Below are 121,680 nucleotides of genomic sequence, written 5' to 3'. Positions count from 1 at the left end.
TTATTACCGCTAATCATTTATTTAAGCTCAGTTTTTAAAACCTTAGGATGTAACTACAGCCCAGCCCATGCAGCAGTATATGAATGACTAACCCTCGTATTGTGGATGGATTATCTCAGTTGCTCTCCTGGCTGAAGCTTGGTCCTTTTACAGCATCCTGCCATGCGATTACATTTGTTCCTGACCACCGAGAAAACTCACATTAACTTTTTTCGAGTGGAAAAAAAGTTAGCTTGTTTATATTATGCTAACATAGCTGTGTCGCTAGCGGTCACGTAGCACATCATTATATACCAGCTAGCCCAACTTCAGTAACCCTACAAACATCACTGCTGTTTAGTTTTCTGTCTTCATTTATGTTGGAAGTGATAGCAGAGTTGTACGTTTTAATTTGTTTCCAAAACCCCGCAGTCAGGACATGCTATATTGTATTTAGATAGAAGCTAGCGAGCTAACTCCCTGCTAACTTCTAACTCCGTTAAATGTCATAAATTCCATTTTCATGGATGCCTGGATGTTAAACTCAATTGTTACACCTGGTAGAGCAGAACGCTGATTGTTTTATTAAAGATGAAAGACTTTAGACAGTTTTTCAACTCTCAGTAATGCCATAGTGATCGTTTGATATATGGACCTGCAGCGGAGTTTAGACCCAGACACGGCTAGTGACGTCAGACTGAACAACCGGATACACTGCACTACAGCTCCCTGGATCTACCCCCACCATCATATGTACTGTTTATCGGCCACCTAAGCCAAACAAGGAGTTTTTAAATGAATTTTCTGCTCTTCTCACTCATTTTTCTGTACTTTCTCCAAATCTGATCATTGCTGGTGACTTCAATATTCATATGGACAATAATAAAATCCCTCTTTCCAGAGATTTTACCTCCTGCCTGGAAAGATTTGGGCTTCTACAGTACATAAAATTTCCTACTCATTCCAAAGGTCATATCCTGGATTTGGTCTGTTGTTCTGGCATTACCCCCACCCATTGTAAAGCCACTTTGTTTCCCCAGTCTGATCATATGTTTATTTCTTTTGATGCAAACATAACTGCTTCCAAAACCTGTATCTCCCGTAATATCACTTTTAGGAAAATTAGTAATATAAATCCAGCTGTTTTTTCATCTGCTGTCCATGACCTTCCATCTATCCACTGCTCCTCAACCCCTCATGAACTCGTTTGTCATTATAATGTCAACCTTCATAACCTTCTTAACATATTTGCTCCCCTTAAACATCGAACTGTCTCATTTTCCCGTTCAGCTCCATGGTTTACCTCCGACCTGCGTCACCTTAAAGCTAAAGGACGCCAACTCGAACGTCTATTCAAGAAAACCGGACTTACTGTACATAAAGAAATGCACAATGATCATGTTTTGTTCTATAAGGACTGCATTGCCTCAGCCAAATCTGCTTACTACTCTGGTTTAATTAGTTCTAATGAAGGTAACTCCAGAATAGGTAACTCTATTCATTGTTCAGTAAAATTACAAAACCTCCAGACACATTCCCCTCCCAGATGTATTCTGTTGATTTTTGCAATTCTCTTATCTCTTTTTTCACTTGTAAAATCTCAGACATTCACTGTCAACTTAACTCTTTAGGAGCTCCTGACTCTGAAGCAGACTTCCTGGTTCCCCCATTGTCTTCCTGTCAGTTATTCTCAAGCTTTACTCTTCCCTCCATAACTGATGTATTTAATCTCATTAAAAAATCTAAGTCATCCACCTGTCTACTTGACCCTCTCCCTACTGTGTTAGTTAAAGCCTGTCTTCCCTCGTTAGCACCTCTCATAACCAATATTATTCATTCCTCCCTGAACACTGGGATTGTTCCCGAAGCACTGAAAAAGGCTTCTGTTATTCCAACTCTCAAAAAGCCTGGTGCAGACCCCAATAACTTTGATAATCTTCGCCCTATATCAAATCTCCCCTTTATTTCAAAAATTCTTGAAAAAGTTGTCGCTGCCCAGCTTCATTTACATCTCAATGACCATAATCTCTATGAACAATTTCAATCTGGTTTCCGCCCCAATCATAGCACAGAAACTGCTCTGTTAAGAATTACCAATGACCTTCTGATGGCAGCTGATTCTGGTCTCCTATCCATTCTCTTCCTTCTTGATCTTAATGCGGCATTTGATACCATTTCTCACAATATTCTCCTGAACCGGTTAGCTTCCATCGGTATTAGTCATACCCCACTTACCTGGTTTACCTCCTATCTCTCAGACCACACTCAGTTTATCCAACTTAAATCCCATTCTTCAACTCTCTGTCCTGTGTCTGCTGGTGTGCCCCAGGGTTCAGTATTGGGGCCTCTTTTATTCATTATTTATATGCTTCCTCTTGGTTATATATTCCGAAAATATAATATAAATTTTCACTGTTATGCCGATGACACCCAGCTCTACCTTTCTTCTAAACCCAAGTCATCCCTCCCACCTACCTCCCTCTCAGACTGTCTTATTGAGATTAGATCTTGGTTCTCCTCCAATTTCCTCAAACTTAACAGTAATAAAACTGAAGTTTTACTTGTTGGTACACCATCTATCTTAACCAAATCCCACAGCTTTTCCATTAACGTTGAAAATTCTCCCACCCTTCCCTCCCCTCAGGTTAAGAGTTTGGGTATCATACTTGATAATACTCTTTCATTCCAGTCTCACATTAATTACATAACACGGTCTGCTTACTTCCATTTACGTAATATTCACCGACTCCGTCCCTTCCTCACTGCCATCCTTGTCCATAGTCTTTTTACGTCCCGTATTGATTACTTTAATTCCCTCCTATTTGGTCTCCCTAAAAAGTCCCTTCATAAACTTCAACTTCTTCAAAATTCTGCAGCTCGGGTCATAATTTACACTCCGTTACAGTTTTTTCTGAATGCTTAAACCCTAACTGTGATTCCTGTAGCACAATCTCTATAAAACTATTCAGACTTATAGCAAAACCACGCACTGAGTTTGCAAAACTAAAAGCACAAAAACTGCTTTGCACTCAGTTTGCAATTTTGTAACACACACTTTGCAAAACTATAGGCACAATTCACTGCACAACACTCAATTACCAAATTTCCAACACACTCCTAGCAAAAGTATACACATGTATGGCTATCATTAACACTAATTTGCCAACTGTCTGGCACACTTTCACATGTGAAAACTTTTTTAGATAATTAGTTCACTTTGCAATCAGCCTAAGCACTATAATACAGGTAAGCTGTGTGTGCGGAGTACAATGGAGCGAGCAGAAAGAGTGAGAAGTAGAGGAGGCCGAGGAAGAGGACGTGGAGGTGAAGAAGTAGGATGAAGAGGACGACAAGGACAAGGAGGAGCAAGAGGTTGACGAGGAGGGGGCAGAGGAAGATGAGGAGGGGGGAGAGGAAGGGTAGGAAGAGTAAGAAATAGAATTGCTGATGACATCAGAGCTACAATAGTGGACCATGTAATCAACCGTGGAATGACCCTGAGGGTAGCTGGCCAACGGGTCCAGCCTAACTCGAGCCGCTACACTGTAGCAAGCATCATAAGGACATCTTGAAATGAGAATCGGTGAGTACAGTCACTTCGCACAAAGATTTGTAGCACTGCCATATGCCAATGAGAAACACACCAATACCATTGATGTAAAAATACGGAAATTGTTACTTTACAGAATTGCTAGATGACCAGATGCTGGGGCAGAGGAAGCATGTTCACTGCAGACCAAGTAACCCATATAGTCATTATGGCGACTGCAAATAATCCTATACTTGGAAATAAACACTTGTGTTTGTTTTGATGTGTGTGAATAAACACCAGTACTTGAAGTTTGGATCCCTCTATGCTTATGGATCTATGACAGAAGTAGCTCAAACTGACATAGCCTACCTTGTGCACAGAGGAAGCAAAAGCCAGATGTGTTTTGTATTCATACCATCAGTGTGCAGTTGGCGCATTGTGTGCTTAGTAGATGATGGCTTGTGTGTACTGTTTGATACGGAAACACCATTTTTACGAAGGTGTGAAGAGTTAATCCAGCTGTGTTTGCTTTTGCAAGAGAACTACAATGTTTTGATTATTGGGTGACAGGTTTTCTTATTTGTGTGAAGAGTTTTGCAAAATTAGCCAATAGTTACAAAAAATGTGCTTAAGCAATCAGAAAAAACTGTAAGTGCTCATATTACCCCAGTTCTTCAACAGCTTCACTGGTTGCCCATAGAAGCCAGGATAAATTTTAAAATCTTACTTCTTACATACAAGTGTATCCATAAATCTGCTCCTTCATATTTGTGTGACCTGCTCCATATCACCACTGTTTCCCGCCCTCTCAGATCGTCATCTGCGATTCATCTTACTGTTCCGTCCTCACACATTATTACTATGGGGAACAGAGCTTTCAGTCGCTCTGCTCCTCGGCTCTGGAACTCTCTTCCTCCTGCACTAAGAAATATTGACTCCCTCTCTATATTCAAGACACAGCTCAAAACACATCTGTTTAAACTGGCTTATTTGCGTTAATGCTGATTTTATTTGTTGTCACGCTCTGTTTTGTGATTTTAACTTATCTTAGGTATTTTATGACTGTTGTTCCTTTTATTAATTGTGTTTTTTTGTAAGGTGTCCTTGGGTTTCTGAAAGGTGCCCTCAAATAAAATGTATTATTATTATTATTATTATTACTTCTTCAGGAAAGAGTTAATATTGACTGGTTCTCACATACCAGTATTTAGCCACGTCCCTGCTCAAGATTATTGTTGTGATCAACTTGACCGTAATAACAGAAAATTACTTTTAAAGAAGGATCAGAGTTTCTTTTTATTCCTGTCAAACATTTATCACATTTTTGTGGAGCTGAATGTGTTTGAAAAACCTTTAATTTGCTTACTGACTCATATACCAACTACTACACCTGCTGCACCCTCTCACCTCTGATGGTGTTTGAGGGAGAGAAACAACTGAAATGAACACAAACTTAAATGCAACATAAGCATCATGTCAGTGGCTGCCTTATCTAAAGACTTTAACTGAACAAACACACACATCCACACATGTGCAATAATACTAAGTGCAATAATCTTTTCTGGCATCGTTGTATTTTTACTCAGTTGTATATAGCATTCGTATTCTATTTTTATCTTATTGTATATTTTTATTCTATTTTATTCTACTGTATATAGTATATTATTTTATTCTATTCTGTACAGTTGTGTACTGTATTTATTCTTATTGTATTCTAATTTTTGCGTCATAACTTTTGCACTGTCCACTTCCTGCTGTGACAAAACAAATTTCCCACGTGTGGGACTAATAAAGGTTATCTTATCTTATCTTATCTTATCTGTATGTTTAGGATCATTATCCTCCTGCATTGACTGAAACTGAAGGACTGTTTGTTAACTTCAGTGAGAACTCTGACATTTCTAAACTGAAGTTTATTTATATAGAAGAAAGTGTTAACAAGCTTAAAAGTTGATGTGAGCAGAAAAAAAAACCGGTTAAACAGACTTTGCTCTCAAACCGCTCCTCTTTCTGGAATGAGACACACCCTGATAAACAAGACAGGCTCCATTCACTGCAGAAACATGTTGCTGAGATCAGAGCTCAGACTAGTTTCAGTTATAAGGAAGAGAAACTCACACAGTCACTGACACTGAGAGGAGAAATGGCGCAGAAAGGAGTTCAGCTGGACCGAGAAACCTTCTCTTGTTCCATCTGTTTGGATCTACTGAAGGATCCGGTGACTACAGCCTGTGGACACAGCTACTGCAGGAACTGTATTAAAAGTTTCTGGGATGAAGAGGACAGGAAGGGAATCCACAGCTGCCCTCAGTGCAGGAAGACTTTCACACCGAGGCCTGTCGTGGAGAAAAACACCATGTTAGCAGCTTTAGTGGAGCAGCTGAAGAAGACTGGACTCCAAGCTGCTCCAGCTGATCACTGCTATGCTGGACCTGAAGATGTGGCCTGTGATGTCTGCACTGGGAGGAAGCTGAAAGCCATCAAGTCCTGTTTATCTTGTCCAGCCTCTTACTGTGAGAAGCATCTCCAACCTCACTATGATGCAGCTCCATTAAAGAAACACAAGCTGGTGGCCCCCTCCAAGAAGCTCCAGGAGAACATCTGCTCTCGTCATGATGAGGTGATGAAGATTTTCTGTCGTACTGAACAGCAGAGTATCTGTTATCTCTGCACAATGGATGAACATAAAGGCCATGAAACAGTCCCAGCTGCAGCAGAAAGGACTGAGAAGCAGAAGGAGCTCGAGGTGAGACGACTAAACATCCAGCAGAGAATCCAGGAGCGAGAGAAAGATGTGAAGCTGCTTCAACAGGAGGTGGAGGCCATCAATGGCTCTGCTGATAAAGCAGTGGAGGACAGTGAGAAGATGTTCACTGAGCTGATCCGTCTCATCCAGAAAAGAAGCTCTGATGTGAAGCAGCAGGTCAGATCCCAGCAGGAAACTGAAGTGAGTCGAGTCAAAGAGCTTCAGGAGAAGCTGGAGCAGGAGATCGCTGAGCTGAAGAGGAAAGACGGCGAGCTGGAGCAGCTCTCACACACAGAGGATCACAACCAGTTTCTACACAACTACCCCTCACTGTCAGCACTCAGTGAGTCTACACACTCATCCAGCATCAATATTCGTCCTCTGAGCTACTTTGAGGATGTGACAGCAGCTGTGTCAGAGACCAGAGATAAACTACAGGACATTCTGAGAGAGGAATGGACAAACATCTCACTGACAGTCACTGAAGTGGATGTTTTACTGTCACCAGCAGAGCCAACGACCAGAGCTGGATTCTTAAAATATTCACATGAAATCACACTGGATCCAAACACAGCAAACAGATGTCTGTTATTATCTGAGGGGAACAGAAAAGTAACAAGAATGGAACAACAGTCTTATTCTGATCATCCAGACAGATTTACTGGATGTTATCAGGTCCTGAGTAGAGAGAGTCTGACTGGACGTTGTTACTATGAGGTGGAGTGGAGAGGGAGAGAAGTTGGTGTAGCAGTTGCATACAAGAATATCAGCAGAGAAGGGGGGGGCAATGAATGTGGATTTGGATGGAATGACAGATCTTGGGCATTATATTGGTACTCAGGAAGTTTTAAATTTCGACACAACAAAGTCCCAACTGTCCTCTCAGGTCCTCGGTCCTCCAGAGTAGGAGTGTACCTGGATCACAGAGCAGGTATTCTGTCTTTCTACAGCGTCTCTGAAACCATGACTCTCCTCCACAGAGTCCAGACCACATTCACTCAGCCGCTCTATGCTGGACTTTATCTTTATGGACTTGGATCCACTGCAGAGTTGATTAAAGTCAAATAGAGAAGACAGGTTCATGTTGATCCCTGACCATTATATGTACTTGTGTAGTTTCTAAATGAGGCTTTACATTTTAGAAGCTGAGAAGTTCAGTGGTCCATTGATGTGTGAAGATAATATTGCACTGATTCAAACTGTACTTACATTTATATACCTTACATCAATATAAATCTGAATTTGTTCTTATGGCTGATAATCATGTGAGTTTAAATGATACTACTCTTCATATTCAGCATGTTTAAAATCTGTCATCAGTCTGGTTAGTGGTTTTATTCTGTAGTTGCTGTAGTGGGTTGTCAAATGCAACAATATGTTGGAGCTGCAGTGATTCATCAGTTAGTCAATGATTAGAGAATTGATTGTTTTATCATTATTTTAGTCACATTTAAAGCTGCTTCCAGTTTCTGAAATGTGAAGATTGTTGATTTTCTTGATCATATATGACTGTAAACTTAATGTCTTTGAGCTTTGAACTTTTAAAATGTAACAAAAATTAAACAGTTAATGTTTGACATTTAATATTATATTTCATATGAAAACTTTGATCACACTCGATCATTTATACATTTAAATACAGACACTAAATGATACAGGCCTGTATGTTGTGGAGGATAGACATGTTTCTTGCCCTGAGCTGTGTCTGGCAGGCAGAGCGTCTCCACAAATCTGATGCTTCTGATTTGGAGAAAATGATCTGAGGGAGACACCTGGAATCTCAGCCTGGACACAAAGGGAATAAAATCAGCAGAGTTATAAACAAGTGGTGATGTTGAATGATTGGCAAATAAACATCAGTTTTAATAATGGACAAAACTGGATGAAATCGTTTCTTCAAAGCTTCTTTAGAAAATGTTTGTTTGTTTGTTTGTTCATTAGACATCTATTTTATTCAAACTGCTTCACCCAAAGCTTTTCTTCTTCTCTCATACATAAAATATAGTCATTACAGTTTTTTCTGATTGTTTAAGCACATTTTTTGTAACTTTTGGCTAATTTTGCAAAACTCTTCACACAAATAAGAAAACCTGTCACCCAATCATCAAAACATTGTAGTTCTCTTGCAAAAGCAAACACAGCTAGATTAACTCTTCACACCTTCGTAAAAATGGTGTTTCCGTATCAAACAGTACACACAAGCCATCATCTACTAAGCACACAATGCGCCAACTGCACACTGATGGTATGAATACAAAACACATCTGGCTTTTGCTTTCTCTGTGCACAAGGTAGGCTATGTCAGTTTGAGCTCATACTTCTGTCATAGATCCATAAGCATAGAGGGATCCAAACTTCAAGTACTGGTGTTTATTCAAACACATCAAAACAAACACAAGTGTTTATTTCCAAGTATAGGATTATTTGCAATCGCCATAGTGACTATATGGGTTACTTGGTCTGCAGTGAACATGCTTCCTCTGCCCCAGCATCTGGTCATCTAGCAACTCTGTAAAGTAACAATTTCAGTATTTTTACATCAATGGTATTGGTGTGTTTCTCATTGGCATACGGCAGTGCTACAAATCTTTGTGCGAAGTGACTGTACTAACCGATTCTCATTTCAAGATGTCCTTATGATGCTTGCTACAGTGTAGCGGCTCAAGTTAGGCTGGACCCGTTGGCCAGCTACCCTCAGGGTCATTCCACGGTTGATTACATGGTCCACTATTGTAGCTCTGATGTCATCAGCAATTCTATTTCTTACTCTTCTTACCCTTCCTCTCCCCCCTCCTCATCTTCCTCTCCCCCCTCCTCATCTTCCTCTTGCTCCTCCTTGTCCTTGTCGTCCTCTTCATCCTACTTCTTCACCTCCACGTCCTCTTCCTCGGCCTTCTCTACTTCTCACTCTTTCTGCTCGCTCCATTGTACTCCGCACACACAGCTTACCTGTATTATAGTGCTTAGGCTGATTGCAAAGTGAACTAATTATCTAAAAAAGTTTTCACATGTGAAAGTGTGCCAGACAGTTGGCAAATTAGTGTTAATGATAGCCACACATGTGTATACTTTTGCTAGGAGTGTGTTGGAAATTTGGAAATTGAGTGTTGTGCAGTGAATTGTGCCTACAGTTTTGCAAAGTGTGTGTTACAAAATTGCAAACTGAGTGCAAAGCAGTTTTTGTGCTTTTAGTTTTGCAAACTCAGTGAGTGGTTTTGCTATAAGTCTGAATAGTTTTAGAGATTGTGCTACAGGAATCACAGTTAGGGTTTAAGCATTCAGAAAAAACTGTAATATTTCTGCTAAGTACTCTTTAAAATAATAATAATAATACATTTTATTTATGAGCACCTTTCAAGTCACCCAAGGACACTTTACAATAAGATAAAACACTTAGTAAAACAATGGCAGAATAAGAACAATAAAACAAAAGCACAAGATAAAACTAACAAACAGTGGGTTCACAGTGAATATGCAGATTTGAACAGATGAGTTTTGAGTTGGGATTTAAACTAAAATACCAGAATATGGAGGATGGAGTAGGTTTAAGTTTATTAGATTATCAGCATTATTAGCATTATTAGCATGTCAGTGTTGCTGAACTATGAAATATTTTGGGTGCAGTGTATTTTTTGCATACAGGTATAACAGAATAGCTTTAGTGGTTTTTTTTGTTTTGTTTTTTTAAACTTGAGTATGAACTTATACAAAAAGCAGCAAGATATTTTAAAACAAAACAGTTTATTGATTAAAAAAACACACTATATCGGATTCATATCGGTATCAGCCGATATCCAAATTTATGATATCGGTACCGGTATCGGACATAAAAAAGTGGTATCGTGATTTTCTGTTAGCTGTTTTCATGCTTTAAATTTTGCCAGTTGCTGTTAAAACCCCAGAGAAGAAGAAAAAAGAAGACAAACTTTTGCCAGAGTAAAGAGTAAACAAGCTCAGTTTTTATTATTTTTTTATTTTTTTATTTTGCTGTAGCAAAGATGAGGGTCTTTATCTCTCTTTTGATGTCAGCAGTGTTGGTCAAGTTACTTGAAAAAAGTAATCAGTAACTAATTACTGATTACTTCCCCAAAAAAGTAATCCCCTTACTTTACTGATTACTTATTTTCAAAAGTAATTAATTACTTAGTTACTTAGTTACTTAGTTACTTTTTAAAAACACGATTTACAACCTGAAGAGGTGATAAAGTGATAAATCTTTCAGCCCAATTCTACTTTTTCTACATAATCCATCATACAAAATGTAATCAAATGGAAAAGTCTCTTTTTTTAACTTGTTTTATCAGTTTTAATCTTTTAACTTTATGCATCAAGCAAAAATTTAATTATATGCAACATTCTCTGAGTTGAATAAATTAGTTTAACATTTAAACCTATTTTCTGCACATTCCAGCACAAAAAATAAAATATTTTTGTGTTTACACTCAGTCTTTCAAATAGATGCAAGTAAAACACAGCAGAACATAAATAAAGTCAAAGACTCAGCTGTCCTGTTGCTCTATTTTCACCTGTAAAGCAGGACTGCGGTAGGCGGAGGTTTACCCTGGTGCAGGTGTGCCGCGGTCAGTTGAAGAATCCGCGACTTTCTCTGTGAGTTTCCCATTACGTCGTTGCTACTCGGTGCTTGCTTGGAAGTTTAGGGGTTTTTCTCGCTGTAAAAAGAAGTTTTCTTCCCACGCACGACGGATGCTAATGTTTTTGTCACTTTTTATGGAATCAAACTCAAAGTAAGGTCAGTACTTCCACGCTTTAAACGCTGCACGCTCATACTCTCTCCCGCACTCGATATGTGATCCATTGTTGATCTGCACACAGCTGTTGTCACTAACGGCGCACTCGCTTACGTCACTGTCGTGAGACATTCTCGCCAAAAATCACGGTTTTAGTAACGCAGTAATGCAGCGTTCCTACGGGAAAGTAACGGTAATCTAATTACCGTTTTTGCAATAGTAATCCCTTACTTTACTCGTTACTCGAAAAAAGTAATCAGATTACAGTAACGCGTTACTTGTAATGCGTTACTGCCCATCTCTGGATGTCAGACTTTGTATTGTGTTAGTTTTTGATATCCAGTTTGCTTCTGCGACTTTATTTAATTTTTTGACTTTATAGACTTTGTTTCATGGACTTTTGATACCTCAAACAAAGGTAGTTTAAAGATTCATCTTTTGCCTATTATGTGGAGTCTTGTACTTGAACCCAAAATATAACTAAATGTGGTCAGGACCTGAAAGTTCAGTCACTGCCAGCCAGAATCTCTCTCCTCATGTTTCTTTGCTTTAATGCTGGTTGCTATTCTGGTGATCTTCTCTTTCATTTAGTTGCCTCTTCATGGAGTCATTAATCAGACCCTGCCCCATGCCAAGTAAAAACTCTCCACCTCTTTTTATCAGAATCTAAGACATATAGCTGCTGTGGGTGCTTCTGGCACTTGCCTATTAGTGTGACGAGTGTTTTCTTTATAAATCAGGTTACAAGGTGCCTGTGGATCCTCCTTATTGTGATCCCAACTTAGTTTTGGAGAGGTGCTGGCTTTTGTTCATGATAAACTGATCCCAGCCTCACAAAGACTCACAATCTCCTTGAGAGGCCAATATTTCTTTGTTTCTTTATAAGAGTCTCTTTAGATTACTGAGTAATATCTTACAGTAACAAAGACTTTCTCCTGCCTCATCATTAGCCTCAGATTAATCCATCAGCAATTTAAGATATTTTCCCTTACAGAAGAAATTAGACTTACCTTCTTGTCTCCATTTCAAACCCGAGTGGCTCAAACTTGGATCTTTCAGTCTTTAACGACATCTTACTGGGAGCTGCAGATCCTGAAGCATTTGACTGTGAACTAGAAAGTTGACATTGATGTAACCAATCAAAAAACACACTTTGATGAGTTATTTATTGTTAAACTCCATATATAAGCATGTTCACAAATTCATTCTTGGCCATTTCAGTGACCTGCAGTTACAGGACATTTCCATTATGTCCATTATGTACATTCCCATTAAACTGCTAAGTGCTGCATAAACTTAATGTCTAACCACAATGCTGGCATCTGTGTGACTTCCACTCATTTTAAAAAAATTATATTTTATTTTTGCTTTTACAACTGAACACAACATACTTATACAGATTCAATTGTAAACAATTACTACAATTAGCGTATGTGAACTTGTAAGCATGGAGAACAATGAATAAATGAAAAATAAAATAACTGAGGAAGTAAAGAAATTTAGAAAGAAACTATAACAATGATAAATAAATAAGTAATTAAATAAAATGGGGAAGTGCACGCGGAGGGGGAGGTATAAAATTAAGATCAATTAATTTTTAAAAATTATAGAAATGGCTGCCAAATCATGCAAAAACGCAATGTTTTCCCTTCCCTGTCAAATCTTATCTGTTCCACTCTGGCCACAGACACCATCTCATTAAGCCACCTCTTAAAACACAGAGCCGAAGGAGACCACCACTGTAAGAAAACACGTTTCTTTGCAGCAAGCATACCCATTGTAGTTATCTGTTTTTGTGAGCAGGAAAAGGATTCGATTGAGGCAGAAGATCCAAATATAGCCAGTGTAACATGAAGTGGTACTTTTTTCCTAAATTGGTTTGAAAGCCACGTAAAAATCTGGCACCAAAATACATTTAAGGCTGGGCAGTGCCAAAATAGATGTGCAAGGGAACCTTCATCAACATTACAACTATCACATAGAGGAGATACAGACTTATAAATCTGTTTAAGTTTGAGTTCAGAAAAATGTAGTCTGTGGATGACTTAAACTGAATTTGTTTGTATCTGGTGTTTATTGAGCCTTTCTGAATGCTGGACAAACAGTTTGACCATTGGTCATCAGACTGAGAGACACCGAGGTCTTCAGCCCATCTATTCCTGATTCGATCGGATTCTACTGAAATTGTAAAGCACTTAACAAACTGGGAAATCAGATGTTTAGAGTTTGATTTCAGAATTGTTTCAAGGTAAGTATGATTTAGTGGTTTCGGTGGAAAGTCTGAAAAGTTTCGTTGAACAAAATTCTTTATTTGTAGATAGCGGAAAAAATGTGATTGAGGTAGCTGAAAGTTTTGTTGAAGTTGAAGGAAAGAAGCAGTTTTCTCATCTATATATAAGTCCTTGATATGTTTCAATCCCTTTTCCCCCAATCTAAAAACACCCTGTCCATTTTTAAACAACTGGTTAGGTGTTATTGGCATTCTTACTGAGAGGTTAGGTAATTTAAGAAATTTCCTGATTTGACTTAATATCTTTAGAGAATGTTTAACAACAAAATTACAACTGATCCATTTATTAAAGGAGGTGTTAGAAAACAATAAGGCCGGTAATGAGGTTCCAGATACTGTTGCTGTATCTGAAGCCAGAGCGGGAGATTCTCATAACGGTTGTCGTAGGCAAACCCCACTGCCAGTATAATAGAGCTCTTAAATTTGCAGCCCAGTAATAGTGTCTAAACACAGGAAGACCCAACCCCACCCACTGGAAGTACTTTGTTGAAGATGAGCTTTAGATATCTTTGGAGGTTTTCCTGTCCAGATAAATGGGAGAATTTAAGTGGCAAGTAAATAGGAAGGTTTTGAAAAAGATATAGAAATTGTGGCAAAGACATCATTCTAATTATTTATTCAACCAATCAAAGACAAAGGGAGCAATTTCCATTTTCTAATATCCTCTTTGAGTTTGTCCAGCATTTCCAAGAAGTTCAGTTTATAAAGGAGTTTGGGATTTTTAAGAATTTTGAGGCCAAGATAGGTAAAGGATATAGTCACTAATTTAAATGTGAGTGAGCTGAGAAACTTTGGGCAGAAATTATCTGTTATCGGCATGAATTCAGATTTCTCCCAATTAATCATAAATCCTGATAATTTCACGAAGTGTTTAATACAATTTAAAAGGTTAGGAAATGAAATTTCTGGTTCAGAAAGACAGATCAATAAATCATCTGTATACATATTAACAAGACTTTCAGCATTCCCAAATTTGACTCCCTGTATTCCTGGGTTGATTTCTTATGTTAATAGCAAGGGGCTCCAGAGCTATGTCAAAAAGAAGAGGTGAGAGGGGTTCCTCCTGTCTCACTCCGCGTTGTAATTGAAGGGGAGAAGATTTATCTGCATTTGTGAGGATGCAGGACACCGGACACAAATAAATCATTTTAATCCAATCCATGAAATATTCCCCGTTTAAGGGTTTCAAATATATAAAACCATTCAATCTGGTCAAACACTTTCTGGGTGTCAAGAGAGAGCATAGCTATTTTTGCCTCTTTTCCATAGCTTGAATACATTGTGTTTAGTAATAAACGAATGTTATTAAATGACCATCTACCAGGAACAAATCCTGTTTGGTTGGGGTGTATAATTGGTGAAATGTTTTTTTTTTTAATCTTGTAGCTAAAACTTTGGTTATGATTTTATGATCACCATTTAAAAGAGCAATGGGTCTGTAATTTGCTGGGTCACCTTCTTCCTTTCCAGTTTTGTGAAGCAAGCAGATATTTGCATCATAAACTGAAGTCGGTAACCTTTTATTTTTAGTTGTGCAGCACTTTGTTCAGTGATTGTGGTTTAGACTTCATTATGCACCCATGGTTCCTGGTATTAGAAAAGAAATCTGTCCGACACATGAAAGAACACGTCTTTCATGTGTCGGACATGTTCTCAAGTACAAACTTTGCACTTACCATTTTGATTTCTCATCTTTAAAGTGGAGAGAATACATCTTGGATCGATCACTCTTAATGGAGACACAGCTGGGATGTGCAACACTTTTCTGTGAACTAAAGCCCCTTTTCCATTAGTACCTACTTATAATATACAGAGATCGGCCAGGCAAACAAGTACAAACTTTACACTCACAATTTGGATTTCTGATCTCTAAAGATGGGCGGTTCCATCCTGGATCGATCACGTTTCATGGAGTCAGAGCTGGGACCCATGGACTCTTCTATAAGCTAAGAGGAAAGGTTGAGTTATTTAACATCACCTTTAGAGAGAAGCTGCTTACAAACTTAATTTACACATTTAATACAAACACTACAGGGGAAAAACAGAGAATCATTCAAGTATACTGCAAACATAAGCTGTGCCCCAGATTTCACTTTTGAAATATGCTGTAAGCAAAACACACAGCGTACACATCACACGTACAATACTCATTATTTACTAAACGCTAATAAGTAAAACTTTAAAACTGACAGATAAAACATGCAGAGAGTATCCTCCATGGAGAAAAAAGGTTAAAAAACCAATGTCAAGAATATGAGCTGGCGAAGTCCTGTCATGAAAGCTTCTAAGTGAGACACTGAACCGGAAACTGAAAGGAGAGATCATCTTACTCCCATATAACCTTTGCATCCACTCACTAGGACACTTAGGATAGTAGTATACTTTTAAAAAAACCCCTCTAGGTTATGTTTTTAGGGCTCAGAAGTGCTGATACAGACTGCATTTAACACATGTTAAGACACCCACTTTCATATTAGCTTCTTTTTTGCTTAACCATTTTTGTCCCTTAACTAAACATGAACATCACCTTTGTGTCTCCACGGAGTTGACTCGAATGTCGACAGATAAATCGCTCCTCATGGAGAAAATACTGGCAGCGCTGCACTCAGCTCTGCTGAATAAAGAGATCTTTTTACTCATGTACAACACTGACAACTAGTCAGCTAATCATTCACGATCAAACAAATCTGATTGGTTTCCAAGCTGAGTAAAAGAAGATGACCTCTCCATCCTTCCATCTCACCTGACCACCTGACTCCTCTTGTGCAATAGTTTTAGCATTTTTAATTAACTTGTGCTAAAATGATCTGTTTTACTGTGTGGACTTGCAGGCCTTCAGGTAGGACTAAGTTGAAATTTGGTGTTTTTTTTTAAGTTGACAGCATTTTTGAGCCCTCTGAACTTCACAATTACAGAAACATGACATTTTTTAAAAGGCACCAAACTAGGACATCGACGTATGTGTGTATCGACGCAGGGAAATCTACTCCAGATCCCCCACGAGGGGCTGCGTAACACTTTGGTAGAAGCCTGGAGTGATGCTGGCTTCTTCTTTGAGCCTGTTCTTCTTGGGGGTTGCCAGAGTGGATCATCTGCCTCCATCTCACCCTGCCTCTTGCATTCTCCTCTGTCACAGCAACCCTCTTCATGTCCTCCTCAACTAGATCCATGAACTTTCTCTTCTGTATTTTTCTTTTCCTCCTGCCTAGCAGCTCCATATTTTACACCCTTTTCCCAGTATATCTTATTTTCCTCCTCTGCACATTTCCAAACCACTGCAGCCTTACCGGTCTAACTTTGTCTCCAAACCGCTCAACCCCAGCTGTCCCTCTGACATAGTCAGTTCTAATCTTTTTCCATCCTGGACACTCCCAACATAAAAAACTTACCATCTTCAACTCTGACAACTCCATCTCGGCCTCTCGTCTTTTCCTCCGTGCCACAGTCATAAAACAATACATCAGAGCAGTTCTCACCACCGTCCTGTAAAGCTTGCCTTTCACACCTGCTGCTATCCTGGTGTCACAATCACCCCTTTATTTGGTCTCCACCCACATCTTCCCTTCAAAGTACTCCTTCCCTTGTTAGCACATTACCATTTCCACCCTTAATGACTTTAAACTGCTGTCCATCCTTTCCAGCTTCATCTCTCTGCCATACCAATTGGTACAAGTCCCTTTCTCCATGCTTAGTGTCAAGGCTCACCTTGAACTCACTATAAGGCTTTTCCTTTGCCATTGGTCTAGCACCCCTAGCATCCCCGGGCGTGTTCTCAGAGCGTGTTCTGGGGAGCTTGCAGGAGTGCTCACAGACATATTCAATCTGTCCTTGGCCCACGCTGTGGTACCGGCCTGCTTCAAATCCACCTCCATCGTCCCGATACCCAAAAACTCCAACCCATCTTGCCTCAATGATTACCGCCCAGTAGCACTCACCCCCATCATCACTAAGTGCTTAGAGCAGCTGGTCCTAGCACACTTCAAATCCTGTCTCCCCCCCACCCTGGACCCCCACCAATTCGCATACCGCCGGAACAGGAGCACAGAGGATGCAGTCTCCATCGCACTGCACTCTGTCCTCTCACACCTGGACAACAACAACACCTACGCCAGAATGCTGTTTATAGACTTCAGTTCAGCATTCAATACAATCCACCCCTCACAACTCATCAGGAAACTGACAGACCTGGGTATCAGTTCCCTCATCTGCAAATGGTTACTGGACTTCCTGACCAACCGCCCCCAACATGTCCGGCTGGATAACCGCTGCTCATCTACCATCACAATGAACACCGGTGTACCACAAGGCTGTGTGATGAGCCCTTTCCTCTACTCCCTCTTCACCCACGACTGCAGACCTGCTGATGGTTCCAACACCATCATTAAGTTTGCAGATGACACCACGGTGATTGGCCTCATCAGTGACAACGATGAGGCCGCCTACAGGGAGGAGGTGGATCGTCTGGCTGAGTGGTGCGACAGAAACAACCTGCTGCTTAACACCGAGAAGACCAAGGAGCTCATCGTGGACTACAGGAGGAATGCTGATCCACATCCACCCATCCACATTAAGGGGACGGCTGTGGAGCGTGTGAGCAGCTTCAAGTTCCTGGGAGTCCACATCTCCGAGGATCTCACCTGGACAACCAACTGCTCCAAGCTGGTCAAGAAGGCTCACCAGCGCCTCTTCTTCTTGAGGACTCTGAGGAAGAACCACCTGTCCTCAGACATCCTGGTGAACTTCTATCGTTGCACCATCGAGAGCATCCTGACCAACTGTATAACAGTCTGGTACGGGAACTGCTCTGCCTCGGACCGGAAGGCGTTGCAGAGGGTCGTGAAAACTGCCCAGCGCATCGCCGGAGCACCACTTCCTGCCATAAAAGACATCTACAGGAAGCGGTGTCTGAAAAGGGCTGGGAAAATCATCAAAGACCCCAGTCACCCATCACATGGACTCTTCACCCTCCTGCCCTCTGGGAGGCGCCACAGGAGCCTCCGGACTAAGACCACCAGGTACCGGAACAGCTTCTTCCCCACAGCTGTCAGACTCCTGAACTCTGCCTCCTAACATCTGACCCACGTTAAACTCATGGACTGAACATACACACACCCACAATGGACAACTGTACCCTCAAACACACAATAATAACATGGAGTGAACCACCACTCACAACCACTAGCACTTTATATAGCCTCTGTAGAAACTATCTACACCCTCACTTATCTTAACTGCACTACTGTATAGCTCTGTGTAAATAATCATTCTGTACATTCGATAATCTTTAATCCTACAACTGTTTACAACTTGCATAGTTCCCATTTCTGTATAGCTGTATATCCCAGATTCTGTAAAGTTATTTATTTCATATTCTGTATAGTTTTTCATATTTATATCCTGTTCATATCCTGTACATAGCTTGTACTCACTACAGCCTGTACATACTTATAGTTATAGAATATTCACAACATACTTCATACCGTGTACATTATAACATACCATAATAGACCCATTTCTGTAATATACTCACATATCTATATTATTGCTAATATATATTGTAATATATCTATATCACTAAAGCACTTCTGGATGGATGCAAACTGCATTTCGTTGCCCTGTACCTGTGCATGTGCAATGACAATAAAGTTGAATTCTATTCTATTCTATTCTATTCTTATTTACACGACAACATTACTTTTTCTTTTCCTTTGAATGCTTCCCTGAAGTGATGACACAAAGCCTTGAAAAGTGAGTATAATGAGTAAAGTCATAGACATAATGAGACAAAACCAATGGATTGGGTACAGAACATGCTGGGGGGCTGCTCGGGGATGTGCAAAGGGTCACTGGAGAATGCGGGTATCGATCCCGCTACCTCTCGCATGCGAAGCGAGCGCTCTCCCATTTGAGCTAATTCCCCTTTTTCAGTTGGAGATTGTAGCTTCATCTTGTCATATGGACCTTTAACTCCGGTGGCTCTAAAAAGGACGCCTCGCCTTCATGGGTTTCTGGGCATGCCAACTACAACAAGACCCCGTGGTAGAATCACTGCGCATACGAGACATTAAGGACAAACTCTAGTCTGGGCACTACACATTATGCTGGGAGACTGTCACCGTTTGTGGAAGCACCTTTCAGCTGCTTCTGGAGAAAAAGAGATGTCAGACTGGACTGGGGGCATTGCTGCGTGACTCTTGGCTGCCATCGGCCAGTATTGTGAAGGTAAGAGGGGAGACAATCACCTCAGATGGACAAATTGGGAATTTATTCTGTGACCATGTAGTCTGGATGGACAAAATGCGAGCTGAGCGCTAGTGTATCGACGCAGGGAAATCTACTCCAGATCCCCCACGAGGGGCTGCGTAACACTTTGGTAGAAGCCTGGAGTGATGCTGGCTTCTTCTTTGAGCCTGTTCTTCTTGGGGGTTGCCAGAGTGGATCATCTGCCTCCATCTCACCCTGCCCCTAGCATTCTCCTCTGTCACAGCAACCCTCTTCATGTCCTCCTCAACTAGATCCATGAACTTTCTCTTCTGTATTTTTCTTTTCCTCCTGCCTAGCAGCTCCATATTTTACACCCTTTTCCCAGTATATCTTATTTTCCTCCTCTGCACATTTCCAAACCACCGCAGCCTTACCGGTCTAACTTTGTCTCCAAACCGCTCAACCCCAGCTGTCCCTCTGACATAGTCAGTTCTAATCTTTTTCCATCCTGGACACTCCCAACATAAAAAACTTACCATCTTCAACTCTGACAACTCCATCTCGGCCTCTCGTCTTTTCCTCCGTGCCACAGTCATAAAACAATACATCAGAGCAGTTCTCACCACCGTCCTGTAAAGCTTGCCTTTCACACCTGCTGCTATCCTGGTGTCACAAATCACCCCTTTATTTGGTCTCCACCCACATCTTCCCTTCAAAGTACTCCTTCCCTTGTTAGCACATTACCATTTCCACCCTTAATGACTTTAAACTGCTGTCCATCCTTTCCAGCTTCATCTCTCTGCCATACCAATTGGTACAAGTCCCTTTCTCCATGCTTAGTGTCAAGGCTCACCTTGAACTCACTATAAGGCTTTTCCTTTGCCATTGGTCTAGCACCCCTAGCATTCTTATTTACACGACAACATTACTTTTTCTTTTCCTTCCTTTTCCTTTGAATGCTTCCCTGAAGTGATGACACAAAGCCTTGAAAAGTGAGTATAATGAGTAAAGTCATAGAAATAATGAGACAAAACCAATGGATTGGATGCAGAATTTGCTGGTGGGCATCTCGGGGATGTGCAAAGGGTCACTGGAGAATGCGGGTATCGATCCCGCTACCTCTCGCATGCTAAGCGAGCGCTCTCCCATTTGAGCTAATTCCCCTTTGTCGGTTGGGGATTGTAGCTTCATCTTGTCATATGGACCTTTAACTCCGGCAGATCTAAAAAGGACGCCTCGCCTTCATGGGTTTCTGGGCATGCCAACTACAACAAGACCCCGTGGTAGAATCACTGCGCATACGAGACATTAAGGACCAACTCTAGTCTGGGCACTACACATTATGCTGGGAGACTGTCACCGTTTGTGGAAGCACCTTTCAGCTGCTTCTGGAGAAAAAGAGATGTCACACTGGACTGGGGGCATTGCTGCGTGACTCTTGGCTGCCATCGGCCAGTATTGTGAAGGTAAGAGGGGAGACAATCACCTCAGATGGACAAACACTGATGAGGTTTAAAGCCAGCGTTAACCTGACAGTACCTGAAAGGTACTCAGAGGAGACGTGCAAATAAACATTTGCCAAAGGAAGCCACATGCGTTCGTTTGGAGTACTGACTATTCTGGAAACAAAGTATCTTTTGGCCATTGTATTAGCAGACCATTCTCTTTAACGTGACCTGTGCAACAAGACCACATGGTGAACTATAGGGAGTACTGAGCCAAAGAAGAGCTGAGGCATTGCATCATGCCTACTTTGGCAGCCAATCTCACAACATGCATTAAGATAAGTAGAAAGAGGACTCGACGAGGATGGGATTCGAACCCACGCGTGCAGAGCACAATGGATTAGCAGTCCATCGCCTTAACCTCTCGGCAACCTTATCTCGTGGCTGCAGCTTCTTTGCCAGCAGAATTGGGAATTTATTCTGTGACCATGTAGTCTGGATGGACAAAATGCGAGCTGAGCGCTAGTGTATCGACGCAGGGAAATCTACTCCAGATCCCCCACGAGGGGCTGCGTAACACTTTGGTAGAAGCCTGGAGTGATGCTGGCTTCTTCTTTGAGCCTGTTCTTCTTGGGGGTTGCCAGAGTGGATCATCTGCCTCCATCTCACCCTGCCCCTAGCATTCTCCTCTGTCACAGCAACCCTCTTCATGTCCTCCTCAACTAGATCCATGAACTTTCTCTTCTGTATTTTTCTTTTCCTCCTGCCTAGCAGCTCCATATTTTACACCCTTTTCCCAGTATATCTTATTTTCCTCCTCTGCACATTTCCAAACCACCGCAGCCTTACCGGTCTAACTTTGTCTCCAAACCGCTCAACCCCAGCTGTCCCTCTGACATAGTCAGTTCTAATCTTTTTCCATCCTGGACACTCCCAACATAAAAAACTTACCATCTTCAACTCTGACAACTCCATCTCGGCCTCTCGTCTTTTCCTCCGTGCCACAGTCATAAAACAATACATCAGAGCAGTTCTCACCACCGTCCTGTAAAGCTTGCCTTTCACACCTGCTGCTATCCTGGTGTCACAAATCACCCCTTTATTTGGTCTCCACCCACATCTTCCCTTCAAAGTACTCCTTCCCTTGTTAGCACATTACCATTTCCACCCTTAATGACTTTAAACTGCTGTCCATCCTTTCCAGCTTCATCTCTCTGCCATACCAATTGGTACAAGTCCCTTTCTCCATGCTTAGTGTCAAGGCTCACCTTGAACTCACTATAAGGCTTTTCCTTTGCCATTGGTCTAGCACCCCTAGCATTCTTATTTACACGACAACATTACTTTTTCTTTTCCTTCCTTTTCCTTTGAATGCTTCCCTGAAGTGATGACACAAAGCCTTGAAAAGTGAGTATAATGAGTAAAGTCATAGACATAATGAGACAAAACCAATGGATTGGATGCAGAATTTGCTGGTGGGCATCTCGGGGATGTGCAAAGGGTCACTGGAGAATGCGGGTATCGATCCCGCTACCTCTCGCATGCTAAGCGAGCGCTCTCCCATTTGAGCTAATTCCCCTTCGTCAGTTGGGGATTGTAGCTTCATCTTGTCATATGGACCTTTAACTCCGGGGGATCTAAAAAGGACGCCTCGCCTTCATGGGTTTCTGGGCATGCCAACTACAACAAGACCCCGTGGTAGAATCACTGCGCATACGAGACATTAAGGACCAACTCTAGTCTGGGCACTACACATTATGCTGGGAGACTGTCACCGTTTGTGGAAGCACCTTTCAGCTGCTTCTGGAGAAAAAGAGATGTCAGACTGGACTGGGGGCATTGCTGCGTGACTCTTGGCTGCCATCGGCCAGTATTGTGAAGGTAAGAGGGGAGACAATCACCTCAGATGGACAAACACTGATGAGGTTTAAAGCCAGCGTTAACCTGACAGTACCTGAAAGGTACTCAGAGGAGACGTGCAAATAAACATTTGCCAAAGGAAGCCACATGCGTTCGTTTGGAGCACTGACTATTCTGGAAACAAAGTATCTTTTGGCCATTGTATTAGCAGACCATTCTCTTTAACGTGACCTGTGCAACAAGACCACATGGTGAACTATAGGGAGTACTGAGCCAAAGAAGAGCTGAGGCATTGCATCATGCCTACTTTGGCAGCCAATCTCACAACATGCATTAAGATAAGTAGAAAGAGGACTCGACAAGGATGGGATTCGAACCCACGCGTGCAGAGCACAATGTATTAGCAGTCCATCGCCTTAACCTCTCGGCCACCTCATCTCTTTGCTGCAGTTTCTTTGCCAGCAGAATTGGGAATTTATTCTGTGACCATGTAGTCTGGATGGACAAAATGCGAGCTGAGCGCTAGTGTATCGACGCAGGGAAATCTACTCCAGATCCCCCACGAGGGGCTGCGTAACACTTTGGTAGAAGCCTGGAGTGATGCTGGCTTCTTCTTTGAGCCTGTTCTTCTTGGGGGTTGCCAGAGTGGATCATCTGCCTCCATCTCACCCTGCCCCTAGCATTCTCCTCTGTCACAGCAACCCTCTTCATGTCCTCCTCAACTAGATCCATGAACTTTCTCTTCTGTATTTTTCTTTTCCTCCTGCCTAGCAGCTCCATATTTTACACCCTTTTCCCAGTATATCTTATTTTCCTCCTCTGCACATTTCCAAACCACCGCAGCCTTACCGGTCTAACTTTGTCTCCAAACCGCTCAACCCCAGCTGTCCCTCTGACATAGTCAGTTCTAATCTTTTTCCATCCTGGACACTCCCAACATAAAAAAACTTACCATCTTCAACTCTGACAACTCCATCTCGGCCTCTCGTCTTTTCCTCCGTGCCACAGTCATAAAACAATACATCAGAGCAGTTCTCACCACCGTCCTGTAAAGCTTGCCTTTCACACCTGCTGCTATCCTGGTGTCACAAATCACCCCTTTATTTGGTCTCCACCCACATCTTCCCTTCAAAGTACTCCTTCCCTTGTTAGCACATTACCATTTCCACCCTTAATGACTTTAAACTGCTGTCCATCCTTTCCAGCTTCATCTCTCTGCCATACCAATTGGTACAAGTCCCTTTCTCCATGCTTAGTGTCAAGGCTCACCTTGAACTCACTATAAGGCTTTTCCTTTGCCATTGGTCTAGCACCCCTAGCATTCTTATTTACACGACAACATTACTTTTTCTTTTCCTTTGAATGCTTCCCTGAAGTGATGACACAAAGCCTTGAAAAGTGAGTATAATGAGTAAAGTCATAGACATAATGAGACAAAACCAATGGACTGTCTACAGAACCTGCTGGTGGGCTAGACGAGGATGTGCAAATGGTCACTGGAGAATGCGGGTATCGATCCCGCTACCTCTCGCATGCTAAGCGAGCGCTCTCCCATTTGAGCTAATTCCCCTTCGTCAGTTGGGGATTGTAGCTTCATCTTGTCATATGGACCTTTAACTCCGGGGGATCTAAAAAGGACGCCTCGCCTTCATGGGTTTCTGGGCATGCCAACTACAACAAGACCCCGTGGTAGAATCACTGCGCATACGAGACATTAAGGACCAACTCTAGTCTGGGCACTACACATTATGCTGGGAGACTGTCACCGTTTGTGGAAGCACCTTTCAGCTGCTTCTGGAGAAAAAGAGATGTCAGACTGGACTGGGGGCATTGCTGCGTGACTCTTGGCTGCCATCGGCCAGTATTGTGAAGGTAAGAGGGGAGACAATCACCTCAGATGGACAAACACTGATGAGGTTTAAAGCCAGCGTTAACCTGACAGTACCTGAAAGGTACTCAGAGGAGACGTGCAAATAAACATTTGCCAAAGGAAGCCACATGCGTTCGTTTGGAGTACTGACTATTCTGGAAACAAAGTATCTTTTGGCCATTGTATTAGCAGACCATTCTCTTTAACGTGACCTGTGCAACAAGACCACATGGTGAACTATAGGGAGTACTGAGCCAAAGAAGAGCTGAGGCATTGCATCATGCCTACTTTGGCAGCCAATCTCACAACATGCATTAAGATAAGTAGAAAGAGGACTCGACGAGGATGGGATTCGAACCCACGCGTGCAGAGCACAATGGATTAGCAGTCCATCGCCTTAACCTCTCGGCCACCTCATCTCGTGGCTGCAGTTTCTTTGCCAGCAGAATTGGGAATTTATTCTGTGACCATGTAGTCTGGATGGACAAAATGCGAGCTGAGCGCTAGTGTATCGACGCAGGGAAATCTACTCCAGATCCCCCACGAGGGGCTGCGTAACACTTTGGTAGAAGCCTGGAGTGATGCTGGCTTCTTCTTTGAGCCTGTTCTTCTTGGGGGTTGCCAGAGTGGATCATCTGCCTCCATCTCACCCTGCCCCTAGCATTCTCCTCTGTCACAGCAACCCTCTTCATGTCCTCCTCAACTAGATCCATGAACTTTCTCTTCTGTATTTTTCTTTTCCTCCTGCCTAGCAGCTCCATATTTTACACCCTTTTCCCAGTATATCTTATTTTCCTCCTCTGCACATTTCCAAACCACCGCAGCCTTACCGGTCTAACTTTGTCTCCAAACCGCTCAACCCCAGCTGTCCCTCTGACATAGTCAGTTCTAATCTTTTTCCATCCTGGACACTCCCAACATAAAAAAACTTACCATCTTCAACTCTGACAACTCCATCTCGGCCTCTCGTCTTTTCCTCCGTGCCACAGTCATAAAACAATACATCAGAGCAGTTCTCACCACCGTCCTGTAAAGCTTGCCTTTCACACCTGCTGCTATCCTGGTGTCACAATCACCCCTTTATTTGGTCTCCACCCACATCTTCCCTTCAAAGTACTCCTTCCCTTGTTAGCACATTACCATTTCCACCCTTAATGACTTTAAACTGCTGTCCATCCTTTCCAGCTTCATCTCTCTGCCATACCAATTGGTACAAGTCCCTTTCTCCATGCTTAGTGTCAAGGCTCACCTTGAACTCACTATAAGGCTTTTCCTTTGCCATTGGTCTAGCACCCCTAGCATTCTTATTTACACGACAACATTACTTTTTCTTTTCCTTCCTTTTCCTTTGAATGCTTCCCTGAAGTGATGACACAAAGTCTTGAAAAGTGAGTATAATGAGTAAAGTCATAGACATAATGAGACAAAACCAATGGATTGGATGCAGAATTTGCTGGTGGGCATCTCGGGGATGTGCAAAGGGTCACTGGAGAATGCGGGTATCGATCCCGCTACCTCTCGCATGCTAAGCGAGCGCTCTCCCATTTGAGCTAATTCCCCTTTGTCGGTTGGGGATTGTAGCTTCATCTTGTCATATGGACCTTTAACTCCGGCGGATCTAAAAAGGACGCCTCGCCTTCATGGGTTTCTGGGCATGCCAGCTACAACAAGACCCCGTGGTAGAATCACTGCGCATACGAGACATTAAGGACCAACTCTAGTCTGGGCACTACACATTATGCTGGGAGACTGTCACCGTTTGTGGAAGCACCTTTCAGCTGCTTCTGGAGAAAAAGAGATGTCAGACTGGACTGGGGGCATTGCTGCGTGACTCTTGGCTGCCATCGGCCAGTATTGTGAAGGTAAGAGGGGAGACAATCACCTCAGATGGACAAACACTGATGAGGTTTAAAGCCAGCGTTAACCTGACAGTACCTGAAAGGTACTCAGAGGAGACGTGCAAATAAACATTTGCCAAAGGAAGCCACATGCGTTCGTTTGGAGCACTGACTATTCTGGAAACAAAGTATCTTTTGGCCATTGTATTAGCAGACCATTCTCTTTAACGTGACCTGTGCAACAAGACCACATGGTGAACTATAGGGAGTACTGAGCCAAAGAAGAGCTGAGGCATTGCATCATGCCTACTTTGGCAGCCAATCTCACAACATGCATTAAGATAAGTAGAAAGAGGACTCGACGAGGATGGGATTCGAACCCACGCGTGCAGAGCACAATGGATTAGCAGTCCATCGCCTTAACCTCTCGGCCACCTCATCTCGTGGCTGCAGTTTCTTTGCCAGCAGAATTGGGAATTTATTCTGTGACCATGTAGTCTGGATGGACAGAATGCGAGCTGAGCGCTAGTGTATCGACGCAGGGAAATCTACTCCAGATCCCCCACGAGGGGCTGCGTAACACTTTGGTAGAAGCCTGGAGTGATGCTGGCTTCTTCTTTGAGCCTGTTCTTCTTGGGGGTTGCCAGAGTGGATCATCTGCCTCCATCTCACCCTGCCCCTAGCATTCTCCTCTGTCACAGCAACCCTCTTCATGTCCTCCTCAACTAGATCCATGAACTTTCTCTTCTGTATTTTTCTTTTCCTCCTGCCTAGCAGCTCCATATTTTACACCCTTTTCCCAGTATATCTTATTTTCCTCCTCTGCACATTTCCAAACCACCGCAGCCTTACCGGTCTAACTTTGTCTCCAAACCGCTCAACCCCAGCTGTCCCTCTGACATAGTCAGTTCTAATCTTTTTCCATCCTGGACACTCCCAACATAAAAAAACTTACCATCTTCAACTCTGACAACTCCATCTCGGCCTCTCGTCTTTTCCTCCGTGCCACAGTCATAAAACAATACATCAGAGCAGTTCTCACCACCGTCCTGTAAAGCTTGCCTTTCACACCTGCTGCTATCCTGGTGTCACAAATCACCCCTTTATTTGGTCTCCACCCACATCTTCCCTTCAAAGTACTCCTTCCCTTGTTAGCACATTACCATTTCCACCCTTAATGACTTTAAACTGCTGTCCATCCTTTCCAGCTTCATCTCTCTGCCATACCAATTGGAACAAGTCCCTTTCTCCATGCTTAGTGTCAAGGCTCACCTTGAACTCACTATAAGGCTTTTCCTTTGCCATTGGTCTAGCACCCCTAGCATTCTTATTTACACGACAACATTACTTTTTCTTTTCCTTTGAATGCTTCCCTGAAGTGATGACACAAAGCCTTGAAAAGTGAGTATAATGAGTAAAGTCATAGACATAATGAGACAAAACCAATGGATTGGATGCAGAATTTGCTGGTGGGCATCTCGGGGATGTGCAAAGGGTCACTGGAGAATGCGGGTATCGATCCCGCTACCTCTCGCATGCTAAGCGAGCGCTCTCCCATTTGAGCTAATTCCCCTTTGTCAGTTGGGGATTGTAGCTTCATCTTTTCATATGGACCTTTAACTCCGGCGGATCTAAAAAGGACGCCTCGCCTTCATGGGTTTCTGGGCATGCCAACTACAACAAGACCCCGTGGTAGAATCACTGCGCATACGAGACATTAAGGACCAACTCTAGTCTGGGCACTACACATTATGCTGGGAGACTGTCACCGTTTGTGGAAGCACCTTTCAGCTGCTTCTGGAGAAAAAGAGATGTCAGACTGGACTGGGGGCATTGCTGCGTGACTCTTGGCTGCCATCGGCCAGTATTGTGAAGGTAAGAGGGGAGACAATCACCTCAGATGGACAAACACTGATGAGGTTTAAAGCCAGCGTTAACCTGACAGTACCTGAAAGGTACTCAGAGGAGACGTGCAAATAAACATTTGCCAAAGGAAGCCACATGCGTTCGTTTGGAGCACTGACTATTCTGGAAACAAAGTATCTTTTGGCCATTGTATTAGCAGACCATTCTCTTTAACGTGACCTGTGCAACAAGACCACATGGTGAACTATAGGGAGTACTGAGCCAAAGACGAACTGAGGCATTGCATCATGCCTACTTTGGCAGCCAATCTCACAACATGCATTAAGATAAGTAGAAAGAGGACTCGACGAGGATGGGATTCGAACCCACGCGTGCAGAGCACAATGGATTAGCAGTCCATCGCCTTAACCTCTCGGCCACCTCATCTCGTGGCTGCAGTTTCTTTGCCAGCAGAATTGGGAATTTATTCTGTGACCATGTAGTCTGGATGGACAAAATGCGAGCTGAGCGCTAGTGTATCGACGCAGGGAAATCTACTCCAGATCCCCCACGAGGGGCTGCGTAACACTTTGGTAGAAGCCTGGAGTGATGCTGGCTTCTTCTTTGAGCCTGTTCTTCTTGGGGGTTGCCAGAGTGGATCATCTGCCTCCATCTCACCCTGCCCCTAGCATTCTCCTCTGTCACAGCAACCCTCTTCATGTCCTCCTCAACTAGATCCATGAACTTTCTCTTCTGTATTTTTCTTTTCCTCCTGCCTAGCAGCTCCATATTTTACACCCTTTTCCCAGTATATCTTATTTTCCTCCTCTGCACATTTCCAAACCACCGCAGCCTTACCGGTCTAACTTTGTCTCCAAACCGCTCAACCCCAGCTGTCCCTCTGACATAGTCAGTTCTAATCTTTTTCCATCCTGGACACTCCCAACATAAAAAAACTTACCATCTTCAACTCTGACAACTCCATCTCGGCCTCTCGTCTTTTCCTCCGTGCCACAGTCATAAAACAATACATCAGAGCAGTTCTCACCACCGTCCTGTAAAGCTTGCCTTTCACACCTGCTGCTATCCTGGTGTCACAAATCACCCCTTTATTTGGTCTCCACCCACATCTTCCCTTCAAAGTACTCCTTCCCTTGTTAGCACATTACCATTTCCACCCTTAATGACTTTAAACTGCTGTCCATCCTTTCCAGCTTCATCTCTCTGCCATACCAATTGGTACAAGTCCCTTTCTCCATGCTTAGTGTCAAGGCTCACCTTGAACTCACTATAAGGCTTTTCCTTTGCCATTGGTCTAGCACCCCTAGCATTCTTATTTACACGACAACATTACTTTTTCTTTTCCTTCCTTTTCCTTTGAATGCTTCCCTGAAGTGATGACACAAAGTCTTGAAAAGTGAGTATAATGAGTAAAGTCATAGACATAATGAGACAAAACCAATGGATTGGATGCAGAATTTGCTGGTGGGCATCTCGGGGATGTGCAAAGGGTCACTGGAGAATGCGGGTATCGATCCCGCTACCTCTCGCATGCTAAGCGAGCGCTCTCCCATTTGAGCTAATTCCCCTTTGTCAGTTGGGGATTGTAGCTTCATCTTGTCATATGGACCTTTAACTCCGGCGGATCTAAAAAGGACGCCTCGCCTTCATGGGTTTCTGGGCATGCCAGCTACAACAAGACCCCGTGGTAGAATCACTGCGCATACGAGACATTAAGGACCAACTCTAGTCTGGGCACTACACATTATGCTGGGAGACTGTCACCGTTTGTGGAAGCACCTTTCAGCTGCTTCTGGAGAAAAAGAGATGTCAGACTGGACTGGGGGCATTGCTGCGTGACTCTTGGCTGCCATCGGCCAGTATTGTGAAGGTAAGAGGGGAGACAATCACCTCAGATGGACAAACACTGATGAGGTTTAAAGCCAGCGTTAACCTGACAGTACCTGAAAGGTACTCAGAGGAGACGTGCAAATAAACACTTGCCAAAGGAAGCCACATGCGTTCGTTTGGAGTACTGACTATTCTGGAAACAAAGTATCTTTTGGCCATTGCATTAGCAGACCATTCTCTTTAACGTGACCTGTGCAACAAGACCACATGGTGAACTATAGGGAGTACTGAGCCAAAGAAGAGCTGAGGCATTGCATCATGCCTACTTTGGAAGGCAATCTCACAACATGCATTAAGATAAGTAGAAAGAGGACTCGACGAGGATGGGATTCGAACCCACGCGTGCAGAGCACAATGGATTAGCAGTCCATCGCCTTAACCTCTCGGCCACCTCATCTCGTGGCTGCAGTTTCTTTGCCAGCAGAATTGGGAATTTATTCTGTGACCATGTAGTCTGGATGGACAAAATGCGAGCTGAGCGCTAGTGTATCGACGCAGGGAAATCTACTCCAGATCCCCCACGAGGGGCTGCGTAACACTTTGGTAGAAGCCTGGAGTGATGCTGGCTTCTTCTTTGAGCCTGTTCTTCTTGGGGGTTGCCAGAGTGGATCATCTGCCTCCATCTCACCCTGCCCCTAGCATTCTCCTCTGTCACAGCAACCCTCTTCATGTCCTCCTCAACTAGATCCATGAACTTTCTCTTCTGTATTTTTCTTTTCCTCCTGCCTAGCAGCTCCATATTTTACACCCTTTTCCCAGTATATCTTATTTTCCTCCTCTGCACATTTCCAAACCACCGCAGCCTTACCGGTCTAACTTTGTCTCCAAACCGCTCAACCCCAGCTGTCCCTCTGACATAGTCAGTTCTAATCTTTTTCCATCCTGGACACTCCCAACATAAAAAAACTTACCATCTTCAACTCTGACAACTCCATCTCGGCCTCTCGTCTTTTCCTCCGTGCCACAGTCATAAAACAATACATCAGAGCAGTTCTCACCACCGTCCTGTAAAGCTTGCCTTTCACACCTGCTGCTATCCTGGTGTCACAAATCACCCCTTTATTTGGTCTCCACCCACATCTTCCCTTCAAAGTACTCCTTCCCTTGTTAGCACATTACCATTTCCACCCTTAATGACTTTAAACTGCTGTCCATCCTTTCCAGCTTCATCTCTCTGCCATACCAATTGGTACAAGTCCCTTTCTCCATGCTTAGTGTCAAGGCTCACCTTGAACTCACTATAAGGCTTTTCCTTTGCCATTGGTCTAGCACCCCTAGCATTCTTATTTACACGACAACATTACTTTTTCTTTTCCTTTGAATTCTTCCCTGAAGTGATGACACAAAGCCTTGAAAAGTGAGTATAATGAGTAAAGTCATAGACATAATGAGACAAAACCAATGGACTGTCTACAGAACCTGCTGGTGGGCTAGACGAGGATGTGCAAATGGTCACTGGAGAATGCGGGTATCGATCCCGCTACCTCTCGCATGCTAAGCGAGCGCTCTCCCATTTGAGCTAATTCCCCTTTGTCAGTTGGTGATTGTAGCTTCATCTTGTCATATGGACCTTTAACTCCGGCGGATCTAAAAAGGACGCCTCGCCTTCATGGGTTTCTGGGCATGCCAACTACAACAAGACCCCGTGGTAGAATCACTGCGCATACGTGACATTAAGGACCAACTCTAGTCTGGGCACTACACATTATGCTGGGAGACTGTCACCGTTTGTGGAAGCACCTTTCAGCTGCTTCTGGAGAAAAAGAGATGTCAGACTGGACTGGGGGCATTGCTGCGTGACTCTTGGCTGCCATCGGCCAGTATTGTGAAGGTAAGAGGGGAGACAATCACCTCAGATGGACAAACACTGATGAGGTTTAAAGCCAGCGTTAACCTGACAGTACCTGAAAGGTACTCAGAGGAGACGTGCAAATAAACATTTGCCAAAGGAAGCCACATGCGTTCGTTTGGAGCACTGACTATTCTGGAAACAAAGTATCTTTTGGCCATTGTATTAGCAGACCATTCTCTTTAACGTGACCTGTGCAACAAGACCACATGGTGAACTATAGGGAGTACTGAGCCAAAGAAGAGCTGAGGCATTGCATCATGCCTACTTTGGCAGCCAATCTCACAACATGCATTAAGATAAGTAGAAAGAGGACTCGACGAGGATGGGATTCGAACCCACGCGTGCAGAGCACAATGGATTAGCAGTCCATCGCCTTAACCTCTCGGCCACCTCATCTCGTGGCTGCAGTTTCTTTGCCAGCAGAATTGGGAATTTATTCTGTGACCATGTAGTCTGGATGGACAGAATGCGAGCTGAGCGCTAGTGTATCGACGCAGGGAAATCTACTCCAGATCCCCCACGAGGGGCTGCGTAACACTTTGGTAGAAGCCTGGAGTGATGCTGGCTTCTTCTTTGAGCCTGTTCTTCTTGGGGGTTGCCAGAGTGGATCATCTGCCTCCATCTCACCCTGCCCCTAGCATTCTCCTCTGTCACAGCAACCCTCTTCATGTCCTCCTCAACTAGATCCATGAACTTTCTCTTCTGTATTTTTCTTTTCCTCCTGCCTAGCAGCTCCATATTTTACACCCTTTTCCCAGTATATCTTATTTTCCTCCTCTGCACATTTCCAAACCACCGCAGCCTTACCGGTCTAACTTTGTCTCCAAACTGCTCAACCCCAGCTGTCCCTCTGACATAGTCAGTTCTAATCTTTTTCCATCCTGGACACTCCCAACATAAAAAAACTTACCATCTTCAACTCTGACAACTCCATCTCGGCCTCTCGTCTTTTCCTCCGTGCCACAGTCATAAAACAATACATCAGAGCAGTTCTCACCACCGTCCTGTAAAGCTTGCCTTTCACACCTGCTGCTATCCTGGTGTCACAAATCACCCCTTTATTTGGTCTCCACCCACATCTTCCCTTCAAAGTACTCCTTCCCTTGTTAGCACATTACCATTTCCACCCTTAATGACTTTAAACTGCTGTCCATCCTTTCCAGCTTCATCTCTCTGCCATACCAATTGGTACAAGTCCCTTTCTCCATGCTTAGTGTCAAGGCTCACCTTGAACTCACTATAAGGCTTTTCCTTTGCCATTGGTCTAGCACCCCTAGCATTCTTATTTACACGACAACATTACTTTTTCTTTTCCTTTGAATGCTTCCCTGAAGTGATGACACAAAGCCTTGAAAAGTGAGTATAATGAGTAAAGTCATAGACATAATGAGACAAAACCAATGGATTGGATGCAGAATTTGCTGGTGGGCATCTCGGGGATGTGCAAAGGGTCACTGGAGAATGCGGGTATCGATCCCGCTACCTCTCGCATGCTAAGCGAGCGCTCTCCCATTTGAGCTAATTCCCCTTTGTCAGTTGGGGATTGTAGCTTCATCTTTTCATATGGACCTTTAACTCCGGCGGATCTAAAAAGGACGCCTCGCCTTCATGGGTTTCTGGGCATGCCAACTACAACAAGACCCCGTGGTAGAATCACTGCGCATACGAGACATTAAGGACCAACTCTAGTCTGGGCACTACACATTATGCTGGGAGACTGTCACCGTTTGTGGAAGCACCTTTCAGCTGCTTCTGGAGAAAAAGAGATGTCAGACTGGACTGGGGGCATTGCTGCGTGACTCTTGGCTGCCATCGGCCAGTATTGTGAAGGTAAGAGGGGAGACAATCACCTCAGATGGACAAACACTGATGAGGTTTAAAGCCAGCGTTAACCTGACAGTACCTGAAAGGTACTCAGAGGAGACGTGCAAATAAACATTTGCCAAAGGAAGCCACATGCGTTCGTTTGGAGTACTGACTATTCTGGAAACAAAGTATCTTTTGGCCATTGTATTAGCAGACCATTCTCTTTAACGTGACCTGTGCAACAAGACCACATGGTGAACTATAGGGAGTACTGAGCCAAAGAAGAGCTGAGGCATTGCATCATGCCTACTTTGGCAGCCAATCTCACAACATGCATTAAGATAAGTAGAAAGAGGACTCGACGAGGATGGGATTCGAACCCACGTGTGCAGAGCACAATGGATTAGCAGTCCATCGCCTTAACCTCTCGGCCACCTCATCTCATTGCTGCAGTTTCTTTGCCAGCAGAATTGGGAATTTATTCTGTGACCATGTAGTCTGGATGGACAAAATGCGAGCTGAGCGCTAGTGTATCGACGCAGGGAATTCTACTCCAGATCCCCCACGAGGGGCTGCGTAACACTTTGGTAGAAGCCTGGAGTGATGCTGGCTTCTTCTTTGAGCCTGTTCTTCTTGGGGGTTGCCAGAGTGGATCATCTGCCTCCATCTCACCCTGCCCCTAGCATTCTCCTCTGTCACAGCAACCCTCTTCATGTCCTCCTCAACTAGATCCATGAACTTTCTCTTCTGTATTTTTCTTTTCCTCCTGCCTAGCAGCTCCATATTTTACACCCTTTTCCCAGTATATCTTATTTTCCTCCTCTGCACATTTCCAAACCACCGCAGCCTTACCGGTCTAACTTTGTCTCCAAACCGCTCAACCGCAGCTGTCCCTCTGACATAGTCAGTTCTAATCTTTTTCCATCCTGGACACTCCCAACATAAAAAAACTTACCATCTTCAACTCTGACAACTCCATCTCGGCCTCTCGTCTTTTCCTCCGTGCCACAGTCATAAAACAATACATCAGAGCAGTTCTCACCACCGTCCTGTAAAGCTTGCCTTTCACACCTGCTGCTATCCTGGTGTCACAAATCACCCCTTTATTTGGTCTCCACCCACATCTTCCCTTCAAAGTATTCCTTCCCTTGTTAGCACATTACCATTTCCACCCTTAATGACTTTAAACTGCTGTCCATCCTTTCCAGCTTCATCTCTCTGCCATACCAATTGGTACAAGTCCCTTTCTCCATGCTTAGTGTCAAGGCTCACCTTGAACTCACTATAAGGCTTTTCCTTTGCCATTGGTCTAGCACCCCTAGCATTCTTATTTACACGACAACATTACTTTTTCTTTTCCTTTGAATGCTTCCCTGAAGTGATGACACAAAGCCTTGAAAAGTGAGAATAATGAGTAAAGTCATAGACATAATGAGACAAAACCAATGGATTGGATGCAGAATTCGCTGGTGGGCATCTCTGGGATGTGCAAATGGTCACTGGAGAATGCGGGTATCGATCCCGCTACCTCTCGCATGCTAAGCGAGCACTCTCCCATTTGAGCTAATTCCCCTTTGTCGGTTGGGGATTGTAGCTTCATCTTGTCATATGGACCTTTAACTCCGGGGGATCTAAAAAGGACGCCTCGCCTTCATGGGTTTCTGGGCATGCCAACTACAACAAGACCCCGTGGTAGAATCACTGCGCATACGAGACATTAAGGACCAACTCTAGTCTGGGCATTACACATTATGCTGGGAGACTGTCACCGTTTGTGGAAGCACCTTTCAGCTGCTTCTGGAGAAAAAGAGATGTCAGACTGGACTGGGGGCATTGCTGCGTGACTCTTGGCTGCCATCGGCCAGTATTGTGAAGGTAAGAGGGGAGACAATCACCTCAGATGGACAAACACTGATGAGGTTTAAAGCCAGCGTTAACCTGACAGTACCTGAAAGGTACTCAGAGGAGACGTGCAAATAAACATTTGCCAAAGGAAGACACATGCGTTCGTTTGGAGCACTGACTATTCTGGAAACAAAGTATCTTTTGGCCATTGTATTAGCACAACATTCTCTTTAACGTGACCTGTGCAACAAGACCACATGGTGAACTATAGGGAGTACTGAGCCAAAGAAGAGCTGAGGGATTGCATCATGCCTACTTTGGCAGCCAATCTCACAACATGCATTAAGATAAGCAGAAAGAGGACTCGACGAGGATGGGATTCGAACCCACGCGTGCAGAGCACAATGGATTAGCAGTCCATCGCCTTAACCTCTCGGCCACCTCATCTCGTGGCTGCAGGTTCTTTGCCAGCAGAATTGGGAATTTATTCTGTGACCATGTAGTCTGGATGGACAAAATGCGAGCTGAGCGCTAGTGTATCTACGCAGGGAAATCTACTCCAGATCCCCCACGAGGGGCTGCGTAACACTTTGGTAGAAGCCTGGAGTGATGCTGGCTTCTTCTTTGAGCCTGTTCTTCTTGGGGGTTGCCAGAGTGGATCATCTGCCTCCATCTCACCCTGCCCCTAGCATTCTCCTCTGTCACAGCAACCCTCTTCATGTCCTCCTCAACTAGATCCATGAACTTTCTCTTCTGTATTTTTCTTTTCCTCCTGCCTAGCAGCTCCATATTTTACACCCTTTTCCCAGTATATCTTATTTTCCTCCTCTGCACATTTCCAAACCACCGCAGCCTTACCGGTCTAACTTTGTCTCCAAACCGCTCAACCGCAGCTGTCCCTCTGACATAGTCAGTTCTAATCTTTTTCCATCCTGGACACTCCCAACATAAAAAAACTTACCATCTTCAACTCTGACAACTCCATCTCGGCCTCTCGTCTTTTCCTCCGTGCCACAGTCATAAAACAATACATCAGAGCAGTTCTCACCACCGTCCTGTAAAGCTTGCCTTTCACACCTGCTGCTATCCTGGTGTCACAAATCACCCCTTTATTTGGTCTCCACCCACATCTTCCCTTCAAAGTACTCCTTCCCTTGTTAGCACATTACCATTTCCACCCTTAATGACTTTAAACTGCTGTCCATCCTTTCCAGCTTCATCTCTCTGCCATACCAATTGGTACAAGTCCCTTTCTCCATGCTTAGTGTCAAGGCTCACCTTGAACTCACTATGAGGCTTTTCCTTTGCCATTGGTCTAGCACCCCTAGCATTCTTATTTACACGACAACATTACTTTTTCTTTTCCTTTGAATGCTTCCCTGAAGTGATGACACAAAGCCTTGAAAAGTGAGTATAATGAGTAAAGTCATAGACATAATGAGACAAAACCAATGGACTGACTACAGAACCTGCTGGGGGGCTGCTCGGGGATGTGCAAATGGTCACTGGAGAATGCGGGTATCGATCCCGCTACCTCTCGCATGCAAAGCGAGCGCTCTCCCATTTGAGCTAATTCCCCTTTGACGGTTGGGGATTGTAGCTTCATCTTGTCATATGGACCTTTAACTCCGGCGGCTCTAAAAAGGACGCCTCGCCTTCATGGGTTTCTGGGCATGCCAACTACAACAAGACCCCGTGGTAGAATCACTGCGCATACGAGACATTAAGGACCAACTCTAGTCTGGGCACTACACATTATGCTGGGAGACTGTCACCGTTTGTGGAAGCACCTTTCAGCTGCTTCTGGAGAAAAAGAGATGTCAGACTGGACTGGGGGCATTGCTGCGTGACTCTTGGCTGCCATCGGCCAGTATTGTGAAGGTAAGAGGGGAGACAATCACCTCAGATGGACAAACACTGATGAGGTTTAAAGCCAGCGTTAACCTGACAGTACCTGAAAGGTACTCAGAGGAGACGTGCAAATAAACATTTGCCAAAGGAAGCCACATGCGTTCGTTTGGAGTACTGACTATTCTGGAAACAAAGTATCTTTTGGCCATTGTATTAGCAGACCATTCTCTTTAACGTGACCTGTGCAACAAGACCACATGGTGAACTATAGGGAGTACTGAGCCAAAGAAGAGCTGAGGCATTGCATCATGCCTACTTTGGCAGCCAATCTCACAACATGCATTAAGATAAGTAGAAAGAGGACTCGACGAGGATGGGATTCGAACCCACGCGTGCAGAGCACAATGGATTAGCAGTCCATCGCCTTAACCTCTCGGCCACCTCATCTCGTGGCTGCAGTTTCTTTGCCAGCAGAATTGGGAATTTATTCTGTGACCATGTAGTCTGGATGGACAAAATGCGAGCTGAGCGCTAGTGTATCGACGCAGGGAAATCTACTCCAGATCCCCCACGAGGGGCTGCGTAACACTTTGGTAGAAGCCTGGAGTGATGCTGGCTTCTTCTTTGAGCCTGTTCTTCTTGGGGGTTGCCAGAGTGGATCATCTGCCTCCATCTCACCCTGCCCCTAGCATTCTCCTCTGTCACAGCAACCCTCTTCATGTCCTCCTCAACTAGATCCATGAACTTTCTCTTCTGTATTTTTCTTTTCCTCCTGCCTAGCAGCTCCATATTTTACACCCTTTTCCCAGTATATCTTATTTTCCTCCTCTGCACATTTCCAAACCACCGCAGCCTTACCGGTCTAACTTTGTCTCCAAACCGCTCAACCCCAGCTGTCCCTCTGACATAGTCAGTTCTAATCTTTTTCCATCCTGGACACTCCCAACATAAAAAAACTTACCATCTTCAACTCTGACAACTCCATCTCGGCCTCTCGTCTTTTCCTCCGTGCCACAGTCATAAAACAATACATCAGAGCAGTTCTCACCACCGTCCTGTAAAGCTTGCCTTTCACACCTGCTGCTATCCTGGTGTCACAAATCACCCCTTTATTTGGTCTCCACCCACATCTTCCCTTCAAAGTACTCCTTCCCTTGTTAGCACATTACCATTTCCACCCTTAATGACTTTAAACTGCTGTCCATCCTTTCCAGCTTCATCTCTCTGCCATACCAATTGGTACAAGTCCCTTTCTCCATGCTTAGTGTCAAGGCTCACCTTGAACTCACTATAAGGCTTTTCCTTTGCCATTGGTCTAGCACCCCTAGCATTCTTATTTACACGACAACCTTACTTTTTCTTTTCCTTTGAATGCTTCCCTGAAGTGATGACACAAAGCCTTGAAAAGTGAGTATAATGAGTAAAGTCATAGACATAATGAGACAAAACCAATGGATTGGATGCAGAATTTGCTGGTGGGCATCTCGGGGATGTGCAAAGGGTCACTGGAGAATGCGGGCATCGATCCCGCTACCTCTCGCATGCGAAGCGAGCGCTCTCCCATTTGAGCTAATTCCCCTTTGTCGGTTGGGGATTGTAGCTTCATCTTGTCATATGGAACTTTAACTCCGGGGGATCTAAAAAGGACGCCTCGCCTTCATGGGTTTCTGGGCATGCCAACTACAACAAGACCCCGTGGTAGAATCACTGCGCATACGAGACATTAAGGACCAACTCTAGTCTGGGCACTACACATTATGCTGGGAGACTGTCACCGTTTGTGGAAGCACCTTTCAGCTGCTTCTGGAGAAAAAGAGATGTCAGACTGGACTGGGGGCATTGCTGCGTGACTCTTGGCTGCCATCGGCCAGTATTGTGAAGGTAAGAGGGGAGACAATCACCTCAGATGGACAAACACTGATGAGGTTTAAAGCCAGCGTTAACCTGACAGTACCTGAAAGGTACTCAGAGGAGACGTGCAAATAAACATTTGCCAAAGGAAGCCACATGCGTTCGTTTGGAGTACTGACTATTCTGGAAACAAAGTATCTTTTGGCCATTGTATTAGCAGACCATTCTCTTTAACGTGACCTGTGCAACAAGACCACATGGTGAACTATAGGGAGTACTGAGCCAAAGAAGAGCTGAGGCATTGCATCATGCCTACTTTGGCAGCCAATCTCACAACATGCATTAAGATAAGTAGAAAGAGGACTCGACGAGGATGGGATTCGAACCCACGCGTGCAGAGCACAATGGATTAGCAGTCCATCGCCTTAACCTCTCGGCCACCTCATCTCGTGGCTGCAGTTTCTTTGCCAGCAGAATTGGGAATTTATTCTGTGACCATGTAGTCTGGATGGACAAAATGCGAGCTGAGCGCTAGTGTATCGACGCAGGGAAATCTACTCCAGATCCCCCACGAGGGGCTGCGTAACACTTTGGTAGAAGCCTGGAGTGATGCTGGCTTCTTCTTTGAGCCTGTTCTTCTTGGGGGTTGCCAGAGTGGATCATCTGCCTCCATCTCACCCTGCCCCTAGCATTCTCCTCTGTCACAGCAACCCTCTTCATGTCCTCCTCAACTAGATCCATGAACTTTCTCTTCTGTATTTTTCTTTTCCTCCTGCCTAGCAGCTCCATATTTTACACCCTTTTCCCAGTATATCTTATTTTCCTCCTCTGCACATTTCCAAACCACCGCAGCCTTACCGGTCTAACTTTGTCTCCAAACCGCTCAACCCCAGCTGTCCCTCTGACATAGTCAGTTCTAATCTTTTTCCATCCTGGACACTCCCAACATAAAAAAACTTACCATCTTCAACTCTGACAACTCCATCTCGGCCTCTCGTCTTTTCCTCCGTGCCACAGTCATAAAACAATACATCAGAGCAGTTCTCACCACCGTCCTGTAAAGCTTGCCTTTCACACGTGCTGCTATCCTGGTGTCACAAATCACCCCTTTATTTGGTCTCCACCCACATCTTCCCTTCAAAGTACTCCTTCCCTTGTTAGCACATTACCATTTCCACCCTTAATGACTTTAAACTGCTGTCCATCCTTTCCAGCTTCATCTCTCTGCCATACCAATTGGTACAAGTCCCTTTCTCCATGCTTAGTGTCAAGGCTCACCTTGAACTCACTATAAGGCTTTTCCTTTGCCATTGGTCTAGCACCCCTAGCATTCTTATTTACACGACAACCTTACTTTTTCTTTTCCTTTGAATGCTTCCCTGAAGTGATGACACAAAGCCTTGAAAAGTGAGTATAATGAGTAAAGTCATAGACATAATGAGACAAAACCAATGGATTGGATGCAGAATTTGCTGGTGGGCATCTCGGGGATGTGCAAAGGGTCACTGGAGAATGCGGGCATCGATCCCGCTACCTCTCGCATGCGAAGCGAGCGCTCTCCCATTTGAGCTAATTCCCCTTTGTCGGTTGGGGATTGTAGCTTCATCTTGTCATATGGAACTTTAACTCCGGGGGATCTAAAAAGGACGCCTCGCCTTCATGGGTTTCTGGGCATGCCAACTACAACAAGACCCCGTGGTAGAATCACTGCGCATACGAGACATTAAGGACCAACTCTAGTCTGGGCACTACACATTATGCTGGGAGACTGTCACCGTTTGTGGAAGCACCTTTCAGCTGCTTCTGGAGAAAAAGAGATGTCAGACTGGACTGGGGGCATTGCTGCGTGACTCTTGGCTGCCATCGGCCAGTATTGTGAAGGTAAGAGGGGAGACAATCACCTCAGATGGACAAACACTGATGAGGTTTAAAGCCAGCGTTAACCTGACAGTACCTGAAAGGTACTCAGAGGAGACGTGCAAATAAACATTTGCCAAAGGAAGCCAAATGCGTTCGTTTGGAGCACTGACTATTCTGGAAACAAAGTATCTTTTGGCCATTGTATTAGCAGACCATTCTCTTTAACGTGACCTGTGCAACAAGACCACATGGTGAACTATAGGGAGTACTGAGCCAAAGAAGAGCTGAGGCATTGCATCATGCCTACTTTGGCAGCCAATCTCACAACATGCATTAAGATAAGTAGAAAGAGGACTCGACGAGGATGGGATTCGAACCCACGCGTGCAGAGCACAATGGATTAGCAGTCCATCGCCTTAACCTCTCGGCCACCTCATCTCGTGGCTGCAGTTTCTTTGCCAGCAGAATTGGGAATTTATTCTGTGACCATGTAGTCTGGATGGACAAAATGTGAGCTGAGCGCTAGTGTATCGACGCAGGGAAATCTACTCCAGATGCCCCACGAGGGGCTGCGTAACACTTTGGTAGAAGCCTGGAGTGATGCTGGCTTCTTCTTTGAGCCTGTTCTTCTTGGGGGTTGCCAGAGTGGATCATCTGCCTCCATCTCACCCTGCCTCTTGCATTCTCCTCTGTCACAGCAACCCTCTTCATGTCCTCCTCAACTAGATCCATGAACTTTCTCTTCTGTATTTTTCTTTTCCTCCTGCCTAGCAGCTCCATATTTTACACCCTTTTCCCAGTATATCTTATTTTCCTCCTCTGCACATTTCCAAACCACCGCAGCCTTACCGGTCTAACTTTGTCTCCAAACCGCTCAACCGCAGCTGTCCCTCTGACATAGTCAGTTCTAATCTTTTTCCATCCTGGACACTCCCAACATAAAAAAACTTACCATCTTCAACTCTGACAACTCCATCTCGGCCTCTCGTCTTTTCCTCCGTGCCACAGTCATAAAACAATACATCAGAGCAGTTCTCACCACCGTCCTGTAAAGCTTGCCTTTCACACCTGCTGCTATCCTGGTGTCACAAATCACCCCTTTATTTGGTCTCCACCCACATCTTCCCTTCAAAGTACTCCTTCCCTTGTTAGCACATTACCATTTCCACCCTTAATGACTTTAAACTGCTGTCCATCCTTTCCAGCTTCATCTCTCTGCCATACCAATTGGTACAAGTCCCTTTCTCCATGCTTAGTGTCAAGGCTCACCTTGAACTCACTATAAGGCTTTTCCTTTGCCATTGGTCTAGCACCCCTAGCATTCTTATTTACACGACAACATTACTTTTTCTTTTCCTTCCTTTTCCTTTGAATGCTTCCCTGAAGTGATGACACAAAGCCTTGAAAAGTGAGTATAATGAGTAAAGTCATAGACATAATGAGACAAAACCAATGGATTGGATGCAGAATTTGCTGGTGGGCATCTCGGGGATGTGCAAAGGGTCACTGGAGAATGCGGGTATCGATCCCGCTACCTCTCGCATGCAAAGCGAGCGCTCTCCCATTTGAGCTAATTCCCCTTTGTCGGTTGGCGATTGTAGCTTCATCTTGTCATATGGACCTTTAACTCCGGCGGCTCTAAAAAGGACGCCTCGCCTTCATGGGTTTCTGGGCATGCCAACTACAACAAGACCCCGTGGTAGAATCACTGCGCATACGAGACATTAAGGACCAACTCTAGTCTGGGCACTACACATTATGCTGGGAGACTGTCACCGTTTGTGGAAGCACCTTTCAGCTGCTTCTGGAGAAAAAGAGATGTCAGACTGGACTGGGGGCATTGCTGCGTGACTCTTGGCTGCCATCGGCCAGTATTGTGAAGGTAAGAGGGGAGACAATCACCTCAGATGGACAAACACTGATGAGGTTTAAAGCCAGCGTTAACCTGACAGTACCTGAAAGGTACTCAGAGGAGACGTGCAAATAAACATTTGCCAAAGGAAGCCACATGCGTTCGTTTGGAGTACTGACTATTCTGGAAACAAAGTATCTTTTGGCCATTGTATTAGCAGACCATTCTCTTTAACGTGACCTGTGCAACAAGACCACATGGTGAACTATAGGGAGTACTGAGCCAAAGAAGAGCTGAGGCATTGCATCATGCCTACTTTGGCAGCCAATCTCACAACATGCATTAAGATAAGTAGAAAGAGGACTCGACGAGGATGGGATTCGAACCCACGTGTGCAGAGCACAATGGATTAGCAGTCCATCGCCTTAACCTCTCGGCCACCTCATCTCATTGGTGCAGTTTCTTTGCCAGCAGAATTGGGAATTTATTCTGTGACCATGTAGTCTGGATGGACAAAATGCGAGCTGAGCGCTAGTGTATCGACGCAGGGAATTCTACTCCAGATCCCCCACGAGGGGCTGCGTAACACTTTGGTAGAAGCCTGGAGTGATGCTGGCTTCTTCTTTGAGCCTGTTCTTCTTGGGGGTTGCCAGAGTGGATCATCTGCCTCCATCTCACCCTGCCCCTAGCATTCTCCTCTGTCACAGCAACCCTCTTCATGTCCTCCTCAACTAGATCCATGAACTTTCTCTTCTGTATTTTTCTTTTCCTCCTGCCTAGCAGCTCCATATTTTACACCCTTTTCCCAGTATATCTTATTTTCCTCCTCTGCACATTTCCAAACCACCGCAGCCTTACCGGTCTAACTTTGTCTCCAAACCGCTCAACCGCAGCTGTCCCTCTGACATAGTCAGTTCTAATCTTTTTCCATCCTGGACACTCCCAACATAAAAAAACTTACCATCTTCAACTCTGACAACTCCATCTCGGCCTCTCGTCTTTTCCTCCGTGCCACAGTCATAAAACAATACATCAGAGCAGTTCTCACCACCGTCCTGTAAAGCTTGCCTTTCACACCTGCTGCTATCCTGGTGTCACAAATCACCCCTTTATTTGGTCTCCACCCACATCTTCCCTTCAAAGTACTCCTTCCCTTGTTAGCACATTACCATTTCCACCCTTAATGACTTTAAACTGCTGTCCATCCTTTCCAGCTTCATCTCTCTGCCATACCAATTGGTACAAGTCCCTTTCTCCATGCTTAGTGTCAAGGCTCACCTTGAACTCACTATAAGGCTTTTCCTTTGCCATTGGTCTAGCACCCCTAGCATTCTTATTTACACGACAACATTACTTTTTCTTTTCCTTTGAATGCTTCCCTGAAGTGATGACACAAAGCCTTGAAAAGTGAGAATAATGAGTAAAGTCATAGACATAATGAGACAAAACCAATGGATTGGATGCAGAATTCGCTGGTGGGCATCTCTGGGATGTGCAAATGGTCACTGGAGAATGCGGGTATCGATCCCGCTACCTCTCGCATGCTAAGCGAGCACTCTCCCATTTGAGCTAATTCCCCTTTGTCGGTTGGGGATTGTAGCTTCATCTTGTCATATGGACCTTTAACTCCGGGGGATCTAAAAAGGACGCCTCGCCTTCATGGGTTTCTGGGCATGCCAACTACAACAAGACCCCGTGGTAGAATCACTGCGCATACGAGACATTAAGGACCAACTCTAGTCTGGGCATTACACATTATGCTGGGAGACTGTCACCGTTTGTGGAAGCACCTTTCAGCTGCTTCTGGAGAAAAAGAGATGTCAGACTGGACTGGGGGCATTGCTGCGTGACTCTTGGCTGCCATCGGCCAGTATTGTGAAGGTAAGAGGGGAGACAATCACCTCAGATGGACAAACACTGATGAGGTTTAAAGCCAGCGTTAACCTGACAGTACCTGAAAGGTACTCAGAGGAGACGTGCAAATAAACATTTGCCAAAGGAAGACACATGCGTTCGTTTGGAGCACTGACTATTCTGGAAACAAAGTATCTTTTGGCCATTGTATTAGCACAACATTCTCTTTAACGTGACCTGTGCAACAAGACCACATGGTGAACTATAGGGAGTACTGAGCCAAAGAAGAGCTGAGGGATTGCATCATGCCTACTTTGGCAGCCAATCTCACAACATGCATTAAGATAAGTAGAAAGAGGACTCGACGAGGATGGGATTCGAACCCACGCGTGCAGAGCACAATGGATTAGCAGTCCATCGCCTTAACCTCTCGGCCACCTCATCTCGTGGCTGCAGGTTCTTTGCCAGCAGAATTGGGAATTTATTCTGTGACCATGTAGTCTGGATGGACAAAATGCGAGCTGAGCGCTAGTGTATCTACGCAGGGAAATCTACTCCAGATCCCCCACGAGGGGCTGCGTAACACTTTGGTAGAAGCCTGGAGTGATGCTGGCTTCTTCTTTGAGCCTGTTCTTCTTGGGGGTTGCCAGAGTGGATCATCTGCCTCCATCTCACCCTGCCCCTAGCATTCTCCTCTGTCACAGCAACCCTCTTCATGTCCTCCTCAACTAGATCCATGAACTTTCTCTTCTGTATTTTTCTTTTCCTCCTGCCTAGCAGCTCCATATTTTACACCCTTTTCCCAGTATATCTTATTTTCCTCCTCTGCACATTTCCAAACCACCGCAGCCTTACCGGTCTAACTTTGTCTCCAAACCGCTCAACCGCAGCTGTCCCTCTGACATAGTCAGTTCTAATCTTTTTCCATCCTGGACACTCCCAACATAAAAAAACTTACCATCTTCAACTCTGACAACTCCATCTCGGCCTCTCGTCTTTTCCTCCGTGCCACAGTCATAAAACAATACATCAGAGCAGTTCTCACCACCGTCCTGTAAAGCTTGCCTTTCACACCTGCTGCTATCCTGGTGTCACAAATCACCCCTTTATTTGGTCTCCACCCACATCTTCCCTTCAAAGTACTCCTTCCCTTGTTAGCACATTACCATTTCCACCCTTAATGACTTTAAACTGCTGTCCATCCTTTCCAGCTTCATCTCTCTGCCATACCAATTGGTACAAGTCCCTTTCTCCATGCTTAGTGTCAAGGCTCACCTTGAACTCACTATGAGGCTTTTCCTTTGCCATTGGTCTAGCACCCCTAGCATTCTTATTTACACGACAACATTACTTTTTCTTTTCCTTTGAATGCTTCCCTGAAGTGATGACACAAAGCCTTGAAAAGTGAGTATAATGAGTAAAGTCATAGACATAATGAGACAAAACCAATGGACTGACTACAGAACCTGCTGGGGGGCTGCTCGGGGATGTGCAAATGGTCACTGGAGAATGCGGGTATCGATCCCGCTACCTCTCGCATGCAAAGCGAGCGCTCTCCCATTTGAGCTAATTCCCCTTTGACGCTTGGGGATTGTAGCTTCATCTTGTCATATGGACCTTTAACTCCGGCGGCTCTAAAAAGGACGCCTCGCCTTCATGGGTTTCTGGGCATGCCAACTACAACAAGACCCCGTGGTAGAATCACTGCGCATACGAGACATTAAGGACCAACTCTAGTCTGGGCACTACACATTATGCTGGGAGACTGTCACCGTTTGTGGAAGCACCTTTCAGCTGCTTCTGGAGAAAAAGAGATGTCAGACTGGACTGGGGGCATTGCTGCGTGACTCTTGGCTGCCATCGGCCAGTATTGTGAAGGTAAGAGGGGAGACAATCACCTCAGATGGACAAACACTGATGAGGTTTAAAGCCAGCGTTAACCTGACAGTACCTGAAAGGTACTCAGAGGAGACGTGCAAATAAACATTTGCCAAAGGAAGCCACATGCGTTCGTTTGGAGTACTGACTATTCTGGAAACAAAGTATCTTTTGGCCATTGTATTAGCAGACCATTCTCTTTAACGTGACCTGTGCAACAAGACCACATGGTGAACTATAGGGAGTACTGAGCCAAAGAAGAGCTGAGGCATTGCATCATGCCTACTTTGGCAGCCAATCTCACAACATGCATTAAGATAAGTAGAAAGAGGACTCGACGAGGATGGGATTCGAACCCACGCGTGCAGAGCACAATGGATTAGCAGTCCATCGCCTTAACCTCTCGGCCACCTCATCTCGTGGCTGCAGTTTCTTTGCCAGCAGAATTGGGAATTTATTCTGTGACCATGTAGGCTGGATGGACAAAATGCGAGCTGAGCGCTAGTGTATCGACGCAGGGAAATCTACTCCAGATCCCCCACGAGGGGCTGCGTAACACTTTGGTAGAAGCCTGGAGTGATGCTGGCTTCTTCTTTGAGCCTGTTCTTCTTGGGGGTTGCCAGAGTGGATCATCTGCCTCCATCTCACCCTGCCCCTAGCATTCTCCTCTGTCACAGCAACCCTCTTCATGTCCTCCTCAACTAGATCCATGAACTTTCTCTTCTGTATTTTTCTTTTCCTCCTGCCTAGCAGCTCCATATTTTACACCCTTTTCCCAGTATATCTTATTTTCCTCCTCTGCACATTTCCAAACCACCGCAGCCTTACCGGTCTAACTTTGTCTCCAAACCGCTCAACCCCAGCTGTCCCTCTGACATAGTCAGTTCTAATCTTTTTCCATCCTGGACACTCCCAACATAAAAAAACTTACCATCTTCAACTCTGACAACTCCATCTCGGCCTCTCGTCTTTTCCTCCGTGCCACAGTCATAAAACAATACATCAGAGCAGTTCTCACCACCGTCCTGTAAAGCTTGCCTTTCACACCTGCTGCTATCCTGGTGTCACAAATCACCCCTTTATTTGGTCTCCACCCACATCTTCCCTTCAAAGTACTCCTTCCCTTGTTAGCACATTACCATTTCCACCCTTAATGACTTTAAACTGCTGTCCATCCTTTCCAGCTTCATCTCTCTGCCATACCAATTGGTACAAGTCCCTTTCTCCATGCTTAGTGTCAAGGCTCACCTTGAACTCACTATGAGGCTTTTCCTTTGCCATTGGTCTAGCACCCCTAGCATTCTTATTTACACGACAACATTACTTTTTCTTTTCCTTTGAATGCTTCCCTGAAGTGATGACACAAAGCCTTGAAAAGTGAGTATAATGAGTAAAGTCATAGACATAATGAGACAAAACCAATGGACTGACTACAGAACCTGCTGGGGGGCTGCTCGGGGATGTGCAAATGGTCACTGGAGAATGCGGGTATCGATCCCGCTACCTCTCGCATGCAAAGCGAGCGCTCTCCCATTTGAGCTAATTCCCCTTTGACGGTTGGGGATTGTAGCTTCATCTTGTCATATGGACCTTTAACTCCGGCGGCTCTAAAAAGGACGCCTCGCCTTCATGGGTTTCTGGGCATGCCAACTACAACAAGACCCCGTGGTAGAATCACTGCGCATACGAGACATTAAGGACCAACTCTAGTCTGGGCACTACACATTATGCTGGGAGACTGTCACCGTTTGTGGAAGCACCTTTCAGCTGCTTCTGGAGAAAAAGAGATGTCAGACTGGACTGGGGGCATTGCTGCGTGACTCTTGGCTGCCATCGGCCAGTATTGTGAAGGTAAGAGGGGAGACAATCACCTCAGATGGACAAACACTGATGAGGTTTAAAGCCAGCGTTAACCTGACAGTACCTGAAAGGTACTCAGAGGAGACGTGCAAATAAACATTTGCCAAAGGAAGCCACATGCGTTCGTTTGGAGTACTGACTATTCTGGAAACAAAGTATCTTTTGGCCATTGTATTAGCAGACCATTCTCTTTAACGTGACCTGTGCAACAAGACCACATGGTGAACTATAGGGAGTACTGAGCCAAAGAAGAGCTGAGGCATTGCATCATGCCTACTTTGGCAGCCAATCTCACAACATGCATTAAGATAAGTAGAAAGAGGACTCGACGAGGATGGGATTCGAACCCACGCGTGCAGAGCACAATGGATTAGCAGTCCATCGCCTTAACCTCTCGGCCACCTCATCTCGTGGCTGCAGTTTCTTTGCCAGCAGAATTGGGAATTTATTCTGTGACCATGTAGGCTGGATGGACAAAATGCGAGCTGAGCGCTAGTGTATCGACGCAGGGAAATCTACTCCAGATCCCCCACGAGGGGCTGCGTAACACTTTGGTAGAAGCCTGGAGTGATGCTGGCTTCTTCTTTGAGCCTGTTCTTCTTGGGGGTTGCCAGAGTGGATCATCTGCCTCCATCTCACCCTGCCCCTAGCATTCTCCTCTGTCACAGCAACCCTCTTCATGTCCTCCTCAACTAGATCCATGAACTTTCTCTTCTGTATTTTTCTTTTCCTCCTGCCTAGCAGCTCCATATTTTACACCCTTTTCCCAGTATATCTTATTTTCCTCCTCTGCACATTTCCAAACCACCGCAGCCTTACCGGTCTAACTTTGTCTCCAAACCGCTCAACCCCAGCTGTCCCTCTGACATAGTCAGTTCTAATCTTTTTCCATCCTGGACACTCCCAACATAAAAAAACTTACCATCTTCAACTCTGACAACTCCATCTCGGCCTCTCGTCTTTTCCTCCGTGCCACAGTCATAAAACAATACATCAGAGCAGTTCTCACCACCGTCCTGTAAAGCTTGCCTTTCACACCTGCTGCTATCCTGGTGTCACAAATCACCCCTTTATTTGGTCTCCACCCACATCTTCCCTTCAAAGTACTCCTTCCCTTGTTAGCACATTACCATTTCCACCCTTAATGACTTTAAACTGCTGTCCATCCTTTCCAGCTTCATCTCTCTGCCATACCAATTGGTACAAGTCCCTTTCTCCATGCTTAGTGTCAAGGCTCACCTTGAACTCACTATAAGGCTTTTCCTTTGCCATTGGTCTAGCACCCCTAGCATTCTTATTTACACGACAACCTTACTTTTTCTTTTCCTTTGAATGCTTCCCTGAAGTGATGACACAAAGCCTTGAAAAGTGAGTATAATGAGTAAAGTCATAGACATAATGAGACAAAACCAATGGATTGGATGCAGAATTTGCTGGTGGGCATCTCGGGGATGTGCAAAGGGTCACTGGAGAATGCGGGCATCGATCCCGCTACCTCTCGCATGCGAAGCGAGCGCTCTCCCATTTGAGCTAATTCCCCTTTGTCGGTTGGGGATTGTAGCTTCATCTTGTCATATGGAACTTTAACTCCGGGGGATCTAAAAAGGACGCCTCGCCTTCATGGGTTTCTGGGCATGCCAACTACAACAAGACCCCGTGGTAGAATCACTGCGCATACGAGACATTAAGGACCAACTCTAGTCTGGGCATTACACATTATGCTGGGAGACTGTCACCGTTTGTGGAAGCACCTTTCAGCTGCTTCTGGAGAAAAAGAGATGTCAGACTGGACTGGGGGCATTGCTGCGTGACTCTTGGCTGCCATCGGCCAGTATTGTGAAGGTAAGAGGGGAGACAATCACCTCAGATGGACAAACACTGATGAGGTTTAAAGCCAGCGTTAACCTGACAGTACCTGAAAGGTACTCAGAGGAGACGTGCAAATAAACATTTGCCAAAGGAAGCCACATGCGTTCGTTTGGAGTACTGACTATTCTGGAAACAAAGTATCTTTTGGCCATTGTATTAGCAGACCATTCTCTTTAACGTGACCTGTGCAACAAGACCACATGGTGAACTATAGGGAGTACTGAGCCAAAGAAGAGCTGAGGCATTGCATCATGCCTACTTTGGCAGCCAATCTCACAACATGCATTAAGATAAGTAGAAAGAGGACTCGACGAGGATGGGATTCGAACCCACGCTTGCAGAGCACAATGGATTAGCAGTCCATCGCCTTAACCTCTCGGCCACCTCATCTCGTGGCTGCAGTTTCTTTGCCAGCAGAATTGGGAATTTATTCTGTGACCATGTAGTCTGGATGGACAAAATGCGAGCTGAGCGCTAGTGTATCGACGCAGGGAAATCTACTCCAGATCCCCCACGAGGGGCTGCGTAACACTTTGGTAGAAGCCTGGAGTGATGCTGGCTTCTTCTTTGAGCCTGTTCTTCTTGGGGGTTGCCAGAGTGGATCATCTGCCTCCATCTCACCCTGCCCCTAGCATTCTCCTCTGTCACAGCAACCCTCTTCATGTCCTCCTCAACTAGATCCATGAACTTTCTCTTCTGTATTTTTCTTTTCCTCCTGCCTAGCAGCTCCATATTTTACACCCTTTTCCCAGTATATCTTATTTTCCTCCTCTGCACATTTCCAAACCACCGCAGCCTTACCGGTCTAACTTTGTCTCCAAACCGCTCAACCCCAGCTGTCCCTCTGACATAGTCAGTTCTAATCTTTTTCCATCCTGGACACTCCCAACATAAAAAAACTTACCATCTTCAACTCTGACAACTCCATCTCGGCCTCTCGTCTTTTCCTCCGTGCCACAGTCATAAAACAATACATCAGAGCAGTTCTCACCACCGTCCTGTAAAGCTTGCCTTTCACACCTGCTGCTATCCTGGTGTCACAATCACCCCTTTATTTGGTCTCCACCCACATCTTCCCTTCAAAGTACTCCTTCCCTTGTTAGCACATTACCATTTCCACCCTTAATGACTTTAAACTGCTGTCCATCCTTTCCAGCTTCATCTCTCTGCCATACCAATTGGTACAAGTCCCTTTCTCCATGCTTAGTGTCAAGGCTCACCTTGAACTCACTATAAGGCTTTTCCTTTGCCATTGGTCTAGCACCCCTAGCATTCTTATTTACACGACAACATTACTTTTTCTTTTCCTTCCTTTTCCTTTGAATGCTTCCCTGAAGTGATGACACAAAGCCTTGAAAAGTGAGTATAATGAGTAAAGTCATAATGAGACAAAACCAATGGACTGACTACAGAACCTGCTGGGGGGCTGCTCGGGGATGTGCAAATGGTCACTGGAGAATGCGGGTATCGATCCCGCTACCTCTCGCATGCAAAGCGAGCGCTCTCCCATTTGAGCTAATTCCCCTTTGTCGGTTGGGGATTGTAGCTTCATCTTGTCATATGGAACTTTAACTCCGGGGGATCTAAAAAGGACGCCTCGCCTTCATGGGTTTCTGGGCATGCCAACTACAACAAGACCCCGTGGTAGAATCACTGCGCATACGAGACATTAAGGACCAACTCTAGTCTGGGCACTACACATTATGCTGGGAGACTGTCACCATTTGTGGAAGCACCTTTCAGCTGCTTCTGGAGAAAAAGAGATGTCAGACTGGACTGGGGGCATTGCTGCGTGACTCTTGGCTGCCATCGGCCAGTATTGTGAAGGTAAGAGGGGAGACAATCACCTCAGATGGACAAACACTGATGAGGTTTAAAGCCAGCGTTAACCTGACAGTACCTGAAAGGTACTCAGAGGAGACGTGCAAATAAACATTTGCCAAAGGAAGCCACATGCGTTCGTTTGGAGCACTGACTATTCTGGAAACAAAGTATCTTTTGGCCATTGTATTAGCAGACCATTCTCTTTAACGTGACCTGTGCAACAAGACCACATGGTGAACTATAGGGAGTACTGAGCCAAAGAAGAGCTGAGGCATTGCATCATGCCTACTTTGGCAGCCAATCTCACAACATGCATTAAGATAAGTAGAAAGAGGACTCGACGAGGATGGGATTCGAACCCACGCGTGCAGAGCACAATGGATTAGCAGTCCATCGCCTTAACCTCTCGGCCACCTCATCTCGTGGCTGCAGTTTCTTTGCCAGCAGAATTTGGAATTTATTCTGTGACCATGTAGTCTGGATGGACAAAATGCGAGCTGAGCGCTAGTGTATCGACGCAGGGAAATCTACTCCAGATCCCCCACGAGGGGCTGCGTAACACTTTGGTAGAAGCCTGGAGTGATGCTGGCTTCTTCTTTGAGCCTGTTCTTCTTGGGGGTTGCCAGAGTGGATCATCTGCCTCCATCTCACCCTGCCCCTAGCATTCTCCTCTGTCACAGCAACCCTCTTCATGTCCTCCTCAACTAGATCCATGAACTTTCTCTTCTGTATTTTTCTTTTCCTCCTGCCTAGCAGCTCCATATTTTACACCCTTTTCCCAGTATATCTTATTTTCCTCCTCTGCACATTTCCAAACCACCGCAGCCTTACCGGTCTAACTTTGTCTCCAAACCGCTCAACCGCAGCTGTCCCTCTGACATAGTCAGTTCTAATCTTTTTCCATCCTGGACACTCCCAACATAAAAAAACTTACCATCTTCAACTCTGACAACTCCATCTCGGCCTCTCGTCTTTTCCTCCGTGCCACAGTCATAAAACAATACATCAGAGCAGTTCTCACCACCGTCCTGTAAAGCTTGCCTTTCACACCTGCTGCTATCCTGGTGTCACAAATCACCCCTTTATTTGGTCTCCACCCACATCTTCCCTTCAAAGTACTCCTTCCCTTGTTAGCACATTACCATTTCCACCCTTAATGACTTTAAACTGCTGTCCATCCTTTCCAGCTTCATCTCTCTGCCATACCAATTGGTACAAGTCCCTTTCTCCATGCTTAGTGTCAAGGCTCACCTTGAACTCACTATAAGGCTTTTCCTTTGCCATTGGTCTAGCACCCCTAGCATTCTTATTTACACGACAACATTACTTTTTCTTTTCCTTCCTTTTCCTTTGAATGCTTCCCTGAAGTGATGACACAAAGCCTTGAAAAGTGAGTATAATGAGTAAAGTCATAGACATAATGAGACAAAACCAATGGACTGACTACAGAACCTGCTGGGGGGCTGCTCGGGGATGTGCAAATGGTCACTGGAGAATGCGGGTATCGATCCCGCTACCTCTCGCATGCAAAGCGAGTGCTCTCCCATTTGAGCTAATTCCCCTTTGTCGGTCGGCGATTGTAGCTTCATCTTGTCATATGGACCTTTAACTCCGGCGGCTCTAAAAAGGACGCCTCGCCTTCATGGGTTTCTGGGCATGCCAACTACAACAAGACCCCGTGGTAGAATCACTGCGCATACGAGACATTAAGGACCAACTCTAGTCTGGGCACTACACATTATGCTGGGAGACTGTCACCGTTTGTGGAAGCACCTTTCAGCTGCTTCTGGAGAAAAAGAGATGTCAGACTGGACTGGGGGCATTGCTGCGTGACTCTTGGCTGCCATCGGCCAGTATTGTGAAGGTAAGAGGGGAGACAATCACCTCAGATGGACAAACACTGATGAGGTTTAAAGCCAGCGTTAACCTGACAGTACCTGAAAGGTACTCAGAGGAGACGTGCAAATAAACATTTGCCAAAGGAAGCCACATGCGTTCGTTTGGAGTACTGACTATTCTGGAAACAAAGTATCTTTTGGCCATTGTATTAGCAGACCATTCTCTTTAACGTGACCTGTGCAACAAGACCACATGGTGAACTATAGGGAGTACTGAGCCAAAGAAGAGCTGAGGCATTGCATCATGCCTACTTTGGCAGCCAATCTCACAACATGCATTAAGATAAGTAGAAAGAGGACTCGACGAGGATGGGATTCGAACCCACGCGTGCAGAGCACAATGGATTAGCAGTCCATCGCCTTAACCTCTCGGCCACCTCATCTCGTGGCTGCAGTTTCTTTGCCAGCAGAATTGGGAATTTATTCTGTGACCATGTAGTCTGGATGGACAAAATGCGAGCTGAGCGCTAGTGTATCGACGCAGGGAAATCTACTCCAGATCCCCCACGAGGGGCTGCGTAACACTTTGGTAGAAGCCTGGAGTGATGCTGGCTTCTTCTTTGAGCCTGTTCTTCTTGGGGGTTGCCAGAGTGGATCATCTGCCTCCATCTCACCCTGCCCCTAGCATTCTCCTCTGTCACAGCAACCCTTTTCATGTCCTCCTCAACTAGATCCATGAACTTTCTCTTCTGTATTTTTCTTTTCCTCCTGCCTAGCAGCTCCATATTTTACACCCTTTTCCCAGTATATCTTATTTTCCTCCTCTGCACATTTCCAAACCACCGCAGCCTTACCGGTCTAACTTTGTCTCCAAACCGCTCAACCCCAGCTGTCCCTCTGACATAGTCAGTTCTAATCTTTTTCCATCCTGGACACTCCCAACATAAAAAAACTTACCATCTTCAACTCTGACAACTCCATCTCGGCCTCTCGTCTTTTCCTCCGTGCCACAGTCATAAAACAATACATCAGAGCAGTTCTCACCACCGTCCTGTAAAGCTTGCCTTTCACACCTGCTGCTATCCTGGTGTCACAATCACCCCTTTATTTGGTCTCCACCCACATCTTCCCTTCAAAGTACTCCTTCCCTTGTTAGCACATTACCATTTCCACCCTTAATGACTTTAAACTGCTGTCCATCCTTTCCAGCTTCATCTCTCTGCCATACCAATTGGAACAAGTCCCTTTCTCCATGCTTAGTGTCAAGGCTCACCTTGAACTCACTATAAGGCTTTTCCTTTGCCATTGGTCTAGCACCCCTAGCATTCTTATTTACACGACAACCTTACTTTTTCTTTTCCTTTGAATGCTTCCCTGAAGTGATGACACAAAGCCTTGAAAAGTGAGTATAATGAGTAAAGTCATAGACATAATGAGACAAAACCAATGGATTGGATGCAGAATTTGCTGGTGGGCTACTCGGGGATGTGCAAAGGGTCACTGGAGAATGCGGGTATCGATCCCGCTACCTCTCGCATGCTAAGCGAGCGCTCTCCCATTTGAGCTAATTCCCCTTTGTCGGTTGGGGATTGTAGCTTCATCTTGTCATATGGAACTTTAACTCCGGGGGATCTAAAAAGGACGCCTCGCCTTCATGGGTTTCTGGGCATGCCAACTACAACAAGACCCCGTGGTAGAATCACTGCGCATACGAGACATTAAGGACCAACTCTAGTCTGGGCACTACACATTATGCTGGGAGACTGTCACCGTTTGTGGAAGCACCTTTCAGCTGCTTCTGGAGAAAAAGAGATGTCAGACTGGACTGGGGGCATTGCTGCGTGACTCTTGGCTGCCATCGGCCAGTATTGTGAAGGTAAGAGGGGAGACAATCACCTCAGATGGACAAACACTGATGAGGTTTAAAGCCAGCGTTAACCTGACAGTACCTGAAAGGTACTCAGAGGAGACGTGCAAATAAACATTTGCCAAAGGAAGCCAAATGCGTTCGTTTGGAGCACTGACTATTCTGGAAACAAAGTATCTTTTGGCCATTGTATTAGCAGACCATTCTCTTTAACGTGACCTGTGCAACAAGACCACATGGTGAACTATAGGGAGTACTGAGCCAAAGAAGAGCTGAGGCATTGCATCATGCCTACTTTGGCAGCCAATCTCACAACATGCATTAAGATAAGTAGAAAGAGGACTCGACGAGGATGGGATTCGAACCCACGCGTGCAGAGCACAATGGATTAGCAGTCCATCGCCTTAACCTCTCGGCCACCTCATCTCGTGGCTGCAGTTTCTTTGCCAGCAGAATTGGGAATTTATTCTGTGACCATGTAGTCTAGATGGACAAAATGTGAGCTGAGCGCTAGTGTATCGACGCAGGGAAATCTACTCCAGATCCCCCACGAGGGGCTGCGTAACACTTTGGTAGAAGCCTGGAGTGATGCTGGCTTCTTCTTTGAGCCTGTTCTTCTTGGGGGTTGCCAGAGTGGATCATCTGCCTCCATCTCACCCTGCCCCTAGCATTCTCCTCTGTCACAGCAACCCTCTTCATGTCCTCCTCAACTAGATCCATGAACTTTCTCTTCTGTATTTTTCTTTTCCTCCTGCCTAGCAGCTCCATATTTTACACCCTTTTCCCAGTATATCTTATTTTCCTCCTCTGCACATTTCCAAACCACCGCAGCCTTACCGGTCTAACTTTGTCTCCAAACCGCTCAACCCCAGCTGTCCCTCTGACATAGTCAGTTCTAATCTTTTTCCATCCTGGACACTCCCAACATAAAAAAACTTACCATCTTCAACTCTGACAACTCCATCTCGGCCTCTCGTCTTTTCCTCCGTGCCACAGTCATAAAACAATACATCAGAGCAGTTCTCACCACCGTCCTGTAAAGCTTGCCTTTCACACCTGCTGCTATCCTGGTGTCACAATCACCCCTTTATTTGGTCTCCACCCACATCTTCCCTTCAAAGTACTCCTTCCCTTGTTAGCACATTACCATTTCCACCCTTAATGACTTTAAACTGCTGTCCATCCTTTCCAGCTTCATCTCTCTGCCATACCAATTGGTACAAGTCCCTTTCTCCATGCTTAGTGTCAAGGCTCACCTTGAACTCACTATAAGGCTTTTCCTTTGCCATTGGTCTAGCACCCCTAGCATTCTTATTTACACGACAACATTACTTTTTCTTTTCCTTTGAATGCTTCCCTGAAGTGATGACACAAAGCCTTGAAAAGTGAGTATAATGAGTAAAGTCATAGACATAATGAGACAAAACCAATGGACTGGCTACAGAACCTGCTGGTGGGCTACTCGGGGATGTGCAAAGGGTCACTGGAGAATGCGGGTATCGATCCCGCTACCTCTCGCATGCGAAGCGAGCGCTCTCCCATTTGAGCTAATTCCCCTTTGTCGGTTGGGGATTGTAGCTTCATCTTGTCATATGGACCTTTAACTCCGGCGGATCTAAAAAGGACGCCTCGCCTTCATGGGTTTCTGGGCATGCCAACTACAACAAGACCCCGTGGTAGAATCACTGCGCATACGAGACATTAAGGACCAACTCTAGTCTGGGCACTACACATTATGCTGGGAGACTGTCACCGTTTGTGGAAGCACCTTTCAGCTGCTTCTGGAGAAAAAGAGATGTCAGACTGGACTGGGGGCATTGCTGCGTGACTCTTGGCTGCCATCGGCCAGTATTGTGAAGGTAAGAGGGGAGACAATCACCTCAGATGGACAAACACTGATGAGGTTTAAAGCCAGCGTTAACCTGACAGTACCTGAAAGGTACTCAGAGGAGACGTGCAAATAAACATTTGCCAAAGGAAGCCACATGCGTTCGTTTGGAGCACTGACTATTCTGGAAACAAAGTATCTTTTGGCCATTGTATTAGCAGACCATTCTCTTTAACGTGACCTGTGCAACAACACCACATGGTGAACTATAGGGAGTACTGAGCCAAAGAAGAGCTGAGGCATTGCATCATGCCTACTTTGGCAGCCAATCTCACAACATGCATTAAGATAAGTAGAAAGAGGACTCGACGAGGATGGGATTCGAACCCACGCGTGCAGAGCACAATGGATTAGCAGTCCATCGCCTTAACCTCTCGGCCACCTCATCTCGTGGCTGCAGTTTCTTTGCCAGCAGAATTGGGAATTTATTCTGTGACCATGTAGTCTGGATGGACAAAATGCGAGCTGAGCGCTAGTGTATCGACGCAGGGAAATCTACTCCAGATCCCCCACGAGGGGCTGCGTAACACTTTGGTAGAAGCCTGGAGTGATGCTGGCTTCTTCTTTGAGCCTGTTCTTCTTGGGGGTTGCCAGAGTGGATCATCTGCCTCCATCTCACCCTGCCCCTAGCATTCTCCTCTGTCACAGCAACCCTCTTCATGTCCTCCTCAACTAGATCCATGAACTTTCTCTTCTGTATTTTTCTTTTCCTCCTGCCTAGCAGCTCCATATTTTACACCCTTTTCCCAGTATATCTTATTTTCCTCCTCTGCACATTTCCAAACCACCGCAGCCTTACCGGTCTAACTTTGTCTCCAAACCGCTCAACCCCAGCTGTCCCTCTGACATAGTCAGTTCTAATCTTTTTCCATCCTGGACACTCCCAACATAAAAAAACTTACCATCTTCAACTCTGACAACTCCATCTCGGCCTCTCGTCTTTTCCTCCGTGCCACAGTCATAAAACAATACATCAGAGCAGTTCTCACCACCGTCCTGTAAAGCTTGCCTTTCACACCTGCTGCTATCCTGGTGTCACAAATCACCCCTTTATTTGGTCTCCACCCACATCTTCCCTTCAAAGTACTCCTTCCCTTGTTAGCACATTACCATTTCCACCCTTAATGACTTTAAACTGCTGTCCATCCTTTCCAGCTTCATCTCTCTGCCATACCAATTGGTACAAGTCCCTTTCTCCATGCTTAGTGTCAAGGCTCACCTTGAACTCACTATAAGGCTTTTCCTTTGCCATTGGTCTAGCACCCCTAGCATTCTTATTTACACGACAACATTACTTTTTCTTTTCCTTTGAATGCTTCCCTGAAGTGATGACACAAAGCCTTGAAAAGTGAGTATAATGAGTAAAGTCATAGACATAATGAGACAAAACCAATGGACTGGCTACAGAACCTGCTGGTGGGCTGCTCGGGGATGTGCAAAGGGTCACTGGAGAATGCGGGTATCGATCCCGCTACCTCTCGCATGCGAAGCGAGCGCTCTCCCATTTGAGCTAATTCCCCTTTGTCGGTTGGGGATTGTAGCTTCATTTTGTCATATGGACCTTTAACTCCGGGGGATCTAAAAAGGACGCCTCGCCTTCATGGGTTTCTGGGCATGCCAACTACAACAAGACCCCGTGGTAGAATCACTGCGCATACGAGACATTAAGGACCAACTCTAGTCTGGGCACTACACATTATGCTGGGAGACTGTCACCGTTTGTGGAAGCACCTTTCAGCTGCTTCTGGAGAAAAAGAGATGTCAGACTGGACTGGGGGCATTGCTGCGTGACTCTTGGCTGCCATCGGCCAGTATTGTGAAGGTAAGAGGGGAGACAATCACCTCAGATGGACAAACACTGATGAGGTTTAAAGCCAGCGTTAACCTGACAGTACCTGAAAGGTACTCAGAGGAGACGTGCAAATAAACATTTGCCAAAGGAAGCCACATGCGTTCGTTTGGAGCACTGACTATTCTGGAAACAAAGTATCTTTTGGCCATTGTATTAGCAGACCATTCTCTTTAACGTGACCTGTGCAACAAGACCACATGGTGAACTATAGGGAGTACTGAGCCAAAGAAGAGCTGAGGCATTGCATCATGCCTACTTTGGCAGCCAATCTCACAACATGCATTAAGATAAGTAGAAAGAGGACTCGACGAGGATGGGATTCGAACCCACGCGTGCAGAGCACAATGGATTAGCAGTCCATCGCCTTAACCTCTCGGCCACCTCATCTCGTGGCTGCAGTTTCTTTGCCAGCAGAATTGGGAATTTATTCTGTGACCATGTAGTCTGGATGGACAAAATGCGAGCTGAGCGCTAGTGTATCGACGCAGGGAAATCTACTCCAGATCCCCCACGAGGGGCTGCGTAACACTTTGGTAGAAGCCTGGAGTGATGCTGGCTTCTTCTTTGAGCCTGTTCTTCTTGGGGGTTGCCAGAGTGGATCATCTGCCTCCATCTCACCCTGCCCCTAGCATTCTCCTCTGTCACAGCAACCCTCTTCATGTCCTCCTCAACTAGATCCATGAACTTTCTCTTCTGTATTTTTCTTTTCCTCCTGCCTAGCAGCTCCATATTTTACACCCTTTTCCCAGTATATCTTATTTTCCTCCTCTGCACATTTCCAAACCACCGCAGCCTTACCGGTCTAACTTTGTCTCCAAACCGCTCAACCCCAGCTGTCCCTCTGACATAGTCAGTTCTAATCTTTTTCCATCCTGGACACTCCCAACATAAAAAAACTTACCATCTTCAACTCTGACAACTCCATCTCGGCCTCTCGTCTTTTCCTCCGTGCCACAGTCATAAAACAATACATCAGAGCAGTTCTCACCACCGTCCTGTAAAGCTTGCCTTTCACACCTGCTGCTATCCTGGTGTCACAATCACCCCTTTATTTGGTCTCCACCAACATCTTCCCTTCAAAGTACTCCTTCCCTTGTTAGCACATTACCATTTCCACCCTTAATGACTTTAAACTGCTGTCCATCCTTTCCAGCTTCATCTCTCTGCCATACCAATTGGTACAAGTCCCTTTCTCCATGCTTAGTGTCAAGGCTCACCTTGAACTCACTATAAGGCTTTTCCTTTGCCATTGGTCTAGCACCCCTAGCATTCTTATTTACACGACAACATTACTTTTTCTTTTCCTTCCTTTTCCTTTGAATGCTTCACTGAAGTGATGACACAAAGCCTTGAAAAGTGAGTATAATGAGTAAAGTCATAGACATAATGAGACAAAACCAATGGATTGGATGCAGAATTTGCTGGTGGGCATCTCGGGGATGTGCAAAGGGTCACTGGAGAATGCGGGTATCGATCCCGCTACCTCTCGCATGCTAAGCGAGCGCTCTCCCATTTGAGCTAATTCCCCTTTGACGGTTGGGGATTGTAGCTTCATCTTGTCATATGGACCTTTAACTCCGGCGGATCTAAAAAGGACGCCTCGCCTTCATGGGTTTCTGGGCATGCCAACTACAACAAGACCCCGTGGTAGAATCACTGCGCATACGAGACATTAAGGACCAACTCTAGTCTGGGCACTACACATTATGCTGGGAGACTGTCACCGTTTGTGGAAGCACCTTTCAGCTGCTTCTGGAGGAGATAGAATCTATAATAGGGAACTCAAAACTGGATTATAGATAGCATCTATAATCCAGTTTTGAGTTCCCTCCCCAGACGCCTTAACGCCCACTCATATCCTGGGCCATCTGACCTCAGGAATTCGCATGATAAGGTGGGGCCAGGTTTCACAAAGAGCTCACCCGAAACGCTGGCTGATTGGGACCCACACCCAGTTTCACACCTTGGCTCAGCCGATTAGAGGATCATCGGGGGGTCCTTTTGTCCCTCTGCGGGGGGATACTCCCACTAGGTTTAAATCTGGGACTCTCCACCATTTGACCTTAGAACTGAAGAAGCTTCTCCGATGAGAGGTGAAATGTCTTCAAGCAACTTAAAGAAGTCCAGATGCTTTTCTTAGCAAGCTCCTTTGACTACGATGACCTGGATGACTGAGAACCTTCACAGACATATTACTATGCTGATGTTTGTTCTTCAGATAGTTAAGGGATGTTTTTGAGTTATCAGAGGTACAGGACTACACTTGTGATTGCTCATAGCACAGTCTGTTTATTTATGTATAATAAGTTAGAAGAAATAGTCAAAGCTAGCTCGAATAACCTGCTGAAAACTCTCCAATCCTTTTCCTTCACACGCGACAGATACATTTATCAAAATTACATCATTTGACATCAAAATACATATTCAGACATTGAAATCTGAGTAGTTATTTTTAAATACCAAAGATTTCCAACAAACATGGCTTTAACGTTACAGTATGCTTGTATGCTTGGCTTCCTTTTTTTTTTTAAACGTAAGTGCAGAAAGTTCAGAAGAGTTCATGTTTATAGTTTGTTTTAGATTTGAATACAGAAACTGAGAGTCTCTTTCTCTCCTCTTTGCTGTACGTCCCTGTTGTTATTGGGCTCCACCCGCCTGTGGAGGAGAACCTTCGCTGTCTTCATCCCAAGACGAGGACGTGAACCCAGCAGGAGCAGAGATAGAGTGGGGTGCCGTGGTGTGGCCGAGCCCTTGATAGCGCCCACTTGATGAAGGGGAGGTGGGCATCGACGTGGCTGCCACGGCGATGGGGTCCTGCGAGGTGGCTGCGAGGAGGCCGGTGTGCTCAGTGTGCTCGGGTCGAGCCGCAGCACCGAAATACATCTTGTTGGGACGACCCAGGAACGTCCGACCTGAGTGGGGAGGGAGGAAACAAACATGTAACAGCTGCAGTGTCTTTTTTCCCTTTTTCTACACTCAAAATTACAGTTTTTCTCAGTCGCTTTGGTGCGTTTCTCAGATCAGAATTGAAATTCTCATAACTATTAGTTCAACCTCCACAACACTCAGTCATTTGTGCACATCATAGTAGCAATTTCTCCTCTCTCTGAACAAACTGCAAATGATTTTGGACATGAATCAGTTGCTTCCATACATTTCCCTGCTGCTTTCTGACATTTCCATTTGCTTATGTCATGTCAGTCAAAAGTAATCATACCTATGGATGCTGAATAGTCGTTCCCAATAAAACTAATAGTCATACATCCATTGCTTGAGTCATCACACACAAAATTGTTGAACTAGTTATCACATGCCAAATATTGGCCATCTGTCAAGCAAATCCTATACCTTTCTGTATCATTTTTCCTGGAAATGTCTCCGAAATCGAACAATTGATCTCAGGTGAATTACAGCTGTCACTCATGAGGAGGCGTGTGAAAGTTTAGTTGTAACCAATGACAAACAACTTGTTCACTGTCAATTATGGATGAATCCTGTGAATCCCCAATTGGCAAGCATATATAAACTGCGCAGGAGCTAGTGTGTACCATCTACACTTCTGTGACACAAAATGGAAGATCAGCACTGTGGAAGAGGGGTGAGGATGCGGGGAGGAAGGGGAAGGGGAAGAGGGAGAAGAGGCAGATATAGGCGGATTCCTAATGAAATAAGGGCTACAATTGTGGACCATGTTGTCAATCACGGCCTCACCATGGAAGAGGCTGGTCGAAGGGTGCAACCCAATATTGGAAGAACTACTGTCAGTTCAATCATTCAAACATTCCGTAGGGAAAACAGGTATGCAAACAGTAATACACTGTACTGTACTGTGCCATCTCAGACACATCACATGTTACTGTACTGTATTTGCAATTTCACAAAAACTTCACTCTGCACCACATAGGATTGTAAGACAACCTCGCGGAGGCGGAAGAGGGCCCCTTTTTACCCCACAGCAAGAAGAAGCCATTTGTGCAATGGTCATTGCAAACAATGCAATAAAGCTGAGAGACATACAAAGCGCTGTCATAGAGAATTACACGGTATTTGGCCATATTGAATCTGTTTCAATTTCAACAATTGACAGAGTACTCAAGAAAAATGAAATCCACATGAAGCAATTGTATAAAGTGCCATTTGAACGAAACAGTGACAGGGTGAAGGAGATCCGTCACCAGTATGTGCAGGTAAAGCTGGTCTTCTATGTTCTGCACTGCAAACTGTTTTACAGTACTTCGTAGTTTCATGCAGTACACTTGCAATTCCACAGCACATACTCTACAATGTGTTTTACCAAATGCATGCATTACTGTTTGTTACTGTACACAGGCATATTGTGACATTGCATTTCTGTCTCTCTCTAAAGCGTGTACTGGAGCTGGAAGCCAGGGAAACACTGCACACATTCATATATGTTGATGAGGCAGATTTCAATCTGGCCAAAGGCAGAAGGCGTGGAAGAAATCGCATCGGACAGAGGGCAACCACTGAAGTCCCTGGTCAGCGCGGAGGGAATATTACCATGTGTGCAGCCATCTCAGACAACGGCGTCCTCACCCATGTCCCCCTTCTTGGTCCATACAATACCCAACATCTCCTGACATTTTTACACACTCTTTACAGGGACCTAGTCCCTGAGAATGAGAGAGGTGGAGGCCAACTCAGCAAGTATGTTGTTGTCTGGGATAATGTCCGTTTTCACCACTCCCATCAGGTCAGAGAGTGGTTTGCAGCACATGACAGAATTCTGGTTGAATATCTCCCTCCATATTCCCCATTCCTTAATCCAATAGAGGAGTTTTTCTCTGCCTGGAGGTGGAAAGTTTATGACCGGCATCCACATGAGCAAATGGCCCTGCTAGCAGCCATGAATGCAGCATGTGACGACATCACAGCAGGGTCCTGCAGAGGATGGATTCGCCACTCCAGGAGATACTTTCCTCGCTGCATTGCGAGGGATAACATCTGTTGTGATGTAGATGAAAATATGTGGCCAGACAGACAGGAACGTCTGGATGTGCCAGAATGATTTACTGTACTGTTACATGTGCTGTTTATTGTTCACATTAGTGCACAGCTCTACTAAATGGGTGATTTTATGTTTACATGTATTCTACAGTGAACAAGTGACTGTAGCATATTTTTCTTTTGCACAATTCTGTAGGATTACAAACACTTCTACACAATGGAAGTGTGAAACGTACGTATTCAGTGTCTCAGTTACTCCCAAGACTCCCATAACATCTACAGTGACTTAAATGCACATTTCAGATGGCTGTACAGGTAGGCCATAGTGCTGTCGTCAGCATTTTCAGGTGTCACCAATTGTTTTTGCAATGGGAAACACTGAAATTATAAACTGTCATAGTGGAAACATGACAATGCCATTTGACTATCTTGTTCATAAAGATGGTGTCAAGACTTTTCATTTTGATGGCACTGACAGTTTCATTGACATGGATACTTGCTTTTGAGGTATGGATAATCAATTCTGTGCATGTGATGTGCTTTTGCAGGCTATCCACTAGGTTTTGCAGTTTGCACTAATTGTTTTGGGAAATGCACTAACTGCTGTGCAAATGTTAATGGTGTTCTGAGAAACGCACCAAAGCAACTGAGAAAAACTGTAAGAACATCTAAAACAGAGAGAACAGTAGCACCAAAAGCAGTTTAGCCCCATTTCCAATCACTGATGTGTTCCTCAACAAACTGCTTCAGTGTCATTTCCACATACTGTGATGATTTCTGAGTCAGACACTCACCAACATGGCGGACCTGCTCACTGACATCAGCTCTGATATCAGAGAAATCCCACATGGCCAAAAAGCTGTCAAAACACGACCCCTCCTCTGCTTCCTGATGGACAGAAACAGATAGACAGACAGACAGATAGATAGATAGATAGATAGATAGATAGATAGATAGATAGATAGATAGATAGATAGATAGATAGATAGATAGATAGATAGATAGATAGATAGATAGATAGATAGATAGATAGATAGATAGATAGATAGATAAGGTTACCTGTACATAGGGCTTGTAGGTGAAGGTATAGTGGTGAGCGATGGCAGCCAGAAACATCTCTATGCAGATGATGAAGTCCTATATGAGTAAAAACTCAGTTATCTTTCAGAATAGAAACAGCAGCGTAAAATGTGTTTAACTGTTTTAAAAAAAAATTGATTTCCTTATTTTGTGCCTTGTGTTTTTGTGTGCCTCTTGCAGTCATTTCACCTTAAGAAGTCAGTTTTTCTGATGTTTCATCCTGTTTCATTTTAGCTGTTCCATCAATTCATGCAGAAAGACCAGAAATATATACAAATTTGTACTGAATGGTTTACTTTTCCATCATCTTTTGTGTTGGTTTGATTCCAGATGTGAGAGTCAGAGTTCTGTCTGATATCAGGCAGCTTTTCTGTCATATTTCGAGGATGTACCTGTTTAAATCCCTCCCTGCTGCTCAGTCTTCTTCTTCTTCTTCCTGGACCCTCAAAGTTTTCAGTGTACCTTACTGTTTTCACAAAGTGCCTTAGGAAACACTGCACTGCTGCTGAGTGTGATCCTAATATCACACTAATGATGTTTACAGTACTTCATTTCACCTAATTCTCCATATTATTTTGTGACTTTGCTTCTGTTTTTGGTGTGATACTTCATTTTTTGCATTTTTAGTTCAACTCCTTGATGTTTGGGCTATTGTTGGTTTCTTGCCAGTTTTTCTGCAGCACCCATCAGCAAGTGTCATTAAAGTCCTCTTTTTATTCTGCTACTCAGTTTTCATGCTTTATCTGAACACTGTGGCATTTATTTTCATCGCTTTTACTGTTTTTAGTTCATTTGTCTTCTAATCTGTACAGAAAGCTGAACGTTGCTAAATTTTAATCTCTGCTAAAAGTCCAGGAAATCTCACCTGTTATCTAAACATGAAGACAAATAAATCAAAGGTCAGCTGACTGATGCAGCAGTATGATCTGTACCTGCAGACCAGTAGCCACGGCCTCCACGCTGTCCCAGTCCCAGGTGTGTTTGTCAGAGATCACACCAACCTTCACCAGCAGTGCTATTAAAACCGCCTGCCTGGAGACAAAATGAATGTATCAGCACTGCATGTGTTTAAAGGGAAAAATGAAACGGCTCAAAACCCAAAGCTATTACAATCACACTCCCATTCTTACCAGAAGGAGACGAACACGACCAGTTTGACACAGAGGAACTTCCCCACAGGCCTGATGGGCATCAGCTCCTCCCTGAGAGCTCGATAGAGCAACACCAGACAATACATGGCAAACTGCAGATAAAGAAACAAAAATATAATTTTGGAATTTTACTTGATCTCTTGTTCACAGAAATCATAGATTTTAAATTTAGTATTAACTGAGATAACCTAAAAAAAAAGCCTCAGCGATCAGTTTTCACTTTTTCTGAAGGATACTGGCTTAAAAAAAAACTGTGTAAAGGTTAAACAGGGTTCAGGTAAGTTTCGGGCTGGGGGCTAATGTTTGTACTACATGCTCTGATGTAATGCAGTCTCATACCAGATGTTCAAATACAAAAAACCCCACAATAATCCAGATGTAACCAGGTGTGCTAACAACCAGAAACAGGTGTATTTGACACACTGGGAATGCGAAACTGCTGCTCTGTGATGATGACGCTGAGTCTTTACCAGCTGTGATATGTTGTTGATTATGACCAGGTAGGACCAGGCGTTTCTGAAGCTGAAGTTTGCTTCATCATAAACCCCACAGAGCTGACAGATGCTGCACACAAAAGCAATCAGTCACTTTAGCAGGTCACAAACTTCACTGTTTTTTCAGTTTGCTCTCAGATTACAAAACATATGAAAACATCTACACTTTCCCAAACTGAGGTAGAAAAATAAAGAAAATGGTGTACAGTACTCTACTGTTCCATGTGGATATCGCTGTGAATACATACGTGGGAAAAACAAGTTACTGTAAATTTTTACAGTAGAAAAAACGGCTTTTATTTTCATTTTCAGTCAAGTCAGAGGTGATTTTCATTCTGTTTTTTTTTTAAATATTACTGATTTTGAACATTATTTTCTAGTTCAAGTAAAAATATCAAGACAGTGATGTTTATAAAATAATATATAATGAAAACATTTTGTTTCACTTATAAATCAAAACTGTTGAATGAGGTTTGAATAAAAATGTCATGGTTGCTAACAGCAGGATTCTGTACAGCCTTAACAAGCAGAAGATCAGTGAAAACGCAGTAAAGAAAATACTTTCTGTTAGGCTCATGTGATGAGCACAGCTCTGAGTAAAGGTCTGTTTGGACCACAGGAGAGTTTTAGGTGATAAAATGGGCCACGGCTGCTCTAAGTAGGTTAGCAGTGATTGAATTATCACACTAAACACAAGGAGAGGTTTCATCCTGCATTACTAATCATGTTGGAAAAAATAGATATATTTCAACAGCTAACAGAAAGACTACAGCCAATAGCTGGAATCAACATCAAGTATTACTGCTACAGTTACAAACATTAGGCTATAAAACATTACAGTTATAGCACAAAACTCACAGCGCTATCACTGTGGTAACTGGTCTGACCACAGTGTACTGCAGGACTCCCAGCTTACACCTGAACAGCAGCACCCTGACAGAGAGAGAAAAAACTTAACATGCATCCATTCATCACACACTTTGAACTCCCTCTCTGTGACCTCCCTTCTTCTTACTCTCCCATGGGCCATGGTGGGCAGCAGCACAGCGGGGGCAGATGTGGCTGCTGCTGCTGGACCTCCAGCATGAGCACCAGGCTGGGGTACTGGTTACTCAGGAAGTTCAGCAGGAAAACCAGGAAGTTGTAAATGACGTAGGCCTCGTAGCACTCCCTGCACGTGTCCACGTAGATGGCCAGGTTGGGATATCGCAGGGCCAGCCACTGAAAGACGTTCAACAAGCAGAAATCATAAAGGTCACATGAGGGAAAGAATTTGATGAATTTCATTAAGTGTAAAAGAGTTATAAACACGGCAAAGGAAGAAAATACTGAAGGGTCTGTGTCGCTGGATGTCTGTGTTCGTTTGTGTGTAACAATGACTCACACTGTCCAAACTGTAGATCGGCACCATCCACAGTATCCTGTTGAAAAGAGACAGAGCAAGCTAACTTTAGCTCATAAGTTAGCACTCCACTAAACATCACACAGCCACTTATAGTCCCAAAAACAACATGGCAACAACCATAATGCTAAAGTTAACGCTTCAGAACAAGAGATTAAAAAATAGTGGGTGAAGTCAAAGTGGCTACATCCAACGTTTATATGCAGTCTGTGTAAGTTATGCCACATAGTCCAACCACTGCAAGCTCTGGAGACCAGCAGCTCTGCTCAGAGTTGTTCTTATCATTTTTTTTCAAACTCCTGTTTGACTAAAAAAATCTTAATATAGTGTGGAGTAAGTAATTCTAACAATTTCACATCTACTGATACATTTGGATTTAGACTTTTATTTTGAAAGGTAGACTCATAAATGTTCCAAGTTTGTTTTAATTAAAAATCAAATGCTGAGGCAGGTTTATCTTGCTGTAATCATCCCTGCTGCTCACATTGGCCTTTCTGAAGTGTTCCCAGCATAACAGATGGAGGAAAACATCCTCAGAGCTTCACTGCTGAAGCTAATTTTAGACTTTTCAAATTAGATTAAATTTAATAGCTACCAACAAGAGTAGGCTTTTAGGCACAAAATACCCACTTTCTGCTTTTTCCTTCAACTTCAGCATCCAGCTTGAAATCTGCAGCTTATTTCATTTTTACACCTGACGCCTCGTTGCTGACGTCAAATACAACAGTCCTAAAGTCAGACTCTGTCAGACCTGCTTCAGTGTATCTGTGGAGATATTTAGAGTGTTTGAAGACAGAACTGAAGTGCATGTGTGTGTGTGTGTGTGTTTACCTGATGATGGGCTTCTGCAGCTCAGGCTGTGTGTAGTGCACCATGTGCTGCAGGATCCCCCACAGCGAGATCGGGATGGTCAGAAACACAAAGACGCCAGCGATGAACCAGGCTTTACTGTGAGTGCCGACCTGCACGCAGACACAGACCGCAGGCTTTAAAGTGTATCCAACATCCTTCCTGCAACATCACAGTTAGTCACTGCAGGACTGTTGTGTTTTTTTGTGCAGTGAGAACACTGCATAAATAAAACTCCACCCTTTTTATACATTAAAGATAAAAAACAGATAAACTACTAAAGATGAGTCCATCTTTTATATACAGTCTGCTTATTACAGCATGAACAGGGGGCTACGAGATCATGCGACTATGTTTGGTCCACAGATGAGCACAGGTGGAGGTGTCAGTACTTTGTCCTTCTGCAGCTCCCAGATGCAGAGCGGCAGCACAGCGACCAGCAGGAGGGCATAAAGCACCAGAACCAGCGGGCGGATCCACCTCCTCCACTCTGCACATGTACACGGCATGACGGCAGCTTCACCCTCAACGCAGACTACAGGCACACATCCTAAACCACAGACCACAGGCAGGTTGTTAAGGCGGACAATTAAAATTGCTGCAGCATGTGTAATTAACCCGTTCATTTCATTACACACTCTTTATTTGACCTGAAAATCACAATTTTGAGCAAATGATTGCATAAAAATCTTAGCAAACTGCACAAAAAGAGCACAGATTTACTTTATGATGGCATTTGTCTGGATTAATAATGACAAAAGGATGTGTAATTTGACTTGTGCTTACTTAACAACTTAACACTCTGCAAGCTGGCACTGATTCCAACCAGATAAACAGACATTTCTGGAGAATATCTCTGTGAAAAACCCTCCACACAATCTTTCAAATTGGAGTTTTTAGTATTTAAAACACCTGTTAATTAGCCCATAAACAAACTAAAGTATGACACTAGTGTTGAGCGGAGAAAACTGCCTTATATTTATTTATTCTGTCAGTAAAAGCCAATAAAATATCAATAAAACTTTGTAAAACGCAACCTTGGACTTAAAATCTCCACTAACTGCATACAAAGTTTGGATTTTGCCAAATTAGAACTGATAGAATACATTTTAAAAAATCTAGCTTATGTTTAAATAAGTAAAAAGTAATTATTTATGGGTCCTACTCTTGAAGTTAGACTGATTTATAGCACTAAAACTCAAATAAACTGAAATCTGTGGGTAATATTTTGGTAAACAGTGCACTGTGTGATCCCTATTATACCAAAAAACACATAAGTTTAATATCTTAAGGGCTTTAGGAACCACCACTGTATCCATCCATATTAATTAGGTATATTAGCCTTAAACGTGTTAAAATGACCGTTGGGGTTAAAGCATCCCTCATGTAGCCTCTTAAAGGCGTATTACAGCTTTAAAATGTCGTAAAAATCTTAAATGCCCAGCGTGTAATGAGGTCAGTACACGGTGTATTCTTCAGGCATCACCACCTTTATCCGCTGATCAGTTAAAAAGCTGCTGGTTCGATACAATAGATTTAAACCGAACTGTTAAAAGAAGAAAATGTGGACCGTTACGGCGGAAGACGTTCACTCAGAGCGACGGTTGGCCTGCTTTCATCCTCACTCCGTTCTCTGTTACCAGGCAACGCATCCTTCCTCCGCCCAACCACACGCTGCAAAATGAAGCCCAGCTGATCCCCTTTGATGTTTTCAGTAGACCCCAGATCACTGTCAGACCACCGGACTGATCCGGATCGATCGACCACACACACCGATGTCCGTGTTCGCCCTTTCCCGTGTTTACGCGCCCACGTCATAGGCTGGGACCTCACCCAGCTCCCCGCTGTCCGTCAGTCACGTGGTCAGCGGAAAAGCGCCACAAACAGGGCGTGAACTTTCAAATTAAATTACCTCTGCTCAAGGACATGTTTTTCGTATGTATGGAAGCTCGTTGACGCCAATAAAAAAATATTTCTTAAAATATTTTTAGACTTAAACAATATTGTAAACATTATTAGTAATAATGCAGAAAAAAATCAAAATGCTAAATTACAATTATGAGATTAAAAGTCAGAATGATGAATCAACTAATTCAAACTATGAGACATATTATGAAATTAAAAACTAGGTTACAAAGTTGCAGAGTAAAATAATAAAAGTATCTGAAAACAATAAAGTTATGAGACAAAGAAAATGTATGAGAGTCAGATTAAATATTTTTGTAAAATTTCAATATATAATCTGAAATATGTAAAATAAAATTGCCTCACAGAGCTGACAGCATGATGCGTGTCCCTCTGAAAGCCCTATCTGGGAACCAAAGGACTGAGTGCATTTACAGAAGCTCTTAACTGCAGTGCACTGGAAAAAAATCAGACATTTAGCAGAGCTTCATGAGCATGTGGAGAATATACTTTTATTAACAAACACGTGTAATACTTATTAAACAAGTCACAGTAAGTATAGATATAAAACAGATGAATAGTTCAACACCAGTAACTTCAGTCCATGTGCTGACATGTTTAGAGACTTTGGTGGAAGTCAGATTGTTGGTCTGATCGCTGCTCCACAGCACACACAGGTTTTATATTTCACTTCATTTAAATTTCAGCTTCAGCTGCGAAAGCAGAAAGACCCTGACGTTTGCATTTACCATCACGTGTGACGTTTGATTTTGTGCGATGTGATGCAAAATTTCAGCCTCTAGAGGACGCTATTGTACCATTTGACATCACAATTGTTTCTGTTTGCACTAACTGAATATTATTTTACATGTTTAAACAACAATAAATAGGATGCATAAAAGAAAAAAGAAAAAATGGCTGCGTGCAACTCAGACACATCTAAGATCTAGAAAAATGAAACGTTTCTGTTAATTCAGAGACAATGCACTGTTTTTGTGGACACACTTCAAAATCTACAGAAAAAAATATCAAAACAAGATTTTTTTTTTTTTATCAAGTATGAAAATAAAACAAGAAATTCTCTCTTGTTTTAGATGGTTTTTCAATCATGAAAAAATATTGCTATTTCAAATTGATCTGATAAAATAAGATTTTGTTAATTTTCTTTTCTTTAGTAAAAACAAAGATTTGCTGTCATTTAACAGCTTATCTGCAGTAAAAGTTAAAGGGCACAAAAACACATTATTTACGTTATCATAATTAATGTAATACTTTGTTTAGCCACAAGAGGCCCAACACAGACCGTGGGTGATGAGGTCCGGCTCATTTGGCTTTCCAATTCATCCCAAAGATGTTGGATGAGGTTGAATTCGGAGCTCAGGGTTTGAGGAAAACCTTTTCTCTTCTTTTTTTCGAAGGAACTCGAACTTGTCACTAAACATTTAAACGTCACTACACTGCAGCTATAAGGTCTGACACATAGTATAACTATATCACATATAATACACATAATATAATACAGAATTGAATAAATGCACTAATAAAGGTAAAGACTACACATGAAAGCGCTGGTGTACTCTGTGCTGTATTTCACACACAGTCAGTGTCTCTGTGTGGCTGCTGGTTCAGCGCTCAGAGCTGCAGATGCAGGCGAGTGTCCTGCTCGCTCAGTGGTCAGTGTGTTTGTACTGCAGGCTCGTCCCATGGTGGAGAGGCAGCATGCTGTTAGAGAGAGAGCCAGAGTAACACCAGCAGCACAGACAGGACTGCAGAGAGACAGACAGACAGACAGAGGGGAGTCAGGTTAAAGGCGTACCTCTTTCAGCGACTCACAGGAGACACATTGTTGAAAGAGCAGAGAACCACCTCAGCACCTTTAGTATCCTGATATAGCATTATCATCAGCTTGACCTTCAGATCAATCTATTGACCTTGAAGAGGAGGTCAGTGGTCAAATGTGGCATGATATTTTAAGTCTTTATAGGGTATTTTCTCCTGTATGTGTTGCATACACACCACACGTGTAGGGATCATAGTTCTTAAGTTAAGGCTTTAATTCAACCATTAATTCGTTGAGTTGACCTTGAAGGTGTTGGTGGATGTGAGCTAAAATTTAATGGATTGTTAACATGACCTCACTCACACCCCTTTATGTGCTAATTCGGTGGAGTGCCTCTTTAACCCTACAGAACTAACTTCCCATAAGTCTCCTATCATAGGTCACGACCTTTCCATGTTTATACATCTCCCCTCTCATTCTGTCCTCTAGATAATTCCATTCTGGGAGCATCTGATAAGTTTCTGTTTCTCTGTTATATCTATCTCACGCCCTTTGACCCCGTGACCTTGCTGCGATGCTACGCTGTCACAGAAACAAGCAGATTCTTGGCAGTCTAGATTAAAAACTCGCTCTCACACAGCGCAGCCATGTTCAGTGTTTACCTTGAAGCAGTTTTTGAACTTCTTGGAAACAAAGAAGAGGATTATGGGATTGATGCAGGAGTTGATGGTGGCCATGTTGATGCCGATGTAGTCGAGGACCAGCAGGAAACTAGAAAATGTAGACACGTGTAAACAGCCAGAAAAAAACAAACAGAAAAAGCTTTGTTTTCCCAGCAGTGCATGATGGTTGGCCTACTTCAGGAGTTCACATCGCTGCTCACTGAGGTCTCGATCATAGATGATCTTCTTCAGCAGGCGACCCAGATGGAGAGGAAACCAGCACAATGCGAAGATCAACACCAGGCAGAACACGACCTTAGCGACTTCTCTCCGCTGCAGAGAGGACTTTGCATAAGAAGCTTGTTTGTGTGTTAAAGATAAACAGCCTTTTTTTTCAGTGTTGGTGATCACCTGCTTGAGGTGCTCGGTCAGCGAGATCTTCAGACTTTCTTTCTCGTGTTGGATCATCTCGCAGGTCATGAGGCTGTAGAAAATGGCTGAGCAGGCCAGAGGGATGCAGAAGTAGAAACCAAAAAACCACCAGTCCTTGGCTTCGATGTAGTGCTGAAAAACACAGAGACAACCACATTACACCCACAGACTGTATATAAAGGATGGACATAGTAATGTTGGTTTTGGAAACTTCAGCTTTAACATCCTGGCCACCATCGTCTTGTTTTTGGAGACACGAGTGACCATATTTCAATGCTAGCCTGTATTCACAGATTTTTTCTGGATGTAAAATCTTTCTAGAATCTGTTGGTTCACATCACAGTGCTCTAGAGCCAACAGCTGACACATGCAGCACAGACCTGAAACAGCTTTACTACATAGCATCCTGCAGGTGTTTTATACCCATCTCTCTGTGCTCTCGTTTTTTCTCTCAGCAGATGGTTACCCGTCATAAAACCCTCCTCACAGGCAACTGTCTGGTTGTTCCCCATAAACGTGCCCGTGTTGGCCCACCATGGGTAGCTGTGGGTAAATGAGCCCCTGCATGGCCTCGTCCGGGGTCACTGACCCAGTGTTTTTGAGTTTGGGGGCTTTCAAGTTTTGTTTATTTAAGTATTCTGCTTGTTTCTGAGTTTGCTTTTTGTTTAAATTTTCTTCATGTGTTTTCTTTAGAGTGTTTAGTCTCATTCTTAGTTTCTGGTTGTATTACAGTTTAGTTACCCTCGGTGTATTTGTTCCATCCTCTCCTGTTAGTTTCCTAGTATTACGTTAATTTGTTTCTGCATGCTGCTATTTAGATTTCACTTCCTGCTTTATTTTGATAGTTATGTGTCCTTTTTCTTTCTTTGTTTATGGATTTTGCATAATATTTATCTGCCAATAAAGGTGGGGGTTTTTCTGTTTAATTCTAATTGCCTCCACACATCTGCATCTGGATCCTCAGTTTCACTCTCCACACAGTCTGTAAAATCCACAGACTGCAGCAGTGTGGGCAGGACAAACCCACGTTTATCTCCCGTGATCCTCAAATGAGTGCACATACACAGAGTCGACAGCAGTTTAGCCCCTTTGGGTTTTCTATAGACATACCCACTATGGGCTTGTCCAAAGAAAACACGTGGGCCCCATAGCTGCTGTCCTTTTGGGCCTCCATATGAGCCTCAAGGGGGCATGTGTCGGCTCTGAGGCTTTTTATCTTACATTATAAAGGGTATTGTTTGCGGTTCTGTATACTATATAAAATTGATCCTGGATTTGAGTTCAGCTGGGACCTTTATGTCAGCAATTTAACCCCCCCTCCTTGCGTAAATCTCTCCTGACTGTACATAGATGTGCTTGGTAGGTTAACTGATGATTCCAAATTGGCTGTAGGTATGCATATGAGTGTGAACAGTTGTCTATCTCTCTGTGTTGGCACCATGATGTTCTGGCCTCCTGTCCAGGTGTACACCACCTCTCACCCTAAGTCTACTGTGATAGGCTCCTGAAAATCTGCAGCATACTGTAATTGGCAGCTGGATGTTGGTGTAGGTGGAGGGGTTGAAACAGCAATCACTGACATGGTGCATTGACATGTTGGAGGAAGAGATGGGAAATTAAATAGACTGACAGTTTGCGAGGGTGTGTTTGGTTTTCTGTTAGTTATACTAACTTTGCACTTGTTTTCCAGAGATTCAGGAAAAGGAGGAGCACAACAAACACCAGCTGGCTGATAAATCCAATTAGTGTGTGTGGATAAATATGCTGGTGATTTGATTTCAGCTCCCTTCTGTGTCTGATCCAAAACATGTTGGAAATGACTCATTAATTAGTCCATGTTCCTTGAATGCTGCAGGAAGCTGGCATTACCATCATGAATCAAAACTTTTCCATGTAGGAGAGTGCAACATTAGAGTGGACCAAGCCCACAGCCACACTAATGGGAAATGAACTGGGTTAAAATAAACCCACACTATCCTTTAATAAGCCTTTAATTGCTTTTTGTTTATGACCATGATTGTGATCTGTGTTTGGAGCTGGTAGCTTGTACTTGAACCCAGCTGCTTTGTTACGTCAAAGATTCAGTTTTAATATGCAAACACAACACCGATGCAAACACAACACCTGATAGCAGGTCAGCTGACCCAGGTTCAGATTCAAGTGCCTGTGCTGTTTGTTTGTGCTACTCATGACCTGGAGACATAAACAGGAAATGTTGTCCTAAACATCTGAGTTAAAGAGGCCTTGCCCAGAGACGTAAAAACCACGAGTCCATGGAAATGGACGAAAGTGGCCACTTATTTCCCGTCCATGGAGACCATGCAGACTGGGATAGCTAAGAATTGATAAATCTTTACCACTCCCTACCAGCTCATTCTCTCATTCTCTTATTGTTTTACCTTCAATTTTCTATTTGACATACCACTTAAAAAAGCTTCCTTACAGGTGAAAATACTATTAAGAGACACGTGAGAGCTGTGGAGGATGTGAAGAAACTGTTGTAGCAGCCACTAGTCAGTTTTGAGGGTTAAATATTTATCAGATGTTCCCATAAACACACACACGCCCACATACGCAAGCTCTCAGAGTGCAGACTCACTTTCAGGAAGGGTGTGTTCCTGTGTGACAACATGCAGACATTGAAGCTATGGTTGTTGTATGTGGAAGGGACCATAGTGAAGGTGACAGCATCCGGCACAGCCAGCACCACCGACAGCACCCAGATCACCATAATCTCCACCGCTGTTACCGTGGGGAGACCCGTGCCCTGCACCCGTGACCAGGATGCCACAGCTCGGTACCTGGAAGTAAGATGGAACAGTTTGAAAAATACGTCTTCTGTTAATGTTCATGAAAAATATTCATTCCATAAATGTTAGTTTCACACATAGTTTTAGCACAATGACAGATTTAAATCTAATCTGATGCAGATCTTGTTTCCTTTTCATATTTTCACACTTAGAAAGTAGATAAACCTCCTGATTTCTTAGTTTTTTGCATATTTCTCACACTTACATGTCTCACATCATCAAACCAATTTTAATGTTTGACAAAGATACCAGAGCAAATGCAAAATTCAGCTTTTAAATGATGATTTAATTTAATAAGGATGAAAGTAATCCAAACCTACCCAGCCCTCCTAAACGTCATAACTGGCTGGGCCTCCGTTGGCAACAAAATTAGCTAGATAACTGGCAATGAGTCTTTCTAATCACTGTACAGGAACTCTGGCCCACTGTTCTTTCTAGAATTGGTTTAATTTGGTCACATGAAGGTTTAAGGTCATGTCAACACATCTCAATCTAATCTAACTCCAGACTTTGACTAAACCACCCCAAAAAACCTCTCCTTCTTCTTCTTTTTATTTATTTTTTGAGGTGCACTTAACCCAAGTTTACTTGTCTCCTAGTATTCAGTATTTTCTGGTAGAAAGCAGAATTCATGTTTCCATCTATTATGGCAAGTTGTGAAGTTAGTTTTATGCCAGATGTAACTCAAACCTTCCAAAAGATTTCGCCTCGTCAGGTCACAGAATATTTTCCCAAAGGTTTTGGCGATCATTAGAATGTAGAAGGCTTTTTGTTGTTTTTGGTCAGCAGGGGTTTTCTGCTGGACTCTCCAATGGATGCCATTTTTGCCCAGTTTCTTTATTGTTGAATCATAAACTTTGACCTTAACTGAGGCATGTGAGGCCTGCAGTTCTTTGGATGTTGTTCTGGACTATTTTGTAACCTCCTCGACGAGTCGTCAATGTTCCAAGTTTTCTCTGTTTGTGGATAATTGCCTTCAGTGTGGTCCAGTTGAGTCCAAAAACCCTCAGAAATCACTTTTTAACCCTTTTCAGATTGACAGATGTCACTGACTTTGTTTCTCAGCTGTCTCTTTAGACTATAGCATGATGTGCTGTCTTTTGATATCTTTTTGCCTGCTTGACTTTATCAGACAGGTTCTATTTAAGTGATTTCTTAATTCAGCTGGTCTGGCAGTAATCAGACCTGGGTGTGACTGGTAAAAATTAAACTGAGCTTTCCAAAATATTTGGATAATCACAGTTAATTTGTGATTTAACAAGGGTGGACGATTAATAGGGTTTTTTGTGTGGTTTTTTTACTAGGTAGGTAAGTTTGGATTTTTTTTCCCTCAATGAATGAAATCATCATTCAAAATGTAATAATAATGATTAGTTATTGTAATGTATTGTTTATAATAATGTAATAATAATGATTAGTTATTGTAATGTATTGTTTATAAGATTGGAAACCTGCAGTCAGCTGAGACTGAAGAAGTCACTTGGATGAGTGACGAAACGTTTCTCCCACAAAACGCTACGTCCAGATGAACAGAATCAAATTTTGGAGATTTACTTTCCTGGATGATTGAGAATGCACCAAGAAGATCATCAGCATAGTAAAATTTGTATTACCTGTCCACACTCAGAGCACACAGGCTGAGGACGGTGATGCCGGCTGAAGCTTTCTGCACAAAGGGAACCAGCTTGCAGAGGAACAGCCCAAAGTCATTCTCGGCAAAGGGCCACCTCATCGCCAAGGGCTGCACACACACACACACACACACGGACAAACCGAGAGAGCTTTAAAACAGTGTGTGAGCAATCACAATCAGCAGGATATTTTTGGGTTGTTATCAGTACGACACTCAACTTCCTGATAGAGACACTCAGCTAGGAAGTGGTTTTGTTCCCCATCATATTGTCCATGTTAGTGCTACACAGGTCATAAAAATTAAACCTTCTGATATTGTCAAATGTACTCTTAGAGTTAGGCTTTGATGTTATTTTAGCCACATGCTAAACTGGCAACTTTTCAGAAAAAGATTCTTTGGCTTCCAGTAAATCTTTGAACTAATTTTAAAAGCTTTGTGAGGTCAGACTCCCGCTGATATCCCAGATCCACTGAGACCTCGTTCCAACAGTTGACCTCTCCCACCATCTGATCAGAGCCTTTTAACTCTTCTACTCTTTTGAGCTTCTTGCACTTAAATTTTCTTCAGGACTTCAGGTAAAAAACTATTAAAGGTCACATGTTTCTTAAATGCTACCTTTTGGGATTTTCAAGTCAGTAGATTATGAAAGCTATTGAGGTGTTAAAAGGATTAATACATATAAACTTAAGTCCGGTACCTTATAGACATGGATCGGCATGACTATTGTGATGTATATCAGGTCCCCGAGGGCGAGGCTGGCTATGAGAGCGTTGGGTCCATTCCTCATGCTTTTGTTTTGGGAGATAATCCTCAGCAGGGTGGCGTTGCCAATGATTCCCACAATAAAGATCAAACAGGAAAGCACGACATTGATGTACCTGAAGGTTGCTTTCATTTTCACATTGACTGAGCACCTAACCACCGTAGATGTATTGGTGGACAGTTGTTGTTCTTTGTGTTGCTTCAGCTTTTGGAAGTGTTGCTTTCCGTGACCACTCTTCTTCTCATTATTTTGCAAATGATGCGAGCCTGGGTCTAGAGGTTGGTCAGTGCTGCGGAAGCCTGGCAGATCAGACATCACCAGATTTGAGAAAGATGGCTCTGATGTGGGGTTATGTTGGCAGACAGCTGGATCAATAAATGACAAACACCAGACAATCAGCAGCAGGATGAACCCAAAGGGCATGGAGGAAATTCTGTGTCCCATCCTGGAACCCTTCACCGAATCTGCTACTGCGACTCCAAAAATTCTTATGGACTGCTACTTCTAAACCACTTCCCAAATTTAGAGAAAAATCTGGAGGTAGTAGTGTTTCTAAAACTTTCTGTAGCTTCAAAACTGATTCCAGAAGATCCCTGTTTGGCTGCTCAGATTCAGAAACTTGTTCAAAAGTCCTGAATTCTGGGACTCCAGAATCTTTGTTTCTCTTTGTGAAGCTGGGCTGAAAGGGGACGTGAAAGTGATCGTGGTCCTCAGATGAATCTGCTGTTTTTGGTCTGTGGAGAGGGTAGAATGAACGTGACAGGTGATTGGTTAGTAAAGGCCACTTTTGAGGATTTTAGTTGTATATTTAAAGATATTAATCCTATAAGATGTTAATATTTGGCTAGATATTTCTACATTGAGATAATTCACAGGGCTTGCAGAGGTAATCTCCAAGGAGCAACCTCCAGGACTGGAAAATGAAGCCTGTGAAGTTGCAAATTCCAGTTCTTCTGATGTCCTCTTGAGGCTGACTTCAGCAGTGAGTAAAGCCCCATAGACTCCCATGGTAAAATGTTTTACAGCAACTTTACAGCATTACATTTTTTTAATAACTCACCTATCTGGATACTGGAGTAAGGAGCTGACTAAAGTCTGCTGCACTCAAAAAAGGAAATTGGTGGTTTTTACATTTACAAAAATGGAACTTTTAATTTGTACAAAATAATTTAATGTTTATGGTGAACCTAATTAAATCATGTAGTATCTGTATGAAATTCAACAACTTAATTTATTCCTGCTGAGATGACAGGATTCAATCTAGTATGAGTGGTTAGTTGCCTGGGCTCATGAAATTCACAAGATCACACAAAATTTCAAACCGCAGGGAAAACACTGGAGTTATAAACGCAGACAACTACACACACCACGTATTGAACTTTATTGTTTGAGAATGTACTTCTTGACACTTTATCTGGTTTTACTTGTTTGGGCCACCTCAGATCAGACTGGGCTCAGTGAACTCTCACTTTACTCCTAAACCACAGACATAACAGAGACGTGTTTGAAGGACAGAACAGTCAGCTGGTGTCAATAAGGCATAACAAAATTAAAGACAGATCAGAGGTGTGAACTCGTCAGAATGCACTGCTGGCTCACAATTCAAATTTACGTCTGTATAAATGTATGAAATATGAAAAGAAGTTTAAAAATCTCACCTGTTTGAGTTTTTCTGTCTTTGTCTGTCACTTCCTCTTAAAATAAATCCTTCCAAAGTCAACGAAGAAGAAGAAGAAGATTAGTTCCTTCTGCTCAGTCCAGACTAAACTGACTAAAATCAAACTGAGTTCAGTTTTCACTTCCTCGCTCCCTCTTTATCTCTCTCTCACTCTGATTGCTGTAAATGCTCGGGCGTCCCCCTCCTCCCTCCCTCCTTCCTTCCTTCTCGTCTCCCTGTTCACTTGCTGTCCTCCTCCCCTCCTCTCTTCTTTTCAGGTCTCAGTGGAACATCTCATAAAGAAGACACGAAGTCTTTTACCGTCAGTGAGCGTAACTGAAACCGAGCCAGATTTCCCACTTGAGAGCTTGTTGATAAAACAATGTTGTGGAAATTGAAGCTGTAAAAATTTACGACTGCGTCACGAGTGTTTGAACACGAGCGATTCCAGACTCCAGAGTCGGTTTATTACTGTTACAGCGTTAATCCCTGAACTCGTTTTACTGACTGATTCAAACAGTAATTCAACAAAGCTCCACTCCAGCCCCAGTCTTCACAGCCATCACAGGAACGTGCTGAAAACATATCAGGACAGTTTACAGAGTTTTTTATTTTTATGAGTGAGAAACACAAAGTAAACTGTGTTTAACTCAAAGCTTGAACAGTCATGGTGGTCACAAATTAATTAACTGATTTATTAAATGGAAATTATTCAGCTCAGTGCTCAGACTGCACACGTGAATTTAGAAGAAAGCGGTGCAGCTGTCCTGGGTTTGAACCTTCCCTGCGCCTTTGTTCCCATTGTTTCCACCTACAGTTATAAATACAGATAGACCAGAAAATTGCTACACAAATGCCCAAATGAATCAACACATGCCTAATTCTGCACCTTACAAAACTGTCACCAAAAGTTCAAACCTGGTTTCTGTAAGGCACCAATCAGGGTGACCATGGATCTCTACTGACATGATATGATAAGCACACAGCTGAAATATTATTAACCGAGGAAACACTCAGTGGATAAAAGAGTTCCTATTTATGATTTTAATAAAAATGGAATAGATTTTTTAATCAGGAAGTACCATTAATCTCAAATCTCTTTCACAAGGGAGACCTGGCCAAAGTGATTGCTATAAACCAAAGATCCAATAAATAAAAAAGCACAAAATAGAAGAATTTATGTATTTAAAAGGGACAGTGCTGTTTAACATAGTCCAGTCCAGCACATAAGTTTATAGCTATTGCTAATTATCAGTTGCTATCTACAACATAATATACAAACAATCAGCACCGTAGTCTCTCAAGCACCAATCCGTCTGTCGATCTACTGAGATAATTACAGAAAAAAGTCAATTTCTTGTGACAGCCTTCCAAACATCTGGTCATGTTTATTTTTTAAGGTGGATTTTTCTTCTTCTTTTAGCTGCCCCCTTTATAGGTCTCCACCGCAGATCATCTGCCTCCATCCCTGTCACACCAACCCTCCGTCTGTCCTTGTTCACTACTTCCATGAACCTTCGTGATGTTCCTCTTTTCAGCTCTAACAGCTTCCTGTCTAGTTGTCAGTGCCGCCACCACCAACCCAAACATCACAGCAGGTCTCACTACCATCTTGTAAAGCTTCCCTTTCACTCTTGCTCCTATCCTTCTGCTACAAATCACCCCTGACACTCATCTCCACCCACTCCACCCACTACCTGCACGCTCTTCTCCACCTCTCATGTGCACATAGTGGGTGGACGCAGGTATTTTAACTCATCAACCTTCACTGCCTCTGCTCCTTGCATGTTCATGTTTCCACCTGTCTTCCCCTCATTCACACACATGTATTCTGTTTTTCTTCCACTGCCTTTCAATCTTCTTTGTGCACTAGAAAGAAGAATGAAAGGCAGAACACCTCCACTGCTGCAGGCTCTTTTTGCACCTCCTCCCAACTTTCACTACAGATTAGAGTGTTATATGCAAACATAGTCTTTTCCTTTGTCCTTCGCCCAACAGCAGCACAGATTCCACTGATACCCTGTTGGCCAGCAGGATCAGAGACTGGGCCCGGATCAATCCAGTATGAATCTTGCCCATTCTTGATCATCCACCTGTTTGAAATCTAACACTGACACAGGGTGTGCACATGAGAGTTTTAGTCTACCTCAATAATGTGTTCCCCAGCTTCCAATAAAAAAGTACTTTTTAAACTACATAAAGGCTTTTGAGATCTCATCGCACTAAAAGCAACAAGTAATGTCTTTTCAAGGCAGTGTATCATTTGTTGTTGTTTACAGTTTTTGGAGTGCCTAGAGAAAAGTGATAATACCTGGCTTAAAAACACGTTTCTCGCTGTTTACCGTTATACCGTCATTATGTTCAGCAATAACAGGAAATGAGAAAAAGCTCTGGATCTCCTGTGACCATGGAAACGTTTAAACATCTGGCAGAAGCACACAGCCCGTGTTATTCCTGACTGAAACATGTTTGTGGGAGCATGCATGGTTAAACATCTGTGACACATGTGTGTCAGTCTTCCAGTTATCTGTCTGTCTTTTTTTGTCTCTGTATGAGTTTGATTTGGCTCCGCTCAGCGTGACCTTTGACCTCAGAAAGTTGATGTCGGGGCTAAGTGTGCCTTTACGAGAAGTCCGTGTTATCTGAGTCCCAGCGAGTCGGTGGAGATATGCAGCCCAGTGTGTGTGCGTGTGTTTTGTTTATTTGTGACAGTAAACTCAGAGATAAACACATCAAAGCTCTACGTGACTCGAAGCATGCAGCCGGATAATAACTCTTTTTCTCTGGCACAAATACACACATATTACTGCCTGGCTCAAAGCCCAGGGAAGGAGCTGGTAGACCTGTGACCTACATCAGAGGATGGCCCTCTCCCTTATTCTCTGCATGCAGCACAGAAGGACATGTTTGTGTCCACAAAAAAAAAATATATATATATATATATATATGACAGTTCTTTGGGCTTTCGGTTTTGCACCCACGCGTGCAGCTTCTCCGCTGCACTCCTACACACTCTGCTGCGGCTTCACTAAATCAACAGGGAAGAGAGAGCTCATTAATAAAACACCACATACCTGTACCATGAACCTGACTGGCACTGCCCCTTGAGCACTGCACAGCTGAGCCAGGGACCACACCTTCACCACAATATATATTTATTTTAATTGTCTGTTGACCCACATTCAGGTATTTGTACTTTACATTCTGAGACAGCATTTGCAGGAAAATATCTGAAAAATTATTTTAAAAAATTTTAAAGCTAAAAACCTAAAAATTTCACTGCTTATTCTTATAATCAAAATGGGAATTAAAACCCATTGTAAAGGAAAAGCAGTGCCAATTTTGCAAAAATACAAATGTTTTTTAAAAACTGTTGATTAATTTTCACTAAAATATCCTTTTTAAATTCGAATTGAATTGAACACGTATGACAAGCTAACACAAACAGAGGCTCCATGTGGTGCTTGAATTAAAACTCAGAAAATACCTTTTTACGTATGATTACTTTTAAATTATAAAATTGATCCAATACTATCAATACCAACTTTGGTATCAATAGTATTGATATTTGGCTTTGGTACTTTCTTTGCCTCCTTTGTTCTGTTTCAACACCTGTGTTCAGTTAGCCTCTTCAGTATCTACAGCTGTTCATATCTCAGACATTACTTTTTTTTTTTTTTTTTACTGCTCTTTCTTCCCTGATGTTCTTGGTCAGTGTTGGAGTTTCTCATGTGTGGGTCTTTCCCTGCCTTTCTTACCCCTGTCCACATTACAGTTTTTTCTGAATGCTTAAACCCTAACTGTGATTCCTGTAGCACAATCTCCAAAACTATTCAGACTTATAGCAAAACCACTCACTGAGTTTGCAAAACTAAAAGCACAAAAACTGCTTTGCACTCAGTTTGCAATTTTGTAACACACACTTTGCACAACTGTAGGCACAATTCACTGCACAACACTCAATTACCAAATTTCCAACACACTCCTAGCAAAAGTATACACATGTATGGCTATCATTAAAACTAATTTGCCAACTGTCTGGCACACTTTCACATGTGAAAACTTTTTTAGATAATTAGTTCACTTTGCAATCAGCCTAAGCACTATAATACAGGTAAGCTGTGTGTGCGGAGTACAATGGAGGGAGCAGAAAGAGTGAGAAGTAGAGGAAGCCGAGGAAGAGGACGTGGAGGTGAAGAAGTAGGATGAAGAGGATGACAAGGACAAGGAGGAGCAAGAGGAAGACGAGGAGGGGGGAGAGGAAGATGAGGAGGGGGGAGAGGAAGGGTAGGAAGAGTAAGAAATAGAATTGCTGATGACATCAGAGCTACAATAGTGGACCATGTAATCAACCGTGGAATGACCCTGAGGGAAGCTGGCCAACGGGTCCAGCCTAACTCGAGCCGCTACACTGTAGCAAGTACCATAAGGACATCTTGAAATGAGAATCGGTTAGTACAGTCACTTTGCACAAAGATTTGTAGCACTGCCATATGCCAATGAGAAACACACCAATACCATTGATGTAAAAATACTGAAATTGTTACTTTACAGAATTGCTAGATGACCAGATGCTGGGGCAGAGGAAGCATGTTCACTGCAGACCACGTAACCCATATAGTCATTATGGCGATTGCAAATAATCCTATACTTGGAAATAAACACTTGTGTTTGTTTTGATGTGTTTGAATAAACACCAGTACTTGAAGTTTGGATCCCTCTATGCTTATGGATCTATGACAGAAGTATGAGCTCAAACTGACATAGCCTACCTTGTGCACAGAGAAAGCAAAAGCCAGATGTGTTTTGTATTCATACCATCAGTGTGCAGTTGGCGCATTGTGTGCTTAGTAGATGATGGCTTGTGTGTACTGTTTGATACGGAAACACCATTTTTACGAAGGTGTGAAGAGTTAATCTAGCTGTGTTTGCTTTTGCAAGAGAACTACAATGTTTTGATTATTGGGTGACAGGTTTTCTTATTTGTGTGAAGAGTTTTGCAAAATTAGCCAATAGTTACAAAAAATGTGCTTAAGCAATCAGAAAAAACTGTAAAGACTGGATTTTGAGGTGTAAGCAGTTGCAGCCCTTTGAACAACATTAGAGTTTATCTTTTGACTTTTGGCCAACTTGACTCATCCAACTCCAGTATCCACTCTCACTCAGCTCTGTTTATGCTCTTCAAATAAATCCTGAGAGTCGCTAAAACAATTTCCACTGTACTGTGTGTGTGTGTGTGTGTGTGTGTGTGTGTGTGTGCGCGCGCGCGTGCGTGTCGGGTAGGGGAAACCCCACAAAGCAAACCTGTCCTATGTTGGTAATAATTTTACCAATTAAACTAATGGCTGGGATGTTCAATCAATCTATAACTTCATCTAATGAATCAGATTAATATTGATCACGAAATCGTATGTGGTTTTCATGGGTCCATATTTTCATATCAACTTTAATAGCAGGAAATTACTAAGGCATGTTCGTTCTCTCTTTCTTGCTATATTCTTCAAGTAACCTATATTTAACAACAACATAATAAAAGGGCAAATGCTGTTTTTGGTGTGCCACTCCAATATTTTTAGAGCAACCCTTTGAAAAAAGTCTGGAGGTGCCCCTGTCCCCAGATTGTGTACTTTTAATATTTTTATACTGTTGTTTTTTACGAGCGTGCCCTTTTAGAAGAAGTACTCAAAAAGCCAGCATAGTCAGGCAGCAATGAGTAGCGTGGATTTGTGCATCACTGTGTGAAATCAGTGACCCCTCTGTCGGAGATAACCTGCGAGGTAATGTGCTGCTCTTATCACAGTAAACTGCACCCATGAGGAGCAAGGAGCTTGACAGGCCACATGCCAAGACTAATTTTATAAATGTAATCAGTTTTATGGCGCGGCTTAACTGCAGAGATGAAAAAGATGTGCTGTGTCTGTGAACAACAAATGCTTTTCCTTTGAAGCAGAAGCATGTACAGGACCACCAGGACCGAGTGCTGCACTTTATCTTCAGTGAGCGCAGGTTTCGTTCTCACTTTCGTCTTGAAGTGCCGCTGATAAAAAGATAAATTACACTCGCAGCTAATTAGAGCGACGAGAACAAACAAGTTCATTTAAACAAGCGAATCAAGCCCACTGAGACAGACAGGAAACAGCCTCTACGTCCCCTCAGCTGCTGATGATTTCGTGAAACTTTATTATAAAGCTCTGAAGAACCCGCAGTGGCACACTATTTCCATCCAGCTGTGGTGAGGCTGAATGGAAAAGTCTCACTGCGGGAACCCGAACATCTGATGTGTGCAGAGTGCAAACAGGGAAAGAAGCAGATGAATCGTGAGGAGGAGAGGATTTAATGCAGTGTTAATAAGAAAAATTTGTGTATCTTTTTGAAAAGGCTCCTTTAAAAGCTTTACTCAACCCCCGCTGACTCCACTGCTGCAGTTTTACTGCGTCTTTTTGCTCTGTCAGCCCCCACAGTCAAAATCATTCTTGGCTTTTGTTGTTTTATCCGGACATTTTTGTGACTGGCTGTGGTTTAAAACTCTGTCTGCAAGATTTCTGCAACCATTTGTGCTCACGTGCAATAACTAAACTGATTTTTGAAGAACAAATTAATGAAAAATAAATTTAATGAAATGAATGAACCCCTCTCTGCAGCATCCTCTGGTGTGTAATGTTACTATTTACAAGCTCTTCATGAACCTCTGTCATATGCAGGTCTTACAAATTACTGATAAAACTGCTAATAACTGATATATAACTAATACTTTAAAAAAAAAAGTTGTTGTTAGTTGTTCCTAGGACTGCGCTCTGGACAGAGATCTTGAATGTCGTTCCTGGGATCTGCCGGAGCCGCTATCGTTTTTTAAAAGTGCTTTATAAATAAAATTGGCTTATTATAATATATTAAATATTTGGAAAGATTTTGATCAGAATTGTTTTTTAAAGTCAGTGAAGCTTCTTAAAAATTAAGCACTCTCTGAGATAAAACTGTAAATTTACAGGGAAAATACTGTCAGACTTTATTCCTCTTCATTCTGGGATTAATGCAAAAAAAGAAAAGAAACTTACCTGTTAGAAGAGAAAGAAAAGAAAAAAACTGGACTTTATGAAGTTTTTGTTAAACAGTTTATACAAGATACACATGAAGTCACCACGAAGACAATAATAACAAACCCATGGAATAAATAAAATTAATATACACACAAAAAATGATTGTTTTTAATGGGACCACCTGACCGGAAGCAGTTCAGCTCGTTGCTCTGGTCGACTTGGTTCGGTGTTGTCATAGTGACGAAGTTGAGTGTGCTGGCAGCGTGGAAAGTTTTTCTCTAATAAAACTGGCGGTGAGTTCGTGTTTCTGCGCTTCTTTCTCCGTGTGTTACATTTAAAATCTTAGCAGGGTTACTTTTATTTTATTTTGTTTTTGTTATTCCGGTTTAATGACATTAGCTTCACGTTCTAGCTTCATTCCGGAGCTTTTCGGGTGCACCTCACCCGCTTCACCGTCACGCGCAGCTGGTTGTGTCTTTCTTTCGGTAATTCAGGAGCTCTGCGTGTGTTTCTAAAAAGTGCAGCTGTAAATATCACAATTACACTCCAGAATAGTCTGCCTAACTTATTCTCACTTAAATTATTGTAATTGTATTTAAACGACCTGCGCTCTTTGGTGACCCTGTTAGATGCAGCAAAACTGTTCAAATCAAGATAAAAACCCTGTGATTTTAGAAGAGGCATCAGTGTTAAACTGATTGCAGTTCATGCATAAAGTTTTCTGTGGGGTGGGGTCCTCTCTCTCTCCACCAGGTTGACCTGCAGGTGAAGATGAACACAGCTGTTGGGTTTCTCCCTGAAATTAATGCCAACAAAAGCAAACAGAGGAGCAGCACTTACTACAGGTAAGGACCGCCTGCAGGGCAGGAAAGGGCAGAGAGCAAGGAGGATATCTCACCCTATCCCTATCACCTCCTGTCACATCATCTCTCTGCATGTCCTCTGTTATTACATCCACAAATCTTCCTCTTTTCCTCCTTTTTCTTTCCTGGAACACCCACACAGACCTTCTCGTGACCTTGTCTTTACTTCTTCATCAAAATCAAAGCAAACATCACTTGTGCTTATCTGTGTATTCGCTAAATACTAGGGCAAAGTATTCACTGCTTTCTTTATCAAAGATATTTCATAGTGCTCAGGTAATGAAAACAAGCACCACATAACTGACAGGTTGTTGTATTACTGATGTGTTTTCTGTGTCATGCCATAACCTGCTGATATGCTTTACAGCTTTGACAGCATGGCATTAGCGTGAGGACAGAAGTAACCCTCAGAGTAAACTTTAACCTCACTTTCAGTGTTCGGTGCAGCTCTTACAGCTGCTGGTGGCTCTCTTAAAGACAGGGTGGAACATAAATACACCCTTGCCTTTTTACGGACAGAAACAGGAAGTTGTAATCAGAATATGTGGCGATTTACCCCGCTATCAGATGTATTACAGTCATCACTTACTCCATGTGCATCTATTGTGTTTCAGTGTCATTCATTTCCCCTTACTATTAACAGATGAACTGTGGCACTATTAAAGAATATTTGATTTCCTTCAGTGATGACTGAAGTATTCAAACAGTGTTTCCTCAGCATAACCAAAGCGCTCCACCTACAGAGTGTGCTTAGAAAGCAGCACTGGTGCTAACTGCAGGTCTTTGGAAGTAATTTCCACTTAAGGCTTCTTTGTTTAGAGCAGCACTCAATGTGCTGGAGAGCGCAGTGACATAGCAGCAGGGTATCAGTCTCTGAAGTAATGATGGGAACTCAACTTCCCGTGTGTGTGTGTGTGTGTGTGTGTGTGTGTGTGTGTGTGTGTGTGTGTGTGTGTGTGTGTGTGTGTGTGTGTGTGTATTTTAGCAGGATGAAGCAGACGAAGGAGTCCCTCAGAGCCAGACTGGGCCCGGCTCGACCAGCAGAGAGTCTGACCAGGAAAGAAATCGCTCTGTGAGTTCATCCTCAGTGTCACTGGGTGGATTTTAACACAGGCACCACCACTTTAATCACCATTTTATCATATTTGATAATGTCTCTGGTTGCAGTAGTGGGCACTCATAGGGATCATTTTATGCGAGCGCGCTCAGAGCCTGCAGCTGAGAGCCCAGCTTAGTAGTGAAAGTTTATAACCACCATCGTCGTCCCTGTGATCTCTGACTGTGGTTTGATATTTTGTGGAGTAAGTCCAAATCACTTTTATCTATATAACGCCACATCACAACAACAGTTGCCTCAAGGCGCTTATTGTAAGTTAAAGACCCTACAATAATACAGCTAACACAAAGAAAACCATAGCACAGCTCTCAGGTGTACAGGTTCCAGTCAGCAGTTAGTTTAAGGAGTTAGAGATGTACTGCTCAGCAATCGTGACCGTGAAATCTGAGTGGTGTGAGCGCCCCCTGCTGCAAAGAGAAGGGCTGCCGACTGATTTTTCTCCTGTGACACGCCCACACTGAGCTGCCTAACATGGTCTTCCTCCTCTCTCACATCTGTAATCTTTACTCCTCCGTCTCTCACATCAGGTTCAGAAGCAGTCCGAAGCAGAGCATCTGTGTGCGGCTGCTGCAGGAAGGCTTCCACAGGTATCTGTTTCTCCGTCAGCAAGATAAATGTTTAATGTCTGACTCAAAAACAAGATTCTGCAGTCGCAGGCTGATCGTTGCAGTTTTGCTGATGTACAAAAACAAAATTACCGTCAGTGTGATCAAACACTCACAGACATGAAATACATGTTTTTTATAATGAAGAACTGATTGTCCATCAGACATGCAACACATTTCGTTATTTCACACAGGACCCAACCAACACTGCTTGTTTCCTATTTTCCTACAGCACCCAAACGCCTCAGAGCCTGCTGTTTTCCACTGTACAGTGATGTTAAATATCTAGCTGAGCTTTTCCTTCATGCCATCAACACTTTCTGGGTTAGAGACCCCCAAACTGCACAGAGTGGCACTTTTTAAGTCATCTTATTTTGACAGCAGCTCTGAGCTCTCTTAAGTTTGTTAGTGCTGGAGACAGGTGTGTGAGATTTTCAGGCTTTGTTAAAATCTGCAACCAAAGATAAAACCTTCTCATGGTGTACGTCTCAGTTTCAACAGCAACAGTGCATTCATTTAATGTCTATGACACAGGGGGAAAGAGCCGGTACTCTGGAGAAACCTTCAAAATGCATTTTATGTTTTGTTTCTCCCCCACATGTTGATACCAGACTCATCTCACTGCTGTGATTCCTCCTGTGTTATATTGAATCTCTGTTTGACGGTTTGTGGCTGATGCAGGCGCGGTGAGCATTTGAAGTTATTGCTATCAAAGACAATCTGACTTGGAGTAATTACTGGCTGCAGCAAACTCCAGTTTCCCTTTGACAGGATCATGAGAAATAGACTGTACAACAAACATTATAAATAAAAAAGAATTCATGGAAGATGGAGGCTTAGCTTCAGTGCAGCACATTTCTAACAAACAGTGGACTGGTGCTCTGACGTGCTTTTCCCAGGTGGTCATTCCAGTTTACACAAAGTTAAAAAGATCCCCCAAAAATGTCTTTCTGTCATTCAGGTCGTTCTCTGAGCTCGTCTCTCTGCTGCGCTCTGATCAGGACTGGAGGGCGACGGCTGAACCGGGATCACTCAGGCTTCGTGCTCCTCCTCTGGTGGAACAAAGACACAAAATGGAGACCATTAGCCAGCACCTGAGCTTGGCTGAGGAGGCTGAAAGGACCGGTACACACACACACGCACACAGAGCCTCGATTCAATCCTTCTGATTCCAGTGAGGCTTCATTTAGTGATTAGATCAGTGTGTTTGTGTGTCAGTGACATAATGAGTGTAAGGTTATTGTTGGTAGAACACAGAACAAGACTGCGTCCATGGTTCAGGACCAGGTGACTTCTGTTGCAGGTATCTGGTCCACCGTCTGCGAGGAGCGTCTCCTGTTGGGTCGGTTCTTCTCAGACCCCGAGGACCTCTGGCTCCGCTTCTACTTCTACCACAGCTGTACTGACAGAGAGAAAGGGAGGTTCTCCAGAGCAGCCACCGAGGCCCGGGCCTGCCTGACTGAGCTGTACCTGGATCGAGGTGCACACACTGAGTATAGTGACAGTGAATGATCAGAATCACAGCACTTTATTAATCCCTGAGGAAAGCATGTGGTCACAGTTGCTCCAAGACAGTAGAAACAGTAACTGACTAATCTGAATTACTAACGATGACAGTGAATAATGAAACTCTCTGACTGTCTGCTCTTAGCCTGTCTTAACGTCCAAGCATCCATTCAGCCTCAAACTTGGCTGGTTTATTTCTGGTGAGCGCAGTGCCAAGGTCGAGGTGATTTAGATGAGCAGCACTAAAAACTGCGACCAGTAAAACCTTGAATCACATTCAGATTAAAAGAAAGTCAAAGCTGAACATGAAGTTTTGTTTTCTTCTGTGTTTCATTTTTATGTGAGACTGAGTATCACCTACAATAAGACCTTATTTAACTTGCATTTGCAGTGGAAGGTGTGGCTTCTCCTTTCAGTTTGATCCTGAAACGTTCATTGTAAAAATTAATCATAATTACAAACTTAAACATTTGAATTATTGTAAAATACCAGCCAACCTTGCAGTCCGTCTGTAATACGTTTTAGGACCACTGTTGCCCGCACTGTGGGAGTGTCTAGTGCTCTGCTCTGTGTGTAAGTGGAGAGCCGCAGATGCACACACAGGCATACTTGTCCTTCACTGACACTGATGCATTAGTCTCTTACCTAAAGAGGGCAGTTGTGTGTTGGTCCTTTGTGAGTGTTGTAGCTGTGTAGTGTCACCAGGGGGCAGTGTTGAAAAGATAAGATCCCCTCTTGCTTGTGCTGTTATTGGTCCTCGTGATAAATTACAACATACAACACCCCAACCATCGGACATCCCTCTATGAGCAAGCATTTGGAGACGGTGGGAAGAAAAAACTCCCTTTTAACATGAAAAAACCTCCGGCAGAGGAAGCTTCAGCCATCTCCTGGTTGGGGGCGACGAGAAGAAGACAAGACAAAAAACACACTGTGGAATAAAGCCTGAGATTAAAAATAACTCTAACTCAAATTAATAATTTATTGTGACAGGGCGGTGCAGAGAAGACAAGAAAGATGGAAGAACGACCTGAATGCAGCCCTCTGTGTTAGTCTTATGGCGTATAGGTCACCTGATTGACCCTGTGAGCTAAATCAGCACTCAAAAAATGAAACATTTCTTCACTCAGATGATCTAAAACTCAAGCTTATTCCCTCAAAACCAGCTACATGTTTGGTATTTTTATTTGATTTAGTTGTTTTGTTGCTGTTTTTTCTCTTTATTTTCCTGTGACGGTTGAACTCATGTTCCACCCACTCTTATAAAAATGCCACCTCTCTCAGGTGAGCTGGAGGAGGCGAGGCAGCAGGGAGAGCTATGCCGCAAACAGGCAGAGGACGGCGGCTGGCTGGACTCAGACGGTCGGCCCCTGAAGCTCCGGGCCTGCCGGGATCTGTGGAAGATCTACAGAGAGCTCGCGGAGGCGCCGCTGGCCGCCGAGGACCACAAGAAGGCCCTGACGCTGCTTCACGAAGGCAACGGCAGGGCCGCGGAGTGTAGGTGGAACCAGGGCTAAAAACACAGTGAGAGGCAGCGCATCGGAGTAATCTGTGCACGGAAACACACACATGTGTAACATTTAGATTAAAAATAGACCGAGGAGGAGGTGTTTGTGCTGAGAGGATCACAGTGAAGGCAGAAGCAGAGAAATATTCAGCAAAACAACGAGTACCACGTTTTCAGAGGGGGTTAAGAACTGGTCCTGACAGCTACAGAGTTTGAAATGTTTATTCTTCTGAAGAAGGAGGAGATTTGTCTGTTTATTTATTCTGTTTATTAAAATAAATTACAGGGTTTTTTTAACCATAATCCAAGCGAAAGCCTCAACTCAGTCGCCAAAAAGAATTTAATTTGTGATACATCAGAAGAATCGAGCCGAGACACTCTTTATAGTATATATACTATAAAGAGTTCATTTACGTTACGTTCATTTAGTCCAGTTTGTTATTCGCCTCTAAACCAGCCTGTAGTGCTGTTATCCATCTAAATCAGGGGTGCAAACATAAGGCCCGGGGGCCAAAACTGGCCCACAAAAGACTCCACTTTGGCCCCACTGGACAGTTTTAGAAAACACAAAGGAAGGCTTGAAGTTTGGATTTTTAACTGTGTTTTCATAAGTTTTACAGCTTTATGTTTATTGTTTATTTATTGATATTGATGTCTCCCATTCGTGCTACACCAAAGAAATTAACAAATATATAATTTATGTTGAAAGCTTTGTGGTTCGATATAAACGTTAATAACACCACACTCAGTGACCTAAAGGTCAAAGGTCAGAAAGGTCTGAAAATCTTGTGAATGCGAGACAAGTATTTTCAGTTGATACCATGGGTGTACCTACTACAAGGTTGAGGGTTATTGCTGGGCATTTGATAAACAAACATCTATGATTATTATTATTTTTAAAGTATTTTTTTACAAAAATTCTGATGATTTTACTTTGAAAATCACAGGAAGAACTTTGAATTCGAAAACTAAAACCTATATATGGATAAATTCCTCAATAGAAGTCAGGCCTGCTAAACAGACATCAGATCGACTCTGCTTAAAAGATCCTTTAAAGTGAAGCTTTCATATGATCACAGAAGATTAGTGTTTATAACGTGGTTTTTATTTTTACGTCTGTTTCAGCTGAAGACAAACACATGAAGGGGGAGGCGGCTTTCCAAGTAGGCCTGGCCTATCAGAGAGCAGGAGACCATAGCACAGCCAAAAAGGTACCAAAGATTGTGTTTGACTCTGCTGAAGATATAGATACAGCTGTTACTCAAAGACGTGAACAAAGTGTCATAAACGTTGGAGCAAAAGGTAAAGAAAATCAAGGGCTCGGGGAGAGAGGGGAAAACACGACTCGATAAAAAGGAGGACAGGATGATTTATACCCTGATGAGGAAAAGGAGAGAGCAGAACAAACAAGCTGGGAATCAGCAAGACAGGAAGTAAAACTCACAAAGGACAGTGAAGAAAATGGACTTTCAAAGTAAAATAGGAAGAAAGCAAATGCAAACATTAATCAGAAAAGAAGAGGGACTAAACAGTAACAGAGAAAAAAGGGAACACAGGAGGTTAATGAGATTAAGGGTGGTTTCCAGGAAGTCGGAACTTCTAAGTTCCCAGTCAGAATTTTCATAGGCAGACACCGAGCATTCTCCATCCACGAACAAGCTGCAGCTGCGTTTTTTAACTGCAAAAACACAAATATTATGCTGCATTACTAATGATGCATGAGTGGCTGTGTTTACTAACTAGAAAAGCAAATCCAGTTTTTCACGCTTTTCCAGCTTTCCTGCTGGAATACTCCTGACGTCTCACACGCGGCTTTGAAGTAAATGGAATAAGACTGAAACCAGGGAGACAGATTAAGAGGTGTTAATAGTAAAACCCAAGAACAGAAAATCAAACTCAAAAACACAGAACCCGAGGGAAAAGGCAGTTTAGGTGGGACTATTTTAGGCTGCGGATGAATCCACATGTGTGTGGTGTAGGCAACAAGTCACACAAAAGAGCCACTTACTGTGTTTTTAACAGATTTCAGTGGAGCCCCGTGTGTGTGTGTGTGTGTGTGTGTGTGTGTGTGTGTGTGTGTGTGTGTGTGTGTGTGTGTGTGTGTGTGTGTGTCCAGTTCTTTAACACCAGCATGGAGATTTTTCACAGCCTAGACGGCACAGACAGAGCGGTGAAGGCCTGCATAGCTTTGGCAAAGTCTCTAAAGAGGTACACAGACACACACACAAAAGTGTATTATGGTGACTAAAACTGAATTAAATAAAAATAAAAAACCACAAAGGAAATTTCTACAGTTTAAGTTAAGTTTATCAGCACATTGTCTGGAGGTCTCTGTGCAAATGTGAGTCAAGTAACCTTCTTGTCTTCTTGTAGTCAAGTGTTCATTTTCCATCTTTGTGTGTGTGTGTGTGTGTGTGTGTGTGTGTGTGTGTGTGTGTGTGTGTGTGTGTGTGTGTGTGTGTGTGTGTGTGGCACAGCGAGGGATACTTCGAGGAGGCGGTCGCGTGTCTGGAGAAGTTAGTCGCCATGTCTCGTAGCAGCGGACTGCATCACAGACTGATCGACGTTCATCTGTGTCTGGGAAACATCTACTTCAGCAGGGTACCAATCACACCCCACAGTATTCAGTGCAGGAATCAATAACCAATCACACTGATTTATAGCAGCTGAAAAATGTTAGCTTTGCCTCGTAAACACCTGGGCTTGCTTCCCCATCTCTGTGTGTCTCTGTAGAGTCAGTATGTGAAAGCTGCTGAGTACTACCTGCAGGGCTACAAGGTGGCCTGCACCACAGAAGATGTGGCTCGGCTGCAGAGAGCGCAGGTCGGTCTTTTCTTTACGTCTTTAGCAGTCAGCCGTAAAAGCCTGATGAGGTATCCGTGTCACACAGTTTGTGAATGCAATACCTCGGGAACAAGGATGACCTCTTTTATACACAGATAAAAATAGAGTAAAAGATACACTTGTGCATCCTTCATTAGAGTCCTTCAGCCTGTGAACTTTGAGACCTGTGACTCAGGAAGTAGTCATGAAGTTAAATTGACTGAAGAGTCTGAGGACAGTTTATGTGGATCCAGATGTCGACTGTAAGGCCGTGACCCTGCTGCTTTTCCTCCATCAGGTGTTGGTGGCCTCCGCTCACGCCCACGCCACGAATGGAAAATACAGCGCCAAACTTACCTCAACCTCGCCCGCCGCTCTGCAGGCGCTGCTCGCCTGGAAGGTGAAACGAGGACGCGAGGACCTCAGTGTGGATTCCGAGGACTACTACTCCCCTGCCTGGTTTTAACGGGCCGTCGTTTGACAATATGAGGGAGAGAAAGGAGAAGAGTTACTTGTTACCGTGAATAAAGATGAAACCCTGAAACATCTGCTGTGTGCTTTGTCGAGGCCAAACGTTTTGGCAGCAGCACAAAGTTACTGTTTAAATCTTTCTTCAGATGTTTTTTTTTTCATGTGGCATCGAGATATCATACAGATGTGATGGAGTGAAGAACAATCACGAGCATTTCATAACATGCAAAGACTTTTATTCATAAACAAATCAAATTTATACAAAGAGTCAGTATTTACAGGGCTGAGCCTGTAAACTTGCTATAGGTATGAATGGTTGTCTGTGTTAGCCCTGCAACAGTTTAGCAACGTGTCCCGCATCTCGCCTAAGACTCGTTTTTACTGTCATTCAAACATTTGAAAGGAAGGAAACACAGATCACAGTAATGAAGCATGCTACCAAAGACTATAGGATGCTATATGATAGCTGGGATAGCCTAGAACATCTACGGTCGTTTACCCAAATCTCACCTCTGTATAGTATCAATTAAAAATAAGAGTGAAAAGGATAAATGCTAAACTAAAGATGGCTCCTTTAGAAACCTTTCCTTCTCTCGCACTGCACCGTGGTTTACTTTTCAATTGCATCAGCTGAAGGCCATCATCCACAAAGAAATGTACAACAGTCATAATAATGTCATTACAAGGACGCTCCTTATCACACGGGTCTAATCACAGCACGTCACGAGATCCCTTTTCTGCATAGTTAACAATGTACTACAACCACACAGTTCATCTGTACTCAAGCACTTGTAATGTTTTAATGTCAGTTTAAATACTCAGTGTTAAAATTTACTTTTATTGACTTGATATATAGTTTGTTTGTCATTGGTTATTGTTCATAAGTCTTCTATTAAAAGTGACCTTGACTGTTTTAAAAGACGTTAAATACTGAATACAAAACTGGTAAGAAGAGAAATGGACATCAAAGCATGAGGTTTGGGATTTCAGCCTTATTTACATGTTATATACTGTTGTTCTCCAAGTCAATTAAAATTTGTCTATTTTTTTTGTACAAACTTAAATTTTTTAAAATATTTTTATGACTTGTTCACCTAAAACAATACCTCATTATCACAAAATGTATTTTTTTACATTTTTTAAAATGTTTGCTATGATTATTTGTTTATAGTTAAATAAATGGCACATATTTTTAATAAATAACTTTTTAAATATCTACTAAAATGTGTTAATGTTATACTGACCCTTACATCCATTGTTTCTTTACCTGTTTCTTATTTATAACAGTATTATTCATACTTTTACTTGTATTGTGTTTTTTAACCTATAAATAATGAAACTGTATCCTAACATGTAATCTTTTATTGACATTTTTTCAGATTCTGATCGTTACACGCATGTTGTGCTGCTTTTAGTAGTGTTACGGTAATGAGTGAGTCGGTGCGTCTGTAATCTGGTCTTTACGGCTAGTTTGGGCCCATGTGTCCGGAAGCAGCCTCGGCTTCCTCTGCCTGTGTTTTGTGATGATAAAAGCTTCGTAGAAGAAGCGCCGGAGTTGTGGGAACTTCTGTCCCGGCTGCTGTGACCGTGGGGGGCAGGCAAGGAGAGCCGGTGGACCACCGGCGAGCTGAAACATGGGCCTCGTGGCGAGGATACGAAAGGAGTGGTTCATCGTCGGGATCGTGCTGGTCATCTTATCGGCCAAGCTGCAGCCCAGCATCGGAGTGAAAGGAGGTGAGAGGGTCGGAAGTTCATCACTGAAGTTCAATGGTGTTGCTTTAAAATGTGTTCACTCTTTGAATGACTCTAAATGAACAAATATTCCGTTTATTAAGTGGTCAGTTTGGGGCATTTTACTGCCAGGCTGTGAAAGAGTTTGCCATCCTTTTACTTCTCTCTCAGGGCCAAAGGTGTTCTTTCAGGTAAAGACTTAACACCTTAAATCAATCGTTAGGAGTCACAAAATAAATCGCCACAGGCTGATTTACCTGGAAACATTTGATCTTCCATAAATGAACAACTTCTAGACTTTATTTAGCGCTGTTTCCCCGAAATTTGAAGAAAAGTGTGGACTATCAACTTAACATTGCATGCTTCTGTGAATATGACCTGAGCCGAAACAAGGTGCAAATACTGTTGGTTTTATTTATAACGTAGTGATGTAATGAATGGAGGTTTTGTCAGACTTTAACAAAGTGTACATTTCAGGATTTTCTTTCAGTGGAATGTTCCCCTGCATGCTGGCCCCGGGGCAGCAGGCTCTACGTCACAGTGGTTCCTTGTGTTTGTGTGTGTCTCCCTCCGTACCTGAAGTGCCGCTGTAGTGACACGTTGCATTCAGTAGGTAATGTCAACAAGTCAACCCAACTCCGTGCTCCGCTCCGCGCTCATGTGTGCGCGTCCACGAGCACGTTATCGGCATCTTTAATTACTCCCACTAAACTAAGTGAGGAGAAAGCATAAGCATTGATAACTACAAATCAGCCGCCACCGGAGCTGATAACCCCTCCGCTCATTTTCCCTGTAGATTAGATAAGACGCCACTATCGGTGTGGTGCCTTTAGGCGCTGCTCGTAAACGCCGGCTTCAAATATCAGTGGGTTTTCTTGCTCGTATTTGCTGGACTCTTATTTTAACGTGTTACCATTGACTGTATATAAAAGATGGTCAAATCCATTGTGACATCACGCATTTTGAAGTCTCAACTTCATAACACATTCACAGATTACTACAGTGTTTTTTCAGCCAGTTTGCATGTTGGGCATCCCAACATGGAATGTTGATGCTTTGGAAGTATGACATCAGCACAGGTGTGGTGTGTTTTTGTTTCTTTGATTGTTTGTTTTATTTGCTGCTGTTGTGTTGAAAACAGTTGCACCTTAGTCTTGTTTCAGCTAAAAGACATGCAGCTCTCATCTTTTGTAAACTGCGAGCATTGATGACACAGCTGACTTGGAGGCAGAAGTTGTGGTGCGATCAGTCTTTGTTCAGTTATATATGAAGTTTAAAACAAGGTAGTTATTGAAGAGTCAGTGCGTAATCTGGGATGATCAGTTAACTAGCCTCCAGCTGGTTATCCAGAAATGATATGAAATGCCATAAAAAGATTGATTCTAGCTAAAAGAAGCTGGTAAAAAGAAAATAACAATGAACCCGGGAGTGAACCTTGTGGAACCTCACAGGTCATACAAGCAACGTAAGAGGAAAATCTGCACACCCTAACAGAGAAGGTCCTTACAGATAAATAAGAGGAAAACAAGTCAAGAGCTGAACCAAAGACACCAACCGAAAGCTAAATCCTATTAAGGAAACTATTATGTCAACGTCACAAAGGCAGCACTGAGGTGAAACTGCACCGGATGTGAAAACCCTTTTAATCCATACTGCAGTAAAAACAGGTCTCCACGCAGAGCTACAGAGAGCAGATGGCTGCTTCCTCTCCCTGCTGTATTACACAGACTATGTCACATTTGAAAATTTGATCTGTTTCTGTCTGTCAGGTCCTTTAAAACCGGAGGTCACCGTAGCGTACATCGCCGTCTCGCTCATCTTCTTCAACAGCGGCCTGTCGCTAAAAACGGAGGTGAGCTGCTCCCATCCTGCTTCTGTCCTCAGTTATGGAACATGCAGTGTTGCATTCAGGTGCAGTTTGGAAAAGTCTCCGTCTCTGTGTGCAGGAGCTGACCAGTGCGCTGCTTCACGTGCGGCTCCACCTCTTTGTTCAGTCCTTCACCCTCATCTTCTTCCCACTCGCCGTTTGGCTGCTGCTCAAGGTGCTCTCACTGACCGCCATCGACCAATGGCTGCTCAGAGGGTAGGACTCTGTGTGTCTGTCTGTGTGTCTGTGTGTGTGTGTGTGAGAATGTTGTTCTTTATTCTCACAGTACCTGGAGGGCTGGCATAAAGACACACATTCACAGATTACTACAGACCCAGCTCCATGTGTTTGTGTATAATGTGAGACTTCCCTCTTCCCAGAGAAACACCAGGAACAGGATATTTTATTTTTTTTCACAGTTTTGTTTTGAGGTCCGTCCAAGTGAAGTCATCAGATTAAAATAAATAAAATTGTATCATCAGTTGTAAATAAAATATAGATTTATAAGATCTGTAAACATTTTTTCTATGTGGAAGCAATTCCAGACTTCAGATGGCTCTAAACTCTTTATTTCAGGCAGTTTTTTTCTGATCTTTATGACATCACAGAGGGGACATATTCCTAATATGGTCATCTCAGTCTCACACAAGCCCCTCCCACCTGCAGACCTGTTTGCGTGACATCGTATTGCATTGTTTTGTTTTGTTTTTCTCATTTGTGAAAAACATTCCTCCATCCTCACGATTTCCTCTGAGGAGGCAGGCAGTGACTCAGATCTGTTTCATCCTCATCCTCCTCTTTCTTCTTCACCCTGTGGTTGTTGTGGTTGCCTAGGTTACAGACGGTGAGCTGCATGCCCCCTCCGGTCTCTTCCGCCGTTATTCTCACCAAGGCTGTCGGAGGCAACGAGGTAACACAAACACAAAGATTAGCAGGTCAGATTAAACCTGCAGTGTCACCAAAGTGATAAACTGAGTGCGTGTTTGTGCAGGCCGCCGCCATCTTCAACTCTGCTTTTGGAAGCTTCTTGGTAAGACAGTTTTTTTTCTGTTTCACATTCCTTGGAGGATTGTGACTGTAATGAAGCGATCCTGCAGTAATGAACAAAGAGTCAAAGCTGTAATCCTGATTTCTCTTTTCCTTTTTTCTCCCTGCAGGGAATCGTCGTCACTCCTCTGCTGCTGCTGCTCTTTGTAAGTCCCGCCTGCCACATGACGCCTTATGAGGCTTAGACGTTTGTAAGGACGTCCTGGTCGGGTTATGAACATAAAACAATCATAAACAGATCCATGGCAACCAAACCGAGACATAAAACAAGCAAAATGATCACTTTTAAATTACAGACACGCTACAAGCCAGTCCTGCTCCAAATATGAAGAAAGTGAAAAATGGATAAATTTAAACTTTGTTTTCGATTTGTTTGATGTCCAGATAAGAACATAAATAAGTATGCATGCAAAGTAAATATCTCTAAACACAAAAAGAGCTCGAAAAACCACAAATGAGCTAAAATAATCACACAAAGCAACCATAAAGAGATTTGAAATGACCGTGAGGACATTAAACACAACTGAACAGTCACAAAACAATAAAAATGAAAATCAGAATAAAATTAGAACCAGAAGAGCTTAATAATTACGAATGTACGAATAATTAAATACGTTTTTATTTACCTTACTTTTAAAAGAAAAAAGACACGACGCAACCAAGGGTCATAAAAATGAAAAGTAGTCATAAAATAACTAAAATTAAGCACAATTTTTTTTAATTTTTTTTTTATTTTTTATTTTTATGATCAATATTTTGTGCATTTCTTGTGATAATATTTGTATTTATTTATTTTTTCCTCTTCCTCCTCCAGCTCGGCTCCTCGTCCTCCGTTCCCTTCTCCTCAATCTTCTCTCAGCTCTTCATGACGGTGGTGGTGCCTCTGATCCTGGGTCAGGTATGAAGCGGCGCACGTCCTGAAGTCTTGGTCTAAAGTCTGAACTCTAAATCGGCTGATTTGCTCGGTTGTGCGCAGGTGTGTCGCGGTTTCCTCAGGGAGTTTCTGGAAAGGCAAAAGCCCCCGTTCGGCGCCATCAGCAGCGCCGTCCTCCTCATGATCATCTACACCACCTTCTGCGAAACCTTCAGTAACCCCAGCATCGAGCTGGACCCCACCAGCCTGCTGCTGGTCGGCCTTATCAGTCAGTACACCTTCTGCGTGTCATCAATGGCAGATTAATGGAAATCAAATGTAAATTGTAAATTTGAACTAAACTATCAGAGGAAGTGTTAAAATAATGGTGCTAGCGCTGAAACGCTGAGTAAAGTTGAACTTTTTAAGCATCCCTGAATACATTTCTCCTCGGTTACTCTGAGAACTACCAAAAGTTCAAGTGGACTTCATGTTATATTCACTGTAAACTGAAACCAGTGGCTGAGAATATGAGCTCATCTGGAAAGTGTTACCGAGGTCAGAGCTGTTATCCCACAGACTTCTATAACACTGGAAGCCTGTTTGCAACCACAGTATCATCCTGTCCTTAAACTGCCGACTACCGAATTTATGACTGAAGTCCTGAATCTTCCTTTTCTTTATGGCCCGTAGCCATGAGCTCATAAAGTTGTCAAGGAAACTGCTAAGCACATGGATCAAGGCAGATAAGGGCTGTTTTCCCACCAACGTGCGTTGAGCTGACCCAGCTGATCTCAATAGATTGTTCAAGAGTTGTTTGCTATGTTGAACACGATTTAACCCCTGGTTGCTAGAGAAGCGTACACTTCCTGATTGGTTGGCACTGGTTTCTGGATGTTTCTGGCTCTCGTTAAAATCAGTGGCAGAGTATGTGCTGCACCAAAAAAAACAAAGATTGTGTTGGTTAAGCTAGCAGTTTGCCAGTTTTTGCTGAATCAGCGATCTTCCCCTGCTGGTCATTAAAAATAATGCAGGTTGAAGACACTTCTACACTGGCTTCACTTTTCACACCCAAAAACTACCTCTCTGTTCAGATGACATTTTTTCAAATGCTCCAGCATACCGGCCACCACCCAATGAAATCCTTCACTTCCATTAGCCATTAGCCATCCCATGGTGTAATTAAGCCACATGAGATGTATAACCCCTACAGAGAGTTCTGGGTGTGTACCCTGACGTCCACTTTCTGAAGTGAGACATCCAGAAGAGATCCTGATCAGATCCTTAAACAGCTGACCACAGGACTTATGACTGAAGTCCTGACTAATCTTCCTTTTCTTCATGGCCCGCAGCCATGAGGCCGTAAAGTTGTTCTTTTATGTTTCCCATAAAGGAAACTGTCTGCTAAGACCGTTTTCCCATAAACATAGGTTAAGCTGACCCAACTGATCTCAAGAGATTGTTCAAGAGTTGTTTGCCATGTTGGACATGATTTAACCTCTGGTTGCTAGGGAAACGTGCACTTCCTGATTGGTTGTAATTGGTTTCTTGAAGTTTCTGGCTCTCAGTAAAATCAGTGGCAAAAAAGAAAACAAAAGACTCCTAATGATTGTGTTGGTTAATTTAGCAGTTTGCCAGGTTTGCCAGTGTTTCCTTCTACTAGTCAGTAAAAATAATGCAGATTTCAGGAAGCCCACCTTCCAGACCTGGAAGGCACGTCCAGTGGTTTTATCTCTGTGTTGTTTATTGAGGTTAGCGATAAGCAGGCTCAGTTTCTAAAATGATGTTAGCTCATGTTGCTCGACCCCGGGGCCAGGACTGAGTATAATCATCAGAACCTGATTTCTTTGAATGTTTAAGTAATTACAGCCACTGCAAGCATCTGGTAAAGGATTTAAAAAAGCCTTGAGATTCCCTTTATTTACAATCCGACTAAGTGTGATCTACAAATAAAAATATCAGAAAAGAATAAACAGAACAGTAGTCAATGTTTCCCAGTTGACTGCTCTAGTTTGTATCAGCCACTAGAGGGCGCCAAATGACCATAAAATCTCTACAGCTCTCGTCCAAATCAACATTAACTGAATTTAATCCTAAAGTTTACCTTGGTAACTAGCCAAGCTAACTTAAAAGGAAAGAAAACAGTAATCGCTGAATATAGGAACACAATACATTGAGATAAAATAAACAGTGTTTTGACTGAACACATAGAAACATAGCATAGAAACATAGAAACAGTATATATAGACTATTAACGTGTACAACTATTCCCTCACAAACAGTGTGGTGTTTTATTTTACCCCTCAGGCTAGCTGGTCTAAAAATGAAAACTTTCAGAGACAATGTGTAGAACTAATACATCTCAGTATCCATACATTTTTATTAATTTAGAATAAAAATCCATGATAAATCATAAATGAACAAACTCACACAACGTCTTTTACAGATGCTTAGTACAAACTACAACCGCTGCAAAGCAGCTGCAGTGTAGAAGAACAGATACTGGTGAATCAATCCAAAAAAGGGCTAATCGAAGAACTCAATACTAAACTAATCAAATCAACCGTTACTGAAGGAGTTACTGAAGATTTCCACCACAGAGGTCACTCCAGACTGTTGGAATAATAAATGGACTGTTTTTTATTGTTCTTATTATTATAAGATCTAAAACAATATTTTAAAAAGAAAAACTGCTAAAAGTCCATCTAAATGTTGATTTTAGCTTAATATGAAATGAGAAGTTAAATTTGCCTCTTTTTTTTCTTGCTCTGCAGTTTTCTCCATCCAGATCAGCTTCATGCTGCTCACATTTGCCTTTTCCACCAGGTAAGCTTCCTCCTTCTCAACCTGTCATTGATTATTTTTACATAGCTCTGCCCAGAAATGTGATGAAATGTTTTTCTAAATATATATTTTTTTAATTACATTTTTTAGTAGCATTAAGTGGCTTTCAGCATTTATTTCTTGTAGTTTTTGTCATCAAGTTACTTGCAGAAGAATCAGTATTAAACCCTTAATGTGAAAATTAAAAACAGAAAAACGACAACTTTGATCAAATCTTAAATTTTAAGATTTCATTTCTTTTTTTCACAGTTTGGTATTCACACATTTTATTTTTATACATTTCATTTATTCATCATATTCTTATCATTCCATGTATTGGCTCCCTAAAACAATAAGAACTGCTCCAACATTTTGCTCTGGGTGTAAAGGTCACCACCTGCAAACCGTCTGGAGGGTGACAGATGACACGTTTTAACTTCCTGTTCGTCTCTGCAGGCCAGGCTCCAGGTTCAGCCCCGCGGACACCGTCGCCATCATGTTCTGCTCCACACACAAGTCTCTAACCCTGGGTGGGTGCACATCCAGATTAGACGCTCAGATTTTGTGTTAGAGAGAAACTTCACATCAAAGTTGTGTTTGAAGAGAGCTCCTGCATGCGCGCAAAAACTTGTATAAAGTGTCGGGTGTCTCCTGAGAGCTCTGTGGAGTTTTAAGTTAGAAAGTAAAGAGAGGAGAAATCTGGAGGAGTTAGAAAGAGCTTCTGAGGCCTGTGAAGCTCTGAGCTCGGTCGTGAGCTCTGCTGCAGGTCGGAGCTGGCATGAAGTGAACAAAGTCATCTCGTCTACGCTGCATCTCATTCTGAAGTCTAATTTTAAATGCTGGGTTAGCTTTAAGTCCATGAGGTCTTCCTTATTTATTTAATCACAGGTATCCCCATGTTGAAGATCGTGTTTGAGGGCTATGAGCACCTGTCTCTGATCTCAGTCCCTCTCCTGATCTACCATCCGGCTCAGATCCTGCTCGGCTCCGTCCTCGTGCCGACCATCCGCAGCTGGATGACCAGCCGGCAGAAGGTACACACACACACACACGTGCACTTTGAGGACGATGTTAAATCAAACTCTCCTGCTCCTCGGCGTGGCGGCTCCATGCCAACACTAACCTCTACACCTTGTCCCCCTACAGTCTAGTCTGTTGTTGCGATAAGGCTGCATGCCAACACTTCTGTCTGACCCGAGTGAGTAAGAACGGACGGAAGAGCAAATTCAGTTATTTTTGTATATAATTTCAAAAAAATCTCTACTGTGGCTTCCCTGGGTTTTCTTTTTATTTACAATATGGAAGCCCAAAGTGTTCAATATTAAATACATGAAAGAAAAATGAATTATAATAATAATATTCAAGTGTGACTGAACCATGAATGTGGTATGTTGTTTTCTTAGTAATACTCTGATTTATGAAAGCCCTTTACTGACACACTGACAAACAATTTTCCTTTCATACATTTTGTACAATTTTAACTTTTTCAGCTTGAAATTTTGTCTTTTTACTTTGTTTATTGTTCGTTTGGGCATTTAAAAAAAGTCAGCTGTGTAAGTCCCATTAAATTTAACAATATACTGCATCTAAATAATTATGTAGTCTCTGTTGAATATGAGTCACTACAGAACAAACAAGAGGAAAAAAAAGATCACGATCTGTGTCATTAAAAATCAAATTCAAATACAAATTATGTTTTTAAACATCCATCCATCTTCATCCGCTTTGTCCGGGGCCGGGTCGCGGGGGCAGCAGCCTAAGCAAAGAGGCCCAGACCTCCCTCTCCCCAGCCACCTCCTCCAGCTTATCCGGGGGAATACCAAGGCGTTCCCAGGCCAGCCGAGAGATATAATCTCTCCAGCGTGTCCTGGGTCTGCCCCGGGGCCTCCTCCCGGTGGGACATGCCTGGAACACCTCACCCAGGAGGCGCCCAGGGGGCATCCTTGTCAGATGCCCGAACCACCTCAGCTGGCTCCTTTCGATGTGGAGCAGCAGCTGCTCTACTCTGAGCCCCTCCCGGATGGCCGAACTTCTCACCCTATCTCTAAGGGAGAGGCCAGCCACCCTTCGGAGGAAGCTCATTTCTGCCGCTTGTATCCGCGATCTCGTTCTTTCGGTCACTACCCACAGCTCGTGGCCATAGGTGAGGGTAGGGACGTAGATCGACCGGTAAATTGAGAGCTTCGCTTTTACACTCAGCTCCCTCTTCACCACGACGGACCGGTGCAGCGTCTGCATTACTGCAGCTGCAGCCTCAATCCGTCTGTCGATCTCCGGCTCCCTTCTCCCATCACTCGCGAACAAGACCCCGAGATACTTGAACTCCTCCACTTGGGGCAGGAACTCATCCCCGACCCGGTTTTTAAACATGTTTTATTCAATTCATTAGAAACAAAAAGAAAATAAAGCATCAAAGTGTCATTAGATCAAAAAAATGTGGGCTTTTTTTGTTTATTTTTAGTTATTGTTTTCATTGTTTTTACAGTTTTGAATTCTATTCATTTAATTTATTTAATAATTAAATGTTTGGGTTTTTTAGTTTTTACAAAATTTTATATGCATAGCTTGCATTTTGTTTGTCATCATACTACTTCCATAAGAATGAGCTCTATTAAACTCCATTATATTCACATTATCCCATGTTATGTTGTCTGTTTTATCCACATATTTAGTTATTTAATATTGAACACTTTGGTGTGCCACTATCAGATGAATAATTCTTTTGCACATTCTCTTTAATTCTGCGCTCTGGGTGCAACAGCGCCCTCTGGTGTCAAACGGATGTTGTGTTGTTGGTGGGACATGGACCTTTTTGCTTCACTTCACAATGTTTATGAAGCTGGGTTTCTCTCAAAGTTAATGATGCACGGTTCAACGTTGTGTTTGTACAAGCTTCAGCTGCCTGTTATAAGTGTGCTGCTAGGGTGGGGAAAATGAGTAATTGGCTTCATGTTGTCGGTCATTAAATAATTCCAGAGTTTTCTTTGTCCTGTTAAATGACTTGTCTTTTGTCTAATGTTTTTTCTTCTCAATCTTTTCTTTCTCATGGCTCTTGTCTCTGTTCAGGCGGTGAAGCTGTCAGCGCTGCAGCCCATCTGACATGAAATGTTGGCTTTTGTGAAGTTACTGGTGTCTCATACAAAAGGGAACTATGGTGGAGGATTGCAGTGGTCACACGTGCCTTATTGCTACCAATCAACGAAGACCTCAGCCTAGCGGAAAGAACGAGAGGAACCGCGTGCCTCAGTTCTTTTCTTTCTATGATGAGGAAGGACTCCTCTTTCCAGCACATATATTGTTTTATATTAAACTAAGTGCGAGTTCTATTTTTATATGGATTTTGGAGCCAGAAGGATGAAGTTATTTGGACCAGTCTTTTCTCTTTTCTGCCGTTTTCAACATTTTTCTACCTTCCCACTAGCGGTCGCTGCCTGCGTCAGTGTTTGTTACATGGACAATCTGGATTATCTGATACTTAATATACTGTATTGTAACAGCCAATTGGATTTTTGACACTTTCTAAAATGCCGTCTGTCTTACAAGTAGTTTTTTGGTGGCGTTTAGTTGAGTGGAGGATGTTAGTACATTAATACTGGAGTAGTGAGTCCAAGTTTACAGGTCAAATTTTTTTGTTAATGACTTGGTTCACTTGTTTCTATATGGCTGTCTCGGTTTAATTCCTGGCCTGCTTCCCTCAGATTCTAACCAAATCTGTCACCCATAAGGGCATTTATGTCTCGGACCAATAAGGAGAGCTTTGGGCTCTCAGTAAGGATCCTGTTAAATAGTAACAAAGCACAAAAAAAGCAGGAATGGGTAAAGCTGATATTATTGTTTGGTATGAGATACCTGCCAGTCTGTTGTTATTGGCATTTAATATTGCAAAATTAAAAAAGTAAAGAGATGGGGGACAATTTTCTTACAATGTCTTGACATTGCAGATTTTTTCCTGGGGGGCACTCTGCAACGTTCCTGTTGACATGCACTCCACAAACAATCGGAGCAGGCAGGACGTGAACAAGTAAATAAATCACCAGATATAAGAAATGTTAAAGAAAGTGAAAGCAGAATATCAGAGTTTTAAACCACCAAATATCAGAATCAGAAATCCTGCATCACTCAAGCTCTAGAATAAAGATCTAAATAAACCTCTGAACATAGCTGTAGAATATGGTATTATCTAAGGAAATAATATAGCTGATTATGTCTGTATATCACACCAACCAAAGTCTACAGTAAACACGTAAATGTTTTTTGGGAGGAAAAATCTAGAACTCTAGAGTCTTAGAGTCCAGGTCTAGAGTCCCTCCACACTCTAGGCTGCTGGGCTCCAGAGCTGCAACTTTAAAATACAATAATAGATTTCAGACCTCTAGAATCTAGATTTGCATAACAAAATTTTGTGACATGAGGTCTGGAGCTGCTTCACCTTATTCAGAGGTATGACAGCGAATGAGTTATCTCATTAGAACAGCAGCACATGATATTCACTAAAACGTTGTTCTAGTCCATCTCGTTCTGTGGACCAAACCGAAATGCACACCAGTGAGGAGAAAGGGTGGGAATTTGCTCAGGGGAACTTTGGTAGTATTTTTCTATTTTGTTCTTTGCTCTAACGACTTAGCCTTACATCCTTCTGGTAAATTATGACAACTCTGACTTCCATTTTTCTTTAAGGGCTTTCACGCTACGTAATAGCACAACTCCATCAAGCCTCAGAGGACACACTGGAGGGCCTTACAGTAGCTCTGTGCACAGCTAACTCTGTATCTGTTGTAGCTTAAAGTAGTGCTAGCATGTTAAAATTACCGTCACTATCCTTTCTAACACTGAATTACAGATAGCAGCATCATGAGGTTTACTCTGCTTTGTTGGTACGTCACTACAGATGCCCGTTGGTTTTCACCACCATGCTGCTCAACCAGTCAAATCCAGAAGTGAGCAGATTGTATTCAGCTTCAGTCCCACATTACAGTATTTTTTTTAGTCTGTAGTCGTCATGTGTACCTAACCTTACACTGGAAAAAGAAGAAACCACACATTGTCCATCCTTTGAACTTATTTCTATATCCAGGAGACTCCTGTTACTTCTGGCTCACATTATCACCAAGGATGCAAACATCGCCTGTGCAGTCGCAATAACAACATTAATGGGACATATCCTACAATGAATTACAGCATGGTGTTTCTGTCTTATATTATTAAAGTGAATTGAAGTGATGGACCAAAAACCTGCAATACCTATTTTTAAACCACTTGAGAACAGTACAAGCAACTTGTAAAGTTGTTTTCACAAAAGTGACACAATCCAAGTCAGTGTCATTAAAATTTCTAAGCAAAGTGTTGCTTGATTTAACAGCAGACACCAATATTCAGTTGGAGTGGAGCTCATGTCCGCCAAGTTCTTTTATCTCTTGCTTTGGTCTTCTCCACCTATGAAGCCTTAATTACACAAATAAAAACAAAAAAAAACAGCTTGCAAAGTTGACATTTCAAAGTATTAGCTCAGCTGTTTGAAAGTTGAAGTTAGAAAGTCAAAACTTTGAACTACGGATGGCATTTTTTTTTCTTTTTCCAGTAGCAGAAATTAGCTTTTGTATCCACCTAAGACTGTAAAGCCTCCAGTCTCCTTTCACATGATTGTTGCCCTTTCAAAAAGATGTTAACATAGTGTTGAAAATACTGTATGAACATTTTGGCGTCTCTGACGGAGAATGTCACCACATTCACTTCAATTCTGAAGCCTTTACAGCACAAATGTCATTTCTTATGTCGTCCAGCTTACAGTTAGTCTCTGTTCAGTCTATTTGCAGTGTGGTTGTTTTGTCATTGTAATTTATTGTGGGGAGAAACAATGAGTGGGATATGTATGTGTCTGATTTTTGTTTGTTTTATTAAAGAAGTTTTGGGAATTAAACACAAAAAGGCTTTCTCTTTGTAACACAGTACCACATTTTGAGCAGAGAGTATTTCTACACACCCTACTAGCTGTTAGAAGTACCTGGAATGTGTTTCTCTTACTTCTTTAACAAAGTCTTAACAGCCCTAATGAGTGCTTCGTCCTCTGAGGCCAGAAGCACTTTAGAATAAATCCTTGTATTTGTTCTCTGACCAAATACTCTAGAACTCTAGAATTAATGAGCTGTATTGGCAGCTCATTAATTTCACTGACCCATCTTTTTCTGGACAGATGGCTCTTCTGTCACATCATTTGGAAGGAGCAGTCGTAAAATAAACCAATAAAAGCACTGCCAGCAGACCGCAGTCGCTTTGTGCTGTTTTTAACCTTCAATCAAACCTAATTTAAAAACCAGCATTTAGCCTCAAACTCCAGGAGCTGAATAAAGAAATGAAAAGTGTATGATACTGAAAATATACTTTTTATTTTTGAGTGCAATCACATGACTTAACAATTTAATATGGATGTTAGTGATCAGCAGTGTAGTCTCTTTCTCCACAGATGCAAAAACCTCTGCTTGTTAAAATCAGCCTATAAAACCTAATCAGAGCTGGACTTACAGCCCTCCTGTCATTGTCTATACACTGTGGTATATTTAGACATGCATGCAGAAAACATACCTATTCTTCTCTGTTAACGTACTCAGATTGTAGCTTTATTCTTCTACTTATGTTGGAGACAGAAAGATTTAGCCAGGAATATTTTCTTCTGCTCTTGCTGATTCTTCTTAGAAAGTGCACCAGTGTGTGCTTTTGTCTATGGAGTCTATTAATGTGCTCTGCTGGCTTAAATAATCTGTGGATGATTGTGAACATTTACAGCGAATTTCGTGACAGCCTGCCAAGCCCCATTTTGTCAGGGACCGCGGCTCAACGGGACCTGAAAGGTCCTCTGGAGACGCTGCTTGTTTAAAACTAATGAAGGTGTTTGTAGACTTAAATTACACCTTTCTTGGCTGCTACTTCAAAGCACATTGTGCGCTGTCTGTCCTGCGTGCTGCACAACAACATTGAATATTTAGTATTTACTGCTGTTTACACTTAGCTAGATTAATGCGATGGTGTTGTGTTTAGTATGTTGCTTTGGTTTTTTTTTTTTGCTTGTTTTCTATTCTTTCTCTCTCAACAGGTGATCCAGGAGATTTTTTTTCTCCCCCCCTTTCTCACTGTCCCTCTCCCCTTCTGTTTTTCTTTTCCTTCCTCTTTCTTTCTCCCTTTCCTATCCCTCACTCATGTCTGTCCTGTCTGTAACATCTGAAAATAAAATATAATAAACAATAAAAACAAAGGTCGATCAACTGGACCGATACGGCAATGCCACGATGATCCATTTGGCAAAGTAAATCCATTGGGTATCCTTGTTGGTCTTCAGACAACAATTCTGACGGCTAAAGAACCAAATGGGACAGGCAAAAAAAAAAAAAAAAACTAATGAAGAAGCGGAAAAAGGTGTCAGAATATCTCTTTCAGCAACAGACTGACTGACCACAGTTTTATCCTTTCGTAGTCACCCCTGTGGAGCCTGCACTGCAGTAGACGACAGTGTTTGCATTCATCTGCATTGCTGTGCTGTCACAAGTGAAAGTTCTGCTGGTTTTTGAGCTAATGAATTTCAAACAATAGTTACTGAAAATCTGGAAGGAGGAAGAAAATTTCAGAACGGACTGGCTCGCATCCGATGTGGACAGGGATCAGCTGGAGGCACGATCGAAGATTGCAGCGGTCCCAGATCCAGCTGTACACACTGGAATATGTCCTCCTGTTGCTTGTCTGTGTTTTATTGTGTTATGGTGTGATGATATCTGTGCGTTCTTTTTCTCCTTAATGACCCTTTTGTGTTACACATTTCACTGTTTTTCCTTTTACTACCTAGCCTGATCTGTCTCCCCAATGTGATGTTTGTTGTAGGGAAAAAAATCAATCCGAACATTCGAGGAGTTAATCAAGATTATTTTCTTGTCCTTGAAAGGTTTTGGTATCTAGCATCTTTGTTGGCAGCCGGCATTTCTCTCTCCAGGTGGTGACAGTACATCATACTCTGCCAGAAGTACTAAGCTGTTCTCTCTGATTTTTCGGACTCTAACCAAATCTCCACACTCCTGGACGTGGATCAGTCCTATCTCTCCTCTCCCATACTCTCTCTCCCGATCGTTCAGGGTCACCGCTGTCCATTTTCCACAAGCCTGGCGATACAAGTACCTTATTCCAACCACCAGTACCATACCCAAACCAGCTGAGCTGCCCAGCAGCATGCCCAGCTCCCAGGCACTGTGTCTGCGTATGTCTGGATATTTCCCTTCCTTGTCTGGAGTTGCAGGAGGACTGGAGGGATGTTTAGCATCACTATTTGGAAGCTTTGGTTTCAACTCGTGGCCAAGATTTTCCTCGATGTTAGGGTGGGGTTTGGGGTTTGGATGAATGTCTGTTCTTGGTGTTGGTGGGTGTATACTTGGATCAGGATCAGATGATGCAGTGTGACCTTCAGTATGTTTCTGGGAAGGTGAGGGCATGGAGAGGTTGTGCAGAGAGCGACGGGGAGCTGGAGAGGGTCCTGAGTGAAGGGAGGTAGCCTGGGCAGCAGGCGGGGAGGTTACAGATGGGATATAAAAAGATGTACCTTGATAGGAGGAAGAAGTTGCTGAGGTCGAGCTAGATGAAGTGGTAGAAGAAACAAAAGAAATGGAAGAATTTGTTGAATTTGTGATGCACTGGGAAGAGGTAAAGGTAGGCAAGGGAGCTGGAGTAAACAAGAGATCTGATGATGGATGGTTAGAAGTGTATAAATAGGGTATAGTAGACGAGGCAAAGGAGGATGGCTGTGGGGAAGTGGGGGTAGGTTGAGAAGATGACAAATAAGGGGGGTTGGAGATTGGAGAAGGGGAGGGGAGAGCAAAACGAGCTGATGATGTTGTCGGTTGGTTTCTCGTAAAGGAAGAAGGGATGACAAATGTAGACCTAATGGATGCACGCATAGTTACAAGGGGTAAACCTCCAGAAGAATGAGGAGAATTGGTAGACCTATCGTTAACTGTTGCAGTAGGGAGCAAAGTATTGGAGAAGGAGAAAGATGAAGCGGAAAGGGAAGGAGTGGCTGAGGGCAGAGCAAAGACTGGGCGCGTAGTTCTGATCTTTGCGTCAGACCTAAGATCCACTTGACTCTTTTCCAGTATGGGAGTTTGGTCAGTCCTCAGTGTAAAGAGCAGTGGGTTAAAGAGAGACTCTGAGGATGGAGTTTGTTTCTGTTTCTGTGGTCGAGGAGAGTTGTTTGAGACGTCAGGTGATATCTCAGACTGGGAGTAATCTGTCCAAGGAATGCTAGTTTTACCCTGACTTTTAGTTGTAGTAGTTTCTGGCATGTCTTGGAGAAATGTTCTGATATACTCACTGTGAGGAGAGCTACTCAGGACAGTAGCTGTAGTCTGAAGCTTAGAGAAAGGTGTACTGGTTTGCTTTGGGCTACTTTTGGGTTCTAAAGGGCTGTTTTCAGAGTGGGTAAGGGACAATATTGTGAGAAAGGACTTAATGATGGGAGATCTGGATGGTGGAATGGAGTGTGGAGAAGAGGTTTGAGAGCGAGAAAGGAATTTGGATGGAGATGCTGGGAGAAATGGATAAATATTACTCCTACCAGTTTGGGACCGTAGAAGAAGTATGGATGGAAGTATGGAAGTTTCGAAATGACTAATAGGCTTGGGTGAAGAAGTTTGGGAGTGAGGATTTTGAGACCCGATACCTATTTCTGATTTAACTGCATTGGTTTGGGACTCAGTTACACTAGTCCTGTGAGGCTGGACTGAACCACTCTGGGTCTTGAACTTTGCTGAACCTTCTTCTTCTTGGATTGCTGCTTTTGGATTCTGGGTTGTGGGTTTTGGGAGCTTTATCTTATGAAAACTGTGATTAGTTGAGTGATTTCTGGTGACATCTTCTATTTCAGGTTTGTTAGGTGCTTTTGGATCTGGTAAATGTAATTTTGGAAGTTCCTCTTCCTTCAGCGGGATGACAGGAACAAGGAGGGGAAGAGGACTACTTGAGGCTTGCACTGTGTTGTTTAATGAAGAAATGGTGGTAGTTTTCATCCCTGTAGCCTCAGCAGAGAAGAAAGATGCTGTCAAAGGACTTGAGCTCTTGGGGTCCTTCGGTTGAGGAACGGGGTCAATTTGTGCCTCTTCAGTCACACCTGAATATGATCTTAAAGGTGTTTGAGAACCAGTTTGATGATTTTCTAAGGTCATATTCTTCTTTTTACTGACTTCAAACAATGCCAGAGTCACAGACCTGCTCCTGTCCAAGGCTGGATGAGTTGTTTCTGTTGTTGTTTTCATAGATTTGTAGTTGTAAGGTCCACTTCTTGCTCTTGTAATAAGTTGTAGACTAGTACCTGGTCTATTTGTCGCATTTGTTTCTTTCTTTGATGCTTTAAAGGCTCTGAGAGCTGCAAGACAACAAGGTGAGAGAAGAGAGTGAATAGAGAGGCGACAATTGTTCTATTTCAAAGCACCTAGCTTGCATTTTGTCCCAAATTTACCATCACATAATAACTAAATCAGCTTACTTGGCAGGGCTGTAACTTTGTCTTGCAGTAGTGTGGAAATTGCACTCACTCCATTCACTCCAGTAGTGTTACTCCCATTCCAAAGCCTACGACCCGCGTCACGCACCAGTCCAGACTCAATACCTGCCCAGTAAACAAAGTAGGACTGTACCACCGTGATGCTGGAAAACAGAGGATACTCAGGTTTGTGTTTTCTTGTACAAAACTTGAAATTCTGTGAAAACGAATCTGTTATTATTTGTAGGCTTACTAGAACCGTATGTCTCCCACTGGTGAATCAGGAGCCCTCCATACAAACGAGAGGTTTCTCTTCAGCTGTTTGTCCGAGTGTGTGACAGTGTCACCCTCCGAGAGGCAGCACAGAGTGTGGGTGCCAGGAGGTGTGAGGATCCAGGAGCCGCCCACCAGCAACGGGCCCTGTCTCCTGGACTTCCTGACACCACTTCCAGCTCTGGTTTTGGGCCATGGCGTGACCCCATAGCTTCCTCCAAATTTGCTGAAGGTACCCTCTGCACGGCGTGCCTGGAGCAGGAAACCCATGAAGTCCCGAGAGCTCCGCACCATTACTGAACAGTCAAAAAAACAAAAGGTAGCCAACGTAAACAGATCATGAAGGTGTTTTAATGTCATTCAGCTCACATACCACATTAAAATAACTACATTTGAGTAACTATCACAGCAGGTTTGTTGGTTTTTAGTTGGTTTGTTAAGCGTCGCACATTACGCTGATAGTACCTGTTATAAACTGTCCAGGGAGGTAGGAAGAGGCAGACGTGCGTATGGTGACCTGTCTGTGCTGCGAGTCCTGAGAGTGAGCACGGATGTGGCCGGGAATCATTTCCTGACAAGAGGCGTGGCTTGCACCACCGGAGAACGATGTGGTGGGCGGGGCCAGTACGAATAAGACCGCACACACACCCAAACAGTGTAGGGTGGACAGCATCGCTAAAGGTAAATACAAAGTTTATGTAGCTCAACCAATTCACTTGATGGACTGAGAGATGATGCAAACAAGATTTTGCTTATCAGAAACTGAGACTGGATACTGCAAAATAAAGTTGGGAAAATGCAACATAAAACCACCATACAGAGCTCAAATGCAGTGCAAATATCACAAAAGACAATAAAGAGATAAAGTAAAACGACAAGTATAATGCGTATGAACCAATCAACCTATTATTACACATGAACATGCATGATGAGCTATAAAATTACTGAACATGGCAAAAGAGAAGCAAATAAACCAAATTAGACGCAAAAGAGGCAAACAAAGAAAAAACTGCAGAGATCAAAGGTATTGAAACACTTCAGAAACACACAACATGACATGACTTCACATGAAAAACACAGAAGAAAAAATACGGTGAGGCACGAAACAACTACAACAAAAACCTAAAAAACAAAACAGCCAAACAGAAGCAAACCAACCACCACAAATGTAAACATGAAATGACACAAATAAGATGCAAAAAAGAGGACAAAGACATGCAAAGTCAACAAAAATAGACACACCACTCTGTTAAGAAACGAAACGTGACTGTAAAGAGGTGCTGACTACTTAGAGTCCCAAACTTATTCAAATTAATGCAAAAAAAAAAAAAACAATAATGATGTGCAAAAACATGTAAAGCATGAAACACACCAACATGAGAGGAAAAGTCCCAAAGCAAGTGACGCAAAAATCTTAAAAGGCTGTTCATCAAAATATTCATAAAAAAAATGAATATGAACAAATATAGCTAATATATCATTTTAGCTGTAGCCCTGCAACAGACTGTCAACCTGTCCAGTGTGCACCCTGCCTCTCACCCTAACAGCTGGGCTGCAGCTGCCCCACGATCCTGAAAAGGATAAGTGGAAGAGGATGGATGGATGGATGACAAAATTCCCAAAGAAAAATATGAATGTAGAGTCTGAATATATCAGGCTATGAGAAAATTACATCAGTTATACTTTTTATTTAAACCAATAGAACTCAATAAATCCTTACAGAAGCACATAAGGTTTATTTCTTGCTTTTTTTTCTTTTTCTCTCCTTTGATACATTTTTTTCCAATTTTTAAGCAGCCTTGTCTGTTTGTACATCCTCCTAGGAAGGAGTTCACATGTGAATGGATGACTGGAGCAGTAGTGAGTTTTATCCTTACCTTGTCAGAGCACTAAGTTTCAGGATGCCTTTAAAACAACAGCGAGCTCCTGCTTCTTCTTCAGCTTGCACAGATCTTCTTGTCCTGTCAGTTCAGCTGTTGTGGGAAAACCATTTAAAATACTTCAGCCCACAGCTGGGGGAATAAAGTGCTCCTGGAAACTCTGAGGATGAAAGAGTGATCCGGGGCTCCAGGATGCGGAGGAAGAGGGGGGAGGGATGTAGATCCAGAGCATGTAGAGCTGCTGGATTAACAATCTGTGACGTTCAAATGGAAAAACAGTGCATATGTGACGCTGTGTACAGCAACAGTAACTTTCAAAAATAAACAAATATTAAACACAAAAGTACTCCTCACAAAAATAAATATATCTTAGATGATTACCTCAGAGGGGTCTGTGGTTGATTTAAAGCTGATTTATCTGCATTAGGTGGACCCTGCAGGTGCACAGCGTGCTGTGTATAAACCTTCTAGATATAAATAAGAAAACAAGATTGTCTTTTGTGTGAACAACAAATCTAAACAGATTCATGTCACTGTGCCATGTGCAAAGGTTCAAATACCGTCTGTTTTAAGGATTAATGTATTAACGTGACAATACTTATGACAACACTATATATATACTATATACTCAAAAACACGTCATTTTAATTTGTATTTATTCAAAACATTAAAAAAGCATTTATTTAAATTCATTTTCACCATCCACCATGAAATGGTGCAGAAAGAATACAAACTGCCCGCATATATAATTTCCCACTCAGCCCATATGCCAGACCGCAACTATTACTACTATTTTACTACTACACCGTATCATCAATTATTACAATGTTGATATGTATGAAAGTAACAAATAGTCTGAAATACTTTATGAAAAATATGTCTCAGTTTTTCCACGTTCTGAAAAAAGAATAATCAGCTAATTTAAAATGACTTAATGATTTATGTTGTGCTTACTTTGGTGCAGAGTTCAAGGTCATGGGAGAATGTTGTTGGTTGAAGGAAGGCTGTAAGGCTGACGGCAATTCAGACAGAAATGAACAGTTCAGGCTCTCCTGATGTGATCCATCCTTATGGTCAAAATATAACCAAAGAAATTCTGAATTTAAGCCCTCCCACTCGGCAATACTCCACAGCCATCCCACAGGCTGGATTGGACCCTTTGATGAGACAGTTCTGGACCCCGGGCCGTATGTTTGGCAACAACTTTATGGTGGATCCCTTTTTATGGATACATCAAAAGGGAACACTTACAATAAAGTCTCTCTGCACTTTAACGTCAAAGAATTTGATCATTATTACTCTTATTGCTCTGTTTCAAGATTTCTCTTCTAGTATCAGGTTTTCTATGGGATTAAGACCTCCCATCACCCCAACCACACACTACCAGGATGTACACCAGCTGTGGCCGCCTCCCTCCAGGATCTTGCAGACTTCTCCACTGACCTCTTCCTCCTCGTCCCTCTGTTCTCATTGTTCTTATTTTGTTGTCTTTCTTCTGCTTAAACATCAGTGATGTTACTCTTCACTTTGAGACATTATTCAGTAGTCACTATCCACTATCACAAGAGCATATTATAAGAATAACATCAGCATTAATTCACGAGTCATTAAACTCAAATTAGAATTTTAAGGTCAGATTTAACATCAGAAGAAGGAAGAAATTTATTTCTAAAAGACGATTCAACCCAAAAACCTTCACAAAGAGGTTAAAACGTTTACGTCAACATTAAAACAGAAGTAAAGTTGGTTCAACAGGACGCGCAAGGGAAGAAATATCTAAACTGGACATCAATGCCGGAGTTCACTGAGTTTTCATTTTCACGGACAGAGTAAAATGTTGTCTTGATATTTCTCTATTATTGTCTCTACTTTTTTCTAGTTGTTTTATTTTTCATTCCAATGCCTTCTAAGTTAAGTGTAAGTTTGCAAAAGAAAAGGTGTGTCTTTGACATTTGTTTCCTTCCATCTCTTCAGCTTCAGATCACACCGGGAGTGTTTCATAAGCATTCTGTCACGGTTCGCTGAGGACTCACGCAGCACTCTGGAGCTTGTGATGATAACAGTGGGTTTAGAAGTGGGATTTTACTTAAAAAGGGGGCAATAATTCACAGCCCGGCGCAAACGTGAGGTGCTGTCTAAGAGCTTGATGTTTGTTATATTTTAGCTATTATTGCCACATGAAAGTAAAACTTAATGGGATAAATCAGGGTTTATGTCGTCTTTTAAAAAAGACAAAAAGGGGCTGAACTGTCATGTATTTAATATATATTCTTAGTGCTTATTTGCTGATTATATTGTTTTATGTATAAGAGAGGCCAACACAGTGTGTGCCAAAAAGTACTGACAGGAAACTGCATGCTTTTGCAGAGAAAATAGGAGCTGCAGCCAGAAAGTGAGACTAAGCAGAGTGTTTGATCAAAACTTAAAGTGTGTGTGACGTCTAGAGGAGGAATATAAATGACCAAGCTTGCTGTTTTTGCTTCAGACTTCAGCTGGCGTTGCTGGGTGTGCTAAGCCTCCATATTCCGGAATATGTAAAATTAAAGATCATTTTTTGAGTTTGACCACTTTGAGCCTTGAGTCTTTCTTTGCCCTGAAGAATACAAAGAACTGGATTTAATAGCAGGAAACACTGCTGTATACAATGGTGACAGGAATATGGGCTCCAGTGGATCCAAGGTGGGGAGGACAAGGAGAAAACACTTGCTCTTCTTCGATCACTCACTGCTTGCTGCCAGCCACTCTCCAATCACTCACAACAAGGAATCCTCTCAGGGAACACAGGGACGGGTTCAGGGAATCTATATGCAGAACGTACACGCTAACAAAGGCACAGAAGGAACATGTGCTATATACTTTGAGAGCCAAGCTACACTGACGCGAGTCACACCATGATCCTGCATGAATACCTGCCATCCCTCAGGTTAAATGCTGACAGTGCAAATGAGGCTCAGGTGTTTACTCTTCACAGGTGCGTGGGCCGAGGGCTTGAACCCGCAATGAGTCCTGCCCCTGCTGATCCACTGGGCCGTGACACATTCAGCCTGCATGAAGTCTTTTATTTTGAAAACTCCATGGTGAGGAGAAACGTTTCTGGATGCTTCTGAAACGTGTCATTGTCTTGACTGGGTCTCTGTTATTTTGGTTTTTAAAATTTCATATTTTACTTTGAAGGGGGCCTTTTTCAAAGATTCACATTGTGATTGCACATTTTGTTTTGTTTCACCTGAGGCTGATTCTTCCCGCCTCCGTGTCTCGTGGAGTCT

General features: G+C 43.2%; 6 protein-coding genes and 41 non-coding genes across 55 annotated transcripts; 3 read left to right on the top strand and 44 right to left on the bottom strand.

Moving 5' to 3' along the window:
* The first annotated feature begins 5,623 nt into the window (after positions 1-5,623).
* Positions 5,624-8,128, top strand: LOC146579341 (tripartite motif-containing protein 16-like). 3 transcript variants are annotated; one of them, XM_085269232.1, is made up of 2 exons: positions 5,624-6,123; positions 6,196-8,128. In XM_085269232.1, the coding sequence occupies exons 1-2, from the start codon at positions 5,655-5,657 to the stop codon at positions 7,323-7,325; spliced, it is 1,599 nt and encodes a 532-aa protein (XP_085125358.1). In that variant the 5' UTR covers positions 5,624-5,654; the 3' UTR covers positions 7,326-8,128. The 3 variants fall into 3 exon arrangements, with proteins under 3 accessions (XP_085125358.1, XP_085125357.1, XP_085125359.1); XM_085269231.1 differs by having other exon boundaries at positions 5,624-6,165; positions 6,229-8,128; XM_085269233.1 differs by having other exon boundaries at positions 5,655-5,689; positions 5,825-8,128.
* An 11,014-nt stretch (positions 8,129-19,142) lies between these two features.
* On the bottom strand, positions 19,143-19,215 carry trnaa-cgc (transfer RNA alanine (anticodon CGC)). The gene has a single exon. It is a non-coding gene; the product is annotated as a tRNA-Ala (tRNA).
* A 1,375-nt stretch (positions 19,216-20,590) lies between these two features.
* Positions 20,591-20,663, bottom strand: trnaa-agc (transfer RNA alanine (anticodon AGC)). Its single transcript has one exon. It is a non-coding gene; the product is annotated as a tRNA-Ala (tRNA).
* Positions 20,664-21,300: 637 nt separating this feature from the next.
* Positions 21,301-21,382, bottom strand: trnas-gcu (transfer RNA serine (anticodon GCU)). The gene has a single exon. It is a non-coding gene; the product is annotated as a tRNA-Ser (tRNA).
* A 1,068-nt stretch (positions 21,383-22,450) lies between these two features.
* On the bottom strand, positions 22,451-22,523 carry trnaa-agc (transfer RNA alanine (anticodon AGC)). Its single transcript has one exon. It is a non-coding gene; the product is annotated as a tRNA-Ala (tRNA).
* Positions 22,524-23,160: 637 nt separating this feature from the next.
* Positions 23,161-23,242, bottom strand: trnas-gcu (transfer RNA serine (anticodon GCU)). The gene has a single exon. It is a non-coding gene; the product is annotated as a tRNA-Ser (tRNA).
* A 1,059-nt stretch (positions 23,243-24,301) lies between these two features.
* Positions 24,302-24,374, bottom strand: trnaa-agc (transfer RNA alanine (anticodon AGC)). The gene has a single exon. It is a non-coding gene; the product is annotated as a tRNA-Ala (tRNA).
* Positions 24,375-25,011: 637 nt separating this feature from the next.
* Positions 25,012-25,093, bottom strand: trnas-gcu (transfer RNA serine (anticodon GCU)). The gene has a single exon. It is a non-coding gene; the product is annotated as a tRNA-Ser (tRNA).
* Positions 25,094-26,161: 1,068 nt separating this feature from the next.
* trnaa-agc (transfer RNA alanine (anticodon AGC)) lies at positions 26,162-26,234 on the bottom strand. The gene has a single exon. It is a non-coding gene; the product is annotated as a tRNA-Ala (tRNA).
* A 637-nt stretch (positions 26,235-26,871) lies between these two features.
* trnas-gcu (transfer RNA serine (anticodon GCU)) lies at positions 26,872-26,953 on the bottom strand. Its single transcript has one exon. It is a non-coding gene; the product is annotated as a tRNA-Ser (tRNA).
* A 1,059-nt stretch (positions 26,954-28,012) lies between these two features.
* Positions 28,013-28,085, bottom strand: trnaa-agc (transfer RNA alanine (anticodon AGC)). The gene has a single exon. It is a non-coding gene; the product is annotated as a tRNA-Ala (tRNA).
* Positions 28,086-28,722: 637 nt separating this feature from the next.
* On the bottom strand, positions 28,723-28,804 carry trnas-gcu (transfer RNA serine (anticodon GCU)). Its single transcript has one exon. It is a non-coding gene; the product is annotated as a tRNA-Ser (tRNA).
* A 1,069-nt stretch (positions 28,805-29,873) lies between these two features.
* On the bottom strand, positions 29,874-29,946 carry trnaa-agc (transfer RNA alanine (anticodon AGC)). Its single transcript has one exon. It is a non-coding gene; the product is annotated as a tRNA-Ala (tRNA).
* Positions 29,947-30,583: 637 nt separating this feature from the next.
* On the bottom strand, positions 30,584-30,665 carry trnas-gcu (transfer RNA serine (anticodon GCU)). Its single transcript has one exon. It is a non-coding gene; the product is annotated as a tRNA-Ser (tRNA).
* A 1,059-nt stretch (positions 30,666-31,724) lies between these two features.
* On the bottom strand, positions 31,725-31,797 carry trnaa-agc (transfer RNA alanine (anticodon AGC)). The gene has a single exon. It is a non-coding gene; the product is annotated as a tRNA-Ala (tRNA).
* Positions 31,798-32,434: 637 nt separating this feature from the next.
* Positions 32,435-32,516, bottom strand: trnas-gcu (transfer RNA serine (anticodon GCU)). The gene has a single exon. It is a non-coding gene; the product is annotated as a tRNA-Ser (tRNA).
* Positions 32,517-33,575: 1,059 nt separating this feature from the next.
* Positions 33,576-33,648, bottom strand: trnaa-agc (transfer RNA alanine (anticodon AGC)). Its single transcript has one exon. It is a non-coding gene; the product is annotated as a tRNA-Ala (tRNA).
* A 637-nt stretch (positions 33,649-34,285) lies between these two features.
* On the bottom strand, positions 34,286-34,367 carry trnas-gcu (transfer RNA serine (anticodon GCU)). The gene has a single exon. It is a non-coding gene; the product is annotated as a tRNA-Ser (tRNA).
* A 1,769-nt stretch (positions 34,368-36,136) lies between these two features.
* Positions 36,137-36,218, bottom strand: trnas-gcu (transfer RNA serine (anticodon GCU)). The gene has a single exon. It is a non-coding gene; the product is annotated as a tRNA-Ser (tRNA).
* Positions 36,219-37,277: 1,059 nt separating this feature from the next.
* trnaa-ugc (transfer RNA alanine (anticodon UGC)) lies at positions 37,278-37,350 on the bottom strand. The gene has a single exon. It is a non-coding gene; the product is annotated as a tRNA-Ala (tRNA).
* Positions 37,351-37,987: 637 nt separating this feature from the next.
* On the bottom strand, positions 37,988-38,069 carry trnas-gcu (transfer RNA serine (anticodon GCU)). The gene has a single exon. It is a non-coding gene; the product is annotated as a tRNA-Ser (tRNA).
* A 1,769-nt stretch (positions 38,070-39,838) lies between these two features.
* Positions 39,839-39,920, bottom strand: trnas-gcu (transfer RNA serine (anticodon GCU)). The gene has a single exon. It is a non-coding gene; the product is annotated as a tRNA-Ser (tRNA).
* Positions 39,921-41,689: 1,769 nt separating this feature from the next.
* Positions 41,690-41,771, bottom strand: trnas-gcu (transfer RNA serine (anticodon GCU)). Its single transcript has one exon. It is a non-coding gene; the product is annotated as a tRNA-Ser (tRNA).
* A 1,069-nt stretch (positions 41,772-42,840) lies between these two features.
* Positions 42,841-42,913, bottom strand: trnaa-ugc (transfer RNA alanine (anticodon UGC)). Its single transcript has one exon. It is a non-coding gene; the product is annotated as a tRNA-Ala (tRNA).
* A 637-nt stretch (positions 42,914-43,550) lies between these two features.
* Positions 43,551-43,632, bottom strand: trnas-gcu (transfer RNA serine (anticodon GCU)). Its single transcript has one exon. It is a non-coding gene; the product is annotated as a tRNA-Ser (tRNA).
* A 1,769-nt stretch (positions 43,633-45,401) lies between these two features.
* Positions 45,402-45,483, bottom strand: trnas-gcu (transfer RNA serine (anticodon GCU)). The gene has a single exon. It is a non-coding gene; the product is annotated as a tRNA-Ser (tRNA).
* A 1,059-nt stretch (positions 45,484-46,542) lies between these two features.
* Positions 46,543-46,615, bottom strand: trnaa-ugc (transfer RNA alanine (anticodon UGC)). The gene has a single exon. It is a non-coding gene; the product is annotated as a tRNA-Ala (tRNA).
* A 637-nt stretch (positions 46,616-47,252) lies between these two features.
* On the bottom strand, positions 47,253-47,334 carry trnas-gcu (transfer RNA serine (anticodon GCU)). The gene has a single exon. It is a non-coding gene; the product is annotated as a tRNA-Ser (tRNA).
* Positions 47,335-48,393: 1,059 nt separating this feature from the next.
* trnaa-ugc (transfer RNA alanine (anticodon UGC)) lies at positions 48,394-48,466 on the bottom strand. Its single transcript has one exon. It is a non-coding gene; the product is annotated as a tRNA-Ala (tRNA).
* A 637-nt stretch (positions 48,467-49,103) lies between these two features.
* trnas-gcu (transfer RNA serine (anticodon GCU)) lies at positions 49,104-49,185 on the bottom strand. The gene has a single exon. It is a non-coding gene; the product is annotated as a tRNA-Ser (tRNA).
* A 1,769-nt stretch (positions 49,186-50,954) lies between these two features.
* trnas-gcu (transfer RNA serine (anticodon GCU)) lies at positions 50,955-51,036 on the bottom strand. The gene has a single exon. It is a non-coding gene; the product is annotated as a tRNA-Ser (tRNA).
* Positions 51,037-52,098: 1,062 nt separating this feature from the next.
* Positions 52,099-52,171, bottom strand: trnaa-ugc (transfer RNA alanine (anticodon UGC)). Its single transcript has one exon. It is a non-coding gene; the product is annotated as a tRNA-Ala (tRNA).
* Positions 52,172-52,808: 637 nt separating this feature from the next.
* trnas-gcu (transfer RNA serine (anticodon GCU)) lies at positions 52,809-52,890 on the bottom strand. Its single transcript has one exon. It is a non-coding gene; the product is annotated as a tRNA-Ser (tRNA).
* A 1,069-nt stretch (positions 52,891-53,959) lies between these two features.
* trnaa-ugc (transfer RNA alanine (anticodon UGC)) lies at positions 53,960-54,032 on the bottom strand. Its single transcript has one exon. It is a non-coding gene; the product is annotated as a tRNA-Ala (tRNA).
* Positions 54,033-54,669: 637 nt separating this feature from the next.
* On the bottom strand, positions 54,670-54,751 carry trnas-gcu (transfer RNA serine (anticodon GCU)). Its single transcript has one exon. It is a non-coding gene; the product is annotated as a tRNA-Ser (tRNA).
* A 1,058-nt stretch (positions 54,752-55,809) lies between these two features.
* Positions 55,810-55,882, bottom strand: trnaa-agc (transfer RNA alanine (anticodon AGC)). The gene has a single exon. It is a non-coding gene; the product is annotated as a tRNA-Ala (tRNA).
* A 637-nt stretch (positions 55,883-56,519) lies between these two features.
* On the bottom strand, positions 56,520-56,601 carry trnas-gcu (transfer RNA serine (anticodon GCU)). The gene has a single exon. It is a non-coding gene; the product is annotated as a tRNA-Ser (tRNA).
* Positions 56,602-57,659: 1,058 nt separating this feature from the next.
* Positions 57,660-57,732, bottom strand: trnaa-cgc (transfer RNA alanine (anticodon CGC)). Its single transcript has one exon. It is a non-coding gene; the product is annotated as a tRNA-Ala (tRNA).
* A 637-nt stretch (positions 57,733-58,369) lies between these two features.
* Positions 58,370-58,451, bottom strand: trnas-gcu (transfer RNA serine (anticodon GCU)). Its single transcript has one exon. It is a non-coding gene; the product is annotated as a tRNA-Ser (tRNA).
* Positions 58,452-59,510: 1,059 nt separating this feature from the next.
* trnaa-cgc (transfer RNA alanine (anticodon CGC)) lies at positions 59,511-59,583 on the bottom strand. Its single transcript has one exon. It is a non-coding gene; the product is annotated as a tRNA-Ala (tRNA).
* Positions 59,584-60,220: 637 nt separating this feature from the next.
* trnas-gcu (transfer RNA serine (anticodon GCU)) lies at positions 60,221-60,302 on the bottom strand. Its single transcript has one exon. It is a non-coding gene; the product is annotated as a tRNA-Ser (tRNA).
* Positions 60,303-61,370: 1,068 nt separating this feature from the next.
* On the bottom strand, positions 61,371-61,443 carry trnaa-agc (transfer RNA alanine (anticodon AGC)). Its single transcript has one exon. It is a non-coding gene; the product is annotated as a tRNA-Ala (tRNA).
* Positions 61,444-62,178: 735 nt separating this feature from the next.
* Positions 62,179-71,732, bottom strand: LOC146579299 (transmembrane protein 184C-like). 4 transcript variants are annotated; one of them, XM_085269290.1, is made up of 12 exons: positions 71,349-71,732; positions 70,252-70,409; positions 69,842-69,972; positions 68,993-69,029; positions 68,624-68,829; positions 68,467-68,541; positions 67,585-67,678; positions 67,094-67,206; positions 66,896-66,995; positions 65,943-66,020; positions 65,678-65,771; positions 62,179-62,827 (listed from the first exon to the last, which is right to left on the bottom strand). In XM_085269290.1, the coding sequence occupies exons 2-12, from the start codon at positions 70,366-70,368 to the stop codon at positions 62,553-62,555; spliced, it is 1,320 nt and encodes a 439-aa protein (XP_085125416.1). In that variant the 5' UTR covers positions 70,369-70,409; positions 71,349-71,732; the 3' UTR covers positions 62,179-62,552. The 4 variants fall into 4 exon arrangements, with proteins under 4 accessions (XP_085125416.1, XP_085125419.1, XP_085125418.1 ...); XM_085269293.1 differs by having other exon boundaries at positions 71,407-71,732; XM_085269292.1 differs by having other exon boundaries at positions 71,430-71,732.
* Positions 71,733-72,261: 529 nt separating this feature from the next.
* Positions 72,262-81,663, bottom strand: LOC146579298 (endothelin receptor type B-like). Its single transcript, XM_085269285.1, has 8 exons — positions 81,503-81,663; positions 79,779-80,578; positions 79,062-79,189; positions 77,238-77,439; positions 74,618-74,770; positions 74,403-74,539; positions 74,207-74,315; positions 72,262-73,530 (listed from the first exon to the last, which is right to left on the bottom strand). The coding sequence occupies exons 2-8, from the start codon at positions 80,286-80,288 to the stop codon at positions 73,432-73,434; spliced, it is 1,338 nt and encodes a 445-aa protein (XP_085125411.1). The 5' UTR covers positions 80,289-80,578; positions 81,503-81,663; the 3' UTR covers positions 72,262-73,431.
* A 7,093-nt stretch (positions 81,664-88,756) lies between these two features.
* Positions 88,757-97,503, top strand: ttc29 (tetratricopeptide repeat domain 29). Of its 3 annotated transcripts, none has more exons than XM_085269288.1 (12): positions 88,757-88,831; positions 89,292-89,383; positions 90,390-90,473; positions 91,046-91,105; positions 92,085-92,248; positions 92,427-92,603; positions 93,914-94,126; positions 95,262-95,347; positions 96,253-96,344; positions 96,614-96,737; positions 96,870-96,959; positions 97,258-97,503. In XM_085269288.1, the coding sequence occupies exons 2-12, from the start codon at positions 89,310-89,312 to the stop codon at positions 97,423-97,425; spliced, it is 1,332 nt and encodes a 443-aa protein (XP_085125414.1). In that variant the 5' UTR covers positions 88,757-88,831; positions 89,292-89,309; the 3' UTR covers positions 97,426-97,503. The 3 variants fall into 3 exon arrangements, with proteins under 3 accessions (XP_085125414.1, XP_085125413.1, XP_085125415.1); XM_085269287.1 differs by having other exon boundaries at positions 90,387-90,473; XM_085269289.1 differs by lacking the exon at positions 93,914-94,126 and having other exon boundaries at positions 90,387-90,473.
* A 1,411-nt stretch (positions 97,504-98,914) lies between these two features.
* On the top strand, positions 98,915-111,688 carry slc10a7 (solute carrier family 10 member 7). Of its 2 annotated transcripts, XM_085269319.1 has the most exons (13): positions 98,915-99,164; positions 100,931-101,013; positions 101,108-101,244; positions 101,863-101,938; positions 102,020-102,058; positions 102,186-102,221; positions 102,890-102,973; positions 103,052-103,217; positions 105,703-105,754; positions 106,208-106,281; positions 106,640-106,785; positions 106,898-106,949; positions 108,818-111,688. In XM_085269319.1, the coding sequence occupies exons 1-12, from the start codon at positions 99,065-99,067 to the stop codon at positions 106,916-106,918; spliced, it is 1,014 nt and encodes a 337-aa protein (XP_085125445.1). In that variant the 5' UTR covers positions 98,915-99,064; the 3' UTR covers positions 106,919-106,949; positions 108,818-111,688. The 2 variants fall into 2 exon arrangements, with proteins under 2 accessions (XP_085125445.1, XP_085125444.1); XM_085269318.1 differs by lacking the exon at positions 106,898-106,949.
* Positions 111,689-113,688: 2,000 nt separating this feature from the next.
* Positions 113,689-118,255, bottom strand: reeld1 (reeler domain containing 1). Its single transcript, XM_085267943.1, has 6 exons — positions 117,000-118,255; positions 116,515-116,830; positions 116,265-116,425; positions 116,091-116,144; positions 115,751-115,889; positions 113,689-114,664 (listed from the first exon to the last, which is right to left on the bottom strand). Exons 1-6 carry the CDS (start codon positions 117,205-117,207, stop codon positions 113,689-113,691), a joined length of 1,854 nt encoding a protein of 617 aa, XP_085124069.1. The 5' UTR covers positions 117,208-118,255.
* Between the last annotated feature and the right edge of the window lie 3,425 nt (positions 118,256-121,680).

This window comes from Mchenga conophoros, linkage group LG3 (assembly GCF_057382185.1).
Source record: "Mchenga conophoros isolate Kocher_MC1m ecotype Shallow Benthic linkage group LG3, M_conophoros_male_GT1.1, whole genome shotgun sequence".
In the NCBI taxonomy this organism is placed as follows: domain Eukaryota; kingdom Metazoa; phylum Chordata; class Actinopteri; order Cichliformes; family Cichlidae; genus Mchenga; species Mchenga conophoros.
The sequence above is the reverse complement of the archived record's forward strand: the minus strand, read 5'-3'. Positions and strand labels throughout refer to the sequence as shown.

Bases quoted from the DNA above. Each gene is read 5' to 3' on its own strand.
- LOC146579341 (XM_085269231.1), top strand. From the start codon at position 5,655: ATGGCGCAGAAAGGAGTTCAGCTGGACCGAGAAACCTTCTCTTGTTCC. The intron at 6,166-6,228 runs GTATCTGTTATC...CAGCTGCAGCAG, and splicing joins CTGTCGTACTGAACAGCAGA to AAAGGACTGAGAAGCAGAAG.
- slc10a7 (XM_085269318.1), top strand. From the start codon at position 99,065: ATGGGCCTCGTGGCGAGGATACGAAAGGAGTGGTTCATCGTCGGGATC. The intron at 101,014-101,107 runs GTGAGCTGCTCC...CTCTGTGTGCAG, and splicing joins GCCTGTCGCTAAAAACGGAG to GAGCTGACCAGTGCGCTGCT. The intron at 106,282-106,639 runs GTGGGTGCACAT...ATTTAATCACAG, and splicing joins ACACAAGTCTCTAACCCTGG to GTATCCCCATGTTGAAGATC.
- ttc29 (XM_085269287.1), top strand. From the start codon at position 89,310: ATGAACACAGCTGTTGGGTTTCTCCCTGAAATTAATGCCAACAAAAGC. The intron at 90,474-91,045 runs GTGAGTTCATCC...CTCTCACATCAG, and splicing joins ACCAGGAAAGAAATCGCTCT to GTTCAGAAGCAGTCCGAAGC. The intron at 95,348-96,252 runs GTACCAAAGATT...GTGTGTGTCCAG, and splicing joins ACCATAGCACAGCCAAAAAG to TTCTTTAACACCAGCATGGA.
- LOC146579298 (XM_085269285.1), bottom strand. From the start codon at position 80,288: ATGGGACACAGAATTTCCTCCATGCCCTTTGGGTTCATCCTGCTGCTG. The intron at 79,190-79,778 runs GTACCGGACTTA...GTGTGTGTGCAG, and splicing joins TGCCGATCCATGTCTATAAG to CCCTTGGCGATGAGGTGGCC. The intron at 74,540-74,617 runs GTGATCACCAAC...TCCTCTCTGCAG, and splicing joins TGACCGAGCACCTCAAGCAG to CGGAGAGAAGTCGCTAAGGT.
- LOC146579299 (XM_085269290.1), bottom strand. From the start codon at position 70,368: ATGCCGTGTACATGTGCAGAGTGGAGGAGGTGGATCCGCCCGCTGGTT. The intron at 69,973-70,251 runs GTACTGACACCT...GTCTGCGTGCAG, and splicing joins GGGAGCTGCAGAAGGACAAA to GTCGGCACTCACAGTAAAGC. The intron at 68,830-68,992 runs GTGAGTCATTGT...AACGTCTTTCAG, and splicing joins CGATCTACAGTTTGGACAGT to TGGCTGGCCCTGCGATATCC.
- reeld1 (XM_085267943.1), bottom strand. From the start codon at position 117,207: ATGCTGTCCACCCTACACTGTTTGGGTGTGTGTGCGGTCTTATTCGTA. The intron at 116,426-116,514 runs GTAAGCCTACAA...TCTGTTTTCCAG, and splicing joins GTGGGAGACATACGGTTCTA to CATCACGGTGGTACAGTCCT. The intron at 115,890-116,090 runs GTACTAGTCTAC...GATCATATTCAG, and splicing joins AAATGCGACAAATAGACCAG to GTGTGACTGAAGAGGCACAA.